Source organism: Hyla sarda, chromosome 1, assembly GCF_029499605.1.
Source record: "Hyla sarda isolate aHylSar1 chromosome 1, aHylSar1.hap1, whole genome shotgun sequence".
Lineage (NCBI taxonomy): Eukaryota > Metazoa > Chordata > Amphibia > Anura > Hylidae > Hyla > Hyla sarda.
In genome coordinates, this window is record NC_079189.1 from 514,720,897 (window position 1) to 514,865,075 (window position 144,179).

Sequence of the window (144,179 nt, forward strand, 5' to 3'; positions counted from 1 at the left end):
GCTGTAGCATCACGGTCAGTTGAGACAGCTGGTGGCCTTGTTGCGCTATCTGTTGCGACTGCTGGGTGACCACCGTGGTGAGGTCAGCGACAACTGGCAGCGGGACCTCAGCGGGATCCATGGCCGGATCTACTGTCACGATTCGGCTGGCTGGAGGTGGATCCTCTGTGCCAGAGAGGGATTGGCGTGGACCGTGTCAGTGGACCGGTTCTAAGTTGCTACTGGTATTCACCAGAGCCCGCCGCAAAGCGGGATGGTCTTGCAGCGGCGGTAGCAACCAGGTCGTATCCACCGGCAACGGCTCAACCTCTCTGACTGCTGAGATAAGCGCGGTACAAGGGAGTAGAGCAAGGTCGGACGTAGCAGAAGGTCAGGGCAGGCAGCAAGGATCATAGTCAGGGGCAACGGCAGGAGGTCTGGAACACAGGCTAGGAACACACAAGGAAACGCTTTCACTGGCACAATGGCAACAAGATCCGGCAAGGGAGTGCAGGGGAAGTGAGGTATAAGTAGGGAAGTGCACAGGTGAAGGTACTGATAAAACCTCATGCGCCAATCAGTGGTGCACCGGCCCTTTAAATCGCAAAGACCCGACGCGCACGCGCCCTAAGGAGCGCCGGGACAGCACAGACGGGGAACGGGTCTGGTAAGCAAGTCGGGATGCGCATCGTGAGCGGGCGCGTCCCGCATCGCGAATCGCATCCCGGCTGGGAACATTATCGCAGCGTACCCGGTCGGCAGGTCTGACCGGGGCGCTGCGAATAGGAGAACGCTGTGAGCGCTCCGGGGAGGAGCGGGGACCCAGAGCGCTCGGCGTAACAATTATTCTATATTAGGTGGTTGCTATATATATATATTCACATTTTCTAAATCTGTCATTAGGGCCCAATGACAGTTTATGATAACATTGACATTGCTCTCATATTTTTAACCATTTAGGTTTTTATTGTTTTAATAAAATCTGCATTTTTTTCAAAACTTTATGTCTCAAATAATTATTCACTGTGTACCCTAGGGTAGTATTCTTGAGGTGTAGTTAATCTTTATTTTAGATTTGTGAATTACTTCTATTTAAAAATCTTAATCCTTCCAGTATTTATCAGCTACTGTGTACTACAGAGGAAGTTGAGTTGTTCTTTTTTGTCTGACCACAGTGCTCTCTGCTGACACATCTGTCCCTGTCAGGAACTGTCAAGAGCAGGGGAGGTTTTGTATGGGGATTTGCTCCTACTCTGGACAGTTCCTAACATGTAAAGTTTCTCCAAAGGGGGAGATTTATCAAAACCTGTCTAGAGGAATCGTTGCTGAGTTGCCAACAGAAACCAATCAGATCGACAACTTTCCCTTTGTATAGGTTTGATACATCTCCCCATTTGTCCACAGCAACCAATCAGAGCTCAGCTTTCTTATCTTAAGCTGTGGTAAAGGGAAAATTAAGCTGTGAATGGTTGCTGTGAGAAATACCCTCCAGTTTTCCCTCACACACAGTTTGATAAGTCTGGGCCAAAAACTCGCTGGTGTTGGTCATAACAACCAATCAGAGCACAGCTTTAATTTTACCAGAGCTCATGAAGATATGAAAGCTGAACTGTGGCTGTTATGGGTAAAACCAGACAGCTTTTTTCTTCACAATTTCAATTTATTTCCCTCACTGGGTCTATCTGTGTCATAAGTGTCATTGAGAAGTCACCTATGTGAAAGATTTTTATAGTCAGGTTCCTGGAAAAAATATTTTATTGATGACTTATGTGCAAGAATGAATACCTATTTTCCCTTCTTAGGTGTGAAAGAGAGCCCCACTGTAGAAAGGTACAAATTGCGAGGCTGATGAAGTGGAAAATGAATGAGGGAATATACCATGGACAGCATATGGCGGATTTAATGCCATCAGAAACACAATGGTCCTCATTTACTAAGGCTTTTCTGAGTAAATTTTATAGGGTGTTTTGTGTCACGTGTGTCATGCGTCAGAATTTCCAACAAAAAATCCAAAAAACCCTACTAACTCCCCTCAGAAAACCCTACTAACTCTACTCAGAAAACCCTATAAAGGGGCTTGCATCAGAGAAAAAGGGCGTGTCTCCAAAAAATCCTACATTTTCAAAAGAAACCAACAAATTTACTAATGTTTCCACATAAAATGTGGTTGATTTGAGCTTTTGAAAACCTGACAGCTCAGAGCAGGTGTAAAAAGAACAAAACGTAGGGAAAAATCTCCAAATACAAGATGCAGTACTAAATATTATGGAAAAATACCTTTTAATAAACATAAACCCGCAAAGAAAACTAAATGTCACTCTTACTAACGTGATCCCAACTCTTTTTTGTCGGGTTTTGTGCCCAAATTGTGTCGCACGTTCCATGCTACACAATTTGCGACCAAAAAACCCAAAACCCTCCATTTTACATGAAATCCCGAAAGGGGGCGTGGCCATGGGATAAAGTTGGTGTGGTCACGACAAAAAGGGTTGTGTCCCCGACAGTTTTGAAAAATTCCAATATATTTACTAAGGTTTCCACAGAAAATGTGGTGGTTTTAAGCTGAGGAAAACTCTACAGATCAGAACAGTTGTAAAAAAAGCAAAACATAGGGAAAAGTGCAAAATATAGGGAAACATTAGTAAATACCTTGGGAAAATACCTGTCGGAAATCAAAACCCACAAAGAAAACTACACTTCATTCTTAGTAAATAAACCCCATGTCTCAGACTTACTATTACAAATGCAGCAGAATTGTGGCGCAAAAATACATCCTACGGGACTTCCGCCATATTTACTATGAACTTTTTTTTCTACCTGGTCCAAAAAAGAGCTGTGGCCTTACCATGGGACTTACCATTGGATGTGCCAAAAAGTGTGCCAAATTATGTTACAAACCCTGACATATGTTTAGGCCAACTATAAGTTGGTCTATATTTCTACTAGACAGCCTTCAGATGTACCAGATTTATCAGTCAGCCTGAAGCACTGTGATCATTTTGGTGCACTTGAAGTCTGTCCATCTAAATTAGACAGTTTTAGTAAATAGAAGCCATTGTCTGAAAGGGTATCTTGTCTTGGAGAAAATCTAAATTATGAGGCAAAGTAGAAAGAAAATAGTAATTAAACAAAATACCCCAAAGAGCAGGGTCAAAGATGAAAAGAGATTTACATAAGACAAATCTGTACTGTTCTGTAGGTGAAGGCTTCATAAATGAGATTCGGGGGTAGTTGGGATGAATAATTTTGGAACAGGTTATTGAATTTGAACAACATTTGATGTGGGAACTGACATGGGGTCAGATTTCAAGGTGAGGTATTTCCTCTAGAGGGATACCTGTAAATTCTCTAGACTGTCGCAACTCCATTGTAACACATAGGTCAAGTGTGCAGCTAAATGGTGGGATTTAAAGTTCAGATCCACTCCACCTTGTTCTTTAGACCTACTTAGAAGGGTGCACTTAGGTCTAGCAGGTTTATTGCTGCAGATATGTTTTAAACAGGTCAGTAATGATGGAGATGACTGGCAATGCGGGGTGGAGGCTCATGACATCGCGGTCATGCCCCGCTCGTGACATCACAGCCACGCCCCCTCAATGCAAGTCTATGGGAGGGGGCGTGACAGACATCATGCCCCCTCCCATAGACTTGCATTGAGGGTGTGTGGCCATGACATCACCAGTGGGGCTGGGCCATGATGTCATGAGCCTCCGGCGCGGCAGCCGACACTCTGAACGAATGCTGGGTGCAGCAGGGAGATCACGGGGGTCTCCAGCGGCAGATCCCTGCAATCAGACATCTTATCTCCTATCCTTTGGATCGGGGATAAGATGTCTAGGGGAGGAGTACCCATTTAAGAACAGCAGTGATTCCTCATGAATCAGTTATGAATGAATGCTCTCAGCTGAACATGGGTGCCAATATATATACGATTTATAGCAAATTTGTATATAATTGTCTAATTCGTAGTGTACAGTACCATTGAGCAGACAATGGCGGTGTTTACTGCCAAGATATTCCGCTCATAATTAAGCAATACATAACTTTGATTCTGTCCTCTGCTGGAGGCTGAATTTTGGCTTCTTTCTTGGCTTCTCGGGGTCACTAGTTTAAGCCCCCACACTGGCTGCACAATGCGGCTTCATTAAAGCTGGGAGATTTCATTACACACGTAGATGTTCTTCGAGCATTTTATAACCATAATCACCATATGACAATTTGTACTATGAAAACCTACATCAGCTGCGGTTTGTAATGAAGTGCTGTTTACATACCAGCATACCCTGACATGGCCTGCTGAGGCTAATATCAGCTATAAGAATACGAATATTCATAAGAAGCCTATTAACCTAAGCATGTAAATTCCAAACTATGTAGAATAAGTGTTCTGCATAGGGAACTGGAGTTTTTGACTTTTAATTTGTACATAAAGGGAATCTAAGTGCTAGCAAGGTTATATAGAACTCCTAACAATTAGAGTGAAGGTTCTAGTAGTTATATCTTGTCCATGGTCTCAATGCCCCCAAAACTGCTTTCATTTTTCTATCTGAAGAGTCAAAGGCGAGTCAGTCTTCACTCCCTTCCACCAGCTTCACCATATCCCCATACATGTGCCATTAGTGCTCTGAGAGCCCAGGCCAGTGTTTTCCAACCAGTGTGTCTCCATCTGTAGCAAAACTACAACTTCCAGCATGCCTGGATGACTTTTATATCTGCTTCTTCCTGGTACATGAGGTTGCACAGATATGTATGAAAAAATAATGTTCTACAATGTTCTATAATATTACAACACTATGCCAAAGACTCAAAAAAGCAAATAAAACATTACCATATTTTCCAAAAGTGATCTAATACACAATTTTAAGTCAAAAGGTCTATATACAGTATGTGCAGAGAAGTTGGCAGATCACGTTAAGTAAATGTAAGTGTATGTACAGTTTTTTTTTTTTACCTGCTCCTGTTGATAGGTGTACTAATTCTTTTGAAAAGTTAAAGGGGTACTCCAGTGAAAAACTATTTTTTTTATATCAACTTTCTCCAAAACATTAAACAGATTTGTAAATGACTATTAAAAAATCTTAACCCTTCCAGTACTTATCAGCTGCTGAAGTTTAGTTGTTCTTTTCTGTCTGACAACGGTGCTCTCTGCTGACACCTCTGTCTGTCTCAGGAACTGTCAAGAGCAGGAGCAAATCCCCATAGCAAACCTCTCCTGCTCTGGACAGTTCCTGATACGGACAGAGGTGTCAGCAGATAGCACTGTGGTCAGACAGAAAAGGACAACTCAACTTCAGCAGCTATTAAGTACTGGAAGGATTAAGATTTTTTTAATGGAAGTCATTTACAAATCTGTTTCACTTTCTGGACCCAGTTGATATGAAAAAAAATGTTTTTTTTTTACTTTAATACCCCTTTTAATGGTCCTACCGATAGATATAAAGGGGCAGATTTATTAAAACCTGTGCAGAGGAGAAGTTGACCAGGAGAAGTTGATCAGCTCGCTTCTTTCATTTTTAGGAAGGCCTGTGAAAAATAAAATAAGCAATCTGATTGGTTACTATGAGCAACTGGTCAACGTTTCCTCTGCCCAGGTTTTGTTAAATCTCCCCCTAAAAGCATACATCCGATGTTTGCTGGCAGTACTTATCAGGTAAAGTCTGGACTCCTGGGAGACTACTGCCCCAGCTGGCGATGTCTCAACCATGCACTTCCCACTGGAGTATTCTGCTTAGTTTCACAACTGTGACATCCCTACAGGTTTGGATGTTGACCAATAGTCCTCTAACATATTTAGTAAAAGTGTTGTTTTCTGTAGTCTGTAGAATGGTTTCCATGGTCTGAAATAGTTACATACTACTCTTATGTAGAGATGAGCAAATTTTTGAAAAATTCGATTTGGCCGATTTAAAAAAAATAAAAAAAAATAAAATCGATTTGATCCGAATAAATTCTCAGCAAATTTTTATTAGTAATGTATTTTAATAATGTATTTAACCCCTTAAGGACTCAGGGTTTTTCCGTTTTTGCACTTTCGTTTTTTCCTCCTTACCTTTTAAAAATCATAACCCTCTCAATTTTCCACCTAAAAATCCATATTATGGCTTATTTTTTTGCTTCACCAATTCTACTTTTCAGTGACATTAGTCATTTTACCCAAAAATTCACGGCGAAACGGAAAAAAAAATCATTGTGCGACAAAATCGAAAAAAAAACGCCATTTTGTAACTTTTGGGGGCTTCCGTTTCTACGCAGTGCATATTTCGGTAAAAATGACACCTTATCATTATTCTGTAGGTCCATACGGTTAAAATGATACCCTACTTATATAGGTTGGATATTGTCGTACTTCTGGAAAAAATCATAACTACATGCAGGAAAATGTATACGTTTAAAAATGTCATCTTCTGACCCCTATAACTTTTTTATTTTTCCACGAACAGGGCGGTATGAGGGCTAATTTTTTGTGCAGTGATCTGAAGTTTTTAACGGTATGATATTTGTTTTGATCGGACTTTTTGATCACTTTTTATTCATTTTTTAATGGTATAAAAAGTGACCAAAATGCGCTTTTTTGGACTTTGGAATTTTTTTGCGCGTACGCCATTGACCGTGCGGTTTAATTAATGATATATTTTTATAGTTCGGACATTTACGCACGCAGCGATACCACATATGTTTATTTTTTATTCTATTTACACTGTTTTATTTTTTTCATGGAAAAAGGGGGGTGATTCAAACTTTTATTAGGGAAGGGGTTAAATGACCTTTATTAACACTTTTTTAAAACTTTTTTTGCACACACTGATCTCCTATGCTGATCACTGGCGTGTATTAACACGCCTGTGATCAGTGTTATCGGCGCTTGACTGCTCCTGCCTGGATCTCAGACACAGAGCAGTCATTCGTCGATCGGACACCGAGGAGGCAGGTAAGGGCCCTCCCGTTGTCCTGTAAGCTGTTTGGGATGCCGCGATTCTGACACCCGATGCGATCGTCCTGTATAATGTATAGATGCGGGCGGCCGGCCGCTCTTATCTGGTCCTACTGTAGTATGAGTATATGCTATATATATATATATATATATATATATATATATATATATTTATACCTATTATTCATATTTCCCGCAGAGAACTGTGATTGGCTGGAACCATCTGGCCAATCACAGCTCTCTGTGGGAAATATGAATAAGTGATGTGAATTCTATTCACATCACTGGCTGGCCGAAGTATAGTGCAGAGATGTGAGCGCAGGAGAAAGTGTCAGGAGTGACACCTGCTGTGATCTGTCTATTAGTACAGGTACTATAGCTCCCATCATGGAACAGTCTGTTCCATGCTGGGAGTAATAGCACTACCTACATTTTTTTAGAAATAGAGATATATTAAAATGGGTACAAGAGGAAAACAAATGTAGATCAGCTCACCGACTCTTCATATGCTACAGGCACCATTAGATGGGATCCGGTAGCACGGATGCAGGGGACCGCTCTCCCCTGGTAAGTACAAAGAAGTGGAAAGAGGAAAGATCCAGCTCCCGGAAAAAGCAATATCCAATAAAACTTAGCGCTTATTTGTGCACATTAAAATGGTATGCCACTAAGGCAGCAAGTGACATGTCACTCATAAAAACAAAGAGTGAAATGCTGACGCATTTTGAGCATAAGCTCTTATTCATGGCACTGACATCATGTCACACGGGGGTTTAAATATACAATGAGCAATGTCAAGCCCACCGTGAAAGCACCTACCCGCCTCCTGGAATAGGAACTGATGTGCTAAGCTTGGAGCTGATCAGGTGAAAGGTAATCAGACTTCTCAAACACTGAGTTAACTAGTTCCCCGCCGGTCATGACACAAAAGGAAAATATAGACTTTTTTTTTTGAGTGGAATATTGATATAACATATTTTTTCTCATAAAGCCGGTGATGTTTCTTATTTTCAAGATATCACAATAAGTCCAGCCTGTGGAAAAATGCACAGAAGGAATTGATTTCCTGGGTTCTACACAAAATCCGTATAAAAACCGCAAGGTGACATGCAGAGAATGCAAACTTCAATATATAGGATGTCCAGGATGCAAATTATGAACATCTCTCCTCCCATACTCGTTTTTCCTCCAGATCTATGTCTGGACTCACCAGACATCTGGTGGGAAAACATGAGGGCAGAAATAACACCATATATATTCAAGGAATTGAAAAAGTCCCTCCTCCAAACGAGAAGGGGACAGGATCCATGCCCTCTTCCCTAGGGAAGCATTTTGGATCCTTAGAATGGAAACCAGAGCCCGCTCATGTCTTAATTTTAGAAATTATCTCAGGTACTTCTATTGAGATTTTTGGAGCAATTTTACCAATTTTTTCTACATTATCAGCACCATACGCTTCCCATATTTATGTGTCTTCATGTGCCACTTATTCCCGTGGGATGTGGTCTGCTCATGTTTTATGCTCTTTGGATTGGTCCGTATTGATGGGTCTGTGTCCACACCATGCGGTTATTTTCGGCATTTATATTTTTGCAAGGTGTGTCATGCAAAATGTTATTTGCAAGGTATTATGCAGTACCATATATGCCGTTCATGTTTACATTCTGGTCTGAACACTGTAACATACATTATATTGTTTTATAGCTGTATTTCTAATGTAAGTATGTTCTTTGGATTGGCCCATATTGGTGGGTCAGTTTTCACATCATGCGGTTATTTTCTTCATTCATAATTCTGTATGGTGTTTTATGTCAAATGCCATTTGTAACACATTATGCAGTACTATATATACAGTTCATACTCACATTTCGGTCTGAACACTGAAACATACACTACACTGTGTAGAGCCCAGGAAATCAATTCCTTCTGTGCATTTTTCCACCGGCTGGACTTATTGTGATATCTTGAAAATAAGAAACATCACCAGCTATATGAGAAAAAATATGTTATATCAATATTCCACACAAACACCAAGTCTATGTTTTCCTTTTGTGTCATGACCGGCTGGGAACTAGTTAACTCAGTGTTTGAGAAGTCTGATTACCTTTCACCTGATCAGCTCCCAGCTTAGTACATCAATTCCTATTCCAGGAGGTGGGGAGGTGCTTCCACGGTGGGCTTGACATTGCTCAGCGTATATTTAAACCCCCGTGTGACATGGTGTCAGTGCCATGACAGTGCTTATGCTCAAAACGCGTTGGCGTTTCACTCTTTGTGACATGTCACTTGCTGCTTTGGTGGCACACCATTTTTAATGTTCACAAATAAACGCTAAGTTTTATTGGATATAGCTTTTTCCGGGAGCTGTATCTTTCCTCTTTCCACTCCTTTGTACAATATTAAAATACATTACTAATAAAAAATAAAAATAAATTAATTGCAAAAAATATATTATTTTTACATTTAAATGGCCTTTATCTACATTTTTATTATTGTCGGCTACATTTTTAGGTCCCTGGCTGCCCACATAAATTGATCCCTGTTTAAAAATTTACATTAATCCCTTAACAACCAAGGACGTATATGTACATCCGTGGCTGGCGCCTGATCTGTGAAGCGCGTTCAGGAGCTGAGCGTGCTTCGTATCTGCGGGGTCCTGGTTCCTATCAGCAACCAGGACCCGCGGCTAATACGGACATCGTTGAACGCGCTGATGTCTGGTATTAACCCTCTAGACATCACGATCAAAGTTGATTGCGGTGTCTAAAACGGGAGAAATCCATAACGGCTAGCTCAGCGACATTATTGTCCCGGCCATCTGCCTCCGCAAATTGCAATTTGAAGAATCTTTGATTTCTGATAGTAGACCTCTGTAAATTTATGGATTTTTGGTAAATTAGGGAAACTCAGCCATTTTTTTTTGCCTACTGTATTATACATATTACTGATGTCCCTTTCCTTGGCTCATCTCTGACCCCCACAATAATTCATGGCAGCAGGTTTAAATGTCTAAAAATTTTTATAAATGGGGCTAAAAAAGTAAAGTGAAAATTAAAAATTATAATTTAGAACAAAAACTAGAAAAAAAATTGCACTTCTTATTAATTTTTAATATTGGGCGCTGAATTTTCTGGTCTCTGCCTGCTATCAAAAATTGAAAGACAAAAAAAAGAAATGTTCATGTACATTTTTATACAGGGATCAATTTATGGGACCTAAAAATTTTGCCAACAATAATAAATATGTAGAAGGGGGCAAATTAAATGTCAAAATAATATATTTTTTTATAATTCATTTTTTTTTATTAGTAATGTATTTTAATATTGTGTTTAATAAATTGTGTGTGTTTCACTTTTTTTCTCTATAAATTATTTTAGGTAGTACTACTACTACTCCCAGTATGGAACAAACTGTTTCATGATGAGAGCTGTAGTTCCTCTACTAATAGACAGATCACCCTGGGTGTCACTCCTGACACCTGATGCGATTGTTCTATCTATTGCCGAGATGGAGCAGCTTTCTCTTGTGCTCACATCACTGCACTATATTCCGGCTGGCCAGTGATGTGAATAGAATTCACATCACTTATTCATATTTCCCACAGAGAGGTGTGATTGGCCAGATGGTTCTAGTCAATCACAGCTCTCTGTAGGAAATATGAATATTAGGTATATATACGGCATATACTCATACTACAGTGGGACCAGAGAACAGTGGCCGGCCGCATCTATACATTATACAGGATGATCGCACCTGGTGTCAGAAGTGACACCCACTGCGATCTTTCTATTAATGCAGGTACTACAGCTCCCAGAATGGAGCAGAGTGTACTCCATGTTGGGAGCAGTAGTACCTGCAGTTAAGGACAGATCACAGCAAGTGTCACCCCTGACACCCGCTGTGATCGTCCTATCTATTGCAGAAATGCGAGCGCAGGAGAAAGCCACTCGCATCTATACATAATACAGGACGATTGCAGGGGTGTCCATAATGAAGAAATTTGTTATTTCGAATCGAGTCAAAGTTCAGATTCGGTCCAAATCGAATTTTTCATGAAATTTGGAATGACTTCGTCCGATTCAATTCGCTCATCTCTATTCTTATGTGTACAGAACGTTAACAGTTAGCATTTACTCTCTAAAAAGATGCACCTCAGTTACATTAGATGTGGTCTATGTCGTGCATTTTTGCCCAGTAGTTTAAATGATCCTTTATTTTTATGGGAAAAAAAATGAAATTGATAAAGGTTGTGGTGGTTTTCAATGAAATTGTACCAATAAAAATGACAGATCACAGAGAAAAAAATTATCCCTCGAATAGCCCCATATCTAGAAAACTAAAATAGTTACAGGGGTCAGAAGAGGACAATTTTAAGCATACTAATTTTAAATGTGCAAAATGAAAAATACCTACGTCCTTAAAGGGAACCTGTCATGATATTTTACCTATCATGAGGAAGAAGACTTTACTGTAAATACCGCGTTGCCATGCGTTATATAACGCGTGGCAACGCATTATTTATGGTACAGTCTTCTTCCTCAGCATCCCCAGGGGTGATTCCTGGTGGGTGGGGGGAGATCTTCTAACTTCATATCCTTACCATTTCTGCGCAAGGAACATCCCCTTGGGATGGTGAGGAAAGACTTTACCATAAATGACGTGTTGCCACGCATTATATATGGTAAAATCTAATGACAGGTTCTCTTTAAGGGGTTTAACCACTTTTTTTTATTTTACAGATATTTGTGATGTGTTTTTCCTATACTTTGCCATATTTTCCATATTTACCCTATGGAAAAAACATTTTAAATAAATATTATACTCAGAGCATGTTGTTTTCAAACTGTAATAGAACGAAAAAACACACAAAAAGACAGGAACAAATGGCTCTATATGCAAAAGCAAGGTTTTTAGTGCATTTCATATTAGCTCCATGACGTATAGCTAACATATGGCTATGGTAAAAAAAATTTAAGCTGGAATAAATGCTCAGGGAGACAGTATAAAATGTTTCATTTTTCTTAAAATGTGTGAAACCATTTGTAGGCAATGTTCTGTACACACAGCAGATTTTGTTGCACAAATTTCAGCAACTGTCACATTTATGTGAGTTGAACTTGAAGAAATCCGTGTTCTTGCCTTGAATTTTCTGTGTCAATATAATATTAAAAGAGCTAAAATTCTGTATGACAATTGCTACGTGCAGATTTACCGTTCTGCGCTCACTCCTAAAGGTTTACTGTGAAACATATGTGGTATGGAATGTGAGATGCAAGGCAGATGGAATTACCCTAGGGGCATATGGCATTAACCCCTTGTATTTGTAATGCCGGGGTGTGGCTTATCCTCAATACCACCCGAAGGTAAACCACTGGATCCTGGGCTAGGCACGGGGAAATAATGACTCCGACACCAAGTTACAAACAATGGTAGCTTTACTGAAGTTAGACAGGTGGAAAAGTCTATACAGTTTAGCCAGGCCCACAGAGGTGACCAGTGACTTCAGAGACCTTAAAGAGGTACTCCGCTGCTTAGACATCTTATCCCCTATCCAAAGGATAAGATACCTGACTGCGGGAGTCCCGCGGCTGGGGATCCCCATGATCTTGCACGTTTGTAATCAGTCCCCGTTTGTAATCAGTCCCCGGAGCGTGTTCGCTCCGGGTCTGATTATGGGCGATCACAGGGCGGGCGGCGTGTGACGTCACGCCTGCGCCCCCATGTGACGTCACGCTCCGCCCCTCAATGTAAGATTATGGGAGGGGGGGTGACAGCTATCACGTCCCCTCCCGTAGGCTTGCATTGAGGGGCGGAGCGTGACGTCACACGAGGGCGCAGGCGTGACGTCACACGCCGCCCTCCCTGTGATCGCCTGTAATCAGAACCGGAGCGAATACGCTCCAGGGACTGATTACAAACGGGGTGCGGCGTGCAAGATCAAGAGGTCCCCAGCGGCGGGACTCCCGTGGTCAGGCATCTTATCCCCTATCCTTTGGATAGGGGATAAGATGTCTAAGCACCGGAGTAGCCCTTTAAAGGGGTACTACCGTGCTGACAACTAATCCCCTATCTAAAGGATAGGGGATAAGTTGCCTGATCGCGCAGGGTCCTGCCGCTGGGGACCCCAGCGATCTCGCACGCAGCACCCCACTCTCATCAGGCCCCGGAGCGAACATCTACTCCGGGTCTGATGACGGGGTCGGTGATCGTCACATCACAGCTCCGCCCCCCGTGTGACGTTGTGCTCCGCCCCCTCAATGCAAGTCTATGGCAGGGGTGAGACAGCTGTCTCGCCCCCTGCCATAGACTTACATTGAGTGGGCGGATCGTGACATCACATGAGGCGGAGCCTTGACATCACGATACTCCGGGCCGTGATCGGCAGTCATCAGACTCAGAGCGATGTTCGCTCCAGGGCCTGATGAGAGTGGGGTGCTGCGTGTGAAATTGCGGGGGTCCCCAGCGGCGGGACCCCGTGCAATCAGGCAACTTATCCCCTATCCTTTAGATAGGGGATGAGTTGTCAGCACGGTAGTACCCCTTTAAGGGCTTGCTGGAACATGTAGTAGATGTGGACAATTTATTGCAGGCCACTTTGACTAGACAGATGACTGTGACTTGACTTGTGACTGACAATACCTTGACTGTGGCTTACTGGCAGATTTGTAGCTTTTGGCTGCAGACTTGACTTGAGGCCTCCTATGACTCTGGACACACACTTAGGCTCGACTTGACTGGACCTCAGAAGAAAGTAAGAAAGCGCGAAGAGACTCCTCCCAGGGCTTATATGGGGGAGACTCTGGTGGGGTCCCATTGGTCACCCTTTACTCATCTGGTCACTGATACCTCCTGGGCAACAATCACATGACAACTCACATGTTAACCAGTCTTAAAGATACAACACTCTTATACATATATAACATAGGGGATAACATATAATTACAGTAAAACAAATGCAGGGGGGGCCCTGGGGACACTGCAGGAGGCTGTCTGACAGGGCAGCAAGTGTACAGCGTAACACCTCCCATACTGAGCCACCACACATATTTTATAACAAGTTTCTTTTGGCAGGTTATAATTTCAATAAACATTTTGTAGGTTTAGAAAGATCCAGACAAGATCAAGTTGTAGAACTACTGTTGAATACTATATTTATTGTGAATGGATTTAATGAGAACACATGAGAATTAACTGTTTATTTCCTTCACGCTCAAGCATATTTATATCCTGAATTTTCATGCAGTGAATATGCATATGTCAGTAAGCAGATAGTGTACACATTAATATTTTATGGTGAATATATAAACTGTACAAGATGTGTTAAGCAGAAGGCAATGACCAAAATGTAACATCAAATTAAGAATTTAAGCCATGAAATGTGATACACTTAAGCCAGGAATGCCTAAAAAGGTGAGTAAAATTATCATTTCACATTCATTCATATCAAAGACTGTATTACTGAGCTGAATAACAGGCATTAAATGACTTGTGAGTGTTTTTCTTTTACTTTACTCCCATATCCATAATAACTTCTACTGTATCCGGTTGCTAGGGTAGGAAAATGAAGATTTAGACTTAAAGGAGTTCTCCGGTGCTTGAACATCTTATCCCCTATCCAAAGGATAGGGGATAAGATGCCTGATCGCGGGAGTCCCGCCGCTGGGGACCCCTCCCGTAGGCTTGCATTGCGGGGCGGAGCGTGACGTCACACGCCGGGGACTGATTACAAACTGGGTGCCGCGTGCATGATCCCGGGGGTACCCAGCGGCGGGACTCCCGCGATCAGGCTTCTTATCCCCTATCCTTTGGATAGGGGATAAGATGTTTAAGCACCGGAGAACCCCTTTAAATATGGCTTTCAGAGGATTTTCTAATTTTGTATAATTAAAGCTTATATATTGAACAGTATATAACAAATAGACGTGAGGGATTTATTTTAAAAAAAGCACTCGTTAGAATTGGTATTTTGTTAAAGGGGTCCTCTGGTGGAAAACAATTTAAATCAACTGGTGCCAGAAAGTTAAACAGATTTGTAAATTACTTCTATTTAAAATTCTTAATCCTTCCAGTACTTATCAGCTTGTGTATACTCCAGAGAAAGTTGTATAGTTCTTTACAGTCTGACCACAGTGCTCTCTGCTGACACCTCTGTCCATGTCAGGAACTGTCTAGAGAAGTAGAGGTTTTCTATGGGGATTTGCTCCTACTCTGGACAGTTCCTAATATGGACAGAGGTGTCAGCAGAGAGCACTGTGGTCAGACAGAGAAGAAATTAAAAAAAAAAAAATAACTCACTGTGGAGCATATACATCTGATAAGTACAGAAAAGTAAAAATTTCTAAATAGAAGTAATTTACAAATCTGTTTACCTTTCTGGCACCAGTTGATTAAACCGTTTTTTTTTCCCACCGGAGTACCTCTTTATAGAACTGGAGTAAAAATGCCAAACACTGAGCCCAAAAATGCCACTGAAGGTAGAAAGAGCACGAAAACCACTGCTATGTGCGTCTGACTTTTCATACTTCCCTATTGACTTCCAGCTTACATCTGGCTGCAGCATTTTGGTCCCTTAAAATTCCATATAGCAAGAGTGGTGCTTTTCGGGAGGATCAGATGACTTCCTATTGTGTATGGTAGCCTTTCAACTTTCCCCCAGCAGATGTTGTTGGGGGAGAGAAGGATCAGCTGTACATGACTTCCGCTGCCTGACTCTTGTGTTTTCCGGGACATAGGGGCTGTTTGGCAGTGGCTGACCTCCCCTCTCCTCATTCACTGAACGTTCATGTGTTTGGGGTGGTTGAAAGAGTTAGCAGTAATGGGAATAAGCGTTCAGCTTACAGCTATGTGGTGGTGGAGATTTAAAAACATATATTTAAGAGAATGGAGTGAATATGCATAAAAAATTGGAGAAACAACATAGAGAAGAGAAATCTGTGCCTTGGAAATAGCTCTAGATTTACCATGCCATAGTGACACCATTCAAATAAATTCAAAAAGAGGCTGAGAAAAAGAAGAGGAGTGAGAGAAAAATTGTATTAAAATATTTACCTATGGAAAGGGGGATTTATTACCTTTTAATGCCCTTTTTTTGCTGTAAAAAACTCACAATTTTTGTGCAATCTGTACTGTCTACACAACTTTGAAACAAATAGGGGGTGCTTAGTGGGAGGGCTTGCCCATATCATGCACACTTATGCACACTATCACTAGTTGTACATCATTTGTTTAATTCCAGCACAAGTGCCTCCATGTGTTTTATTACCCTAACTTTGTAATACGATCACCAATCTGATTCCCAAAAAGATACCATGCTTAATGTTTGCCAGAGAATTTCATTCCTGGGTCAGCTGACTTCCTGTGAACTGCAGGATGACATCATTGCCTACCAGATCCCCTCCTGCTAGCTCCCAGATCCCTCCCCATCCAGATATGTGTGTTGCTGCTATTACGATTAGAGGTCAAATTACTTTCCCGTGATGGCAAAATGTCTCTAAAAATACAATTATAAAATACATAAAAACTGCACAAAATGTGAACTGACCTCCACTCACTTATGAGTCTAATCCATTCACCTAGCTGAACCAGCTGTAAAAAACCGAAGGGTTAATTTTTGTTAGTTCTTGTTGCTTTGGTTACGCCTGTTTTCTGTGATTGGTCAGTTAACCTTGATTGAACACCTGGTCTGGACCTATTTAAGCTGGCAGTCTACTCCCAGTCTTGTGCTTGCTTGCTAAAGTGCTTGCTAAAGAGTTCTGTTTGTCTCCTAGCTAGCTTTATTTTGTATTTGTTATATCTCACATTTTGACCCTTTGGCTCTGCTCTCTAACTCTTCTCTCTGATATTAGCGATTTTGTACTTTGACATCTCCTGGCTTTTGAAGCGGAATGAGGACATTGACTCATTGTGTGAGTGTGTTAGTTTTGTTTTGTTAGTCTATCTGTTTCCTACTGTACATTGACCTGAGTCTGAATTATTGTATTTTATTATTTTGACATTTTATGTTCCTCATTTGTCTAGGAAGGGACTGTCACCGTGGTTACGCACCTGTCGTTTAAGCAGGTAGGTAAGTAGGCAGGGACAGGAGAGTGGGCAAGAATAGCGTGCACTCCTTCCCTGCCCATACATGACATTTTAGCAAGCCCAACTACTGCATCTGTTTAGTTGTTAGTCATGGACCCCTTGACAGCTCTGGTTGGTCAGAGATGCAGAACATTACTCAGTTGGTCCAGGATTTAGCTGAGAAGGTACAGCAGCAAGAGAAATCTCAATCTCAGTCTAGAGTCAACCAGGACTTGATTGACAGGTTGGAACACCAGGAGCAGCTGACTCAACGGTTGCTGGCCAGAATCTTGGAGCTTGAGTCATTATGCACTACTGATCCTACTTCTCTACCTTCAACTCCTTTAGAAACACAAGTTAGTCTCCCGGATCGATTTTCTGGTAACCGGAAAGAATTCAAAACTTTCTGTGAGACCTGCAAATTATACTTTAGGTTAAGATCTTACACGTCTGGTTCTGAGGCCCAAAGAGTAGGTATTGTTATGTCTCTTCTGCAAGAGGGTCCCCAGGAATGGGTATTTTCCCTTGATTCCGATGCTCTGGAGTTGTCCTCAGTGGACGCTTTATTTGCAGGATTGGGTCTCTTGTACGCTGAACCAGACCGTGCTATGTACGCTGAATCTCAGTTGCGTACATTAAAGCAAGGGCGCAGACCTGTTGAGGGATATTGTGCAGATTTCAGAAAGTTGTGCGTGGCTTCCAGATGGAACACCCCAGCTTCAATTTGCCAAATTAGACTGGGGTTATCTGATGTCCTGAAGGATATGTTAGTGACCTACCCCTCTCCTAACACCTTAGATCAAGCTATGACTTTAGCAGTCTGTTTAGATAGATGCTTACGTGAACGCACATAGGAATGTTGTTCTTCCACTGTCTCTCCTTTTTTGCCTGTCTCCTCTTCTTTTCCTAAACATAAGTCGGTGCCTGAAGAGGAACCTATGCAGATAGGGTCCATCCACACTCCAGAAGAGCGCAGAAGATTTTGTCAACTCTACGGCTTGTGTTTCTACTGTGGGGAGGACATACATTTCATCAGGTCCTGTGCCAAGCATCCACGTCCAAGTGGTCATCATGGTGGTCACTTGGGCGCACAGGTATTTTACAGTTCCCAAAAATGTAAACCTGCCAATTTGTCTTTGGGGGGAATTGATATGCCTGTTGTTTCTACCAATGGTTCTTCTGGGGGTATTGAGAAACCAGCTAAATTTGTTCATGTTGAACCTAAGTCTGAAAAGAGCGAAGATGATTGTGAGAACACCAATGAGTGGTGTGATTTGGAGGATGAGGATACAGATGAGGACATTGATGGTCAAGTCAAGACCTTTATACTCTCAGGTGCTTAAGGGTCCAGTGGCCCCTCTTAAAAGGGGGAAGGGGATATTGTAAGGAACCAAAGGGTTAACTTGCACTGAGAGCTTTTGTTTGGTCTTGTTGCTATGGTTATGCCTGTCTGCTGGGACTTGTCAGCTGACCTTGATTGAACACCTGGTCTGGACCTATTTAAGCTGGCAGTCTACTCCCAGTCTTTGCTTGCTAAAGGGTTCTGTTTGTTTCCTAGTTAGCTTTATTCTGTATCTGTGATATCTGGAATTTTAACCCTCTGACTATTTTCACTGATATTAGCGATTTTGTACTTTGACATCGCCTGGCTTTTGATGCGTATTGTGGACATTGGCTCATTGGGTGAGTGTGTTAGTTTTGTTTTGTTAGTTTTTCTGTTCTCTACTGTCCCTTGACCTGAGTCTGGATGATTGTATTTTATTATTTTGACATTTTACGTCCCTCACTTGTCTAGGAAGGGACTGTCACCTTTGTTACGGACCTGCCATTTAGGGGAGGTATATAAGTAGGCAGGGACAGGGTAGTGGGCGAGAAAAGTGTGCACTCCTTCCCTGCCCATACGTGACACCAGCAGCCTAAAGCCATGTTTGCACATCAGGGATTCTGCTTCACTGGGTACAAGTCTGGAATTTCCATGCCATGCCATGTTGCTGGCATGGAAATTCCCTTTTCCATGACCGCAGAAGGGAATGAACATGTTAATTTTTCTGAGGACACCGCACGGAATGCATAGACGACTATGAGACAGTGCATTCCTGTGCAGTCCTAGTGCCCGCACTCTACGGAATTTCCACTTGGAGTGTGGACATTCCGGACATGTGAACATAGCCCAATCAGAGGACCAGGGGCAATGCTAAAACCCCACCACCTCTCTCTGCAAAGCTAGAGAATTCATGAGAAATGTAGGCAGCATTAGGATATCATTTCAGTGTGAAAATAGAAATCAAAATATGTTTGAACACCCATGTCTGTCACATAGCCTAAAATCGGGGAAAAAAAATACTGGAGTGTTTCTTTAAAACAGAGTTTACATAAAATTTTTGACAGATTTTTGTACTTGAAAATGTTACAAAATGTTTTATGTATATGCCCCCCTGTACCGGATATTATATTAATAAGAATAAACTGGAGCAATATTCTTCTTTCCCATACTTTACCATTGCTTTTCTGAGCTTAATAATCATGTTCTACCATTGACAATAATGACCACATCACCTCTCTATTCAGCACATAGAAAAAGCCTAGTATTCTAAGAAAAAAGTGCAATGACAACATTCATAATTTAAGCGGAACTCATGTAGCTTTACTACGCTCATTGCGGCAGCTCTACTGTGTATTAAAAACAATCAAAGGGAAACCGATATGTTGTAACAATTTGTTTATCTTATTTGGGAACATTAGACATTGAACATTTCTATGGATGAAGTGATTATTTTTCAGGAATAATGCAAAGCATTGCAAAGTAGGGAAACGTAAATATATTTTTAAGTGGCTACAAAATAAGCGCATGTGAGCAGGCAAGAAAATTCTGCAGATAAAAAAAAAAAAAGAATAGAAATCTTACATCAGTTGGGAATTTGAGAAGCTGTGAAAAAAAAATACTTTGTATATTGTGGCAGAACCGGCGCTCACAGTTGTCACTTACGAGCAGAAAGTTAAAAGACAAAGCTCTATCTTGCATCCAGTTTAATTTGCTAAGGCACATTCTATCTCCTGCGTTCTCAAAGTGGGAACACGTCTTCTATCACAACCTGCAAACTAGCTCGCTGAAAGATTGACAGCAAGGTGAAGAGAATGCACACCTAACACTTTGTTCAGACAGGCAAAGTTTTAATCACAGCCCTGGTGATGAGAGGGTTGGGAAGGTTCAACTTACACAAACTAACCTAAACAAACAAAACCCGATGCCGTCCCCACAACACTGCCATCCAAATCACTTCCTCCAGCAACAGTTTTTTTCCCCCGTATTCTGCTCACTGCATTATTTAAAAGAACGTAACAAGCATACAAAGCCTTGCATCATTTTACATCACTGAGCCTTTGAAAACAGTCTTTCACAGTTGCTTATCTGGGGTCTGATACAAATAATGGTCCATTAACTCTCCCAGGCTTTTGTGAATTGTGATTTCAGTGTTAGTTTTTCATAACAGCCTAAATAAATCCCTCAAAAATCTCAGTTTCATATGAACTGTATGAAAATTTTAAACTAAAAAAAACAAAAAAACACAATTATATTTTATTGGTCACCTAGCACCCATATGTACTTCAGAACTGTGTCGGAGCTATACGTTCTCATGTATTCTATGGGTCAGTACGATTCCATTGATGCCAAACTTGGATAATTTATGTTTTGTTTTATGGTTAAAAAGAAATAGAAAACTTAATAAACAAACATTCATTGCCATGTCCTAACCCCTGCACCTTTTTTCTTCCCACTTAAGGAGCTGTGTTAGGGTTTAGTTCTGCCCCATGAGCTGTAGTTTTTAATGGTACCACTTTTGTGTAGTTATGGCTTTTTGATTACTTTTTATTATTGTTTTTCTGTGATGTGACCAAAAATCTTTTTTTTTTTTTGGCATTTTGACTGTGGACTGTGCAGGATCAGGTATATAATAATTTAATAGTTTGGACAATATGCATGCAGTGATACTAAATACAGTTATTTAGTTATTTTTTTACAGTGTTTTATTTAGAAATTGGAAAAAGGAGGGGTGACCCGAATTCAGAGCCAGCACCTTACCCCAACCCCATCCTATCACATATATATATATATATATATATATATATATATATATATATATATATATATACCATGATCGGGAGAGGGTTATACCTTTTTTTTTTTATCTGTTATATCAGTTTTCACTACTATGGTGGTTCACCTGCTGGCTGCTGCATGAATGTATTTGTCACGATGCCGGCTGGCAGGAGGTGGATCCTCTGTGCCAGAGAGGGATTGGCGTGGACCGTGCTAGTGGACCGGTTCTAAGTCACTACTGGTTTTCACCAGAGCCCGCCGCAAAGCGGGATGGTCTTGCTGCGGCGGTAGTGACCAGGTCGTATCCACTAGCAACGGCTCAACCTCTCTGACTGCTGAAGGTAGGCGCGGTACAAGGGAGTAGACAGAAGCAAGGTCAGACGTAGCAGAAGGTCGGGGGCAGGCGGCAAGGTTCGTAGTCAGGATGGATAGCAGAAGTTCAGGTACACAGGCTTTGGACACACTAAACGCTTTCACTGGCACAAGGCAACAAGATCCGGCAAGGGAGTGCATGGGAGGAGATCAGATATAGCCAGGGAGCAGGTGGAAGCCAATTAAGCTAATTGGGCCAGGCACCAATCATTGGTGCACTGGCCCTTTAAGTCTCAGAGAGCTGGCGCGCGCGCGCCCTAGAGAGCGGAGCCGCGCGCGCCAGCACATGACAGCAGGGGACCGGGACGGGTAAGTGACCTGGGATGCGATCCGCGAGCGGGCGCGTCCCGCTGTGCGAATCGCATCCCCGACGGCCATGACAGTGCAGCGCTCCCGGTCAGCGGGACTGACCGGGGCACTGCGGGGAGATAGACGCCGTGAGCGCTCCGGGGAGGAGCGGGGACCCGGAGCGCTAGGCGTAACAGTACCCCCCCCTTAGGTCTCCCCTTTTCTTTGACCGGTAACTGCCTCCCCTGGGATGAGGATACCGGGAAAGAATGGAGGGTTTCCTCAACGGAAGGCACTACAGCAGGAGTGGGAATGGGGAGGGAGGGCAGAGGGCGAAGCCTGGCACGGGGCAGTGTGACACCAGGACGGGGACCATAAGGAGGCACCGAGGCTTGCCTGACTGGACTGGGAGGGGGGGAGAGGCACTTCTTATGGCAGGCAGAGTCCATAAAGACTTTAGGGAGACCGGATACAGGGGAACACACAGGGTCACGGCAGGGAGTACTGGGAACCGGTTTAAGGCAGTCCTTGAAACAAGAGGAACCCCAGCTCTTGATCTCCCCTGTGGACCAATCCAGGGTTGGGGAATGGTGTTGAAGCCAGGGTAGTCCAAGGAGAATTTCGGAAGTGCAATTGGAGAGGACCAAAAACTCAATTTTTTCGTGATGAGGTCCGATGCACATTAGGAGGGGCTCCGTGCGGTAACGCACGGTGCAATCCAACCTGGCTCCGTTGACCGCGGAAATGTGGAGTGGCTTGACGAGACGGGTCACCGGGATGCGGAATTTATTCACCAAGGACTCCCGAATAAAATTCCCAGAGGCACCAGAGTCCAGGCAGGCCACGGCTGAGAGGGAAGAGTTGGCTGAAGGAGAAATCCGTACAGGCACCGTGAGACGTGGAGAAGCCGACTTAGCATCAAGAGACGCCACACCCACGAGAGCTGGGTGCGAGCGTGCGTTTCCCAGACGTGGAGGACGGATAGGGCAATCCACCAAAAAATGTTTGGTACTGGCACAGTACAGACAAAGATTCTCTTCCCTACGGCGATTCCTCTCTTCCAGGGTCAGGCGAGACCGATCCACTTGCATGGCCTCCTCGGCGGGAGGCCTAGGCGCAGATTGCAATGGAGACTGTGGGAGAGGTGTCCAGAGATCTAAGTCTTTTTCCTGGCGGAGCTCTTGATGCCTCTCAGAAAAACGCATGTCAATGCGAGTGGCTAGATGAATGAGTTCATGCAGGTTAGCAGGAGTTTCTCGTGCGGCCAGAACATCTTTAATGTTGCTGGATAGGCCTTTTTTAAAGGTCGCGCAGAGGGCCTCATTATTCCAGGATAGTTCAGAAGCAAGAGTACGGAATTGTATGGCGTACTCGCCAACGGAAGAATTACCCTGGACCAGGTTCAGCAGAGCAGTCTCAGCAGAAGAGGCTCGGGCAGGTTCCTCAAAGACACTTCGAATTTCCGAGAAGAAGGAGTGTACAGAGGCAGTGACGGGGTCATTGCGGTCCCAGAGCGGTGTGGCCCATGACAGGGCTTTTCCAGACAGAAGGCTGACTACGAAAGCCACCTTAGACCTTTCAGTAGGAAACTGGTCCGACATCATCTCCAAGTGCAGGGAACATTGCGAAAGAAAGCCACGGCAAAACTTAGAGTCCCCATTAAATTTGTCCGGCAAGGACAAGCGGAGGCTAGGAGTGGCCACTCGCTGCGGAAGGGGTGCAGGAGCTGGCGGAGGAGATGGTTGCTGCTGTAGCAGAGGCAGAAGTTGCGACTGAAGTTGCTGCACAATGGTGGACACTTCCGACAGCTGGTGGGTTAGATGGGCGATCTGTCGGGATTGCTGGGCGACCACCGTGGTGAGATCAGAGATATAAGGCAGGGGAACCTCAGCGGGATCCATGGCCGGATCTACTGTCACGATGCCGGCTGGCAGGAGGTGGATCCTCTGTGCCAGAGAGGGATTGGCATGGACCGTGCTAGTGGACCGGTTCTAAGTCACTACTGGTTTTCACCAGAGCCCGCCGCAAAGCGGGATGGTCTTGCTGCGGCGGTAGTGACCAGGTCGTATCCACTAGCAACGGCTCAACCTCTCTGACTGCTGAAGGTAGGCGCGGTACAAGGGAGTAGACAGAAGCAAGGTCAGACGTAGCAGAAGGTCGGGGGCAGGCGGCAAGGTTCGTAGTCAGGATGGATAGCAGAAGTTCAGGTACACAGGCTTTGGACACACTAAACGCTTTCACTGGCACAAGGCAACAAGATCCGGCAAGGGAGTGCATGGGAGGAGATCAGATATAGCCAGGGAGCAGGTGGAAGCCAATTAAGCTAATTGGGCCAGGCACCAATCATTGGTGCACTGGCCCTTTAAGTCTCAGAGAGCTGGCGCGCGCGCGCCCTAGAGAGCGGAGCCGCGCGCGCCAGCACATGACAGCAGGGGACCGGGACGGGTAAGTGACCTGGGATGCGATCCGCGAGCGGGCGCGTCCCGCTGTGCGAATCGCATCCCCGACGGCCATGACAGTGCAGCGCTCCCGGTCAGCGGGACTGACCGGGACGCTGCGGGGAGATAGACGCCGTGAGCGCTCCGGGGAGGAGCGGGGACCCGGAGCGCTAGGCGTAACAGTATTATGGCTTTTTATAAAATACAGTAGACACACACTGTTGAGACCTGTTATCATCATAAGGATTGTCATCAATGTGGTCTCGTTTAAGTCCTAAACATGTCCAATCTATTCCACTATACATCTTCAGTTTTATAACAGTTCACACAGATCTGGAGATCTTGTAAGGACACTTGTGTGTTGATTATTTCTACGTTGGGGCATGTTGTCTCCAGATATTTATTGTATGGCGGATTTATGCTTTATTGCACTCCTGCATAAATGTGAATAATGAGATTGTTATTGCTGTGCTGTAATACTTGTTTGGTATTTACATGTTACTATCATTTTTATAGTAAATGTATTTGTGTTTCTTATTATATAGTAATTTGTCTTGAACCTACTAGGAGTTTCTATCCTAAGTGAGGATCTAAATGGTGTGAAGCGCCCTCCCTACTTCTGCTTATCAGTGGTCATCATGACACTGGGGGAGGGGTCCCACCCAGGACCTGACCTGACCAATGGGATCTCCTGCTGGGGAGAATTGAAGTGCACTATGCACCCATGGCAGGTGTCCACATGTGGAAAAGGTTGCAGGAACTACAAGACATAGATTTGCTACAGTCTGGCTCATATAAGGTCCATTCCCCACATTTGGTCAAACTTCAATTTTCACCAACACCTGCCCCAGATTGCTGTCACTTCGTAAGGTCAGGAGATTCTGTGTGTTGAGGTATTACCCAACCATATGAGGGTTTCAGGAAGGCTGTGCCCTGGCAGCATGCTGTCATTACAGAATTTGTAAGAACTGTTTTGCTTAGAGCAATGGCCTCGTTCAGAGATTGTTAGTTAGGCTGCATTGGCCCAACCGAGGAGTGACTATATTTAAAGAGACTGAAGACAGCTGCCCTACAAATTGTGCATTTATAACCTGTTAAAAAACAGTTAAGTATTGTGCCTTCATCTGTGCTACATTTTTCATCTGCATGTGCTAGACTGGGTTCACATATGTCCGTCATCAGGCAAAGGTGAACTCAGCCTAGATCTCGACACAACTGATGCCAAAAATGATGACAAGTTGTCATTAGTTGTATGGCATCCGGTGTCCATTGCGTGTCCAACCATCAGGCTTCAAAATTGAGACGCTGGATGATTGTAAACTGTCCCATTCAAATGAACGGGATCAGTTCTAGCATCAGTTTCCCTCCGGTGCACGCCGGAAGGAAACTGTGCCGGACATATGTGAACCCAGCCTAAGCTTCATTCTATGCAACTGGGCCTGAGGCTTTTGATAGGTCTCACCTGTTCTGCACAGTGTTAGCCCACAACATGTCTGTTATAGTTTGGAAACATGAAAATGATTAGGGTTAGCACTTTAACCAAATAAGAGATTCTCTTAAAAAACTTAGTTGTCTGGTTTTTGAATGGGGAATTAAACAAATTGTTTTGGTTAATCTCCCAGTCCTATTTCCAAATATTTAGGTTCCAGTCCAGACAAACAATATAAAGGAAGCAAGGCTTGGCCTTTATATATTTTTATAACTCAGCAAATTTAATATAATGTTATATATTTTGAGAGTCCTACCTTTTTATTTTCGCCTCCCGGACATGTATAGGAAATGTATTTAGTCTGTTTTAGTTAAAGGGGTTCTCCACTGCTTTAACCTTCTTTGGCCAGTTAATTAGTACTGTGGCTATATGTCATTAACGCTTTCTTTCCTGTTGCTAACGCTACTATATGTGTTTTTTGTTTTTTTTACCTTTTTGAACAGACCCGGAAGCTGGTTAATTCCTTAGTTTGCTGGCTTGCCTCGACCACTTTTTTTTTCTCCTGCCGCCATCTTGCCATCAATACATCACCCTGCAGGGTGTTGTGTGGGAGGCCGGCCTGCCCCTCGCTCCGTTCGTGCCCGCCTCCCGCGCTAATGAATATTCTGCTGTCATAAGCGCGCATCTCCTTACTTTCAGCTTCTTCTTAGCTGAATGCTGATTGAGCTGCTTGCAGCGAATCAGCTCTGGTGATTGGCGCATGCGCAGTTCGTCCTCGATCGTGAGGGTCATCTGCGCATGTGCCATTGTGATATCAGCCTCGGGCCTGACGCGCTGGGGCATTGTTAACACTAACCTAGGTCAGTGTTAACAATGCCCCAGCGCGTCAGGCCGGAGGCTGATATCACAATGGCACATGCGCAGATGACCCTCACGATCGAGGACGAACTGCGCATGCGCCAATCACTGGAGCCGATTCACCTTTTTAGGCTGGGTTCACATATGTCCGGCATAGGGGAACTCAGCCTATATCTCTACACAACTGATGCCACAGCTGATGACAAGTTGTCATCAGTTGTATGGCATCTGGTGTCCATTGTTTCTGGACAGCGGACAAGCTGCGCTCCCCTGTCCGGTGCCCTTCGGCATGTCAAACCATCTGGGTCAAAATTGAGATGCTGTATGATTGTGAACTGTCCCATTGAAATGAATGGGATCAGTTCTAGCATTAGTTTCCCTCCGGTACACTTCAGAGGAAAACTATGCCAGACAACTGATATATGTGAACCCAGCCTTACTTGCCTGCTCATTGGCCCTGTTTTTTAGGGGATAATTGAATACAGATATTTTAACGTTGACCGTGCTTGCTTCCCTAACACATATATATAGGTGGGAAAGTTACTCTTCATAGAAAAATATGAACAAATATCATTGTTCTCTGTCGAGCACTACAGCCAATATACACACGATGTAGGCCAACAATATGAAAAACAAATATGTTTCTGTTAAGAGGCTCATTGAGAAGAGATGGGAAACACTTTGTGGAAAACACCCTTGATGGAATTATGCTGACAGCCTCAATGTGAAAAAATAGATGGAATTATGGTCCCTCCAGGAGCATTTTTCAGTTTAACCATGATTATAAGTAAAAGAGGTTTACAATATTACAAACCCAACAAATGCAATTAGAACTCCAGAGAAAGTGTCAAGGCTAACATAAAAAATTATGTCCATGTTCTGAAAACCAAGACGGCATGGAATAAACGCAACAAGATACAAGATCTACTATATCCACTTGCAGTCCTCATGTATTTACATTGAAATAAACGTTTATAGGCTTCTTAGCAAAACCTGTCAATAAAACTATTTTAAAGTAAAAACCTGCTTGGTTTATCCTGCAAATGAAATGCTCTTTTATGCAATCCTCTATTAAACCACTTGCCTATTTTGAACATTGTTGCATAAATTTATAAATTTAGAAAGTCACAGTAAAAATAAATCTTTTTCTCTTTCCATATTTTTTTTTTGCAAGTTCTGTTTCTCCGTTTGCTTCTTTTTCTCTGTTTTTGTTTTATGTGCTTTCCAAAAGGGATAAGAGAAAATAACATTCATTACAGTTCTTAGAGGGAACGGCATCTATTTTCCGTCACTTTAGTAGGATCAGTCAACAATATTAGGGTCTTATTACATGTAATGATTACTGACTGACCAGGCTGATTACTGCCCTGTGTTATGGGGCTAGTGATCAGCTGAGGAAACGCTTGTTCATCTGCTGTTTTGTGGTGTTTTGATAAAAATCCCCATTTGTTGGCTGCCCATTGACCTGTTAAATCCCTTAAAGACACATCCTATTTTAGCCTTGAAGACACAACTAAGTTTCATGTTCGTGTTTATATTTTTTCCCCTTTGTACCATTTTGTTTTGATGAGACTTTTTGATTGCTTTTTATTCCTTTTTGTTTCATCTGTTCTGATAAATGATGTGACCCAAAATGAGCATTTTTGGCATTTGGTATTTCTTTTTTACATTTATGCAGTTTACTGTGCGGGATCATAAAATATTTTTTATAGGTTGGACAATCATGCAAGCAGCAATAACAATACCAAATATGTTTATTATTTTTATGATTTTTTTTGGGGGGGGGGGCGGGGTAATAAAATAGGAAAAGAAGGGTCATTTTATTTTTTATTAGAGGTTGAGTTTTTATATAATTTGAAAAACATTTTTTTTTAATTTTACACTTTTATATGAAATGACTAGATGCTATGCCTATTGCATAACATTATACAATGAGATCGGCAATTCACTGATACACTCTGGCTAATCCAGGTTGCATAAGTGAATCAGCAATCCGATGGCTGGAGGCAGGTAAGGGCACCTCATGCCACCATTTTAGCTCATTGGACCCCCACAGCATGGTCTGATGAGCCCCCTGAGCTAGCTGGCATCTATGATATAGTACTTTAGACACTTTAATCTGCATTGATCACGGCATCTTAAAGTAGTAGTGCAGTGAAAAATAACTTTAGTTATAGATCACGGGGGGTGGTCCGACCGCTGAGACAACCTGCCATCTCCTGAACGGGGCCCCTGCAGTCTGCCAGAAGAGGACGTTCCGACCCCTGCCGGAAGCCGTGGACAACACTTTAGTAAAGTTGCACCACAGTTTTCAAGATGTATTGTTATTTCTGGATAATTATAATCTATAATTATACAACCATTACATGTCCGGAAGCCAGTGCAAGCACCTTGTTAGAGAGACATTTTTACTTTTCCCTCCCAGCTTTATATATTTCTCTCTCTCTCTCTCTCTCTCTCTCTCTCTCTCTCTCTCTCTCTCTCTCTCTCTTTATATATATATATATATATATATATATAAAAAATTTCTACATATATATATATAAAAAATTTCTACATTTTCTTTTATAACTTTTCTTTTTCTTAAAAGATTTCAGATATTTTTTTTTTTTTTACCTGGAAATCCATGTTGGTTTTGCTTGGGTAAGAAAACATGATTAAAAGGATGTGCTCTGTTGTGTAAATTCAAGGCTTAACACAAGCCCTTTCCTCGGCTAAGGCCAAAAGATGAAAACACTGCAAAGAATTCTTTCTGCGATGGTGTGCAATTACCTGTAAGCCTATAATAAAAGCCTGAGCTCCATCTAATTGAGAACACTTGTTGGAGTCAGCAATTAGTAAGGATATCAGCATTTAAGAAACATTTTTATTCTTTACCCAGTAAAAAGAATACGTTTATCTATATTATGCATAGAAAGGATGATAGAAGGCGGACATTATCTCCTTGCTCAAGAGGTATATAGTGTCCTGGGCTACATTATTGTAGAATAATGAGCCACCTGTATCTAAAGTGGAGAAGATGGATGTCAGATGGTTCTTTAGCAAAGTACATGTGATGTGCCGAATATCAAGTGCAGATTAAGTTGCTAATGTATATTAGTATATTCTTAATATTTTATTAATTGAAAAAGACATATTGACTTTAATTAGAGTCATTTCACAGGAACCGTCAATTAGCACTTGTCAAACTTGTTAATGCAAAACAGAATTCTTTTAATTAGGATTTGCTTTATTCTCACTGTTAAGGCCAATGCAAAAGATTCACTTTACTGATCCCTAGGAAGATGCAAGATGTTTTAAATTATATTGTCTACCTATCTTTATAGATGTCACTGAGTGCCTATCTAAATGGAATACCAAATTCTATGCTTTAGATGGCCAGGGGACTTAGACACAGGGCTAGGTCAGTGACCAGGCCATTTTTAAATGCCCAGTTACAGCATTAAGAAGCGTTACATGATACATTATTGTGAGGTGAAGATGCCTTAAGGTGGTGTTCACACAATTGAATACAAAGCTATGAATGGATCAGAAAAGATGTGGTATCACAGTATTTCCTTTATTAGGATAATCTACTTATGATCTGTTCCTGGCTTTACATTCAGTAATTGTAATTATGAACCTGAATGTGTGATCACACCTTAAAGTATACCCGTCATATCCCAGACAAAATTATCTTTTTATATGCCACTCACTTGGTCATGCAGATTCTTTACATGTCTTTTTTAAATGTGTCTAGCCTCTGTATTTGGCTCACAAATCTCTCTGTTCTGCTGCTTACTCATTCTGACATCCACTGCTTAGGAAGTGGCATGTCCGAAGCAAGCACTGAACCCGCCCTTATTAGAAAGGTTCATGTTTTGCCAAGATTTGCTACATGTAAAAAGGTTTTGATTATGAGAGTGCCCATTTAAAAAGCTGGGCAATAACAATTCTATATTACCATATAGTAGTATATATTCAAAGCAAAGAATGTAATTTCTATTTATTGAGGCAACTATTGTAGTTATTACTCGAAATACTATAACCAGCAAATGTGTATGTGTATATATATATATATATATGTATAAGATTTATAAGGTAAAAATATTTTCTAAGTCTCTTAATAAAGCCATTGTATGGAGGCTATATGATATATCTTATTATTATTTTTAACCTTTTAAGGACTTAGGGCGTACAGGTATACCCACTGGCCTTAAGTCCAGGTGCTTAAAGGGGTACTCCGCCCCTAGACAGCTTATCCCCTATCCAAACGATAGGGGATAAGATGTCAGATCGCCGTGGTGCCGCTGTTGGGGAGCCCCGGGATCCCCGCTGCGGCACCCCGCTATCATTACAACACAGAGCGAGTTTGCTCTGTGTGTAATGATGGGCAATACAGGGGACCGAGCCGCGTGACGTCATGGCTCCGCCCCTCGTGACATCATGGCCCGTCCCCTTAATGCAAGTCTATGGCAGAGGGCGTGACGACCGCCGCGCCCCCTCCCATACACTTATATCGAAAGGGGTAGGCCGTGACGTCATGAGGGGCGGAGCCGTGACATAACGATGCTCTGGCCCCTCTATTGCGCATCATTACGTGCAGAGCGAACTCGCTCTGTGCTGTAATGATAGCGCAGTGCCGCAGCGGGGATCCCGGGGATCCCCAGCAGTGGCACCGCGGCAATCTGACATCTTTTCCCCTATCCTTTGGATAGGGGATAAGATGTCTAGGGGCGGAGTACCCCTTTAAGGACCAAGGGCGTGCCTGTACACCCTGGCCCCCTTACCGGTGTTTGAAGCGTGCTCACAAGTGAAAGGCAGAAGGGCCCTTACCTGCCTCCTTGCCTTCCAATTGGTGCTCTGAAATTCTGACCTGGCTCTGCAGGCTAGAGCAGCAGAGCACCGATAACACTGATCAAAGCTGAGCCAAAGCATTGGACAGTGTATGCAATCGCAAGATTGCCTTTTATAGCCCCCTATGGGGACAAAAAAAAGTAGAGTGTTAAAAAGAAGAGTTAATAAAAGTGTATTAACCCCTTCCCTAATAAAAGTTTGAATCACCCCCTTTTCCCATTTCTTTAATAAATTTATGCAATCAAAAATAAACATAATCATGTTTACACGTACATGGAAAAAATACGAAAATACAAAATTGCGCATTTTTGGTCACTTCATATACCATAAAAAAATGAATAAAAAGCGATCAAAAAGTCCCATCAAAATAAAAATGGTACCAATAAAAACTACAGATCACAGCGCAAAAAATTAGCCCAATTTAAAGCATATGAATTTTGGTACATGCAGTTATAATTTTTTTGAAGTAGTAAAATAAAATAAAATCTACATAGATTGGGTATCCCTGTAAACATATGGACCTATAGAATGAAGATAAGTTGTAATTTTTATGGAAAGTACACTGCGTAAAAAAAGGAAGCCCTCAAAAGTTACAAAATGGTGTTTTTCAGTTTCACCCCACAAATATTTTTATTTTGGTTTTGCCGTAGATTTTGCTTTGAAATGATTGAAATCATTAAAAATTACAATTGATCACGCAAAAACAAGCCCTTATATGGGTCTGTAGGTGCAAAATTGAAAGTATTATGATTTTTAGAAGGAGGGAAATACAAAAGTACAAAGATTGGTCTGGTCCTTAAAGGGGTACTCCGGCGCTCAGACATCTTATCCCCTATCCAAAGGATATATGCGCTTAGAATGCTAGTATGCTTACAAATGAAATGTATATTTTGACACATTTAAAGGGGTTCTCCACTGTCCTGCCTTCCGGAGCAGTGAGGAAGAGCCGAGTGTCAGTGCAGTATTGTGAAAAGCAGGTACTGACAAGTAAGTGGCCAGGGGAACGCATTTGGTGCTGGTTAATGTAACACCAGAGGGGATAAGAGGCAAGGAGGCTGTTTGTTGGCTTTTAGTGTGGTCTTAAGTGTAGGAGTCTATATGTCTGCACAGACCAGTTTGGTGGCCATAAAGTTTCACTCTAGTGGACCTGAAGTCTGAAAAGTGAATCTGTCCAAAAGACTGATATATAAGTTACAATGGACCTAGTATTTGATGTTCCACCTCTCCTCCTATTCTGTGTATTACTTAAAAGTTATTAAAGGGTAAAGGGCACCTTCCAGAAAACTAACCGACCAGTGGATAATGCATATGTGTCCTGAAAACTGCTACAAGACCTATACTCTAGACCCCCTGAGTAGACTAGTGAGGCCAAGAAACAATCCTGTGAGGCCAAGAAACAATTCTGTGTTGGGTGTGGGACACGTTAACATTGTATTCTGCAAGTATTCCCCCATTTATGAGTAATGTTTTTGGTATATTGCAAGAGCCTAGCTATCCTTTTAGTAGGAATTGGGCTAGAATTATATTAAGACATTTTTGACCTGGTACCAGTCTTTTGTTGCCGTAAAATAAAATGTGCATGGCTGTGCCACTTATTAATAAAAAAATACATTTTTAGCTGCAACATCTGTGAAGTATTGGAGAACCTTTCCTAACACCTATAGTTACTAGTCACTTCTAGAGTTAAAGACATAAAAATTTTATCTGTTACTATAAATATCTTATACTTCCCAACTGAATGCCATTAGCAGTTCTTCTGAACATTATATTCATGGAAGTCTAAGTAAGTTTGCGGATATTTTCTAAGAAGCTATTTTGCAATGGCAGAAAATACCTGCTCAGCCAATTGGGGCCTCAGCGGTGACCTGCGTTAGCCAGTGGGTATTTTCAGCCATTTTCTGTTGAGACTTTAGATAAGAGTAGAAAGTGGAGATCTTTGTTTTTCAAGTCCTGAAAAAAACACCAGAAAAAAAAAATGCTATACCTAGAGCGTGCTGCATTTTGAAAAAAAAAAATAAAAATGGACCCCCCATGTCAAAACACCACCAACAAGTGTATTTTAATTTTTAATTTTTTTTTCACTATAGACTTTAATAAAACATCTCTCTGCACAAAACAAAGTACCAAATAAATGCAGAAATACTTCAGTTTTCCATAAAATGCTGTAGGTGAAACAACCCTAAAGAAAATAAAACTTAGCTTAATACTTTTATCAAAAAATTCTTGGTTCCCCGGAACTATTTTAGGTATTTCTGCAAACCATATTCTTTGAAAATTCTTGCTGTGCTCTTTATTGTTACATCAGCTCTACGGCAAGTACTTAAAACTGATTTTGACTGCAGTGTAGAGTTTGATAGGTATATATTCCTGCAACTTAATAAACTTGACATAAGCTGATGCGTAGGCCAAGGGTATGAATGTTCCTGAAATATTCTCATTGTGACTGTCACTTCTGTATTTCTGTGTCATTTTGCAGTGGCATCAGAAATGTCATATTGAGCTTGTAGTACGAAAGGCAATATAAAAGTTAGTAATATCGGCATAAAGCAAGGTTGGGTTTTCGTTAGATTGTTGGACACCTAAATATTGACAGTAATTTACTTCTTGGATATCTGTTATAGGTAACCCGTGTGTAAGTATAAACTCTACCAATACTATATAATACTATATATTTATGTAAGATTTATGTGACAACATTTTAGTTTTCAATCTTTTTTTAAAACTAACAACAGGAAAAAAAATTTAAAACAGCAGTTCATTTTTTGACTGATCCATTGCATCAGTTTGTTTCAAAACTGGTCTGTTTTCTTTTTTTTTTTTTTTACTTCTGTTTTACAAAAATAATCTGTCATGATCCTGTTCAATCTCTTAAAGGAAATGTGGCATCAGAAAATGAACTTTTGTTTAGATCAGGTTTTTATGATAAACATACATTTTAAAGAATTTTTAGGGACGTTTTTATTTATTTATTTTTTTACAATTGGCCATTTTTTTATCTGTATTTTATAATAATCCAGAAATATTGCAATTTCCCATCTGGCCACTAGGTCTAAAACTAAGATGTGAATTCTGGTTCTGTCAGATAATTTCCTAGAAATTCCAGTCTTCACAAGAGCAAAGTAAAAGGTGACACCGATAACTGAAAAATAACACTGGATCCACCACCAATCACAGCAGAGATCAGCATCTCCCTCCCTATAGAATGACCTCTGTAAAGGTCTCCAAATCATCTGAATGGGACAGGTCCTGTCTATTGCTGTCCATGGTCCATGGGTCCTGCTGTAAAGCATTGCACTAAATGCTGTTATTAAAAGCTCAGGCAAGATGGCGGCCCCCATAAAATGTACTAAATATAAACAAAAAAATAGAAACAGATAAGAACAAAATAACAGGTTACAGTATCTGGTGCAAATGAAAAAAAATGAAATCTAGATAACACATTCCCTTTAAGGCCTTCTTAAAGACTCCATATAGAGCAAAACATTTAGATAACACAGCTAAGGAAAGAAGGCAGGAGCCAGCGCTATGAGCATTCATATTTATTTGAGGTAAAAACAAGGAACAGGATAGTTACACATACCGGCACACAGGGAAAATAGTAACGCGTTTCAGGTTACGTGACCCTTCGTCAGACTGATACAAGGTGAGAAGGACACACCTATTTGTATGGGGATTCACAGGTGCAGCTTGAGTGTCAGCTGAGAAAACTCCCATTAACCCTCAATAGACTGAACATTGTGAATTACACCTAACACAGCTAAGGCTACCAGGGGTGCCAAGTTTTGAGAAGTTTCCAAAAAGTTGAGTACAGATATTCAAACTTTAGAGAACTGTATAACAAATAAATAAACATAAAAAGCGGTGTCTACTCACTGTCAAAAATTACAGATTTGGTTATTGTGTTAGTCAATTGAACATGTGTATCCAAATAACTAGTAATGCTGGTCTTAAAAATTGGCAACCTAAGACCTTCAGGGGTCTGTTGTCAGGTGTATGTTTTCTAACAGGCTTTCTGAATTTCCATAAAGCAGATCAATGGTTCCGAAGTGGAAAGATAGTATTTGCGGAAACCTGCTTCCCAGCTTGTCAGTTCTTTAAGTCTCGCTAGTTCCTGAACTTTAGCTATTCACTCCGAAACATTTTGAGAGGTCATGTCCCGCAAATTTATCTTAACCAGGAGTATGGCTGCGGTGATGAGAGTGGGGGCTATGTCTCACCTAGCTGCTTTGAATCCCATTAACAAATTTAATTGACATGGTTTTTCACTTGTGTCCAAAAGGACATTCTTCCCAAATCTGTGAGAGGGTTCCAACTTATAAATCACACCTTCAGCAAACATCACTTTCTGACACTCCCTTACCTTTCAGTGAATGAGGTGTTTTATATAATCTTGTTACTATTTTAATAAAAGATTTCATGAACCAGAACACAATGGGAGAACCCATGAGAGGAGGCAAGGATATTTTTCACTACTGAAGGTAGGAATTCTCGCCCAAGCTCTCTTTCCCTAGAATTTGCTAGAATATAGTAAGGTATAATGGGGCTTTAGAAGCTTAAAGGTTGTTGTAAAAGTGCTCTAGGCAACTTTGAGAACAGGAGGTAGTTTTTCAGCCAATTAGCCAAATGTTCACACGACGAAATGTACGCATCGAAAATCTCCGCGTGGACATTCCGCAAACTGCACAGGACTGCACAGGAATGCGCCATCTCATAGACGGCTATGCATTCCTTGCGGACTCCGCACAAAGAATGAATGTGTTCATTCATTGTGCGGACACGGAAAAATAAATTTCCAATCCCAAAACATCTGGCATGGAAATTCCGCAGCATTCAATGCAGCAGAATCCCGGTAACCTCTGCTGCAGCGGAATTTCTGTGCCGGATTCAAATTTGGTATCCGGCACGGAAGCTCTGACTTGAACATGGCCTTAGTCTCTCTAAAGGATGAATGTTTAGCTCTAAAGGCAACACAACATGCAGAAAAGGACCTATCATGTAGAAAAGAGATTTTGTCATAACCAATATAGGAATCTTCTAGTAGGTCTCTTATGCGCAGTATAGGTTTGGTAGGATTCAAGTGGGCATGCCTTTAGGCCTTTTACATAGCATTTGAGATGCTTACACATGATAAGATGCAGTTTCCATTGTTCTTCTCTGTTATTTGTCAGGGCCTGTGATGTGAACAGAGCTAGGTTCTCATCTGCATTGGAAGCTCAGTTGGGAGCCTATTTAATAGATTTTGTCAAAAACCTTGGACAAAATAGCGCATTATGCAGGATACAGAGCTATTTTATCTGGTAAAATGCCAGACATCATGATGGAGACCCAACAGACCCTAAGTCAGTGGGTCCTGTAAGTTGTGTCTGATATTCATGCTGGTGAAAGGAGGAAAACATGATGGAAAACATAAAGGTGGTGTGAACTCCCACTTAGAAAAGAAGAACATTATGAAAACTTGCCAGACAGAGACAAATGGACTCTTTCAACCTATGGATCTGTTCACAGTAAACAAAATAAAAAAAATATTTCAATGGATGCTTTAAAAGGAATGTGATGTGATGCGTGCTAGAGGCTTCATTGTATCAGGATTTGGAGTAATAATATCAATATCAAAAGGCATTTGGATTATTCATGAATGAGATTTTCTTACAGATTGGAACATCACCAGTGGAAAAAAAAAAATGACTAATGTGTCTTATGATGGTAAAGCCCCTGATGTAGTATGCAGTGTGAATTATTGATACTGGAATCTTGTGACTTCATAGCCAACATGTTTAAAACTGACAAACTTATGCACATATATCTATATTATAGATGTAAAGACAAAGCATGCTTGTGTGTCTTATTATTAGTCTCAGTACATTTCAAACCAAAGTCATTTATTGTACTTGTAATGCTAGTGACTCAGTTATGTGTATACATAGCCATCATCTCTCAGAATCATAAGATACCGTATTTAAGTTTTTAACCCAAATATCCATGGTAAAATGAGGGTGGGCGTGTGCGCGTGTATACCCCGATACACCCCCAGGAAAGGCAGGGGGAGAGAAGCCGGCAGCGATGGCCTCTCTCCCCCTGCCTTACCTGGGGGTGTATCGGCGTATAACACGCACATAGACTTTAGGCTAAAAATTTTAGCCTAAAAAGTGCGTGTTATACGCCGATAAATACGGTATTTGTCCAAATGAAAAAACATGCCAGAATAGAAACACAGAAGACTGATGGCAAAAAAAGACAATGTGGTTCATCTTTTCATGGTTTCCTTAAGGTAGATATTTGCTTACCAAAGACAAGCTCGTTTCAAAAACTTCCTCCATTTGAAAGCCTTTGTGATTCCTAATATTTGTATAAATCCCTTAATTTACCAAAAATGTATTCTTACTACAGAAAAGCAGTTCTAAAGTATTGGTGTTTCCCTTCGCTGAAATCTCCTGCCCACTGCCCTTTCTTAGGTTCAAATAAGGGAGAAAGTAACTGTGTGTGTACTGCTGGTTATAAACCCAGCTCTGTTCTTGCCCCCCTAAAATAGAGAGAAAGATGAATAGTTGTGCACCATGGAGAGGATTTTTATTGTCAATAACAGCAGTGAGAGACCTTAAATCATCTTCTCAACACTCTGAGGGGTTAATCAAACCAAACCATGCAGATTTTTTAAATATTTTGAAATGATGGGTATACTTTAATTTTACACTTTCAGTAAAATATTATTATTATTATTTTTTTTATTTACTTCTTATCTTCCTTCCAACTAAACTAAGATTGTGCACCCCCTTGTACTTGTTCTTAGTTTCTTATTAAAACGGGTCACTATAAAGATATATTATTATACTGATCAACGCATAATATTGGACCTATTTAGAATAGAAAAGAAAAAAGATGAAAGGCACACTTTTTTTTAATCTGTCAGTCAAATAGAGATTCGCCTCTCTATGACAGCTTGGCTTGTATTGATAACATGCATCAGATCTTCACTTTTAATTATCAGGTTAGAGGTGAGAACATCTCGGCCACGGAGGGCTTGAGGATTTTTCTAGATTTTCTTTGTCCTTCACTTAACAGCTGAAGTTCAAAAGCCATATATAAGTTATTTTCTAAGGCTGAAAAAAAGTATTTTGACCTATATCAGATAAAGGATTACAGAGATTAGCAAAATGGATACTTAATAGCTGACCTCTTGCTTTTAAAGAGGATTGTAAAGAGGATTATTCGATAAAAATATTTTATTCTGTGTATGCTCATCAGGCTTTGCTTATCATATCATGAGCCTGATTAACTGAACAATAACGTCCCTTTCAGAATCATGTACAATTTCCTCACTTTAGTTACTTTCTAATCAATTGTTATTTTTTTTATATTATTGTTTTATGACAAATTAAAAAGGGAATAACAATGCTAAATATATATACAGAATTTGAATATATGGGTCTATATCTGGGTTTTAGCCATGTCGGCATTTTATACTTTTATATTCTTTAAATACCACTTTTTTTTTTTGATCATGTGGCTATTATGTCAAGGCCTGGACAGGGTATTTTGGTGCCCGGTTGACAAATTTCACCCCCTCCCCTCAATCAATTCAAAAGTGGTCAGGGAGTCGTATAAGCTACCACTATAGAAGCATTAATATAACCAATAATACCGCCATCCAGTGATTGTATATTGGACGGTTAGATATCAAATGTACATAAGCACGTTGCTGGCTGTATAATCACACTATACAGGAGTATACAGCACTGATCAGGTGCTGTGACATCACTGATGACTCAAAGGTGATATCTTCCCATATTGTAGAAATTTTTTTTCCGTAGTCATCTAGCTCAGGTTGATATGACAGCTTCTCCTGACCAGACTACAAAATATAACCAGACCCCACACCAGGCCCACAAATGTACCCGATTACAGGCCAGACCCCTAAAAACATCACATTCTGATGCATGTTTCACCTTTACCCCCACTAATAATCATGCTAGTCCAGGAAATCCTTTAAGATCCTGGGCCTCTGTGCAAAATTTGTATAAAGGCCTCCCAACTACCATATCTCATTTGTAGTATTTCTTTCATTAGGACTAAAGATTGGAAATTTTTTTGCCCACTTAAACTTAAGGGCCTTAAGGAGACAGTGTGGATAAAATAGACTGCTAACAGATATGACCTAGGGCTAAATAAAGAGTGGAGTCTAAAAATGTATGGGGCACCATACAATGGGTGTCAGTTAAATGACAGCATGTAGTGCACCATGTTGGCTTAGAACCTTTTAGTGACGCCATATTATTTGATCAGGTGGGCTGCCCATTTACCACATACACCAAGCTATTCCCTTAAAAACAAAGGGGGGATTTATCAAAATTGAGCTGATTGGTTGCTATGGGCAACTCAGCAACTATTCCTCTGAACAAGTTTTGATAAATCTCTCCCCCCCCATACAGTAGGGCAAAAAAGTATTTAGTCAGCCACCAATTGTTCTCCCACTTAAAAACATGAGAGAGGCCTGTAATTTTCATCATAGGTATACCTCAATTATGAGAGACATAATGAGAAAAAAAGCAATAAAATCACATTGTCTGATTTTTAAAGAATTTATTTGCAAATTATGGTAAATAATAAGAATTTCGTCAATAACAAAAGTTCATCTCAGTCCTTTGTTGGCAATGACAGAGGTGAAATGTTTTCTGTAAGTCTTCACAAGGTTTTCACACACTGTTGCTGGAATTTTGGCCCATTCCTCCATGCAGATCTCCTCTAGAGCAGTGATGTTTTGGGGCTGTTGTTGCTGGGCAACACTGACTTTCAACTCCCTCCAAAGGTTTTCTATGGGGTTGAGAACTGGAGACTGGCTAGGTCACTCCAGGACCTTGAAATGCTTCTTACGAAGCCATTCCTTCATTGCCCAGGCAGTGTGTTTGGGATCATTGTCATGCTGAAAGACCCAGTTACGTTTCATCTTCAATGCCCTTCCTGATGGAAGGAGGTTTTTACTCAAAATCTCACAATACATGGCCCCATTCATTATTTCCTTTACAAGGATCAGTCGTCCCGGTCCCTTAGCAGATAAACAGCCCCAAAGCATGATGTTCCCACCCCCATGCTTCACAGTAGGTATGGTGTTCTTTGAATGCAACTCAGCATTCTTACTCCTCCAAACACGACAAGTTGAGTTTTTACCAAAAAGTTCTACTTTGGTTTCATCTGACCATATGACATTCTTCCAATACTCTTTTGGATCATCCAAATGCTCTCTAGCAAACTTCAGACGGGCCCGTATATGTACTGGCTTAAAGAGTACCTATCACCATCTAAACTTTCCCTAATCCCCCCTCCCCATCTGTCCCTGACCCGGGCTAACTCTATCCCTGCATTTATTTTGCTTTAAAACCCCCTAAAAATACCTCTTTTCTATGCTCTCCAGTATCTCAATTCAATGCACAATGCACATGAGGTTGTCATAGCAATGGCAAGTCCATGGAGAGAGCAGATAAGCAGTGCATATTTAATTAGCCATGTGGAAAGTGGATAGAGGGGAGAGGAACTGAGAAAAATAGAAGAGGGAATGTATCCTCTCTGTTTGCTCCCTGCTTGTGTATGAGTGCTCCCCCTCCCTCCCTCCGGCCTGTCTGACTGACAGGCTGGGAGCTGCACAGAGCAGATTTCAGACTCACTCACTGAGTCCAAAATGCTTGCTGACAGGATTGCTAGGGAGACCCCTAGTGGAGAAGTTTTTAAAGTTAAAAAAAACATGAAAGGAGGAAATCTTTTTTAAATAAAAGCAGTTAAAAAGTTATTCTTTAATATATAAAAAGTTTGTTACATGAGAGGTACACTTTAAGCAGGGGGACACGTCTGGCACTGCATGATTTGAGTCCCTGGCGGCGTAGTGTGTTACTGATGGCAGCCTTTGTTACTTTGGTCCCAGCTATCTGCAGGTCATTCACTTGGTCCCCCCATGTGGTTCTGGGATTTTTGCTCACCGTTCTTTTTGACACCACGGGGTGAGATCTGGTGAGGATCCCCGATCTAGGGAGATTTTCACTGGTCTTGTATGTCTTCCATTTTCTAATAATTGCTCTCACAGTTGATTTCCTAACACCAAGCTGCTTGCATATTGCAGATTCAGTCTTCCCAGCCTCGTGCAGTTCTACAATTTTGTTTCTGGTGTCTTTCAATAGCTCTTTGGTCTTGGTCATAGTGGAGTTTGGAGTGTGACTGTTTGAGGTTGTAGACAGACGTCTTTTATCCTGTTCAAACAGGTGCCATTAATGCAGGTAACTAGTGGAGGACAGAGGAGACTCTTAAAGAAGAAGTTACAGGTCTGTGAGAGCCAGAAATCTTGCTTGTTTGTAGGTGACCAAATACTTATTTTCCACCATAATTTGCAAATAAATTCTTTGAAAATCAGACAATGTGATTTTATAGATTTTTTTTTTCTCATTATGTCTCTCATAGTTGAGGTATACCTATGATGGAAATGACAGGCCTCTCATGTTTTTAAGTGTGAGCACAATTGGTGGCTGACTAAATACTTTTTTGCCCCACTTTATAATCTTTTCTAAATAGCTTCTTTGTTTGTTTTTGACTATATTACATTGTACATAAAAACTCCTAGGAACTCTTTCTAATTAACAAAGTTACTAATTCAGTTTGTGAATAGCATGGAAACACTTTAATGGAATTCATTGATTTTGGTTTCTGTTTAATTCACACCAAATAATTACCTAGAATCTGCAGAAGACCATGTTTTGTCTAGGCTGTGATAAAATGCCGAATTTGATTTAAGAAAGGGGGCCATGGGTAAACTTATAAAATAAATCACATCATCGTGATAAAAGTGCCTGTGGGATGCCACAGAAATGTTGATAAAGTGCTTGTCATTGTGTATAATAATATTCCTAGTCCTTTTGATGGAAAATATAGATTTTATTAAAGACAGGAGATGAGCATTTATGCAAACTCTTCTTTACTACTGGTCAACAGCAGCAAGTACAGGTATTAAGAGAAAAACAGGTAATATGCAAATTAGGCATACAAACAGCAGCCAATCAGTGAACTGCCTAGTTGATATAAGGAGCATGCACTCAACAAACTTCCTCTTCTTTGTTGTGAGGAATATAAAATAAATAAAAGTCTGAATAAAACAGAATTAATATAATAACATCTTGAAGAATAACATAGAGGAAGTGTCTTCATCTAGGATGGAGTATTCCAGAATAACATCCAAGGAGTTTTGTAAGTTGATCAACGAAGAACATCATAAACTGTGATCATAATTCTCAGTGACACTGAAAGAAATAAACAGAGAAAAAAAATTAAAGGAAATCTGTCATCAGAATCACCCGCACTAAACCTGTTACACAGGCTTGTAGTGCAGGTGATCCTGATTAGAACGCTTCTTACCTCATTAAAAACTGTTCAGCGGTTCGCCAGATATCTTAATTTTTAGTTATATGGTATTCCCAGGTTTGGGGCTCAGTGGGAGGTCCGCAGCATCAGCGTGGACTCGCTTACGTCACTTTAGCGCCGCGCACTCGCCGCGTGCTGTACACCCGGAAATGGCATTCTCCTGCATATCTATGCAGGGGAATGCCGCTTCCGGGTGTACGGCGTGTGGCAGCCGCTCCGCCCGGCTAAAATAACGTAAGCGAGTCCGCGCTGATGCTGCGGACCTCCCACTGAGCCCCAAGCCTGGGAATACCATATAACTGAAAATGAAGATATCTGGCGAACCGCTGCACAGTTTTTAATGAGGTAAGAAGCGTTTTAATCAGGATCACTCGCACTACAAGCCTGTGTAACAGGTTTAGTGCGGGTGATTCTGATGACAGATTTCCTTTAACAGATAGGATAGGGATAATAGAGAGGGATGAATGCTTGTCTCCAGTCTTTAAAGGGGTTATCCAGGAAAAAACTTTTTTTTATATATATCAACTGTCTCCAGAAAGTTAAACAGATTTGCATGCAAAAGAATAAGTTGGCCAGCACTCAGTTTGGAATCAATAGTGCCGGACAACTTATTCTTTGGTTGTATTACACATACGGGGGAGTGGCTACCTCCATGTTGGCTCTTGCACCCCACCCACCTCTATTAGGTGTATATAAGGTGCCTTGGATGTTTCAGATCTTGCAATGCCTGCTGAGCTGTTCACACAGAGGCATATTCATAGTGTAGGGTCCGTCCCAGAATGAGGTCAACTTACTGTGGTGGGACGGTCCAAGCTATTTGGCCGCCAAATTTGCAAGCTAAGTACTTCATAATTTCATATTTTCATTTATTGCATTACAGCTGTATAGCTTTTCATGTTCTATCTATATACTCATGTTTTATCTCTATCTTTGTGCTAGCAGTGTGCTGCTGTATTTTCCTCTTACTGTATATTTAGCCCTGCAGCCTGCACCTATAAGCAAGGTCTATATTATAGTTTGGAATCAATAGTGCTGGCCAACTTATTCTTTGGTTGTATTACACATACGGGGGAGTGGCTACCTCCATGTTGGCTTTTGCACCCCACCCACCTCTTTTAGGTGTATATAAGGTGCCTTGGATGTTTCAGATCTTGCAATGCCTGCTGAGCTGTTCACACAGAGGCATATTCATAGTGTAGGGTCCGTCCCAGAATGAGGTCACCTTACCGTGGTGGGACGGTCCAAGCTATTTGGCCGCCAAATTTGCAAGCTAAGTACCTCATAATTTCATAATTTCATATTTTCATTTATTGCATTACAGCTGTATAGCTTTTCATGTTCTATCTATATACTCATGTTTTATCTATATATTTGTGCTAGCAGTGTGCTGCTGTATTTTACTGTTACTGTATATTTAGCCCAGCAGCCTTCACCTGTAAGCCAGGTCTATATTATAGTTTGGAATCAATAGTGCTGGCCAACTTATTCTTTGGTTGTATTATACATATGGGGGAGTGGCTACCTCCATGTTGGCTCTTGCACCCCACCCACCTCTATTAGGTGTATACAAGGTGCATTGGATGTTTCAGATCTTGCAACGCCTGCTGAGCTGTTCACACAGAGGCATATTCATAGCGTAGGGTCTGTCCCGGAATGAGGTCACCTTACCGTGGTGGGACGGTCCAAGCTATTTGGCCGCCAAATTTGCAAGCTAAGTACCTCATAACTTCATATTTTCATTTATTGCATTACAGCTGTATAGCTTTTCATGTTCTATCTATATACTCATGTTTTATCTATATCTTTGTGCTAGCAGTGTGCTGCTGTATTTTCCTGTTGCTGTATATATATATATATATATATATATATATATATATACATACATACATACACATATAAACTGTTAAATAACAGAAATAAATGAAAGCAATACCATGGAAACATGAGGTTCTGGTCTAAAATAAGAGGTTGTAAAAGTGGATTCTGAGGACCAGTCAGCCGCTTTCATACCATCAGACAAAGGTCCACCTGCTTGACTTAGTTTAGTGGACATGGCTCCTCTAGTGGAGTGAGCACCAAATACAGAAATATCAATACCAGCTAAAGACATGGTTTGGTTTGTTTAACCCATCTAGCCAGTGATAGCCTCCTCAGAAAGATCTAGGATCCTAGTTAAAGGTCCGAGGAGGTCTAGAAATCTATCCTGGATGGTCCTAAAGGTCCTATTAACACCTTTCTTAGGTTTTTTCCATATTTGTTGAGGTATTTGACCGATATAAGGTCTATGTCAGGGGTATTAGTACGTTTATGAGGCAAAGTGGGTCTGGGGCATCAGCCCTCAGTTTGCTCCTGGTGGGTCTATCCAAAGGCTTTCTAAACCAAAGGCTCAAATATTTTGTCACCTGACCTGAGATGCTTAAAGGGGTACTCCGGTGCTAAGACATCTTATCCCCTATCCAAAGGATAGGGGATAAGATGCCTGATCGTGGGGGTCCTGCCACTGGGGACCCCCGTGATCTTGCACGCAGCACCTCGTTAGAATCAATCCCCGGAGCGTGTTCGCTCTGGGTCTGATTACTGTCAATCACTGAGATGTAGCTCCGCCCCCTCAATGTAAGCCTATGGGAGGGGGCGTGACAGCTGCGGGGACTGATTCTAATGGGGTGCTGCGTGCAAGATCACGGGGGTCCCCAACGGCAGGACCCCCATGATCAGGCATCTTATCCCCCATCCTTTGTATAGGGGATAAGATGTCTTAGCGCCAGAGTACCGGCGTACCTTCAATAATGACGTGATCATCAGAGATGACTTTAAAATCAGAGCTGTTCCCATGGTCAGAATATGCAATATCCTCAGAAGAGGAATGCGTAGTTAACTAAACATATGAGTCTGGTTTAACCCTGTGGGAGACTCTATCAGCCTGTTTGATATTGCTCTCCTCACGGGTGGAGGGTAAAGTATGCTCAGAAGCAATAACTTTGGATTCACTCTTGGAAAGAGATTTTAAACCAACCTGGTCCTTCTTGGGTTTCTTTTGAGATTTCACAGGAGGCTTTCCCTGGTCTTTGCCATCCCTCAGCCAATCTGGATGTGGAATCTTCATCAGACCAGAACTGGTCTGTGGGGGTAGATGGGGACGGTTTAGGGCACGTGATATTACTGCCCGACATGGCAAGAGCCACCGACTTAGCAATGAAATCTGGGATGCCAGACATAGCATTACATACTGCAGTATGTACAGATTTTGAGACCAATTGGTCAACCATATTTAGAATTTTCATCAACCAACTCAAATTGTTGAGATTCAATATTCTTAGATGTATCCTCATTAGCCATATATATGGAAATATATATTTAATATTATAATATATATCATAATGTAGATGTTGTAAATATATTAGAGAGGGGAGGGGGGGAAGGCTGTGGGAATAAATAGAAAAAAATCTTAGGTATATTTTTATTAACATATGACACCCAATTGAAAGAATAGGAGAGAGAGCAGTGAGATCAGAATATCATCTGCTGGAGTCAAGCTGACAGGATACACTGGAAACCGCATCTGACAGGACTGAGGTGTCTGACAGGAGAGCCAGCGCCGATGTGAGGAGAAACAGAAGAGCGCGAACACAGGACCCACTGTGTGTGTACTCTAGAAAGACTTTTGAATTTGTCGTGTCTCATCAGAGGAGAGGGCGCTTGATCCCTGTAACTGCAAAGTCCCGGTATGCGTGGGAAAGTCGCAAGACACGGCAACTGAAAAAGGTACACAATACTTTGACGCAGTAGAAATAATATTACAATTAAAATTGGGGAAATATATGTATATATAGAGTCATGGTTGTAAATGTTGGCACCACTGAAATTTTTCAAGAAAATTAAGTATTTCTCATAGAAAAGGATTGCAGTTACATTTTTTGCTATACACATGTTTATTGCATTTGTGTGTATTGGAACTAAACCAAAAAAGGGAGGAAAAAAGCAATTTGGACATAATGTCACATACAACTCCAAAAATGGGCTGGACAAAATGATTGGCACCCTTTCAAAATTGTGGAAAAATAGGATTGCTCCTTTAAACTCATCTGGGGCAAGTAACAGGTGTGGGCAATATAAAAATCACATCTGAAAGCTGATAGAACGGAGAAAAGTTCACTTCGTCTTTGCATTGTGTGTCTGTGTGTGCCACACTAAGCATGGACAACAGAAAGAGAAGAGGACTGTCTGAGGATTTAAGAACCAAAATTGTGGAAAAATATCAACAATCTCAAGGTTACAAGTCCATCTCCAGAGATCTAGATCTGCCTTTGTTCACAGTGCGCAACATTATCAAGAAGTTTGCAACCCATGGCACTGTAGCTAATCTCCCTGGGCGTGGACGGAAGAGAAAAATTGATGAAAAGTGTTAACGCAGGATAGTCCAGATGGTGGATAAGCAGCCCCAAACAAGTTCCAAAGATATTCAAGCTGTCCTGCATCAGTGTCAGCACGAACTCTCCATCGACATTTAAATTAAATGAAATGCTATGGCAGGAGACTCAGGAGGACCCCACTGCTGACACAGAGACATAAAAAAGCATTTTGCCAAAATGAACTTGAGTAAGTCAAAATCCTTCTGGGAAAACATTTTGTGGACAGATGAGACAAAGATAGAGCTTTTTGGTAAAGAACATCATTCTACTGTTTACCGAAAACGGAATGAGGCCTACAAAGAAAAGAACACAGTACCTACAGTGAAATATGGTGGAGGTTCAATGATGTTTTGGGGTTGTTTTGCTGCCTCTGGCACTGGGTGCCTTGAATGTGTGCAAGGCATCATGAAATCTGAGGATTACCAATGGATTTTGGGTCGCACTGTACAGCCCAGTATTATAAAGCTGGGTTTGCGTCTGAGATCTTGGGTCTTCCAGCAGGACAATGACCCCAAACATACGTGAAAAAGCACCCAGAAATGGATGGCAACAAAGCGCTGGAGAGTTCTGAAGTGGCCAGCAAGGAGTCCAGATCTAAATCCCATTTAATACCTGTGGAGAGATCTTAAAATTGCTGTTGGGAAAAGGCGCCCTTCCAATAAGACAGACCTGGAGCAATTTTCAAAGGAAGAGTGGTCCAACATTCTGGCTGAGAGGTGTAAGAAGCTTATTGATGGTTATAGGAAGCGACTGATTTCAGTTATTTTTTCCAAAGGGTGTGCAACCAAATATTAAGTTATGGGTGCCAATAATTTTGTCCAGCCCATTTTTGGAGTTTGGTGTGACATTATGTCCAATTAGCTTTTTTTCCTCCGTTTTTTGATTTAGTTTTTTTGGTTTAGTTCCGATACACACAAAGGGAATAAACATGAGTATAGCAAAACATGTTACTGCAATCCTTTTCTGTGAGAAATACTTCATTTTCTTGAAATATTTCAGGGGTGCCAACAATTACGGCCATGACTGTATAGCTATCTATCTATATGTTTGAATGTAAGGGAAAAAAAGTGTAGACTAAAGAAAGATATTATATATATATATATATATATATATATATATATCTATATCTATATATATCTATAGGGAGTAGAACAGCACACCAAACGAAATTCTGATAATAATTTGGTGCTCGCAGCTTCAGGGGCTGTGGTCAGGACCCCACCATTTGCATACAAAATAGGAATCTCACTGATGGAAGCACACAGATGAAGTGAAAAAATCAAAAGTGGTTTATTCCATAAAAAAGTGTTTTCACAGCAAGCAATGTTTTTAATATACATATATATATATATATATATATATATATATACCGTATATATATATATATATATATATATATATATATATATATATATATATATAGGTCCTTCTCAAAAAATTAGCATATTGTGATAAAGTTCATTATTTTCCATAATGTAATGATAAAAATTAAACTTTCATATATTTTAGATTCATTGCACACCAACTGAAATATTTCAGGTCTTTTATTGTTTTAATACTGATGATTTTGGCATACAGCTCATGAACACCCAAAATGCCTATCTCAAAAAATTTGCATATTTCATCCGACCAATAAAAGAAAAGTATTTTAATACAAAAAAAGTCAACCTTCAAATAATTATGTTCAGTTATGCACGCAATACTTGGTCGGGAATCCTTTTGCAGAAATGACAGCTTCAATGCGGCGTGGCATGAAGGCAATCAGCCTGTGGCACTGCTGAGGTGTGGAGGCCCAGGATGCTTCGATAGCGGCTTTAAGCTCATCCAGAGTGTTGGTTCTTGCGTCTCTCAACGTTCTCTTAACAATATCCCATAGATTCTCTATGGGGTTCAGGTCAGGAGAGTTGGCAGGCCAATTGAGCACAGTAATACCATGGTCAGTAAACCATTTATCAGTGGTTTTGGCACTGTGAGCAGGTGCCAGGTCGTGCTGAACAATGAAATCTTCATCTCCATAAAGCTTTTCAGCAGATGGAAGCATGAAGTGCTCCAAAATCTCCTGATAGCTAGCTGCATTGACCCTGCCCTTGATAAAACACAGTGGACCAACACCAGCAGCTGACATGCACTGGACTGTTGCTCAGTGGTCCAAAGTACTTTTTTTGGATGAAAGCTAATTTGGCATGTCATTCGGAAATCAAGGTGCCAGAGTCTGGAGAAAGACTGGGGAGAAGGAAATGCCAAAATGCCTGAAGTCCATTGTCAAGTACCCACAGTCAGTGATGGTCTGGGGTGCCATGTCAGCTGCTGGTGTTGGTCCACTGTGTTTTATCAAGGGCAGGGTCAATACAGCTAGCTATCAGGAGATTTTGGAGCACTTTATGCTTCCATCTGCTGAAAAGCTTTATTGAGATGAAGATTTCATTTTTCAGCACGACCTGGCACCAAAACCACTGGTAAGTGGTTTACTGACCATGGTATTACTGTGCTCAATTGGCCTGCCAACTCCCCTGACCTGAACCCCATAGAGAATCTGTGGGATATTGTGAAGAGAAAGTTGAGAGACGCAAGACCCAACACTCTGGATGAGCTTAAGGCCGCTATCGAAGCATCCTGGGCCTCCACACCTCAGCAGTGCCACAGGCTGATTGCCTTCATGCCACGCCGCATTGAAGCAGTCATTTCTGCAAAAGGATTCGACCAAGTATTGAGTGCATAACTGAACATAATTATTTGAAGGTTGACTTTTTTTTGTATTAAAAACACTTTTCTTCTATTGGTTGGATGAAATATGCTAATTTTTAGAGATAGGAATTTTGGGTTTTCATGAGCTGTATGCCAAAATCATCAGTATTAAAACAATAAAAGACCTGAAATATTTCAGTTGGTGTGCAATGAATCTAAAATATATGAAAGTTTAATTTTTATCATTACATTATGGAAAATAATAAACTTTATCACAATATGCTAATTTTTTGAGAAGGACCTGTATATATATATATATATATATATATATCTCCAAATGGCGGAGGACAGCACAACCACTAAAGATCTTGAAGCGGTAATCCGGGTGCAATAGGCAAAAAACGTGGTCCCAGTCGCAGACCACATCCATAGATACCAGCAATAAGTCCAGCAGCACTCACGGGATCAAGTAGAAACACAGCAGTGTTTATTAAACCATGTATAATGCAACGTTTCAGTGATATCCACCACCTTTTTCAAGCATGGTATACAAATGTGCAAAACAGACCTTTATATGGTGTCATATTAAGTTAATTACAAAACTCCAATCAATATAATCAAATAAATTTCACACAGTAAAAAAGACATAAACAATACAAAATTCATAATATAGAAAGTGCAGGTAATGACAGTGTGTTAAGAAACAACAATGGTCACCGTATATACAGTAGATCATCGTTGTTATTAAAAATACAAAGTGTAGTTAATAAAGACGCAGCTGAAGCTACGTCTTGCAGTGATTAAAAACAACAACATTGTCATGGGGACAGACCACTCACCTCCTGTATATGGGTGCCATATGACCACATGTGAGACGCCGTAATGGCGGCACCCATATACAGGAGGTGAGTGGTCTGTCCCCATGACAATGTTGTTGTTTTTAATCACTGCAAGACGTAGCTTCAGCTGCGTCTTTATTAACTACACTTTGTATTTTTAATAACAACGATGATCTACTGTATATACGGTGACCATTGTTGTTTCTTAACACACTGTCATTACCTGCACTTTCTATATTATGAATTTTGTATTGTTTATGTCTTTTTTACTGTGTGAAATTTATTTGATTATATTGATTGGAGTTTTGTAATTAACTTAATATGACACCATATAAAGGTCTGTTTTGCACATTTGTATACCATGCTTGAAAAAGGTGGTGGATATCACTGAAACGTTGCATTATACATGGTTTAATAAACACTGCTGTGTTTCTACTTGATCCCGTGAGTGCTGCTGGACTTATTGCTGGTATATATATATATATATATATAGTAAATTTGGGTAGCCGTATTAGTCCAGTGATGCAAATCAAAAAAAACTTGCAGTATCTTGTAATACCTTTTTTACTGGACTAACAGAATTTTGACAATAGATATGGAGAATTCACACTAAGATGGGCCACAAATTGTCCTGCTATAGGAATATAGACTAAATAGATAAGGATGAGAAAAAGGGGGAGGGAGGGGGGAGCAGGTGAGAGACTGATAATTAAGCAGAACAAAGTGAGATGCAAAAGAGAGTCCAGTACAGGATATAAGAAATTTTGATAATGAGATAAGAAGCTCAAATCCACATTGAGTCCCCTGTTTTTCGAGTCAAAAAACAGATTTATTTTGGCTTCAAATGTCTTTCTCTCTGGTGTGTTTTTAAAATTCTCTCTCAGTATCCTGATTGTAAGGTCATGTATGGAGTGGCCTGTTTGGGTAAAATGATATCCAACTGGGGTGCAGTAGTCCTTTTCTTTATGGTGGTTGATGGAATGTCTGTGTAGATTCATCCTTTTGATTATCAGTTTCTTTGTATTCATATATGCATTTCACTCACAGTGATGTAACTGATTTGTTCGTATGCTTATTCTTCTGAAAATGTTATATAAAAACGTATTGAAAAGAGTTTCCGGCTGGTTTCACCAATGTAGCATCCCATTTCACACTTGGTGCATTGTATCATGTAGACCACATTTGGGGATGTGCAGGAGTATAGTCCCCTAATGTTATACGTCTTGTTATTGTGAGAGGCTTCCATCTTGGTGCAGATATGTTGGCAGAGTTTACAGCGAGGTTTGGTGCAGGGTTTGGTCCCATTGTCTGTGTCTGTTCTTTCTGTAGGTAATTTCCGGCTGTCCAGCTTTTGTTTTAAATTGTGTGGTTGTCTGAAGGCCAAGATGGGAGGTTCAGGGAAGATTTCTTTTAGCATCTCATCTTCCGCCAATATCAGCTGCAGGTCTTTGATAATCTTGCGTATTTCTTCAAGGGCCGGATTGTATGTGGCTACCAGTGGTACGCGTGGTGATGGTTGCATCTCTTTGTATTGTAGCAGGTGTTCCTGTGGTGTTTGAAGAGCGAAGTGTATTTTCCTATTGATTGTCCTTGGTTTGTATCCTTTTTGTTTGAATTTCTCAGACAGTGTTTGTAGATGCATGTCTCTGTCATCAGGGTTGGAGCAGATGCGATGTTACCTGGTATCTTGGCTGTATATGTTGCCTTTCTTTGTGTGTGAAGGATGGAAACTGGATTTATATAGATAGCTGGATCGGTCAGATGTTTGTAGTGTGTTCCTGTTTATTGTGACAGTAGTGTCCAGGAAGTTCACACTTTCTGTAGAGAAGTCCATTTTGAGTTTGATAGATGGATTAAATGTGTTAAAGGCATTTACAAGTTTTTCTTTTCCTTCTGTCCAAATGATGAAAATATCATCAATGTAACGGTAGTATCATATATGGTGTAGGGTTCGTGAAGTGTGTCTAGAGATCGTTGTTCAAGGTCAGCCATGAATAGGTTGGCATATTGTGGTGCCATCCTGGTCCCCATTGCAGTTCCCATCATTTGTAGATATATGTCACTGTTGAAACTAAAGTAGTTGTGTGTTAGGATGAATTCTATTAGTTTAGTGATGACTCCAGGGCTGTATTTCCGGTTGTGGGTTTGGGATGAGAGGAACAGGAAGCAGGCATCAATTCTATCTCTGTGTGGGATGTTGCTGTACACAGATTCTACATCCATTGTTACTAATATGGAGTTGGCAGGCAAGTTTGTAATCTGATTGAGTTTGTTAAGAAAGTCAGTGGTGTCCTGTATGAAGCTGCTGGTGTTTTTTTTCAAAGGGCTTTGATAGGTTTTCTACTAAGCCAGAGATTTGTTCTGTTAATGTGTCCATACCTGTTATTATTGGCCTGCCTGGGTTCCCAGTTTTGTGGATTTTTGGAAGCATGTAAAATGTCCCTGTTATGGGATTTGTGTATGTAGTGTCTGACAATTGTCTGTTTCCCTCTTTGATATAATCCTCAGTGTTCATTATCACCACTGCTCCTCCCTTGTCTGCTGGTTTGATTGTTATGGTTTTATTATTCCTTAAGTTTTTGATGGCGTCTGTTTCTAGTTTTGAGAGATTGTAGTTAGTTTTATAATGGTGTTTTTTTAACCAAGGATGCTGTTGTTAATCTGAAACATGCAATGTAGCTGTCCAGTTTGCTATTGCGTCCTGGTGATGGAGTAAAATTGGAATTATTTTTCTTGATATTGTAATCCAGGGAAAATGTATGGCCCATCTTAGTGTGAATTCTCCACATCTATTGTCTTAACCCCTGCATATTTATGAGATGTAACCTGTGTCTTCTGCTTGTGAGCTTAGATTTGCTTTGGACTTGATAAAGGGAGGATACCTGAAAGCTTGTCTCTACAAAATTCTGTTAGTCCAATAAAAAAGGTATTATAAGATACAGCAAAATGTATATATATAATAGCTGAGTACCCAGCGTTGCCCGTTTTTTCCTTCCTAATCCTTGTTGGGGAGGAAAATAAACAAAGGAGGAAGCTTTTGACTTCATATCCCGTCCTCCTATCCCGTCCTCCTATCAAGTCCTCCTATCCCGTCCTCCTATCCCGTCCTTATATCTCGACCTCCTTTCCCCGACCTCCTATCTCGACCTCCTTTCCCGTCCTCCTTTCCCGTCCTCCTTTCCCATCCTCATATCACAACCTCCTATCACGACCTCCTATCCTGTCCTCCTATCTCGACCTCCTATCCTGTCCTCCTATCTCGACCTCCTATCCCGTCCTCCTATCTCGACCTCCTATCTCGACCGCCTATCCCGTCCTCCTATCTCGACCTCCTATCCCGTCCTCCTATCCCATCCTCCTATCCCGTCCTCCTATTGCGTCCTCCTATCGCGTCCTCCTATCGCATCCTCCTATCTCGACATCCTATCTCGTCCTCCTATCTCGTCCTCCTATCCCATCCTCCTATCGCGTCCTCCTATCGCGTCCTCCTATCGCGTCCTCCTATCCCAGTCCTCCTATCCCGGTCCTCCTATCCCGTCCTCCTATCCCGTCCTCCTATCCCGACCTCCTATCCCGTCCTCATATCCCGACCTCCTAACTTGACCTCCTATCCCAACCATCCCGTCCTCCTATCTTGACCTCCTATCTTGACCTCTCATCCCGTCCTCATATTCCGACCTGTAATATGTGACCAGGTATTGAAATATCTCCAACCGTACAGAAGTTATGTGGGAACATACATTTCCCATTGATTTGCATGGGACTTTAAACAAAACCCCCAACCCTAACAAATGGGGGTAGTTAAGGGTTAAATTAACTATCCTATATTTTAAGTGGACATATCAGTAACATGAGACCAAGTATTATCGAAATATCTCCAGCCGTTTGGAAGTTATGCAGTAATGTATATTTCCCATTGACTTGTATAGGACTTTAAACATAAACCCCGCCCCTGGCAAATGGGGGTGAGTAAGGGTTAAATCACCTATCCTATTTTTGTTGTTGACATATAAGTAACATGTGTGCCAAGTTTCATGTTAATATCTTTAGTCGTTTGGACGTGATGCTGGAACATACACACATACATACATACATACATACACACGTTGAGTTTTATATATATATATATTTATAAGGAAAAAGGGATAACATCTATATATGTATAGAAAATGGAACACATAAATATAGGTACATAATGTTGAGAGACAAAATGAATAACATATGGAATTAATAAAATTGTAATATTTAATACAATATCAGAGAAAAAACTAACTAAATGGGAGAATAAAAACAGTATACTTAACTTGAATGCAGAGCAGCAAAGAAGAGTAAGTTTGTTGAGTGCATGCTCCTTATATCAACTAGGCAGTTCACTGATTGGCTGCTGTTTGTATGCCTAATTTGCATATTATCTGTTTTTTTTCCTTAATACCTGTTGTTAAACTTGCTGCTATTGACCAGTAGTAAAGAAGAGTTCGCATAAATTGAATAAGTTGAATGCAGTGGAATTTCATCTACATGATTAACATGTTGTTCATGAATTCGAGTAGAATACAGACATAGCGCACATCTACAATCTTGTATAATGATGAAGGTGAACAAGGTGTAATGGCTCACTTACCTCGCTCTCCCAGTCAGACTGGGAGGCAGCTAGGAGTGAAATGGCCCTAGTGTGGCTAATTACCACCTATATAGGTTTGGGCTGAGGGGGTGGGGAAGAGTGCAGCACATGTTCAAAAAAAAAAAAAAGGGGGAAGATAGAAATCTCAATATGAATTCGAGTAGAATACAGACATAGCGCACATCTACAATCTTGTATAATGATCTGGTTGCTTTTCAGCACAATATCAAAAACTAACAGGTTGTTAGTATACATTTTTGATCAAAAAGTACAAGCCCACTCGCCACGTCAAGGCCACCTATTCACAGTGGGTTCCTAACGTCCCTAGCATAAAATGGCGTAGCGGCGACCACCACCGCCGCGACACAGATGCCCACAAGGGGGGGGGGAGCGACCCACTGGCAGAGCGGCCCCAATGCTTCTCAAACCAGTCTATAGGCCGCACCCGCCTGCAGACACAGCGCCACGGCAGCAACAGACGCCGCCCCGCACCACACCAGTGTGAACAAGGTGTAATGGCTCACTTACCTCGCTCTCCCAGTCAGACTGGGAGGCAGCTAGGAGTGAAATGGCCCTAGTGTGGCTATATAGGTTTGGGCTGAGGGGGTGGGGAAGAGTGCAGCACATGTTCAAAAAAAAAAAAAGGGGGAAGATAGAAATCTCAATATGAATTCGAGTAGAATACAGACATAGCGCACATCTACAATCTTGTATAATGATCTGGTTGCTTCTCAGCACAATATCAAAAACTAACAGGTTGTTAGTATACATATTTGTTCAAAAAGTACAAGCCCACTCGCCACGTCAAGGCCACCTATTCAGAGTGGGTCCCTAACGTCCCTAGCATAAAATGGCGTAGCACCGGGCGGCGACCACCACTGCCGCGACACAGGTGCCCACGGGGGGGGGGGGGGGGGGGAGCGACCCACTGGCAGAGCGGCCCCAATGCCTCTCAAACCAGTCTATAGGCCGCACTCGCCCGCAGACACAGCGCCACGGCAGCAATAGACGCCACCCCGCACCACACCAGTGTGAACAAGGTGTAATGGCTCACTTACCTCGCTCTCCCAGTCAGACTGGGAGGCAGCTAGGAGTGAAATGGCCCTAGTGTGGCTAATTACCACCTATATAGGTTTGGGCTGAGGGGGTGGGGAAGAGTGCAGCACATGTTAAAAAAAAAAAAAAAAGGGGGAAGATAGAAATCTCAATATGAATTCGAGTAGAATACAGACATAGCGCACATCTACAATCTTGTATAATGATCTGGTTGCTTCTCAGCACAATATCAAAAACTAACAGGTTGTTAGTATACATATTTGTTCAAAAAGTACAAGCCCACTCGCCACGTCAAGGCCACCTATTCAGAGTGGGTCCCTAACGTCCCTAGCATAAAATGGCGTAGCACCGGGCGGCGACCACCACTGCCGCGACACAGGTGCCCACGGGGGGGGAGCGACCCACTGGCAGAGCGGCCCCAATGCCTCTCAAACCAGTCTATAGGCCGCACCCGCCCGCAGACACAGTGCCACGGCAGCAATAGACGCCGCCCCGCACCACACCAGTGTGAACAAGGTGTAATGGCTCACTTACCTCGCTCTCCCAGTCAGACTGGGAGGCAGCTAGGAGTGAAATGGCCCTAGTGTGGCTAATTACCACCTATATAGGTTTGGGCTGAGGGGGTGGGGAAGAGTGCAGCACATGTTAAAAAAAAAAAAAAAGGGGGAAGATAGAAATCACAATATGAATTCGAGTAGAATACAGACATAGCGCACATCTACAATCTTGTATAATGATCTGATTGCTTCTCAGCACAATATCAAAAACTAACAGGTTGTTAGTATACATTTTTGATCAAAAAGTACAAGCCCACTCGCCACGTCAAGGCCACCTATTCAGAGTGGGTCCCTAACGTCCCTAGCATAAAATGGCGTAGCACCGGGCGGCGACCACCACCGCCGCGACACAGGTGCCCACGGGGGGGGGGGGGGGGGGAATTAACATGATTAACATGTTGTTCATACATTAATTTACCCTTACATTTTAATTCATGCTTTATGCTCAGGTCAATGTAACATTTCACAGAATAATTTTGAATGTTAATGGGTTATTTAGAAATTTTTACATATAAAAGAGGTGATGTGAGAAACAGTACTTCAAATTATTCCATAGAAACATTAGAATAATTCTTCATTTTACTACAAATAAATGAATCACTTAAATAATGCAGAAAAAACACAGTAAAGTGGTCTCTCAAGTTACAATATTACAAAGTGTACCTGTCATCAGCAAAAACGTTTTATATGATGTAGAAAATAACGATAATAACAATACATTGGCTAAAAAAAAAATGAAAATTATTTTGTCCCTGCAGCTATTGCCTGTGTATTTCTGTGCAGAGACAAATACAGGAAGTGGACAAGCAGGGCTCTGTACACTGAGGACAAGCAGTGCCCTGTACACTGAGGACGAGCAGAGCTCTGTACATTGAGGACAAGCGGGGCTCTGTACACTAAGGACAAGCAGGGCCCTGTACACTGAGGACAAGCAGGGCTCTGTACACTGAGGACAAGCAGGGCTCTGTGCACTGAAGAAAAGCAGGGCTCTGTACACTGAGGACAAGCAGGGCTCTGTGCACTGAGGACAAGCAGGACTCTGTACACTGAGGACAAGGAGGGCTCTGTACACTGAGGACAAGCAGGGCTCTGTACACTGAGGACAAGCAGGGCTGTGTGCACTTAGAACAAGCAGGGTTCTGTGCACTGAAGACAAGCAGGACTCTGTGCACTGAGGACAAGCAGGGCTCTGTGTACTGAGGACAAACAGGGCTCTGTGCAGTGAGGACAAGCAGGGCTCTGTACGCTGAGGACAAGCAGGGCTCTGTGCACTGAGGACAAGCAGGGCTCTGTATGCTGAGGACAAGCAGGGCACTGTGCACTGAGGACAAGCAGGACTCTGTGCACTAAGGGCAAGCAGGACTCTATGCACTGAGGACAAGCAGGGCTTCTGTGCACTGAGGACAAGCAGGACTCTGTACACTGAGGACAAGGAGGGCTCTGTACACTGAGGACAAGCAGGGCTCTGTACACTGAGGACAAGCAGGGCTGTGTGCACTTAGAACAAGCAGGGCTCTGTGCACTGAAGACAAGCAGGACTCTGCACTGAGGACAAGCAGGGCTCTGTGTACTGAGGACAAACAGGGCTCTGTGCACTGAGGACAAGCAGGACTCTGTGCACTGAGGACAAGCAGGACTCTGTGCACTGAGGACAAGCAGGGCTTCTGTGCACTGAGGACAAGCAGGGCTTCTGTGCACTGAGGACAAGCAGGACTCTGTACACTGAGGACAAGGAGGGCTCTGTACACTGAGGACAAGCAGGGCTCTGTACACTGAGGACAAGCAGGGCTTCTGTGCACTGAGGACAAGCAGGGCTTCTGTGCACTGAGGACAAGCAGGACTCTGTACATTGAGGACAAGGAGGGCTCTGTACACTGAGGACAAGCAGGGCTCTGTGCACTGAGGACAAGCAGGATTCTGTGCACTAAGGGCAAGCAGGACTCTATGCACTGAGGACAAGCAGGGCTCTGTGCACTGAGGACAAGCAGGGCTCTGTGCACTGAGGACAAGCAGGGCTTCTGTGCACTAAGGACAAGCAGGGCTCTGTAAACTGAGGACAAGCATGGCTCTATGCACTGAGGACAAGCAGGGCTCTGTGCGCTGAGGCAAGCAAGGCTCTGTGCACTGAGGATGAGCAGGGCTTCTGTACACTGAGGACAAACATGGCTCTGTGCACATAGAACAAGCAGGACTCTGTGCACTGAGGACAAGGAGGGCTCTGTACACTGAGGACAAACATGGCTCTGTGCACTGAGGACAAGCAGGACTCTGTGCACTGAGGACAAGCAGGACTCTGTGCACTGAGGACAAGGAGGGCTCTGTACACTGAGGACAAACATGGCTCTGTGCACATAGGACAAGCAGGGCTCTGTACACCGAGGACAAGCAGGGCTCTGTGCACAGAAGACAAGGAGGGCTTCTGTGCAACAAGGACAAGCAGGGCTCTGTGTACTGAAAACAAACAGGGCTCTGTGCAGTGAGGACAAGCAGAGCTCTGTACACAGAGGACAAGCAGGGCTCTGTGCACTGAGGACAAGCAGGACTCTATGCACTTAGAGCAAGCAGGGCCCTGTGCAGTGAGGACAAGCAGGACTCTGTGCACTGAGGACAAGCAGGGCTCTGTGTACTGAGAACAAACAGGGCTCTGTGCAGTGAGGACAAGCAGGGCTCTGTGCACATAGGACAAACAGGGCTCTGTGCACTGAGGACAAGCAGGGCTCTGTACACTAAGGACAAGCAGGGCTCTGTGCACTGAGGACAAGGAGAGCTTCTGTGCAACAAGGACAAGCAAGGCTCTGTGTACTGAAAACAAACAGGGCTCTGTGCAGTGAGGACAAGCAGGGCTCTGTACACAGAGCACAAGCAGTGCTCTGTGCACTGAGGACAAGCAGGACTCTGCACTTAGAAAAAGCATGGCTCTGTGCAGTGAGGACAAGCAGGACTCTGTGCACTGAGGACAAGCAGGGCTCTGTACACTGAGGACAAGCATGGCTCTGTGCACTGAGGACAAGCATGGCTCTGTGCACTGGGGACAATCAGGGCTCCGTGCACTTAGGACAAGCAGGGCTCCGTGCACTGAGGATAAGCAGGGCTCTGTTCACTGAGGACAAGCAGGGCTCTGTGCACTGAGGACAAGCAGGGCTCTGTGCACTTAGGCAAGCAGGGCTCTGTGCACTGAGGACAAGCAGGGCTCTGTGCACTGAGAACAAGAAGGGCTCTGTGCACTGAGGGAAAGCAGGGCTTCTGTGCACTTAAGGCAAGCAAGGCTCTGTGCACTGAGGACAAGCAGGGCTCTGTGTACTGAGGACAAACAGGGCTCTGTGCAGTGAGGACAAGCAGGGCTCTGTACGCTGAGGACAAGCAGGGCTCTGTGCACTGAGGACAAGCAGGGCTCTGTATGCTGAGGACAAGCAGGGCACTGTGCACTGAGGACAAGCAGGACTCTGTGCACTAAGGGCAAGCAGGACTCTATGCACTGAGGACAAGCAGGGCTTCTGTGCACTGAGGACAAGCAGGGCTTCTGTGCACTGAGGACAAGCAGGACTCTGTACACTGAGGACAAGGAGGGCTCTGTACACTGAGGACAAGCAGGGCTCTGTACACTGAGGACAAGCAGGGCTGTGTGCACTTAGAACAAGCAGGGCTCTGTGCACTGAAGACAAGCAGGACTCTGCACTGAGGACAAGCAGGGCTCTGTGTACTGAGGACAAACAGGGCTCTGTGCAGTGAGGACAAGCAGGGCTCTGTACGCTGAGGACAAGCAGGGCTCTGTGCGCTGAGGACAAGCAGGGCTCTGTGCACTGAGGACAAGCAGGGCTCTGTGCACTGAGGACAAGCAGGATTCTGTGCACTAAGGGCAAGCAGGACTCTATGCACTGAGGACAAGCAGGGCTCTGTGCACTGAGGACAAGCAGGGCTCTGTGCACTGAGGACAAGCAGGGCTTCTGTGCACTAAGGACAAGCAGGGCTCTGTACACTGAGGACAAGCATGGCTCTATGCACTGAGGACAAGCAGGGCTCTGTGCGCTGAGGCAAGCAAGGCTCTATGCACTGAGGATGAGCAGGGCTTCTGTACACTGAGGACAAACATGGCTCTGTGCACATAGAACAAGCAGGACTCTGTGCACTGAGGACAAGGGGGGCTCTGTACACTGAGGACAAACATGGCTCTGTGCACTGAGGACAAGCAGGACTCTGTGCACTGAGGACAAGCAGGACTCTGTGCACTGAGGACAAGGAGGGCTCTGTACACTGAGGACAAACATGGCTCTGTGCACATAGGACAAGCAGGGCTCTGTACACCGAGGACAAGCAGGGCTCTGTGCACAGAGGACAAGGAGGGCTTCTGTGCAACAAGGACAAGCAGGGCTCTGTGTACTGAAAACAAACAGGGCTCTGTGCAGTGAGGACAAGCAGAGTTCTGTACACAGAGGACAAGCAGGGCTCTGTGCACTGAGGACAAGCAGGACTCTATGCACTTAGAGCAAGCAGGGCCCTGTGCAGTGAGGACAAGCAGGACTCTGTGCACTGAGGACAAGCAGGGCTCTGTGTACTGAGAACAAACAGGGCTCTGTGCAGTGAGGACAAGCAGGGCTCTGTGCACATAGGACAAACAGGGCTCTGTGCACTGAGGACAAGCAGGGCTCTGTACACTAAGGACAAGCAGGGCTCTGTGCACTGAGGACAAGGAGAGCTTCTGTGCAACAAGGACAAGCAAGGCTCTGTGTACTGAAAACAAACAGGGCTCTGTGCAGTGAGGACAAGCAGGGCTCTGTACACAGAGCACAAGCAGGGCTCTGTGCACTGAGGACAAGCAGGACTCTGTGCACTGAGGACAAGCAGGACTCTGCACTTAGAAAAAGCATGGCTCTGTGCAGTGAGGACAAGCAGGACTCTGTGCACTGAGGACAAGCAGGGCTCTGTACACTGAGGACAAGCATGGCTCTGTGCACTGAGGACAAGCATGGCTCTGTGCACTGGGGACAATCAGGGCTCCGTGCACTTAGGACAAGCAGGGCTCTGTGCACTGAGGATAAGCAGGGCTCTGTTCACTGAGGACAAGCAGGGCTCTGTGCACTGAGGACAAGCAGGGCTCTGTGCACTTAGGCAAGCACTGCTCTGTGCACTGAGGACAAGCAGGGCTCTGTGCACTGAGAACAAGAAGGGCTCTGTGCACTGAGGGAAAGCAGGGCTTCTGTGCACTTAAGGCAAGCAAGGCTCTGTGCACTGAGGACAAGCAGGGCTCTGTGCACTGAGGACAAGCAGGCCTCTGTGTACTGAGAACAAACAGGACTCTGTGCAGTGAGGACAAGCAGGGCTCTGTACACTGAGGACAAGCAGGACTCTGTGCACGGAGGACAAGCAGGACTCTATGCACTTAGAAGAAGCAGGGCTCTGTGCACTGAGGACAAACAGGACTCTGTGTACTGAGGACAAGCAGGACTCTATGCACTTAGAACAAGCAGGGCTCTGTGCACTTAGAACAAGCAGGGCTCTGTACACTTAGGACAAGCATGGCTCTGTGCACTGAGGACAAGGAGGGCTCTGTGCACTGGGGACAATCAGGGCTCCGTACACTGAGGAAAAGCATGGCTCTGTGCACTGAGGACAAGCAGGGCTCTGTGCACTGGGGACAATCAGGGCTCTGTGCACTTAAGGCAAGCAAGGCTCTGTGCACTGATTACAAGCAGGGCTCTGTGCACTGAGGCTCTATAGCATGCTTTTGGCTCACAAAGCAGGATAATTGACAAGCCAGGAGCCTACAGAGAGCCTTGCTTGCCCTTAGTGCACAGAGCCCTGCTTGCCCTTAGTGGACAGAGCCCTGCTTGTCTTCAGTGCAAAGAGCCCTGCTTGTCCTGCCCTCACTTTCTGTATTTGGTCTCCACATCAAGTCACACAGGAAATAGCTACAGGAACAGCTTTTTTTCACCCAAAAATATACAAATTTTTTAACCAATCTCTATCACAAATATACATATAATGGTATTATCTTCATTACATAATTTTTATTTTTTGCTAATGACAGGTACACTTTAATTGGCTCTTGGAGGACCGTTGTAAGTTGAAACCATTGTGTATTGGGATCATAACTGTGTACAACTGGTAATTGGTTGTGAAGCCCCAAAATGTCATCTAAAAATAGTAAAAAACTGAGGTATAAAGGAAAATGAGCAGATGACCAATAAAGATAATCCCAGCCCTCACATATAAAATCAGAGATAGTTGCTGGAAGCTGTAAATTACTTTTTACGTAGAGGACAGGAACTTCTTCTGTGTCCTGTACATTACACACAAAAGGGGAGATTCATCAAAATTTCAGAGGAAAAGTCAACCAGTTGCCCATAGCAACCAATCAGATCGCTTCTTTCAATTTTGAAAAGGCCTCTGAAAAATAAAATAAGTGATCTGATTGGTTGCAATGGGCAACTGGTAAACTTTTCCTCAGCACAGGGCATAGTACCGCACTGTACTGTTGAGAGAGACAACTAGACTGCCGATCAGTGCAAGCACTTCAGTAATACAGGCCGTTTACCTGTAAAATGCCCATTCTGATTGGTTAGATCTTCCAGCCATTAGCACGCTTGGCAGATCTGGACTGGCCGTAGAATTGTATGTTTAGTATGATTGCAAGTTACAATGGCCCGGAAAAGACCACTGTATATTGAGAATATTGTTACCTGGGGCCATTGTAAGTTGAGGGACCACTTTAATAATAGATTTATACAACATGAAAAACAAGAACTTTGTGCCATGATGGAATAAAAGCCAGTGAGCTGATGAGTCTGTATAGATTAGAATTCAGGATTCATTGCTGTTATAGTCTGAGCTGAAGAGGTGCCAACCCAAGAGGGCAGCGAATAGTAAAAGACTGGCTGCTTTGGAACTAGTGGATGGTGAGATACTGGCTGCACGGAGGCCTAGGAAAAGCTTTTATTATCAAATCCAGAAGAGCAATTAGAATGTTAAAAGAATAACCATATTAATAATTTTCTCCCGCGTACAGTGAAGGATTGAATATTGCATGCTATATTGGATAATAAAGTTCATCAAGCATTCCTTATAAAGAAAGTACCCCTTTCAAGGACCTGAACAGAATGCATCACCTTGACTTTTTTTTTTTTTTTTTTTAAAGATACTGGAACCAATCTGTTTCTATTCTGTATTTTTTTTTTCAAATAATTTCTTAATGTTTTTTGAATATTATTGTGGGGGCTGCCATCTTGCCTCAGCCGTTTTTTAACATAATTTAAATATGTACTTTACAGCAAGCCCAATGGACATTGACAAAATGGACTGGAGCAGACCCTGGTCACTAAAGGTAGGGGATGCTGAGCTCTCAATATCAGCCTGTTTAATTTATCTACTGGTTTCACCTTTTACTGTGATGCTGTCTGTAATGATAAGGAAGAGACTGCCAGAATGAGATCAGTATGGAACAAGAAGGTTTTATTATTATTGGGCCTAGCGTCCACACTGAAAACTGCAAATTTACAGGATTTTTTTTATAATTAAGATAGATGGTAAAATGGAAAAAAAACAATAAAAGATCAACAAAAATTCTTAAAAAACATGTTTAACATAAAAACTTGACTTAAAACAAAAGGTCATTTTCTGATGGCACATTTACATTAACCTTGAACTATGTTTACTGCTCTGTTGCCTGGAACAGTACTTCTGGTGCAGTGGCCAGGAAGACGTACATGGACACAATAGAAGGTGACTGGTGAAGCCTCGAGTAAAACAAGCTAGGCAAAATCGGATAAAGACTCACCTACCAGAGACCCCCCAGTTGCACTATAGGATAGGCAAAAGCTGAATTTTCCTTTGGGCTTATCTTAACTCTAGTAGGCCTGTTGGAGCATCTCATGTTCCCCAGACAGGAATAAAGTCTACTCATCCGAACCATCAAGCATTTTCTGCAAATAATAAGTTTATAGAGCCACTGTTCTGTAAAAGAAATTAAAATTAATTGTTTAACCTGCAAAGTTCTGAAATATTCCATTAGGGGAACACACAAACATCTCTGTTTCTTAGCAGGATGGGATTGCATTACTGCCACCAGAGAATCCCTTTTTTTAACCTGTTGGGGACGGAGGGCATACCTGTACGCCTTTAGCCCACTCCCTTTGTATAATGCGGGGCCACGCCATGGTCCCGAGTCATAGCAGGTCGGACCTGGCCGGGACCCATGGCTTATAGGGGGCGGCACTGAACGCCGCGTCTAAAGTGAAAGTAAACGTATGCCGGTTAGCTCAGGGGGCTGTTCGGGATCCAGAACAGCTGTAGGACAGCAGGAGGGGCCCTTATCTGCCTCCTGGTGTCCGATCGCTGAATGACTGCTTAGTGCCTGAGATCCAGGCATGAGCAGTCAAGCGGAAGAATCATTGATCAATGGTTTCCTTTGAGAAACCATTGATCAATGTAAAAGATCAGTGTGTGCAGTGTTATAGCCCCCTATGGGAGCTATAACATTGCAAAAAAAAAGTGAAAAAAAAAAAGTTAAGAAAGATCATTTAACCCCTTCCCTAATAAAAGTTTGAATCACCCCCCTTTTCCCATAAAAAAACTGTGTACATAAAAATAAACATATGTGATGCGCGTGCGGAAATGTCGGAATTATAAAAATATATAATTAATTAAATCGTATGGTCAATGGTACGCGCACAAAAATTCCAAAATGGCGTATTTTTGGTCCCTATCATGAAAAAATTAATAAAAAGTGATCAAAAAGTCTGATCAATACAAAAATGGTACCAATAAAATCTTCAGATCACGGCGCAAAAAAATTAGCCCTCACACCACCCCAAACGCGGAAAAATAAAAAAGGTATAGAGGTTAGTTGACAATTTTAAACGTATACATTTTCCTGCATGTAGTACGACAAAATCAAACCTATATAAATAGGGTATCATTTTAATCGTATGGATAAAGCAAAGGTGTAATTTTTACCGAAAAATGTACTGCGTAGAAACGGAAGCCCCCAAAAGTTACAAAATGGCGTTTTTTCTTCACTTTTGTCGTACAATGATTTTTTTTCAATTTGGCTGTAGATTTTTGGGTAAAATTACCGATTAAAGGACAAGGTTTTATAGATTTATAGATAGGTAGAGGCCTGGAACAGGTGTCAATTGTACTCCCTCTATAATTCAGGCCTGTATACATATCAATAAAACCTTTACATAAATCAGTGTTACACATACTTGAGGTAGTAAGCTCTTCCTCCTTCTTCAGTTGAATTATACAAGCAAATATAGTAGTTTTATTGTACAACCTGAGATATATACCGTTTAACAATTTTTCTTGTACTCCCCCTATAATCCAGGCCTGCATAGATATCATTAAACATTTACATAAATCAGTGTTCCACATACTTAAAAAGAAGAAGGAAGTAGTTAGCTTCTCCTTCTTCTTCAGCTTCCTTATAGATGTAAGCCTGGGACATGGGCTATTACATGCAAATGTAGCCGTTTTAGTGTACAACCTGAGACATATACCCTTGAACAGTTTTTCTTGTACCCCCCCCCCCATAATCCAGGCCTGCATACATATCATTAAACATTTGGATAAATCAGTGTTGCACATACTTGAAAAGTAGTAGGAAGTAGTTAGCTTCTCTTTCTTCTTCAGCTTCCTTATAGATGTCAGCCTGGGACATGGGCTATTACATGCAAATGTAGCCGTTTTATTGTACAACCTGAGACATATACCCTTGAACAGTTTTTGTTGAAGCCTCTGGAAATCCTTTTTTTTTTTTTTAATGTTTAACTGTTGTATTTTTAAAGAGATCACGCAAATTGCTCATTCTGTGAACAAAGAGCCTCTTTTTCGAGAGCTGTCAACTTGCTGACAGATTTGATGAACATTTACTTCTCCTTGTAAAACACATTAATCAAACCTGTTCAAAAACCTGCGGTCCAAGGAGGTTTATTTTGCCTTTTCCTTTTTTGTTATTGCTAAAAGACATAAGTTACACCAGTGAGTGGATGTAACCACATGAAAGCTGTTTCTGCACTGTGCTAAATACTAATCATTTACTGAAATGAACAGTCGAATGCTTAACATGCTGAAGAAAGGTCGCCATCAACTTCTCAAAAGTCTTTATTCCAAGTAGCTTTCCCGGAACCTAAAAGGAAGCATTTGAGAGAAAAAAAAAATATATATATATATTTATATATAGGATGCAATTGTGAGCTGCAATAAATGACATGCAGGGCTGGCAGGCTGCCTAGTTTATTCTTAAAAGAATGTCATTCTGGGGGAAATAAATTTCTCTAACTAGACAAAAGTCAATGTTTTCATGTTTTACTATAATGAAACTGATATGGTTGACAATTTAATGCCTGAACACATAAAATATCTGTGGATAATCAAAATTACCTCAATCAATCATAAGCAGGGCTGTTTTTTTGTCTTTTTTATTTAACACCCATGCAGATTAGCCTAAGATTTTTAATAGTTTTGTTTAAAAAAATTCATGAGTTCAGGCGTATTTTATCTTTGTGTGCATTTGGAGCTAGTTAAAAACCATATGCCGTCACATTTAAACCTTTGTTTTAATGTTGTGTTTTATTTAATTTTATGTATATTTTATAGCCTGCTTGCCTGTCAAGGAGACGTGGAAATATGCTGGCATCCCAGCTGAAGACATCATTATGAAAAAATGCTCAAGGCTTTTTCAAAGTGGGTGCTGAAAAAGACATTTTCATTTTTTTTTTTTTACTCCAGGGGTTGCTAATAGGAGCCCTGGTAGAAGGGTAGAGTCGGGTCAATTGGTCGCTAGGCGGGGGTACCCTGAGGATTTCTTTAGAAAGTCCGTTTCAGCAGAAGCTTCTTATTGGTAAGAAAGCGAAAATGATATTAGTCACATAAAAAGGAACGTGCGGAACACTTGACAGGGCTCATTTTAATATGTGACAGGTTAAGTTCAGTGAGATTTGCCATTGATACTGCTAGAAAACTTCATATGGCTGCACAGTTGTATCTATTAAGGGGAGCTGTGGCGTTCCTACAACCTGAGAACAAGTTCACTAGGGCATGTTATTCTTCTCCCTCAATAATAAAAATTGATATAAACTCTTTCAAATGACTTACATATAATTACCCAGAAGACTTGGTAAGGAAAGACTATATCTTTGGAGAATTCCTTTATCTTCTATTTTTTTCCGCCTCCCCCCTCTTTTGTTTCTTTGATTACTTCAGGCCTTGTAATCAAACTAAGCTTAGTTTCAGGGCCCTTGGGGCAGCATCTCTCAGCTCCCTGTCAAGCTACGTTGCGAAACAATCAATCATGTTCTCGCACTAACTTGGTGGAAGTGCCACGACAAGAAGAGTGCAATCCTTTGCTCTTGCCATGAAGTCTCGGTGACAAAAGTTTTTTTTTTCTCCTCCATACAAGAAGCTGACTGCATTTGGGGTTATGAATATGCAATGACTCTCATTAGTATTGAAACGCAGGAGCAAGAACTGACATCCCCCGCCACTTTTGCTGCTGCAGAATCGTCTAATGAATTGTCTCACTCTTTCACAAGCACATTTTTTTTTCCTGTTGTGGCTCCCAGTTCCAAGGGGAGTCGCCCGGTTGGAGAATACCATTGACTGCAGAAATTAATTGCCAGGGACCTCTCTTGATTCAGTTAAACATTGTTGAGACGGTGTTTAAATTGTCAAAACAGAAAAGCGTTAAACTCTGCATGAGACACAATCTTCATAAAGCAGAAAACCTGAAATAGATATATAGCACACGATAAGCAATACAAAATCTGACATCCTACTGGTTTGTTTATCAGCTAGTTAAAGGGGGGGGATAACAGGGCTGAGAGCAACTTTCTTCAAATGAATGGGCCGCTAACACACTGCTTTTCTAGGAGCCTTTTACCATTTTAATTCCTTTTTGTGTCCCTGGTCCTCTGCCAAATATTTTAATGCAAAGACAAGCAATCTTTCCCGAATACGTTACAGATAAGGGAGGGCTTTTCTATCACTGATTAAGATATTCAGACAAAGTGATGTGTATTGCATGAGCAGATACAGAATACACCGCATACTTTGTTTTGCACTGGGAAACGTTATATAGCTACTGTCACTAGGAAATATAGAAGCATTTTTTTTGTAGTGCAGTGACTGAAAAAAAAAACCAACTGTACCCAATTGTCTGACACAAAAGTCTACCATGTTGGAAAATGAAATTCTGGAATAAAGATGTTGTAAGTATATATGTATGAAAAGATGTAAAAAAAATAGCTAGAGCATTCTGAAGGCTATTTTCACACACTGTAAAATGAAAACAAAATTACTCCAGTAAAATAGCTGTAAAGAGAGGGAGTTTTTAGAAAAAATCTAATAATGTTTTCCATTGCAGCTGCCATTAGTGTGCACGTTGTATAAAAAAACTGCAGTAATTCCAGCGTAATTTTTTTTTTCGTTTGCACTGTTATGCCACTTTATATGTATTTTATTGCAGTATTTTGGCTTTGATTTTACACAGTGTGGATCTAGCCTTACAGGCATTTTTCCAACATTTAGCCATTTTTTGTTGCCTAAAAAAACACAGTTGCTGGTAACTGAGCTCAGTACATATGCCATTTACAGTGTCATGTTGTACAGGTACATCATGGTGTGCTGAGGGGTTCAAATTATCTGTGTGAAGTTGGCAACCTATGTTGTTTAAATCGATAAAAATTTATTATAATAAAAACCAGCCCAAAAAAAGCTGTTTTATTTTTGAGTTTTATTGACTTCAACAGTATACATATTTGTACATATTTGGGGCACAGTATAAAAATTTTATATAAGAGCACAGCATATTATTTCATATATGGGGCATAGAATATTATTTTCTATATGGGGCACAGTGTATTAATTCCTATATTTAGGCACATTGTATAATTATTGTCACAGTGAGTGCTCCAGTCCGTCGCTTTGACAGTGACCACTCTCCTGCCCGGGCTACGATTCGCATTGCGAGATCTGCCCGCATGCAAATCGTGACCCGTCCCTTACCTGCTCCTGCTCCGGTTCCTGTCGTGGGCACCCCAGCCTCCTAGGGCGCGCACGCTGGCTGCCTGAAATTTAAACAGCCAGTGCTCCACTGATTGGTGCCAGGTCCTTCTGCTAGTTTATTTAAGGCAGCTCCACCCCCTCTTCCCTGCCAGATCTTCAGTGCTCCATAGCCTGATATTAAGCGTTCTCTTTGTCTGTTGTTTGCCCGTGTATTGACCCTTCCACTACATTATCTGACTATGCCACCTTGCTGCCTGCCTTGACCTTCTGCTAAGTCCGACTACGCCTCTGCCTCATCCTTCTGTACCTTGCCTCGCCCAGCTACCTGTGTGGTTGAGTCATATCGGGGGTAGCGACCTGGGTGCCGCCTGCCGTAGCAAACCCATCCTGCCTTGCGGCGGGCTCTGGTGAAGACCAGCGGCACCTTAGACTCCGCTCCCCGATACAGCCCAAGTTATCTGAATCCACATTCAGCATCTTTACAGAAATTTCCGGCCATGGATCCCGCTGGGGTGCCTCTGCCCGGGAATCTGAATCTCGCTTCTATCGTGGCTCTCCAGTTGCAGCAGTTGGTGCAGCAGGAGCAACAGTTAAACCAATTGTCCGCCATGATGCAGCAGTTGCTTTCTGTCCAGCAGCAACCGCAGCAACCACAGCCTTCTTCTTCTCCGGTGATGCCTCCCGCAGTCGCCACAGGATCCAATCTCCATCTGTCCCTAACTGAGAAGTATGAGGGGATCCCAAGTCTTTATGTGGTTTTGTGACACAGTGCTCCATTCACATTGAGTTAATGGCGGAACAGTTCCCTACGGAAGGAGCAAAGGTGGCCTTTGTCATCAGTCTGTTAACTGGAAGGGCTCTGGCCTGGGCAACCCCATTATGGGATCGCAGTGATCCACTCAAGCTAGTCTCCAGGCATTCTTGACAGAATTCTGAGGTGTCTTTGAAGAACCTGCACGAGCTTCTTCCACTGAGACGGCCTTGCTGAGTCATTCTCACGGCAACTACTCTGTGGGCGAGTATGCCATCCATTTTCGTACCCTGGCATCAGAACTATCTTGGAATAATGAAGCTCTTTGCATCACTTTCAAAAGAGAAATTTCTAGCCATATTAAGGATGTCCTTGCTGCCCTGGAATTGCTGTCCACTCTGAGTGATCTCATACAGCTGGGCTCTCAGATTGATATTCTTTTCTCTCAACATTGTGAGGAACAGCATCAGGAAAGTCTGCAAGACCTCGGTGCTTTCCTCGTCTGGCACCAGTCTTCCAGCAACCACCGCAACCTTCTACGTTACCTCCCTCAGTGGAGGCTATGCAGGTGGATCGGTCTCGCCTGACTCTGCAGGAAAGAACTCACTGACAAGCTGAGAATCTTTGCCTCTACTGCGCCAGTGCAGATCATTTACACAGAGACTGTCCTGTGCATCCTCGGTCACAGGGAAATGCTCGCACCTAGGCTTTGTGGGGGAGGCATCTTTAGGTGTGAATACCTCCTCTCCATGCTTGAATTTGATGATTCAGCTTTCTCTACCCTCCAAAAAGAGTATTTCCATTCTTGCCTTTCAGGACTCAGGTTTTTATTAATGCTTCCTTGGTACAAAGGTATCGTCTGCCGGTGTCTCTCCTCCTGAAGCCTTTGTACATCTCTACGGTCAACAGAGAAAATCTGGACTGTACTGTGTAATTTCGCACTGAACCGTTGTCTATGCAGGTGGGAGTTTTGCATAAGGTAAATTTATCCTTCTATGTACTTCATTGTACCTCCGCTCTTTTGCTTAACCTTCCTTGGCTGCAATTCCATGCCCCGCAGCTAGATTGGAAAACTGGAGAAATACTCTGTTGGGGACCTTACTGCAATAACAACTGTATTCAAACACTTCCATCAAAATTGGTGCCTCCTTCTACTCCTCTGCCCGGTTTGTCATTGTTTCTTTTGGACTTTGCGGACATCTTCTGCAAAAAATAATCTGAAGTTTTTCCCCCTCATCATCACTATGATTACACTATAGACTTGTTGCCTGGGACCACACCTCCTCGGGGAAGAATTTACCCTTTGTCTATTCCTGAAACTCAGGCCATGTCAGAATACATTCAAGAAAATCTACAGAAAGGCTTTGTCAGGAATTCTCCCTCCCCTGCCAGAGTTGGATTTTTCTTTGTGCAGAAAAAATATGGTTCTCTGCGACCCTGCATTGACTATCGCGGCTTGAATAAAATTACAGTCAAGAACCGCTACCCTCTCCCGTTAATCTCGGAATTATTTGATCATCTACTCTTCGTGGGGCGAGGATTTTCTCCAAACTTGACGTTTGTGAAGCCTATAACTTGATTTGCATACGGGAGGGTGAAGAATAGAAGACTGGGTTTAACACTCATGATGGACATTTTGAGTATCTTGTGATGCAGTTTGGACTCTGAAATGCTCCAGCAGTCTTCTAGGAGTTTGTTAATGATATCTTTCGTGACCTCTTATACTTATGTGTCGTGGTCTATTTGGATTATATTCTCATCTACTCGCCCAATATTCAGACTCATCATTCACACATCCGCGAGGTCTTACAACGCTTCTGTAACAACCATCTCTATGCCAAACTTGAGAAGTGTATTTTCGAAAAAAACAGTCTTCCATTTCTGGGAAATGTCATTACCAGTCAAGTACTTCAAATGGACCCTAACAAGTTGTCCGCTGTATTGGACTGGCCTCGACCTTCCGGCTTAAGAGCAATTCAGTGCTTCCTTGGTTTTGCCAACTACTATCGGCAATTTATTTCTCATTACACCACCTTGGTAGCGCCCATTGTTTCTCTTACAAAGAAGACCTCTAATCCCAAGGTCTGGACTCCAGAGGCTGAAGAGGCCTTCAAACAGTTAACGTCCGCCTTCGCTACAGCTCCGGTTCTGTCTAGACCCGACCCAGGCAAACCATGTCTTTTGGAGGTGGATGCTTCTTCAGTCGGTGCTGGTGCTGTGTTAACGCAAAAGTCTTCTAAGGGAAAAATTGTAACCTGCGTTTTTTTCTCTAAAACCTTCTCTCCTGTGGAGAAAAACTATACTATTGGAGATTGTGAACTCTTGGCAATAAAGCTAGCTCTGGAAAAATGGCGTCATCTCTTGGAGGGTTCTGTACATCCGATCACTATATATTCTGATCATAAGAATCTGCTCTATCTTCAGACAGCTCATCGACTCAACCCACGGGAGGCCTGATGGTCTCTGTTCTTCTCCAGATTTGACTTCTACATTCACTTCCGCCAAGCAGCAAAGAATCTACGAGCAGACACTCTCTCCAGGTCTTCTGACGTTCATGACTGGGAATCTCTTCCTCAGCATATTATTCCTCTTGAGCGTCTCATCTCTGTAGCGCTAGCAAGACTCCAGCACCTGCCTCCTGCAAAGACTTATGTATCTCCCCGTTCAAGACTCCAAGTATTGAAGTGGGCTCATTCCTCTCTCCTAATTCGTAAGTCCTTGCAGCTCATCTCCAGACAGTGTTTGGGGCCTAGTTTAAAACAGGATGTCGTTGACTTTGTCTGTTCCTGTTCGGTTTGTGCCCGGAACAAGATCCCTCATTCTAAACCTGCAGGTCTTCTACAGCCTTTACCAGTCCCAAAGCTTCCCTGGACCGATATTGCTATGGACTTCATTACTGACCTTCCATCTTCCTGTGGCAATACGGTAGATGGAACCGATTTTCTAAAATGGCTCATTTTATGCCACTGCCTGGACTTCCATCTGCTCAACAGCTTGCTAACCTTTTCCTTTGCCACATCTGCCGCTTATATGGACTGCCTTTCATATTGTGTCTGACTGTGGGGTCCATTTCGTCTCTAAGTTCTGGCCGGCCCTCTGTTCACGTCTCCAAGTTAAGCTGGATTTTTCCTCTGCCTATCACCCTCAATCCAATGGACAGGTCGAGAGTGAAACAGGTCTTAGGAGACTATCTTCATCATTTCGTCTTTGCTCATCAGAACGACTGAGTCGAGTTACTTCCTTGGGCGGAGTTCTCATACAATCATAGGGATTCTGAATCCACTGGGACTTCGGCTTTCTTTGTGGTTTATGGACTTCATCCTCGTCCTCCTCTTCCCTTGTCTTCTTCCTCTGGAGTGCCTGAATTTCGACTCATTGCCAGGCTTAAATGAGTCGAAATTCAGTGGTGACGTCACTGCCGAATGCATTTGGCCACTAGGAGGGCGACCTCTAGTGGCTGAATTTAAAAGTGATTTTAAACTTGTTTAAAATCACTTTTTTTAATTAAAGTATATTAGAGATATGTTGTAGTATTTAAGTACTACAACATATCAATTTTTTTAACTTCGTGACAGTGCCCATTTAAAGAGATTTTAGACTCCAAGTTCATCAGAGGAAAAGTTTTTTCCTTGTGGATTGGGAAGGATTCGGGCTGGAGGAGAGGTATTGGGAGCCGCAGGACAACGTGTTGGACCGTGACCTTATCCAGAAATTCTTGTCCTCCAAAAAGAGGGGAGATCTAAGGGGGGGGGGCACTGTCGCGGTGAGTGTTCCGGTCTGGCACTCCGACTGTGAGCGTTCACCGCCCCACTCTTCTGCCCGGGCTGCGATTTGCATTGCAGGACACGCCCGCATGCGAATTGTGACCCGTCCCTTATCTGCTCCGTTCTCTGCTTCCCGACACACGCCCCAGCCTCCTATAGTGCACGTGCTGGCTGCCTGAGATTTGATTGGTGCCTGGTCCTTCTGTTTATTTAAGGCAGCTCTGCCCCCTCTTCCTTGCCGGATCTTCAGTGCCCCATAGCCTGAGATTAAGCATTCCCTTTGTCTGTTATTTGCCTGTGTATTGACCCTTCCGCTACGTTATCTGACTATGCCACCTTGCCTCCTGCCTTGACCTTCTGCTAAGTCCGACTATGCCTCTGCCTAAACCTTCTGTACCTCGCCTTCCCAGCTACCTGTGTGGTTGAGTCATATCAGGGGTAGCGACCTGGGTGCCGCCTGCTGCAGCAAACCCATCCTGCCTTGCGGCAGGCTCTGGTGAAGACCAGCGACACCTTAGACTCAGCTCCCCGATACGGCCCAAGTCATCTGCCACACAGGTCAGTGGATCCACATCCAGCATCTTTAAAATGATTTATGAGGCACAGAATATAATACATTTGTTTATTGTGGCACAGTATATAATAAACTGATTTATAAGGGAATAGTGTCTAATTTATTTGTAGGGCACAATGTACTATAATAGATTTGGAGGGCACAATGTCTTTTGAAGGGGTATGGTTTCAGGGGCTACAGTATGTGGCAGTATTGTAATCAAAATCCATGGCAAAACTCTCATGGAAAATGACATAGTTGACGCACAGTCTGGTTTTAATCCATAAAGGGCATAAATCACGTAACATTCCTAAATTATTTGGAATAACGTGCTTTAAAACATCAGGTATGATGTTGTATTGATCAGGTAGTGTAAGGGTTACACCCGCTTCGCAGTGACAGACCAAACTCCCCGTTTGACGCACCGCAAACAACCGCGAACAGTCCATTTGCACAACTGCAAATGCCCCATTTGCACAAGGTTGGTGTCAGGATCCGGACTGGTATGCCGTGAGGACACTGGAGGTGGATCCTCTGTGTCAGTGGGGTGATGACGTGGGCCGTACCAGGAGAACGGAGTCTAAGGGGTTACTGGATTTCACCAGAGCCCGCCGCAAAGCGGGATGGACTTCCAGCGGCAGGTAACCCCCAGGTCGTTCCACCCGATAGCGACTCAACCCCAACTGACAGCTGAGACAGGCACGGTACACAGGTACAAGGCAAGAGCAAGGTCGGATGTAGCAGAAGGTCTGGGCAGGCAGCAAGAGTCGTAGTCAGGGGCAACAGCAGAAGGTCTGGGTACACAGGCTTGGGAACACACTAAACGCTTTCACAGGGCACAAAGGCAACAAGATCCGGCGAGGACAGGAAGGGGAAGTGGGTTTAAGTAATGCTTGGGTGTAAAACACTGATTGGGCCGGGCACCAATTAATGGTGCACTGGCCCTTTAAATTTCAGAGAGCCGGCGTGCGCGCCCTAGAGAGCGGGGCCGCGTGCTCCGGGACAGAATAGCAGGAGGACGGGGCAGGTGAGGAGATTGGGATGCGACCCGCGGGCGGGCGCGTCCCGCTACGCGGATCGCATCCCCGCCGGTGATAACAGTGCAGCGCTCCCGGTCAGCGGGTCTGACCGGGGCGCAGGACATAGAAGAACGCCGCGAGTGCTCCGGGAAGCGCTCGGCGTAACAGTTGGATACCAAACTAGCCATGTCCCGTTCCTTTTCCTCACTGATGTCATTGAAGTTCTCTTCCTCCACCCAGCCAGGTACAACACCAAGGGTCCCCGAAAGGTGACAACAAGCCCCCTGGGATGCCTGCTGTGTTTGGTCTTCCACCTCCTCAAAGCCACCTTCCTCCTCTGACTCCTCTTCTTCAGACTCCTCTCTCTGCTTTATTATAAGGTGTGTTAAGTAGTACTATTCCTATCAGTTTAATACCTGGTACGTCCCCTATCAGGGGACGTGTATATGGCGTCAATTTTAGAAACTGGGAGATGGAAAAAGATGCTTTTTTGGCCCTCCTACTTCAAATTTGGGGCACTGCTCGTGCAATCTAATGTGCCACTAGATAGGAGTGATGTGTTAAGTAGTTCTATTCTTATCAGTTTAATCCCTGTTAATTCCCCTATCAGGGGACGTGTATATGGCATTGATTTTAGGAACTGGGAGATGGAAAAAGATGCTTGGTGGGACCTCCTACTACCTCCTACTTCACTTGAGCCTGACACACGCTGCCAGGGAGTCAAATGCAATTAGATTACACAGGGGGAAAAAATGCAGACATGTTCTAGCCCGAAAAAGGGCTTTTTTGGGGGCTGTCCTTACAGCAGAGATCAGATGAGTCCTTCAGGACTTTAGTGGACACTGAATACTGTAGTTGATTGACAGAAAAAAAGTTTTCCACCGGAGAGCCCCTTTTAACCAGTGGTTCATAACCAGGGTGCCTCCAGCTGTTGCAAAACACACGTTTGAAGGAAAGTGACTGCTATTATATTACAGTCAAAAAAGTTTAGTTTTTTTTAAATGCAAGCTATTGTGACTGATGTTCTAGACTGATGTTCTAGCCCTGATTGGTTGCTATAGGCAACTGCTTCACATTTCATCTGCACAGGTTTGGATAAATCTCCCCATTGCAAAGAATGCAGCTATGAATGCCGTATCTGTCTGAAATGATAATTTCAGATAATCTGACACAGAATATTTAATGATTTAGAATAACGAATAAGGTCAAAAAGCGAAAATGATGAAACAAAAGTGCGCTTAATGAAAAAAAACTAAACTTATCAAAATTGTTCCATAGTGTGAGTAAAAAAAAGTTCAGAATAGTGAATAAGGTTGAAAAACTCAAACAACAGAATGAAAAAATGCGCTTAACAAAACTTTGCTAAACCAACAGATCCATATTTTTCCATTGGGCACATGTCTACTATTTACTACTTCTTTAATATGTTCTGCTCCCAAATTCACTATGGCATTTTGACAACAAACCTACACCAAAATTCACTTGGTTTGGTGCAGGTTTGTCTCTTTGGAGATACCTGCGGCTATGCTGCTGACCTGTCCTTAACCTTTCAATTGGTTTTTACCGCACCCAGCATTAACTCCTGTCAGTATTTGACAGCTCCCAATTGAATGTCAGATTAGATGCAGTTGCTGATGTAAAATATAAATAGTTAAAATGTTAAAAGACTTACCTTAATCTACAGTTACGTGTTAAAATAATCCTTTGCTGAATATGATGGCGTTCTTCTCTGACCTACGTGAACACTGTAATCCTTTTCCTCCCGTTAATGGAAGGTTTGTTGGCAGTTCTTGAAAGACCTGTAATTTTAAAAAGATCAAGTTAAATTACTCAGAGGAGTAAAAGAAGTAAAATAGGGAGTTCAGCTTTTATTGGACCAACAATACTATGTAGTTGAGAGATTTTCTTCTGATCACAAAAAAGTGTATGCAACATACAATTACCGATTAACCAGAGGACGGTCTTGCTGTCTGAATATTCCCTTCCTTTTTATTCCCCTAGGAAGGTGGCTTATAAAGCTGAGAAGTTTACATGTCTAATGGGCTGACTGTATTCAAGAAAAGATTCTCCAGGTGTCTGACAATGTGGCCGAAACCTGAAAACAAAAGATGCAAAATATTTGGGCGGTCATGGATGAGGAACCTATCATAGCATTAAATAATATAAATGATAGACTGGCCTTCAAAAAAAACACCCTCTCTAGTCTTTAGAGCTTTTTATTTTTATTTTTATTTTTTTATAAGAACAAGACAAAACAGAAGCAACAAAGAATGAAGGTTTCCTAATATTACATTTTTATATATTTCATTTTCAGTGACATTAGCTTCTATATATGTTTTGTCCTGTTGCAGACCTTTTTGTAACTTTCTAATTTATCTGAATGGAATGTGTAAAACTCATTTGGGGAGAGTTATCACAATTTGTGCACAGGACAACAGGAACAGTTGCCAATAGCAACCAATTAGATAGCTTTTTTCAAAAAAATTGTAAAGAGGCCTCTGGAAAAAAAAAAGAAACCGTCTGATTGGTTAACTGCACCACTTTTCCTCTGAAACAACCCCATTGAGATAAATGGAAACTATCTTATGTAACAAAGATTTCTGCAACACCCCCCATCTTTTCATCATGTGTTTTTATTTTTGCCCAAATAGAGTGTTTAACTCCTTAAGGATGCAGGGCGTACGGGTATGCCCCTGTTCCTGAGTCCTTAAGGACTCAGGGCATATCTGTACGTCCAGTGTCCCGCTAACAGGGTCTAAACCTTTCTCACAAGTGGAGAACAGGTTAAACCCTGTGGGTCCCAGTTGCTACGGGCAGCCAGGACCCACGGCTAATGTCAGGCACCACCTGGTCCTCACCTGCAACCTTGTCGTCCGATCGGCGATCTGCTCCTTGCCTGCGCCGGTAACACTGATCAATGCTGTGCAATGGCATAGCATTGAACAGTGTATGCAATCAGAAAATTACATACTATAGCCCCCACAGGGGGCTAAAAAAAAAAGAGTAAAATGTGGTATAAAAAATAAATAAGAGAATACATGTGAATAAGCCCCCCTAATAAAAGTTTAAATCACCCCGTTTCCTATTTTTTTAATTAAAATAATGTAATAATAAAAAAAATCATATGTGGTACCGCCGCGTGCATAGATGTCCGAACTATTAAAATATAAGTTTAGCTAAACTGCACGGTCAATGGCATACATGTAAAAAAAAATGTGGTCACTTTATATTCCATAAAAATATTAATAAAAAGCGATCAAAAAGTCCATTCAAAATAAAAATGGTACCGATAAAAACTACAAACCACTGCGCAAAAAAGTAAGCCCCCATACAGCCCCATACGTGCAAAAATAAAAAAACATATAGGGGTCAGAAGATAAAATTTTTAAACATTCTAATTTTGGTGCATGTAGTTATAATAAAATAAAAAAAGTAAAATAAATAAAACCTACACAAATTGGGTATCCCTGTAACTGTATGGACCTACAGAATAAAGATAATATGTCATTTTTACCGAAAAGTGCACCGTGTAGAACCGGAAGCCCTAAAAAAGTAGCAAAATTGCGTTTTTTTCTTCATTTCACCCCACAAATAATTTTTTTTGTTTCACCGCAGATTATGTTTATAATATAAGTAATGTCATTACAAAGTACAATTGGTGACGCAAAAAGCAAGCCCTTTTATGGGTCTGTAGGTGCAAAATTGAACAAAAACGAAAATGCAAAAATGAAGATTGTTTTAAGTCCTTAAGCTGAAAATGAGTCCTTAAGGGGTTAAGTACATTTTTTTTTTTTTTTTGTGTGCAGCATTTTTCCTATTACAAGTCATGTGAGTCAAGTAGAGGTCTGTTGGAGAGAAAGTACACAAACTGGGTAAAAACAATAAAATGCTGTGTTTTTTTTTTTTTTTTTACTACCATTGACCTAAAAATCACACCCAAGGTGAAGGAAAGTACCAGAAAACAATTGTATCTATAGTGTTTCATATTTCCTCATTGAATTTCAGCTAATATCTGGTCACAATGGGAGTGATTTATCAAAACCCGTGTAAAGGAAAAACGGTGCAGTTGCCTATAGTAACCAATCAGATTGTTTCTTTCAGTTTTAGAAAAGACCTCTGAAAAATAAAAGTGATCTGAATAGTTGCTATGGCAACTGGTAAACTTTAACTCTGCACAGTTTTTGATAAATCTCCCAAGTATCTTTCTGTAATAATTGTAGGTGAAACAGCTGTGAAATTTCTGCAAAAACCAGCAATTTTTTTTTTTTATGCTGACACATATGGTGATTTATTTAAAGGATTACTAAACCTGTGAAGGATGGCTGTTCTGGGACATGTGCAGATTTTATTTTATATACTACTCACCGTTTTGATTGCAATATATTCTTTTCTTCAGTTAAAGTTTACATTTGCTGCTCTTTCTTAATATCTAGTTGTCTTAAAGCATTATGCTGCACTACATACTGTACGGACACAACAATATGACACATTAATACTGCACTAGGGTATATAAGCACTACATTCTCATTGTTACAGTTGTAAGGTAGTGACTTCCCCTTTATAATGAGTGATTTGATATAAAGGAGGTGTTTGTGAAGTTTTTTTTTTACATAGGCCCTTTATACGAGTTATAATATATTTAATTTCTGTTTTAGACCACATGTACTGCTATGTTATTCCTACATATGTGATTTGTACCTCTGTATATGTACAATGCACTCGGAAATACTTTAGACCTTTAAATTTTTTGTCATGTTGCCAAAATAAAAATAAAAAAACAAAACAAAAACAAATAGTTTCCATCAATCTGCACTTAATACACCATAATTTTTTTTTGCAAATGTATTGAAAAGGAAAAATGAAATGTTTTTTATGACAAAAGAATCCACACCCTTTGCTGAAACGTAGCTCTTGGGACTCCCTTGATCATCTCTGAGATGTTTCTACACCTTGATTGGAGTCACCTGTGGTAAATTCAAATGATTGGAGAGGATTTGTAAAGACACAGCCCTGTCTATATAAGGTCTCACAGCTGCATATTGGAGCAAATACCAAGTCATGAGGTAGAAAGAACTGCCTGTAGAGCTAAGAGACAGAATTGTGTTAAGGTACAGATGTAAAGAAGAGTACAACATTTTTTTTCTGCTGCACTAAAAGTTTCTGGGAGCACAATGGCCTCCATAATTAGTAGTTTTCAACTTCTTAGTTTTGAACAATTTAGAACTCTTCCTAGAGCTGGCTGTCCACCTTGGTAAGAGCGACCTTGATAAGAGAGGCAAGTACCTAATGGTCACTGTAGCTTGTGTCAGGATCCGGACTGGTATGCAGAGAGGACACTGAAGGTGGATCCTCTGTGTCAGTGAGGTGATGGCGTGGGCCGTACCCGGGGACCGGAATCTAAGGGGTTACTGGTTTTCACCAGAGCCCGCCGCAAAGCGGGATGGACTTGCAGCGGCAGGTAACCCCCAGGTCGTTCCACCCGATAGCGACTCAACCCCACTGACAGCTGAGACAGGCACGGTACACAGGGACAAGGCAAGAGCAAGGTCGGACGTAGCAGAAGGTCTGGGCAGGCAGCAATGGTTCGTAGTCAGGGGCAACGGCAAGGGTCTGGATACACAGGCTTGGGATACACAAAACGCTTTCTCAGGGCACTAGGGCAACAAGATCCGGCAAGGACAGGAAGGGGAAGTGGGTTTTTATATGTTTTGCAGGTGTAGGTACTGATTGGGCCAGGCACCAATTAACTTCAGAGAGCCGGCGCGCGCGCGCCCTAGAGAGCAGGGCTGCGCGTGCCGGGACAGAACAGCAGGAGGACGGGGCAGGTGAGGTGATTGGGATGCGAACCGCGGACGGGCGCGTCCCACTACACGGATCGCATCCCCGCCGGTGATGACAGTGCAGCGCTCCCGGTCAGCGGGTATGACCGGGCCGCTGCACACAGAAGAACGCTGCGAGCGCTTCGGGGAGGAGCAGGGACCCGGAGCGCTCGGCGTAACAGCTTGGAAGATCCTGAGTGCGGGGGGGAGGAGAAACTTCAAGAAGGTCAACCCTCATTGCATCACTTTACCAATCTGGACTTAAATGGTAATTAAAACTAATTTTTGCTATTGCACTCCTTATGGAAAATAAAAAATATTTCTAATATACCTTGTTTAAAAAATGAAGTTTTCTGTGTTCTTTTTGTGCTTAAAAAAGCTCAAAAGCACATTTCCCCCCATCTCATACACAGACTTTGGACCAAAGCCCGAACACAGGAAGTGCAGCCTGGATTGCTTAGGGGGGTGTGTCCATCCAACAGCATATGGCAGTTAAGTGTGAAGAGCTATGATTGGATGAGGCAGGATACACCCCCCTCAGCACTCCAGGCTGCACTTTCTGTGTTTGGGCTTCGGTCCAAAGTCTGTGTATGAGATGGGGGAAAATGTGCTCTAGAGCTTTTTTAAGCACAAATAAAACATAGAAAACGTCATTTTTTTTAACCCCTTAAGGACTCAGCCCATTTGGGCCTTAAAGACTCAGACAATTTTATTTTTACGTTTTTGTTTTTTCCTCCTCGCCTTAAAAAAATCATAACTCTTTTATATTTTCATCCACAGACTAGTATGAGGGCTTGTTTTTTTGTGCAACCAGTTGTCTGTTGTAATGCCATCCCTCACTTTACCATAAATTGTATGGCGCAACCCAAAAAAATACTATTTGTGAGGGGAAATTAAAAAGAAAACTGAAATTTAGCAAATTTTTGAAGGTTTCGTTTTCACGCCGAACAATTTACGGTAAAAATGACATGTGTTCTTTATTCATTGGGTCAATACAATTAAAATGATACCCATGATAATATACTTTTCTATTACTGTTGCGCTTAAAAAAATCGCAAACTGTTTAACCAAATTAGTATGTTTAAAATCCCCCTATTTTGAAGACCTATAACTTTTTCATTTATCCGTATAAGCAGCAGTATGAGGGCCCTTTTTTGCGTCGTGATCTGTACTTTTTATTGATACCATATTTGCTTATATAAAACTTTTAATACTTTTTTAATTAATTTTTTGGGAATAAAATGTCATAAAAAAACAGCAATTGTGGACTTTTTTTTGTTTTATGTTCACGCTATTCACCGGACGGTATCATTAACATTTTATTTTCATAGTTGGGATATTTACGCACGCGGCAATACCAAATATTTTTTTTACACTTTTTGGGGGTGAAATAGGAAAAATGGGACAATTTACGTTTTTATTGGGGGAGGGGGTTCTTCAAAATGTTTTTACTTTTAGCTTTTACTTTTTTTACTTTTATTTTTACACTTTAATAGTCCCCATAGGGGACTATTTATAGCAATCATTCGATTGCTAATACTGTTCAGTGCTATGCATAGGACATAGCACTGATCTGTATGATTGGTCATCTTCTGCTCTGGTCTGCTCAATCGCAGACCAGAGCAGAAGACCCGTGGAAGGCAGCGGAGGCAGGTGATGGGACCTCCGGCTGCCATCCTGGATGATCGGATCGCCGCGGCAGCGCTGCGGACGATCCTATCATCCATTCAAAGTACTGCGATGCTGCAGATGCCGTGATCTGTATTGATCACGGCATCTGAGGGGTTAATAGCAGACATCTGCACGATCGTGGATGTCCGCCATTGCGGGCGGGTCCCTGGCTGCTATTAGCAGCCGGGACCTGCCGCGCATGACGCGAGCATCGCTTCGATGCTCACGGTTATGCATAGGACGTAAATGTATGTCTTGGTGCGTTAAGTACCAGCTCACCAGGATGTACATTTATGTCCTGCGTCGTTAAGGGGTTAAACAAAGTATATTAGAAATATTTATTTACCATGAGGAGTGCAATAGCAAAAATTTTTTTAATGAGAGTGACCATTTAACCCCTTAAGGACCGAGCCCTTTTTCACCTCAAGGACCGGAGCGTTTTTTGCAATTCTGACCACTGTCACTTTAAACATTAATAACTCTGGAATGCTTTTAATTATCATTCTGATTCCGAGATTGTTTTTTCGTGACATATTCTACTTTAACTTAGTGGTAAAATTTTATGGTAACTTGCATCCTTTCTTGGTGAAAAATCCCCAAATTTGATGAAAAATATGAAAATTTTGCATTTTTCTAACTTTGAAGCTCTCTGCTTGTAAGGAAAATGGATATTCAAAATATTTTTTTTTTGGGTTCACATATACAATATGTCTACTTTATGTTTGCATCATAAAATTTATGAGTTTTTACTTTTGGAAGACACCAGAGGGCTTCAAAGTTCAGCAGCAATTTTGAAATTTTTCACAAAATTTTCAAACTCGCTATTTTTCATGGACCAGTTCAGGTTTGAAGTGGATTTGAAGGGTCTTCATATTAGAAATACCCCATAAAAGACCCCATTATAAAAACTACACCCCCCAAAGTATTCAAAATGACATTCAGTAAGTGTATTAACCCTTTAGGTGTTTCACAGGAATAGCAGCAAAGTGAAGGAGAAAATTCTAAATCTTCATTTTTTACACTCGCATGTTCTTGTAGACCCAATTTTTGAATTTTTACAAGGGGTAAAAAGGAGAAAATTTTTACTTGTATTTGAAACCCAATTTCTCTCGAGTAAGCACATACCTCATATGTCTATGTTAATTGTTCGGCGGGCGCAGTAGAGGGCTCAGAAGGGAAGGAGCGACAAATGGTTTTTGGGGGGCATGTCATCTTTAGGAAGCCCCTATGGTGCCAGGACAGCAAAAAAACACACATGGCATACCATTTTGGAAACTAGACCCCTCAGGGAACGTAACAAGGGGTAAAATGAACCTTAATACCCCACAGGTGTTTCACGACTTTTGCATATGTAAAAAAAATATTTTTTTTTACCTAAAATGCTTGATTTCCCAAAAATTTTACATTTTTAAAAAGTGTAATAGCAGAAAATACCCCCCAAAATTTGAAGCCCAATTTCTCTCGATTCAGAAAACACCCCATATGGGGGTGAAAAGTGCTCTGCTGGCGCACTACAGGTCTCAGAAGAGAAGGAGTCACATTTGGCTTTTTGAAAGCAAATTTTGCTCTGGGGGCATGCCGCATTTAGGAAGCCCCTATGGTGCCAGGACAGCAAAAAAACACACATGGCATACCATTTTGGAAACTAGACCCCTCAGGGAACGTAACAAGGGGTAAATTGAACCTTAATACCCCACAGGTGTTTCACGACTTTTGCATATGTAAAAAAAATATTTTTTTTTACCTAAAATGCTTGATTTCCCAAAAATTTTACATTTTTAAAAAGTGTAATAGCAGAAAATACCCCCCAAAATTTGAAGCCCAATTTCTCTCGATTCAGAAAACACCCCATATGGGGGTGAAAAGTGCTCTGCTGGCGCACTACAGGTCTCAGAAGAGAAGGAGTCACATTTGGCTTTTTGAAAGCAAATTTTGCTCTGGGGGCATGCCGCATTTAGGAAGCCCCTATGGTGCCAGGACAGCAAAAAAACACACATGGCATACCATTTTGGAAACTAGACCCCTCAGGGAACGTAACAAGGGGTAAATTGAACCTTAATACCCCACAGGTGTTTCACGACTTTTGCATATGTAAAAAAAATATTTTTTTTTTACCTAAAATGCTTGATTTCCCAAAAATTTTAAATTTTTAAAAAGTGTAATAGCAGAAAATACCCCCCAAAATTTGAAGCCCAATTTCTCTCGATTCAGAAAACACCCCATATGGGGGTGAAAAGTGCTCTGCTGGCGCACTACAGGTCTCAGAAGAGAAGGAGTCACATTTGGCTTTTTGAAAGCAAATTTTGCTCTGGGGGCATGCCGCATTTAGGAAGCCCCTATGGTGCCAGGACAGCAAAAAAAAAAAAAACACATGGCATACCATTTTGGAAACTAGACCCCTCAGGGAACGTAACAAGGGGTTAAGTGAACCTTTATACCCCACAGGTGTTTCATGACTTTTGTATATGTAAAAAAAAATTTTTTTTTTTACCTAAAATGCTTGTTTTCCCAAAAATTTTACATTTTTAAAAAGGGTAATAGCAGAAAATACCCCCCAAAATTTGAAGCCCAATTTCTCCCGAGTATGGCGATACCCCATATGTGTCCCTAAACTGTTGCCTTGAAATACGACAGGGCTCCAAAGTGAGAGCGCCATGCGCATTTGAGGCCTAAATTAGGGATTGCATAGGGGTGGACATAGGGGAATTCTACGCCAGTGATTCCCAAACAGGGTGCCTTCAGCTGTTGTAAAACTCCCAGCATGCCTGGACAGTCAGTGGCTATCTGGCAATACTGGGAGTAGTTGTTTTGCAACAGCTGGAGGCTCCGTTCTGGAAACAGTGGCGTACCAAACGTTTTTCATATTTATTGGGGAGGGGAGGGGGGCTGTGTAGGGGTATGTGTATATGTAGTGTTTTTTACTTTTTATTTTATTTTGTGTTAGTGTAGTGTAGTGTTTTTAGGGTACAGTCGCACGGGCGGTTCACAGTAGTTTCTCGCTGGCAGTTTGAGCAGCGGCAGAAAATTTGCCGCAGCTCAAACTTGCAGCCGGATACTTACTGTAATCCTCCGCCCATGTGAGTGTACCCTGTACGTTCACATTGGGGGGGGGGGAAACATCCAGCTGTTGCAAAACTACAACTCCCAGCATGTACGGTCTATCAGTGCATGCTGGGAGTTGTCGTTTTGCAACAGCTGGAGACACACAGGTTGTGAAACACCGAGTTTGGTAATAAACTCAGTGTTTTGCAACCAGTGTGCCTTCAGCTGTTGCAAAAGCTACAACCCCCAGCATGTATGAACAGCGGAAGGGCATGCTGGGTCTTGTAGTTATGCAACAGCCGGAGGCATACTACATTGGCTGGGGATGCTGGGGATTGTAGTTATGCAACAGCTGGAGACACACTAGATGTCCACGGTGAGTGCCGCTTATTTTCCATGCTATCTCACATGTTTGATTCATGACTATGTCCCGGCCGAGCACCCCACAAGCAGCGACATACATACACACCTGTTCCACTAAGAGCGAACATCAGGCTGCACGGTTGGCTGTGCCGAACGCTGTTTCTCACTGCAAACACAGATTTGTAAATTACTTTTATTAAAAAATCTTAATCCTTCCAGTACTTATTAGCTGCTGAATACTACAGAGGAAAGTCTTTTCTTTTAGGAACACAGTGCTCTCTGCTGACATCACGAGCACAGTGCTCTCTGCTGACATCTCTGTCCATTTAAGGAACTGTCCAGAGCAGCATATGTTTGCTAAGGGGAGTTTCTCCTACTCTGGACAGTTCTTAAAATGGACAGAGGTGTCAGCAGAGAGCTCTGTGTTCCACAAAGAAAATAATTTCCTCTATAGTATTCAGCAACTAATAAGTACTGGAAGGATTAAGATTTTTTAATAGAAGTAATTTACAAATCTGTTTAACTTTCTTTCACCAGTTGATTTAAAAAAAAAAAATAGCTTTCCTCCAGAGTACCCCTTTAATAAAACTTGTTTTCTTAGTAATGTGCTTTAAAAGGAAATACCAAAATATAAGTCACTTTCTGAGTGACATTGTGGTCTCCAACCATATTATAGGTATATATATATATATATATATATATATATATATATATATGTAACTCATTAACGTGCCTATAGATTGTCACAAAATGCTGATAGTGTTATAGTCCACCAAGGACAACATCTGCAAAGAGTTTGTATGTTCTCTTTGTGTTTGGGTGGGTTTCCTCTAGATACTCAGATTTCCTCTTACACATACATACTGATGGGTTTAGATTGTGAACCCCCTATGGGGACAGGGATTAATTTGAGTGTACAAAACTGCAGAATCTGTGGGCACTATATAAAAAAAAAATTATTATTATGGTTCAAGACGCCACTTGTGGAGACATTTACAATGGTAAAAAGTGCACACACTGCGCTATCCTTGGGGGTAGATTAGCTAACCCTTTCTATCTCTACAGTTCCCAAGGTAATCCCGTTTGATCTGTCTGTTGGTTCCAGTTCAGCTGAATCGGGGGGTGGGGTTTTTCTGGCGGAATGTCAGTCTGATTCCTCCTCAGACTCAGATAGCTTAGATAGGAGCTTCCCAGGGAATTACTATCTGCTAGATAAGGATAATGGCCTATCCCTCATCAAGGAGGTCAAGAAGACAGTGGAAGGCAAACCTAGAAACTCTAATCTTCCTATCTGTGGAGCTTTGTTATATTTCCCCAAGGGTGCACATCATCCCCTCAACTCCCCCTGAAGCTCTTTATATAGGCTGAGTGGTCCAAGCCTGACAAGAAACCTGATGCAGGGTTAAGGTTTAAATCAGTTTATAGGCTGGACCCTGGTAGCTTTTGCTCTTTGAAAACCCAACCGAAAGTTGATCTAGTGGTCACTAAACTCTCCCATCGGTCCAAATCTGGTGATGGACCTGCCTCCAACCTGCTTATAGATCAGATGGCTAGGAGAGCAGAGGGCTCTCTTAAGAGAGTTTACCCAGAGGATGCGTTAACTTTCGGTGGGGTTATCTCCAAGAGGGGATATCCAGGGGTATCCATCCCAATGATGAACACAGCATCTGATTTTTAGTGTTGAGCGGCATAGGCCATATTTGAATTCGCGATATTTCGCAAATATATATGGACGAATATTCATCATATATTCGTTAAATTTGCATATTCGCAATATTTGCGTTCAATTTTCGCATATGCAAAAATTTGCATATGCAAAAATTAGTATAAATGAAAATTTGCATGTATGAAAATTAGCATATGAGAAAATTCGTCTGCCAGTCTCACACAGTAGTATTAGAGCCTTCTTTACACCACACAAGCTGGAAGCAGAGAGGGATGATAACTGTGATGTGTACTGTGAAAAAAAAAAAAAATAAAACAAAACGAATATTCGTAATTACGAATATATAGTGCTATATTTGCGAATATTCGCAATGCTAATTTTATTCGCGAATATCGCATATTCGCGAATAAAATTCGCATTGCGAATCTTCGCGAGCAACACTACTGATTTTGTAGCTGATTTTTATAGATGTTCTGATGCTTTATTCTAAAATCTTGGTCTCATCCACTGTTGCTAGAAGGGCACTATGGCTAAAGGAGTGGTCTGGTTACAAATGTAAAAAAAAATCATTTTTGCATCTTGCCATTTCAAGCAGGCAGCCTGTTTGGACCAATAAAACAAAATTGTAGTCTGCTCACCCCTCCATGCATAAGATGCCACAATCCAGAGAAAGACCCGGCAAACAAGATGTATGTGGAAGCAAAGAGTTGCTCACCACAGAGCCAGGATTCCTCAGCACTCCGGAGTCATATGTTTAAAACAAAAAGGGGGAGATTTATCAGGCTGTGTGAGAGAAAAAATTGAGTGATTTTCCCCCAGCAACCAATCACAGCTCAGCTAACTGGCTGTGGTAAAATGAAAGCTGAGCTGTGATTCGTTGTTGTGGGAAAATCACTAAATTTTTTTCTCTCACATAGTTTGATAAATCTGGGCCAAAGATATTCTTATCTTCATTAGGTACAAACATTTGTAAAAACAGACCCACGCATTTTGGAGTGTGCTTGTATCACGGTCTAATTCAAAAATGTGATACTACTGAATATAAAATTCCTAAAGCCCCCCCTCATGCATCTCACTTACTGAAAAATCCTTAGCCCTTGCTATGCTACCACTCTATCCTATGTTACCTTTCCAAGGACAGATAAACCCTACAGCAATTGTTACATAATAAAATAAATCATCGTACAACAAAAAGAAAATTGAATATAACTATATGGAACATATACACCTGAAAACCAAAAAACTGGTATGTTCATTCAATAAAGAAGCATAATATCCGATCTCAGGTTCATACCCTCAGGTGAACGTGCTGCCATTTTGTTTGGACCACAGTTCAACCAGATTCTTGAAGGCTGAAATGGGCACTGTCAGATACAAAAAACTTTTGATATGTTGTAAAGCATGCCAAACCAATAGGTTTTGCAATTGCTTTCATTAGAAAATTTTCAGTTTTTCATACTGAAAAAGCCAGTCAAACAACTGCCCCCCTGCCTGCTTGGACACATACTAGTCCTGCTGTGTCCATGCGTCATCACCTATGTCATGGACACACTTCCTTGATTGACAGCTGTGAGTGCAGGGCTCACAGCTAGAGGAAAAATCCTCCCACTGTCAGCTTGTGTCCGGCTACTGTCAGTGAGGACAAGCTGGGAGTTGTAGTTTTGCTAATGCTAGGGGAGATGTGAGCAGACAGCATACTGAGGGAGAGGGCGGAGACATGCACAGTGAGGCCACGCCCCCTCCCTTTGAGAGGAATTCAGAGTAGTGAGCTAAAGTGTAATAAAAAATAAATAATGTTTGTTGTATCTGAAGTGTAAGAAAAAAAGTTTTTTTGTTTCCTTAGGCTAAGCGGAAGCTCCGTTTTTGCCCTGAGCATTAACAAAACAGGAGGTTTCCAATACATAGAAGATCCTTTCCACAAAGAAGCAGACAGCAGAGACAGAGGGATCAGGTGAATGCAGCTTTCACCTTCAAGAAGAAGTCTCCAAGTCATGGGGGCAAGAATCAGGGGTTATGACACCACCAGTCAAGTTCCAATGGTAGAAGCCAGACTCACATACTCGGACTTCTGGGTACACTCCATCATTACCAGGGGCTACTCTTTGGAACTGGCATAGCTACCCCTGCATGTATTCTTCCTCAACGCAGGTAGGCCCCTCGTAAATGAGTTAATAGAAAAGAAACCTGAAGCCTGTCCTGTATCAGCTTAGAGGCTGCAGAGTTTACATCCGGCCTCCTAACAGTACCAAAGTGTGGTGACCACGGGGTGTTGCAATGGATGTCGCAGGGTCTGGTGGTATTAAGCCCGGGAGCAAGATGTTGTTAACCCCTTAGTGTTCGTGGTTGTTTTGACATAGGGACCACCGACAAGCAGCCCAGAAACGGCATGCAATGAATGAATGTCCACAGCAAGGGATTGAAGTAACTGCAACTTTTACTTGTAATGTGCAGGAAACAGTCTTTACAGTTATGCAGTTTCCACAGAGGTGACCGGGACACAGGGAACCTCGCAGGCTTGCTTGGACTTGTAGTTATTGTATTAATTAATGCGGCCACTGTACTACTGATATAATTGAGCTTGACAGTAGGTACTTGATTTGTAGAAGTAGCTTTGACTTACAGTTTAGAAGTGGCTGCTGGTCTTTAGGCTTTGGCTTAGATGAGATGGATTTGGATAGTACAGGACTTTGTGCTTTCTTCAATACCGGGAAAAAAGAAGGGGAGATGATTAGTGTCCACACGGTTATGCGGCTCCCAAAAATCTAATAATGAATAGGAAGGGGGGAGTGTATTAAAATTTAACTTTTAATAAATCTATGGTTAAGACACATAGATATAGTGTAATGTAATTATATATAAGGCGTGGGTTACTGATACTGACCCCACCGTCATACACACAGGATAGACTACCAGTTAAGAAAATTACTCAACTGTCTATATGACACCTAGTAATGATGACCCCAATTCGAATTGCAGCAACACACTGCAGGTCAAATAGGTGTGAATAGTGTACTGAGCCCTTGTCCAACGCGTTTCGGTCAACTAAATTGTAGTGATAGTCAACTTTTTGCTTTACTGTGTTACCCATACTATGTTCCAGACCTCCTGCTATTCCATCTTTGACTACGAACCTTGCCGCCTGTCCCGACCTTCTGCTACGTCTGACCTTGCTCTTGTCTACTCCCTTGTACCGCGCTTATCTCAGCAGTCAGAGAGGTTGAGCCGTTGCCAGTGGATACGACCTGGTTGCTACCGCCGCTGCAAGACCATCCCGCTTTGCGGCGGGCTCTGGTGAATACCAGTAGCAACTTAGAACCGGTCCACTGACACGGTCCACGCCAATCCCTCTCTGGCACAGAGGATCCACCTCCAGCCTGCCGAATCGTGACAGTAGATCCGGCCATGGATCCCGCTGAGGTTCCCCTGCCAGTTGTCTCTGACCTCACCACGGTGGTAGCCCAGCAATCCCGACAGATCGCCCATCTAAGTCACCAGCTGTCGGAAGTGTCCACCATGGTACAGCAACTTCAGTCGCAGCTACAGCATCTGCAACAGCAGCTACCATCTCCTCCACCAGCTCCTGCACCTCCTCCGCAGCGAGTGGTCGCTCTTAACCTCAGCTTGTCCCTGACGGACAAATTTGATGGGGACTCTAGACTCTGCCGTGGTTTTCTGTCACAATGTTCCCTACATTTGGAGATGTTGTAGGATCAATTTCCTACAGAACGATCGAAGGTGGCTTTCGTGGTCAGTCTCCTGTCTGGGAAGGCTTTGTCTTGGGCCACACCGCTCTGGGACTGCGATGACCCTGTCACCGCCTCTGTGCACTCCTTCTTCTCTGAGGTTCGCACTGTCTTCGAGGAACCTGCCCGAGCTTCTTCTGCCGAGACTGCCCTGCTGAACCTGGTCCAGGGTAATTCTTCAGTAGGCGAGTACGCCATCCGATTTCGTACTCTCGCTTCCGAATTATCTTGGAACAACGAGGCTCTCTGCGCGACCTTTAAAAAAGGCCTATCCAGTAACATCAAAGATGTGCTGGCCGCACGAGAGATTCCTGCCAACCTGCATGAACTTATCTATTTGGCCACCCGCATTGACATGCGTTTTTCGGAAAGATACCAGGAACTCCGCCAGGAAAAAGACCTTAATCCCTGAGCACCTCTCTCACGGTATCCCTTGCAATCTACCCCTGTGCCTCCCGCCGAGGAGCCTATGCAAGTAGATCGGTCTCGCCTGACTATTGAAGAGAAGTCTCGCCGTAGGAATAAAAATCTATGTCTGTACTGCGCTAGTACCGAACATTTCTTGGTGGATTGCCCTATTCGCCCTCCACGTCTGGAAAATGCACGCACGCAACCTGCTCATGTGGGTCTGGCGTCTCTGGGTACGGAGTCTGCTTCTCCATCTCTCTCTGTGCCTGTACGGATTTCTCCTTCTGCCAACTCCTCCTTCTCTGCTGTGGTCGTCTTGGACTCTGGTTCTTCTGGAAATTTTATTCTGGCCTCTTTGCTTGATACGTACTGCATCCCGGTGACCCGTCTCATCAAGCCGCTCTATATTTCTTCGGTCGCGAATCGCATCCCAGGTCACTTACCTGTCCCGGTCCCCGGCTGTCATGCTCTGGCGCACGCGGCTCCGCTCTCTAGGGCGCGCGCGCGCCAGCGCTCTGAGATTTAAAGGGCCAATGCACCAATGATGGTGCCTGGTCCAATCACCCTGATTAGCTTGCACCTGTTCCTTGCCCTACTTATACCTCACTTCCCCTGCACTCCATTGCCGGATCTTGTTGCCTTGTGCCTTGAGAAAGCTTTACTGTGTTACCCATACTGTGTTCCAGACCTCCTGCAATTCCACCTTTGACTACGAACCTTGCCGCCTGTCCCGACCTTCTGCTACGTCTGACCTTGCTCTTGTCTACTCCCTTGTACCGCGCTTATCTTAGCAGTCAGAGAGGTTGAGCCGTTGCCAGTGGATACGACCTGGTTGCTACCGCCGCTGCAAGACCATCCCGCTTTGCGGCGGGCTCTGGTGAATACCAGTAGCAACTTAGAACCGGTCCACTGACACGGTCCACGCCAATCCCTCTCTGGCACAGAGGATCCACCTCCAGCCTGCCGAATCGTGACAGTAACATTACTTTATATTTTACAACAATATCTTTCTTTTCTTTCTTTATAGGTATTCATAAATATTATGCACCTCTAAGGACTATGCATATATTAGACTATATTAGACCATACATACTATATAGCTGTAATTGACTAGTACATTTTGTTATGACTATAGCACACTTTATGAGTATTATTACATTTGACTATGACTGACATTTGACTGATTATCATACTTTTAATGACATTTGAAATATTAAATGGTTATTGGTTATTGGACTGGGTTGCCTGAGGCTTTCTGCCCAATGCCTTGGCTGCTAGGGTCTATCGGTACTACACACTTACCCCTAGAACACTTTATTCTAGAAAACATTTGACATACTGTTACCTTACTTCTCAACGTGCGTTTAGATAGCTACAGGAATACCTTCTGGCCACAAAAGTACCCTGGGCACGCAAAGACAGGAAGAAATAGCATTAGTTACATGACATTTAGTGCATAACAGTGGTGTGGACTGGCACAGAAAGGTTACAGTGCCTGAAGTACATTTAACTGTAGGTTAGTGTTTTATGTACATGAATTTGTGATCTATGTGTACTGGACTTATGGATGTACACTTATAAAGTTTTATGTGTACTGAATTTATATGTACACTAATGGAGTCAGTCTTGTTAGGCGTTAGTGAAAAGGTGGGGCTCTTGTTTCACCCAGTGGAGCTGGGACAGCACCTAAGTAAAATCACTACAACACCTCTAAACAACTTAGTACTTGTGTACAGTAAACCATTTACACTTTATTACATTTTTTGTAAACATAACTTTTATTGCTTGGAGACGCAAGGGTTAAGCACCAGCGGAAAAATAGCTGAGAAGGTCAGGTTAGGTTCACCTGATATTCGCGAGTGCAGAATAGTGCACAAGATATATATTACTTTTATCACATATACAATAAAGTTCATGTAAGGCTCAGTAGTCCCACTACATTATGGAGTCTTTGGTTAGAATCACAGCCGTGGCTGGGTACAAGACTTAATAGAATCTCCTAAGGCAAGGAGCCTCTCGGCCGAAGCCGGGCGCAAACTTACAGAATTGTTTACTTTATAAACAGTGGAACTTCTTGACAAAGTCTTGTCAGGCACTTGACTTGAACAGTTGCTGATGACAATAACCTGAAACAATAAAGAAGGTACTTGTGTACCACACAGTTATTAGCTTACAAAATTTCAGATGTTTGCTCTTCTTGTTTCCCAACCTCGCCTGTTGGTGTGCTTCCTGCTTTGAGACATATATCTGGGAGCACGAGGTTGGGTTTCCCTCATTAGCAGGGCCGGACTGGGACCAAAAATAGGCCCGGGCATTTTAGATCAGGCAGCCCATTTTGGTAATGGGTGTGGCTATGTGAAGGCGGAGCCACAATGGGGAGGTGCCAAATGTCAATTATAGTTGGGTATAATAGGATACATAATGGGGAAAAAATATTACATACTGTGTATATATATATATATATATATATATATATACATATATGTATATATACACATTAACATAGAAGCAAAAAATGCCAGCAGCACACCCGTCAATAAAGTGCAAAAAGTGGGATTTTATTGACCCATATCAAGTGCGACGTTTTGACGGCATCCCACCATCTTTTTCAAGCAAGCTTGAAAAAGATGGCGGGATGCCGTCGAAACGTCGCACTTGATATGGGTCAATAAAATCCCACTTTTTGCACTTTATTGACGGGTGTGCTGCTGGCATTTTTTGCTTCTGGATTATCTACACAGTCTGCGATTGGGACTGTGGTTTTCAGCTTGCACCCCAGGACTTATTGCTACAGTGGAAGTGCTGCCTACCTTTGGATTGATATACATTAACATAGCTAAGACAATTTCTTGTGATAAACACATGTACCTCTAAATAAATTATTTAGTTACCGAATAAAACCGGTACCATACATATTACCATCATACTGTTATTGACCAAATCCTGTATACAACCAGTATTGCCAATAATATCAGTATATAAGGAGGAATATTATCACCATACTTATTACCATCATCACTATTACTGACCAAATCCTGTATACTGAGACCAATATTACCAATAATACCAGTATACAAGGGGTAATATTATCACCATACATATTACCAACATACTGTTACTGACCAAATCCTGTATACTGAGACCAATATTACCAATAATACCAATACACAAGGGGGAATTGTACTGTTAGTGACCAAATTCAGAGTACTAGGATAAATATTACCAATAATACCATATAGTGGTAGACAGTAGCTCTACACAGGCTTTGCAGTGATTACATATAGTTACATCAGGTGACGTCTTCTCTAATTGAAGTCGTTCACTCTTCTTTTTCTTCTCCATCCAGTTCAGACTGCCATGATGATTTCTTCCAGCCACAAACCGTCTCCATTGAACCTGCCAGACAAACATTTTAGGCTATGCCCTTTTCCAGCACCTAAAGTGCCCCAAAGAGTAATAATAACCCCCTTGGTGTCTCACACAGTAGATTGGGTAGATAAGTGGGTTGGGGAAGAGTAGGTATGTCTCCCACCATCAAGTAGACAGGTCCCTTTACCTAGTTCTCCCGATTACACAGGTGCCCTGAATAGATAGGTGCCACCTGTAGGTAGTACAGGTGGCACCTATCTATTCAGGGCACCTGTGTAATGTAGCCGCTGCCCCCTGTAGTTACTCACTGTAGGTGTAGCCCTTTGTATATAGTTGCAGCCCACCCGTATATAGCAGTCATCCTTTAGATATTGGTAACATTTCCCTTTCTGTAGTTGTAGTGGCAGCCCCCTTTAGCTAGTTATAGTGCTGCTGCACTGTCGGGCAGGGCCTGGGTGCCCGACATGTCAATCTGTCCCTGGATATAAGAGAAATAGATATGAGATACATAGATAGATATGAGTTAGATAGATATGAGAAAGATAGATAGATAGATATGATATATAGATAGATAGATAGATAGATAAATAGATAGATATGAGGTAGATAGATAGATATGAGATAGATATGATATAGATATAAGATAGATAGATATGACAGAGATAGATAGATATGATATAGGTAGATAGATATGAGATAGATAGAAAGATATGACATAGATAGATATAAGATAGATATGAGATAGATAGATAGATATGAGATAGATAGATCGATAGATATGAGATAGATAGATATGAGATAGATAGATAGATATGAGATAGATAGATATGAGATAGATGATAGATAGATATGAGATAGATTGATATGAGATAGATTGATATGAGATACATAGATATGACATAGATAGATAGATATGAGATACATATATATGAGATAGATATTAGATAGATAGATATGACATAGATAGATATGAGATAGATATGAGATAGATAGTCATATTAGTGTTTCCCTGCCAGGATGACTCCAGCTGTTGCAAAACTACAACTCCCAGCCAAAGGCATGCTGGGAGTTGTAATTTTGCAACAGCAGAAGGGTAAAAAAAATGCAGCCACATCTCAAAGCGGCCCCAGGGCCGGTGGCCCATCGGCAATTTTCCCGGTAGGCCAGTCCAGCCCTGCTCATTAGGTTGACATACGTGTCCCAGGCTACATTGGCCAGCCGGGACTGTGCTATGGTCGGATTAACATTGACCACCACACTTACTTCAGCAGCTGATGCCACTGATACAACTGTAGGTGCCGGTTGGTTCGGCCACACCTCTTTAGGTGGAGTAGGCTGCGGCACATCGGTCGGTGCCTGCTGATTAGGCCACACCTCCGGGTGGGGAGTAGGCCTAGGCACATTGGTTAGTGCCCAGTGAATAGGCCTCACCTCCTCAGGGAAAGTAGGCCTGGGCATTTTCTGTGAGAGAAGATGCTGAGCTGGACCTCTTCAGGAATTTAGGAGCCATGATGGGCGCCTCGGACAAATAGATGTCTTTTTGGGATGATATCAGGAAGCCTCTTCGACCTAATTCCATGGGGATCTGCGTCCCAGTCGTCCGATGGGAAATACGTAAAAAGGCAGTTGAGTAGGGTTCTTGGGCCTGGTAAAAGCTGCTGCCCATTCTCCACGCAGACTCCTCATCGGGGTATATTCCACTATCTCCCCTTTTTCTAAGGAGTGGAGTACTGGAGGCAGGTAGTCCCACTGAACGGCTCTCCTGTTTACAAGTATGGTACCTCCATGCCGGCAGTCTTGGAGGGTGCAAAAGCCCCGTACTCTATCAAGCTTCATAACGGTGGCGCGTCGGAGCTCCAAGGGTGGCTCACCCTCTCGTCGATAGTCCAGATTATGTATACAGAGAGCCTCCAGCCTTTTTGTATCCTGCTGTTGCTTCAGCTGTACTTCATAGGGCAACTGCTTAGGCCCGTACCTTTCTCTGTGTTGGGCTTTCAACTTTTCTATGATGCCGGATATTTCGGCCTCTCTGCGGGCTCTCTCAGCCTGTGCTGTTGGGACTGGTGGATGGGACTTCCCTGGCAAGGGAAGGACATGATCCCACATATATTGAATAAGCACTGGCTCGTCGCCAAACACCCATTGAGGAAGAGGGGTTGACTGCGGGCATGCGCTAACTGGAACAGACTTCGGCACTGGGGGCTCCCTATCTGGGATGGAGGAATGAGAAGGCGTAGAAAATGCGGCCTCGTCTGGCGTACTTACATCCGACACCTCGGTTGCAATCTCTGCCCAGGATCCCCAGATCTGTGGTGAGGGGACAAACTCACTGGCAATGCTGCTGCTGAAGACTGTGGTTATTCCCCTTTCGGGGTAGCTGGCCATTCATCGTCCTATGGAAGCGGGGGCAGGTTGGAGGCCTCCTCGGCCCCGAGGGACAGGCGCTGCAAACGGTCAGCTAAATCATGGAACAGCTGCGCTGCGGCCACGGCAACTTTCCGCTGCTCCGGCGCCATCTTGCTGCTCTCTTCACGTGCTCCGGTGGGCTCTGCCATGTCTGCACACCTCTCTGCCATTTCCGGACTGAAGAGGGCTGGCCGCGTGGTCTCTATTATCAGAGGCTTCGACAAAATGGCGGCTGGTCGGAAGGACGTCATCGGTGCAGCGCTGAATTCCTGTCCCCCCGGCAAACACAAGCAGATAACAACAGTTCCACTTTGGCATCGAGATGGCTACATGATGTCCCCGCCCAAGGGCGGGACGCAGACCAGCGCGGGACATTTTGGCACGCTTCTCGAGTTCTTCAGTTATTTTCTGTAATGAAGCACATAACATGGCTTCGCCCCGAATTTTACACATTGCCACAATACAGTATTTTTCACCTCCCCCTTACTTTTTCTAGTGCCCTGGCAAAGCACAATTTCACTGACAATGTCCTGTCCCCTTTTGGGCACAATTTCGGTCGCGGCTTGCGACAATCCTGGACAGTTCTCTATACACAATCCTGCAAAGGGGGAGGACTAGTGGCACTTGCAATAACGGTATACACTCGTTTTTTCATTGCGGGTGGCTTGGTGGTTGAATTATTAAAGGCACACACCTGTATCCTGTTCGTGGGATGCCAAAAGAGATGTGGTGACCACAGGTGTTGCAATGGATGTCGCAGGGTCGGGTGGAATTAACCCCGGGGGAAAGATGTTGTTAACCCCTTAGTGTTCGTGATGCCAGGAAGTGGTTGTTTTGGTATAGGGACCGCCGACAACCAGCCCAGAAACGGCATTCAATGAATGAATGTCCACAGCAAGGGTTTGAAGTAACTGGAACTTTTACTTGTAATATGCAGGAAACAGTCTTTACAGTTATGCAGTTTCCACAGAGGTGACCGGGACACAGGGAACCTTGCAGGCTTGCTTGGACTTGTAGTTATTGTATTAATTAAGCAGGCCACTGTACTACTGATTTAGTAGTTTAGAAGTGGCTGCTGATCTTTAGGTTTGGCCTAGATGAGATGAATTTGGATAGTACAGGACTTTGTGCTTTCTTCAATACCAGGAAGAGGTAAGAGAGTGCAGGAACAAGAGAGTGAATTAAGAGACTACAGCCCTAATATACTAGGGGGCTGGACTAAAGCCCATTGGTTGCTGGTTGCCTGCGGTACCGGTGCCCTTGGAACTCTGGTTATGTCATGTGACTGCAGGTCACATGACCAACACTCTACACACTTTGTACAACTTTATTCAAATGAACAATCACATTAAAAGAACATAATAAATACACATGGCATTTATACAATACACGTAATATAATATAACCTGGGGGAAGCCGTGCAGGAGAGCCCTGTGGAACTAAAGGACTCTTCCTGAGGGTACTTAAGGATGGTACAGAACTAGGTTTGGTACCGGGACACCACAAAAGAAAGAAGTTCAAAATGGAATCCATCCATTCAGTCCTAGCGGTGCTAGAAGAAGGGGATTACATGGCGACCTAAAGGAAACCTACCTTCATGTGCCAATTCTCCCAGGCCTCTGGAGATTTCTAAGCGTGGTGATCCTGAAGGAAGGTAGAATTAAGTGTTACCAATTTACCCCTTTTCTGTTCTTCCTGTTGTCTGCCCCTCGAGTATTCATAAAGGTAGTGGTAATCCTCTCAGCACACCTCAGACTCAAGGGGTCTGCATGATTCCTTACGTGAATGACTGGCTCATCAAGGCTCCATCAGAAGACCAGTTATCTCTGGACCCTCAGTTGCCATTACAAGTCCTAACAGACCCTGGATTTATCTCTAATTTATGGAAGTCACATCTAGCACAATAGAATGTGTGCCACTTCTTCTGGGTTAAATAGATTCGTCATCCATGAGACTATATCTGTCAGAAGATCGTGTAGCCAAGATCACGTCAAAGGAGGAGAACACCCAGGCATATGTGGTTATATCAGTGCAATTAGCCATGAGCATCCTATGGCTTGGGTGAAAATTTCGCTGGAGACCCTTGCAGGTAAAGATCTTTCTTTCGTTTGCCACGAGGAGAGAACTGTCCTGGTGTTTACGGCAGACAATGTCTTTGTAGGTAGGTCCCTGTTCAGTTCTCCTAAACTGATTCTCCCCACTGATGCTTTGGTAACAGGTTGGGGGGGGGGGGGTCTAATCTTGGCAACAGATGGGTCCAAGAGAGACATCAAGTTCAGAGCCTTCCATTTCCTCCAATCTCAGAAAGCTTTGAGTTATTTATCTGGCACTTATATGGTTCCTGACGCACACCCAAGCCAAGGAGGTCTTAGGCTAATCAGACAACTTACCAGTGGTGTTCTAAGTGAACAAGCAGGGCAATACATGGTAACCTCTGCTTATGGCAGAATGCCACCTGTTCATAATTTGTGAAGAACATCACCTTCTAGACATCCAGGCAGTTCACATATGGGGCTCACTGAATAACAGGAAAGGAGAGAAAGTTTAACCTGTTGGGGACCATGGGTGTATGGGTACGCCCTTGCGCCCTGGTACTTAAGAGCCAAGGGCGTACCTGTACGCCCGTGGGAATTTCGATCCTCGCCGCTAGCCAGACAGGGATCGGAACGGGAAGCTTGTGGAAATCATTCAGCAGGCATCCCGTGCAAATGCCTGGGGAGATCCTGAGATTTATGATGACCCGATAGCCTGGAAAATAGGAAGGATAGGAGCGAAGTGGCAGGGTGCCACCTCCTCCTATCCCCTGCGATTGGCCGATCAGGACTGACCGGCAAATTGCAGGGCAGGGCGGGGGGTGAAAGTAAATTTCCCCCGCTCTGCCAACCCCTTGATGTCGGGTCAGAGCGGGGGAAGATGGCGGCGATGTGCGGGGGGCCATGAATGCAGCAGGGACCGTCAGTGGCCATTACCTTATTTCACCAGGGACAGGTGGCTGACAGGAGGCGGCAGGCAAGTGGAGGCAGCGGCGGTGGTGTCTCAGATGCAGCAGTGAAGATTGCCATAAAGTGATCTTCAATGCTGCTTCTAGGAGTTTCAAAACTACAACTCCCAGCATGCCCAGACAGCCTTTGGCTGTCTGTTCACGCTGGGAGTTGTAGTTTTGCAACATCGGGAGGGCCACAGTTTGGAGACCACCGTCCTTCCAGATGTTGCAAAACTACAACTCTCAGCATGCCCAGACAGTCCAGGCATGCTGGGAGTTGTAGTTTTGCAACATCTGGAAGGGCACTGTTTGAAGACCACTATACAGTGGTGTCCAAACTGTAGTGCTCCAAATGTCAATTCTAAGCACGCCGAGACTGTCCAGGCATGCTGGCCCTTCAGATGTCGCTGAACTACAACTCCCAGCATGCCTGGGCAGTCTGGGCATGCTTGGAATTTAAGTTTTACAACAACATGGGGGCTACAGTTTGGAGACCACTACACAGTGGTCTCCAAACTGTTCTTCTCCAGATGTTGCATAACTACAACTCCCAACAAGCCCTTTGGCTGTCTGGGCATGCTGGGAGTTGTAGTGTTGCAACAACTGGAGGCACACTGGTTTGGGAAACATTGTCTATTTCCTAACTCAGTTTTTCCCAACCCGTGTGCCTCCTGCTGTTGCAAACTATAACTCCCAGCATGCACTGACAGACCATGCATGCTGAGAGTTGTAGTTTTGCAACAGCTGGAGGCACAGGGGTTGGGAAAAACTGAGTTAGGAAACAGACAGTGGTGTGGAAACACTGCGGTAGTCTGTTACCTAACTCAGTGTTTCCCAATCCCAACCAGCGTGCCTCTAGCTGTTGCATACCTGCAACTCCCAGCATGCACAGTCTGTCAGTGCATGCTGGGAGTTGTAGTTTTGCCCCCCTCATGTGAATGTACAGGGTACATTCACATGGACGGGGGTTTACAGCAAGTTTTCCACTTCAAATTTGAGATGCAGCACATTTTCCGCTGCAGCGGGAAACTCACTGTAAACCCCCGCCCGTGTGAATGTACCCTAAAAACACTTCACTACACTAACCCAAAATAAAGAGTAAAACACTACATATACACTACACCCTTACACTGTTGCCGCCCCCCCCCCCCCCAATAAAAATTTTAAATGTCCTGTATGTCAGTTTTTCCTCCACCTGTTGCAAAATAACAACCCCCAGTATTGCAGGACAGCCATTGACTGTCCAGGCATGTTGTGAGTTTTGCAACAGCTGGAGGCACCCTGTTTGGGGAAAACTGATGTACAGTATTTTTGGTGGCGTAGGCAAGTGTAACGCTTGCATCCGGGTACACCCCTATGAAAATCACTAATATAGGCCTCAAATGCACATTGTGCTCTCTCACTTCAGAGCCCTGTTGTATTTTTAAGGCAACAGTTTAGGGCCACACATGGGATATCTCCGTACTCAGGAGAAATTGTGCTACAAATTTGGGGAGCCTTTTTCTCCTTTTACCCCTTATGAAAAGGTAAAGTTGGGGTCTAGACCAGCATGTTAGTGTAAAAAAACTAAAAGATTTTACACTAACATGCTGGTGTTGCTCCATACTTTTCATTTTCATAAGAGGTAAAAGGAAATAAAGACCCCAAAATTTGTAACACAATTTCTCCCAAGTAGAGAAATACCCCATATGTGGACGTAAAATGCTTTGGGCGGCGCACAACATGGCTCAGGAGTGAGAGCGCACTATGTACATTTGAGGCCTAAACTGGTGATTTGCACAGGGGTGACGGCTGGTTACAGCGGTTCTGACATAAAGCAAAAAAATTAATACCCACATGTGACACCATTTTGGAAACTACACCCCTCACGGAACGTAACAAGAGATATAGTGAGCCTTAACACCCCACAGGTGACTGACAGATTTTTGGAACAGTGGTCCGTGAAAATGAAATATGTAATTTTTTATTTGCACAGCTCACTGTTACAAAGATCTGTCAAACGCCAGTGGGGTGTAAATGCTCACTGCACCCCTTGTTACATTCCTTGAGGGGTATAGATTCCCAAATAATGTTTTTTTTTCTTTTTTTGCTGTTCTGGCACCATGTGGGCTTCCTAAATGAGACATGCCCCCCAAGAACCATTTCAGCAAAATTCGCTTTCCAAAAGCCCAATGTCGCTCCTTCCCTTCTTAGCCCTCTAGTGCACCCGCAGATCACTTTACATCCACATATGAGATATTTCCTTACTCGAGAGAAATGGGGTTTCAGATTTTGGGGGACATTTTCACCTATTACCCCTTGTGAAAATGAAAAATGTGGGGTAACATCAGCATTTTAGTAAAAAAAAATGTATTTTTCATTTTCATGTCCAACTTTATAGAAAATTTGTCAAACACCTGTGGGGTGTTAAGGCTCACTGTACCACTTGTTATGTTCCTCCAGGGGTGTAGTTTACCAAATAGTATACCATGTGGGGTGTTTTTCGCTGTTCTGGCACCATAGAGGCTTCCTAAATGCGACATGCCCCCCAAAAACCATTTCAGCAAAACTCGCTCTCCAAAATCCCATTGTCGCTTCTTCTCTTCTGAGCCCTCTAGTGCACCCACAAAGTACTTTACATCCCACATATGGGGTATTTCCTTACTCGAGAGAAATTGGGTTACATATTTTGGGGGTCTTTTTCTCCTTTCCCCCCTTGTAAAAATAAAAAATATGGGTCTACAAGAACATGTTAGTGTAAAAAATGAAGATTTAGAATTTTCGCCTCCACTTTGCTGCTATTCCTGTGAAACACCTAAAGGGTTAACACATTTTCTGAATGTCATTTTTAATACGATGAGGGTGCAGTTTTCATAATAAGGTCCATTATGGGGTATTTCTAACATAAAGACCCTCAAATTCACTTCAAAACGGAACTGGTCCCTGAAAAATTCAGATTTTGAAATGTACTTGCAAAATTAGAAAATTGTTGCTGAACTTTGAAGCCCTCTGATGTCTTCAAAAAGTAAAAACATGCCAACTTTATGATGCAGACATAAAGTAGACATATTGTGCATATGAATCAATATATAATTTATTTGGTATGTCTATTTTCCTTACAAGCAGAGAGCTTCAAAGTAATAAAAATGCTACATTTAAAAATTTTTCATGAAATTTTAGAATTTTTCACCAAGAAATTATGCAAGTATCTTCAAAAATTTACCACTATCATGAAGTTGAATATGTCACGAAAAAACGATCCCAGAGTTATTAATGCTTAGTGATTAAGTGACAGTGGTCAGAATTGCAAAAAATGCTCCTTAGGCTAGGTTCACACTGCGGGATCTCTGGGCAGAATTTCTGCCGGAGATCGAGCCGGCGGCACTAGGATCGCGCGGACTGCATTGCCGTCCCCATAGACGGCAATGTATTTCTGGGTGTATCTTTTGGGAGATCTGCTCAGAAATGCATTGACATCTGTGGGGACAGCAATGCAGTCCGAATGGTCCTAGTGCCACCGGATTGATCTCTGGCAGAAATTCAGCCCAGAGATTCCGCAGTGTGAACCCAGCCTTAATGTCAAAATGGGCTCGGTCCCCAAAGGGTTAAATTTACTTACCTAAATTTCTTCTTTCCATGGGTCCCGAAGGCAGCACAAGAAACCCTCCCTAATAAATTGCATTGCTAAGAACTTCATGTGTTCTTCTGTGACTGTGGGGTTTCTATAGAGATGGCTATCTTGCCAATTATATAGTTGATAAATCTCATGATTGGCTAATTGTTCTTCTGCCCGTTCAGTAGGAAAAGAGTATGCTTAACCATTTGCATGCTGCCTTTGGGACTCACAAAAAGAAGAAATTTCGACAAATAAATTTTAACTTTTTCCCCTATTCAAGGTCAATTGAATTTTGTAGGAAAATGCATCCAATCATTGCCACAAAGTTTAATTTTATATCTCTAATTGTATTTCAGCACATCATTTTTTTTTATGTTTCTTTTACAAAGAGATAATTTTTTGGGGGTAGCTTTTGTTATTAAAACTTTTCATCCCACTAATAGACATATATTGCAATAGTAATATGCTACTCTACTGGAAGCCTGGTAATCTATCAGGATCCACACACAAAAAAACTATAAATTGTATCCAGTCACTGGGAAGAGGCAAGGCAGCTTCCAGTCATACTTGCCACTTTAATCTTTGGGGATCTCATAGAGCTGAGAACAGTGTCAAAATGCTATTCTCCTCACCTATGAGGTCCGGGGGCTGGTATGTAAGACCCTGGAGACCTGACAGGTTCTCTTTAACAGTATTTGATAATAATAAGTCAGACACTATGCAAGTCCACATCTATTCTTTGAAAATAGATTTTAATTGATTGAGTATGTAGCAGTTAACCACACTTAACCTGAAGCGTTACATACAAAATAGAGTTAAATTATTAATGTTACAATTGATGGTAAAGTGAATGACAGTATGCTAAAATATTTTACTTTTTTACTAGACATAAATAATCAGTTGGAGAGAAGATAAAACATAAATCTAATTAGAATTTAAAAGGCATTTTCTGAGGCTAAAACCAGCATTTTCTGATAAGTTGTATTTTTCTCCAAGTACATGCACACAATTATATTATCTATTTAAAAGTCAGCGAGCACAAGCCCATTTCATGTACACATGAGCACACCTCTTCTTGTAAGACATATTGCTAATAGTCATGCAACAGTGTTGTGACCTTTTGAATGGTTGTTCCACATAAGACAGCTCTTACTGCCTCATTAAAAATAATGGAGGCACACTAAAAAAGGCTGCCTTGGGCATGCCACTAGAAAGGTACACAAGGGTTAACCTAGTTTTATAAATTATATTCAAATTTCATCAGATAACTTTCATGCTGCGGGAAAATAGCAGCATGGAAAAGTTTACATGCCTCTCTGCAGCAGTAAATGGTTTGCTTCCTTTTAGCCAACATAAAATAAAGAGGAATCAATGTATTTACTTGACTGAAGAGATGAATAGTAATATAAATGGATTAGGCATAACTTAAAGGTGCCTAATATTGTGCGAGTCCCCCTTTTTCTGCCAAAACAACTTTGACCCATCAAGACAGGGGACTGCATTTGACCTCTGAAGGTGCCATGTGGTTTCTGGTATTGAAATGTTACTGTCATTAAAAAGCAAAAAACCTAAAACAAAACAATAAAAAACAAACAAAGTATTGAGTATTGATCAGACAATCAATATTGCTAGATATAATCAGGTGAAGCGCACAGCAGTGTGCTTTACTCCCTGGTTTGGTATTCAATTCCTCACTTTGCAGATGACAGGTTCCATAGACTATAGTGGAGCGTGTCTCCTGAGTGTTGAGCCGAAAGTGCAGCGCAGTGCCACTTATCCAGCAATATTTACTGATTTTATCATAGTACTATTTTGACTAGGGAAGAGATGGCACCAGGATTCACAATGGGAAGAGGGCAGTAAGATCCTCTGAGCAATGTTCTGCTTAGAAAACCTTTGGTCCAGTCATTCATGTGGATGTTAGACACATTCATGTGGTCCTAAGCACATACTAAATACCTTTACATTGTTGCTCTCCAAGTACACCCTTTCATGGCAATATTATTTTCTAATGGCCACTTTTAGCAAGATAATATGCTGTTCCAAAATGTAGGAATGGATTGCGGAACATGACAAAGAGTTCAAGGTGTTGACTTGGCCTCCAAATTTATCAAACCTTATTCCAACTTTGGGCCATACTGTAAAAACAAGTCTGATTCCCTTCACAAATTTAGAGGACTTAGAGGATCTGTGGAAGTTGTTTTCAAGTGTCATTGTTAGAGATGGGCGAATTTTAGAAAAATGCAATTCAGCCAATTTGCCAAAATTTCCCCCAAAATTAGTTTAGTTCCGAATTTATTTGCGGCGAATCGCTATTAAAAACGGCTATTTCTGGCCTACAGAGAGCCTCAATAGGGGTGTAGAACACTTTGCCTTGTCCTAACACGCATAGAGAGTTGGCTGTGTTAGTGAAATAATACTGTTATTCAGTATGACATGCATATTACAGGCATTGCTATTAGAATCACTGCTGCAGAGTGTCTGGATGTGGCAGCAGGGAGACCATATGGCGTCAAAATTGAAGAGAATAATTTTTGAGTACCCATTCTGGTGAGCATCAAGCTGGTGGTGCCTCTGTTCCAGCCTGTGCCTCTCGGCGCCCCCCCCAACACAACGTCTTACTCTTTGTGGAGCTGCAAATTAATTTAATCAGGTATGGTTCATTGTTATCGATCCAACCTGTTTCATTGAATTCTTGTGGTAATTCCACAGCTAATATATGATGTCGATGACCATAGGGCCTCAGTCTTGAAAAGATTACATCGATTTTTTTAAATTTAACTTTAACATTTTGAAATTGATATTTCATATTACACTCCCAAGTTTAACCCATTAAGGACCGAAGGTTTTTCCGTTTTTGCATTTTCGCTTTTTCCTCCTTGCCTTTAAAAAAATCATAACTCTTTCAATTTTGCACCTAAAAATCCATATGATGGCTTGTTTTTTGCACCACCAATTCTACTTTGTAATGACGTCAGTCATTTTGCCCAACAATCTACAGCGAAACGGCAAAAAAAATCATTGTGAGACAAAATTGAAAAAAAAAAAAAAAACGCTGTTTTGTAAATTTTGGGGGCTTCCGTTTCTACGTAGTAAATTTTTCGGCAAAAATTATACCTTATCTTTATTCTGTAGGTCCATACGATTAAAATGATACCCTACTTATATAGATTTCATTTTGTCGTACTTCTGGAAAAAATCATAACTACATGCAGGAAAATTAATAAGTTTAAAATTGTCATCTTCTTACCCCTGTAACTTTTTATTTTTGAGCATATGGGGCGGTATGAGGGATAATTTTTTGTGCAGTGATCTGAAGTTTTTAGCGGTACCATTTTTACATTGATAGGACTTATTAATCGCTTTTTATTCATTTTTTCATGATATAAAAAGTGACCAAAAATGCACTATTTTGGACTTTGGAATTTTTTTGCGCGTGACCGTGCAGTTTAATTAACAATATATTTTTATAATTCGCACGCGGCGATACCATATATGTTTATTTTTAGTTACACTGTGTTTTTTTTTTATGGGAAAAGGGGGGTGATTCAAACTTTTCATAGGGAAGGGGTTAAATGATTTTTATTCACTTTTTTTTTTCACTTTCTTTTTGCAGTGTTAAAGCTCCCATAGGCACCTATAACACTGCACACACTGATCTATTACATTGATCACTGGTTTCTCAAAGGAAACCAGTGATCAATGATTCTGTCGCTTGACTGCTCATGCCTGGATCTCAGGCACTGAGCAGTCATTCGGCGATCGGACAGCGAGGAGGCAGGTAGGGACCCTCCTGCTGCCCTGTAAGCTATTCAGGATGCCGCGATTTCTCCGCGGCTATCCCGACCAGCCCACTGAGCTAACCGGCATACTTTCACTTTCACTTTAGAAAGGGGTAATAGCTAAAGGGTTAACAGCGCGCGGCACCGCGATCAATGCTGCGCGCTGTTAGCCGTTGTTAGAGGCCGGGCCCGACCCGCTATGATGTGGGGCCACGCCGTGGCCCCGCGTTATAGATCAAGAGCGGACATATGACGTTCCAGTACGTCATGTGTCCTTAAGGAGTTAATGTCCCGGAACCCGGCATTTACTTTGAATAAATAGTATGGTTACAAAAGACCAAATCTAACAAGGAGTCACATGTTACCTGACGGCACAATGACAGAGCCTGGAGGCGGCATCAGTATGAGGAGACCATATAGTGGCTGAATAACACAGCCCGGAGTTGGCAGCTGCATGAGGAGAACATGTAGTGGCTGAATGACACAGCGTGTAGGTGGTGGCAGCATGAGGGGAACATATACATGTAGTTGCTGAATGACACAGCCTGGAGTTGGCGGCAGCATGAAGAGACCATATAGTGGCTGAATGACACAGCCTTGAGTTGGCGGCAGCCTGAGGAAAAGATATAGTGGCTGAATGACACAGATTGGAGTTGGCGGCAGCATGAGGAGAACATGTAGTGGCTGAATGACACAGTGTGGAGGTGGGGGCAGCATGAGGAGACCACATAGTGGCTGAATGACACAGCCTGGAGTTTGCGGCAGCATGAGGTTCAAATAATTTTTTATTTAATTTTTCAAGAATTTTTTTTCACAAAACAGAATTGGCCAATAGATAACAAACACGGCCAAAAGAACAATACATAAATAAATAGAGCAGAATCATACAAATTCTTTAGAAATGATCACTCAGTTTAGATACACTTCTTTAAAAAAAAAAAAAAAAAAAGAGGAATGAATCAGATCCATCGGATATTGTATAAGCATATCCGGAATGTGTTGGAAAAATCTATAAGATTTACCATAAATTAAATGAACAGATAACTAATAACTTTACTATACCTGAAGTAGTCCATCTGCAAGTAAATTTATGCAGGATCCCGCATTCCTCTTCTCTCTCGCCACAGGCAGCCATATAAAGTATGTGGAGAATATACCATACATCATGTAATGACCTATGTACATGTGTACGTAGCCCTTGGTATAGTCTACACACCAAAACGGTACTATGAACACTGGAACACAAGTAACGCCATTTAAGTGTGAAACGTGCAATAGTTAGGACTGTGGATAATGTTTCGTCCAGCTGCACCATCTAGACTTGCAGTCAGCTCTGGTATTCAACTTCCATGCGTACGTTGTTTCGTAGAAACAGTTGGTCTTGACAGCGTCAATAATGTAAGCAGTAGCCGGTACAGATGGAGTTTTTCACCTGGCTGTAATGTGTGTCCTGTAAGCTATTAAAATGTGGCAGATAGGTGTCCTAAATCTAACATCTACAGCATGCAGGCCTATATTTAAAAGTGCTAGTTTGCTAGACAAAGAAACTGATTTACTTGATATTAGTTTTATTAACTCACCAATGCCCTTTTTCAAGTTATGTAGCGTAGGACATGTCCAAAAGACATGGCTAATAGTGCCCACCTGCCCACATCCTCGCCAGCATAACTGGGAGCAAGTGGGTATCATAGAATGAAGCTTAGCAGGGGTGTGATACCATTTGGATGTAATTTTGAAAAATTGCTCCTTATGTCCAATACAAGATGTAGCCTTCTTTAATGTCAGATAAGCTTGAGCCCATTCGTAATTAGAAATAATAATGTTTAATTATTTTTCTCACTTGGAGTGTTGTGGACTATTATTTATGTATATATCATTATTGCAAAACTGGTAAATTGGTCTAGTTGTTAATTTGGAAATGGAGTCGGAGGATAGGCCCATCAAGTTGGTCAGATTTTGAGGTATTAGCACATTTCTTAAGGTGCTTAACAATAATGTCATATGTTTTCCTCTCAGAAAATTAGCATATGCGAAAATTCGCACGCCAGTCTCACACAGTAGTATTAGAGCCTTCTTTACACCACACAAGCTGGAAGCAGAGAGGGGTGATCACTGTGATGTGCACTGTGAAAAAAAAACCAAATATTCATAATTACGAATATATAGTGCTATATTCGCGAATAAAATTCGCATTGCGAATATTCACGAGCAACACTATTAATTAAACCACCGCACAAAAAAGAGAGAGTAACTAAATGCCGCTTGATTAAATATAATATCTTTATTGAAACAATATAATATAAAAACATGAGACCAAAATGAAGCTGGAATGAATAAGGACATCAAGAGCATAGGCCGAGCAACAGTACAGAGACACGGACAATAATATAATAATCTGGGAACAACTCTGTAGGAGTTGTATGCAATGCACCTGCACAATAAAAGAATTTGTCCTGTTTAAACACTGGGGACCCCGGCAGGGTAAATAATCCCTCCGGAAAAGAGACTACCAGTGTGTTACTAACAACTGGATCAAAGTGTATTGGCTATTTACAATGAAAGAATGTTAGTGCATAAGGTGCTAATTAGGGCTTACCCATTCTAAAGTGCCATGCTCCGCTCCCCAACGCCGTTTCCTTTCCTTTTTCAAGGGGCCGCTACTAACTGATGTCTCCCCACTAGTTGTTTATATATTGAAGGACCCGGAAGCTGTCTGATCAGGGCAGGGGGTCATTTCCTGGTGCCGTCGTAGCGTCCGGGCCCGCGATCTCCTGCCCCATTTCCAGCATCTTCGCCCGAGTGCGCAGGACCGGCAATAGTATTTGCCCGGCATGTGCATCTGGGTTCCGAGCCGGGCGGGACAGGGTAGCTAGGCAACGGACGCCACGCCGGTGCACCCGAACCCCCGACCTGCTATGACAGCATGAATAAAGTTGATTAGCTACAAATGAACCACAGTGTTGTTCCCAGGGTATCTCAAAGGTTAATACAGTAGTAATTCCATGTTGTTGTAATCTATAAAAATAATACTAGATATGTATGGTATATCTAAAACCATCTCCCATGGATGAAGCACAATTACTTTGTTGCATACAATGGAACACTTATACATGATATTAGCAATATATCAAATCAATATTAATTACATAAACTCTGCTAACACATAACTATACAATACATGATAAATATATCTGAAACGGTGCAAACATAATTGTGGTTATCAAAATACATGATACTATCGTTTATGACAAAAACAGTATAAAGTGATGCCCAAAGTGTAGTGCTGAAAAATATTAAAAACCTGATAAATAAATATGAAAATGTGCAGACATGATTATGATACTAAATTTTATGTCTTGACAACAATCAAAATACATGATGCTATAAAAAACGATATCAAGTGATACCCAAAGTGTAAGAAAAAAAAAAAATTATTTTCTCTTTTTTTTTCTTCTTTTTTTTCCCCTTTCCCTTTTTATTATCTAAAGTGTGTATGATGAAAAAACATGAGATAATGTGACACATCATAGAAAACAAAAAATGTTATTAGTGCAGTATATCACGGAACACTCGAGTGCCCAAAAAAATTTCAATAATCAAAAATATATGAAAAAAACTTTCTAGTGTTATTAAACTCTGCACTGCTCATGTTGCACAAAAGAGTAGACCATGATAGTGCGTGTAAAAATGTACAATTGCCAATAGTTATGATGTTGAAAATGGGGGGAAAACTTCAGGAAACACTTGTCAACCAGATTGAACACGTGTGCTATGCAGGGCGCATGTCTCAGGCTTCCTTGACGAAGCACAGACAAGATGTTTTTCCCATTGTCGGTCACCATGGTTCCCATTTCCAGTTTTCATGGAGTAAGCCACGATTTCTTGATGAATGACTTTTAGCAGTTCCTCCCCTGTTTTACTCCATTTGCCAAGGCATACCATGTGAAGAACAGAGTGACACCACTGTGCCCTGCACACAGGGTATGCTGGAGGGGCACTGAGACTTGTCCATGCAGTGGAGGCTGAGGACACGGTGGAGGATGAGGAGGTGGAGTCGCACACTGTCACAGGAACAATGGCCTGAGAGCATGGAGGCAGAAGCGGCGTGACCTGTCCAAGTTGCTGTTGTTGTGGCTGTGCAGGAACCACATTCACCCCGTGGGCTGTAACATGTATTGTCCCTGACCGTAGTTACAGCTCCACACGTTGGCACCGACAGGCTCAAGGACTGGCCCACCTTCGGTTCCACAAATTTGTGCAGGGCTGGTACTGCTTTCCTTGCAAAGAAATGACGGCTTGGTACTCTCCATCTCGGCTCGGCACAAGCCATCAGTTCTCTGAAAGGTGCAGAGTCCACCACTTGAAAAGGGAGGGACTGCAGCACCAGCAACTTGGACAGGAGCACATTCAGCTTCTGCACTGTTGGATGAGTGGACGCATACTGTTGCCCCTTGGACATGATTCGCCGATGGATTGCTGGCGGACTGACTGACTCAAAGTAGGGGGAGCAGGAGCATCTGGAGCAACAGAAGATGGGTATGACACTGACACACAGCTCCCTTTGGCTGAGTGGGTGGTGCCTTGGCTGGCTGAAATAGGGAGCGCATTCCACTAGGTGATGAAGCAGGCTGGACCACCACATCAGAGCCACGTTTCTCCCTGGCCGCTTTATGGTGACACTGAATATGTTGACACAGGGCCGTGGTGCCAACATTGGCTCCCTGGCCACGCTTCACCTTCTGCCGACACATATTGCATGTGGCCATCCTTTGGATGCTTGATGAAAAACTGCCACACTGCCGAGTAGCTGATTTTCCCACCAATAGTCCACACTGATTGACTGTTACTTCCACCAACTCTAGGAACCCCTGTTTCACTACCTCCCGTGAAGGTTGGCTGCCATGAATCAGGTGGTCTACCCCGGGCACATTTTGCTCCAGGCTTTCCACTTCTGCCCCATGCTGACTGCCAACCATGCTACCACCTTGCTCATTCAGCTGCTGCCTCACGGGCAACCTTCAACCCTCTTCTCCTGATGAAGCTGAAGCTCTTTCTGCACCCGGCTTCCAAGTGCGATCGGCTTCATCATCATCATCATCGAGTTGTGTCTGCACATCACTGATGTCCTCCTCAGGCTCCACAACAGTGTCTGCTTCAGGAGCCTGAATGCTCGCAACACCACCTCCCATGCCACTCTTTTCATCACTACTTGCCCGCCTAGCATAGGAAGCTGTGGATGTCTCCTCCAATTCTTGGATGGGCAGTAGCTGCTGACTGTCCTTTAGATCATCCTCAATAAATAGTGGATATGAACCCACAGCATAAGATACTTCTGTGGGGGAGGGAACAACATAGGACAGATGCAATGGGAGGACAGGGACTGCTCGTAGGCCATGCCACCTGAGGGCTGTGTCTGAGGAACCCACTGACTGTTCACTGGGGTTGTCAGATGTCACTTGTGAGGAAGTGGATGACCGTGTTAACCAATCGATGACGGCAGATGGGTTGCTGGTCGAGACATGACCACTAGCTGATACCGGGAGCTCAGGCATCTCACTGCGACTCCTGCTGCCACTCGCCCCTAGTCTGCTATGACCTCTGCCTGATGGACTTAGGCCCCTGCCACTCCTCTGTGCACGTCCTGGTACTACTCTGCCCGGCATTTTTAGTGTGTATATGAGGGAAGTACAATACGCTCCACTATGCTTAAAAAAGTATTTGTGTACAACACAAGCCATTGAGTACTTTTGCCTGGCCTTTCACAGTATCTAGGCCCTTGAGACTTTAACAGGAACAAAATATTATACTTCTTAGATGTACGTATGTGGTATGCACTTATGAGGGGAGGACAATGCGCTACAGTACGCTTAAAAAAGTATTTGTGTACAACACCTGCTGGTTATTACTTTTGCATGGCCTTTCACAATATCTAGGACCTTGAGACTTTAACAGGAACAAAATAGTACACCACTTAGATGTACGTATGTTGTATGCACTTATGAGGGGTGAACAATGCACTAAAGTATGCTTAAAAAAGTATTTGTGCACAACACCAGAAGTACACACCAGTGCTGCAGCACACAGTTGCTGTGTACTACAGTCAAAATTGCACTTTTTCTCTCAGTCTCACTCCCTTCCTTATCAGTGCTTCCAGGCAGGATTTGTGCCTGAGCTGCATCGCTGCTGTTCTGTGCAACACACTGCTCTCTGTCTCTCTCTGTAATAGAACGCTGTGGACAGTGACTGGGAGGTGAATCTCTGGAGTAAAAATGCTTTTCTGTGCAACACACACTGCTCTCTGTCCCTATCTATCTCTCTGCAGTGAAAGGGTGAAGTGACTGGCCGCAATATGGCTGCTGATTATATAGGGCTGTGACATCACAGGGGTGACTGGCGGCTCATAGGCTGCATGTGATTCAGGGTCATCCAGCCCACCCTTATTCCTACTTTCCCAGGATTCCTTGCCCCATGTCCTCACATGTCGATCCGTCATTTTAGATGCCCTGGAGTCTGGACCGCACTAAATGGAGTTTAATGAAGCGATTTGCGCGATCAAATCATGGCGATATTCGCATTTGTTGCGAATTGAATTTTCCCTGAAATTCGGAACAAATTAGGATTTGTCAGATTCGATTCGCTCATCTCTAGTTACTGTCATAAAAAAAAACGTATGTGCCACATCCACATGTGATGCAGACATAATTAAAGTTTTGATCGGTAAGGGTCTCAGTGCTGAGACCCCTACAACTCTTTAGATTGAGCAGGAGGAATCGTTTGGTAGCACACTTCACTCCATGGTCCAATGACCATTGTAGGAGATGCGGTTTTGAAAGTAAAAAAAATTTCCAGACTGGCGCTTCTCCCAATAAAATGGTGTTCTTAATTATTCCATCCTTCAATCATACAGTGGTAACAACACTCAAAGCGTTTCTAGTTTGTACCAAGCTCTTTATCAAGATGTGCAAAGTTAAGAACATAAAATAACATATTTTATGTACTTCACTATGCACATCTTGATAAAGAGCTCTGTCCGAGCTAGAAACGCCTTGAGTGTTGCTAAAACTGTATGATTGAAGGATGGAATAATAAAGAACACCATTTTATTCTGAGGAATGCCAGTCTGGAGAATTTTTCTACTTTAAAACTGTTGCGATTTGCCGATATCCTGTGAGGATCGGGTACTCCAGGGCTGCTGACCCGCTCATATGCCATGCTATTATAGACATTATGCTCTCAGCATAACCAATTTCATTGAGCACAACTGATCTTCACCTGTTTTATAACAATTGTCTACTTGGAAAACAAAAGACCAGCTCACCACGCCCTGGACAGATGGAGCATGGATCTAGGTACTGGACAACACCGGCAAACAAATAGAATAAAGGATGATGGAATCCAGCTCTTGTGCAAATAAAATCGAAAATTTATTCCAATACGACAACACAGGAACACAGGAGATTACGCGTTTCAAGCGCGTGACTAAGAGCGCTTTTTGAGATTTAAACGCATAATCTCCTGTGTTCTTGTGTTGTCGTATTGGAATAAATTTTGGATTTTATTTGCACAAGAGCTAGATTCCATTATCCTTTGTTCTAATTGTCTACTTGGGTAATACACTAGGATCACGTTCCTGTACATTTTTTGTCTTCTCAGTTACATTGTAGAAGATGGGTTCTTTTACAGATTATGAAGCCCATCATCTACAAAGTGAAGAATTCAGTGTTGATCCAGGGTTTGAAGTGTGCTGCTGCATGCTTCACCCAATTATATCTAGCAATTAGTGGGAGTCTCAGCTCTGAGACCCCGATTGATGAAAACTTTTGACGTGTGCATGACAGTAGTGTATTAAGGCTAGTCTTCAGCTAAGGCTTCTTTCACACTGCCGTTGTAGCATGGCAGTCTGACATCTGTCGGGGAACCCAGGGGGAAAAGCGGGAGGAAAAATACATCGTGCAAAGTGTTTTCCTCCCGCTACTTCTGTCACAAAACAATGGCACCCGACGGACCTCATAATAGTAAAAGGGATCTGTCGGGACCCATTGTTTCCTGTTGCGCCCCTTCAGAAATAATGTCCGTTAAGGCACAAAAAAAGTGCCTGACGGACATTTGCTGATGGGGCACAACAGCAGCGTGAAAGGGGCCAAAGTATTTGAACGACTTCTAAGTGTTAGCATATTTTCTTTAGCTTTAAGCTTATTTCATTTCTGGTCCCTCATTTTAAACTCACAGCTCTACATGTCTTCGTAGATTTTGCAAAGGGAAACTACTCTGCCAGACTTATCTTGTAGATTTATTTAGGCAACTGTACAAATATAAAATGTACTCTAAAAAATGTCACCCCTTAAACCTTATCCATACCATTACATTGCCTAGAGACCCACCCCTTCTATTAAGTTGAGTCCATACATATTGGCTTTAGTGTGTTTTTGTGGTGATTCTTGTAAAAAAAAAAATTTTTACAAAAACTTGTGGCAAAATGGTGCAACAGAACTCTGACTTATGGACTCACTAATAAAGTGAAAATTTTGTCCATCATGTGAAATAACTCTCCTTCACATTTAATATTAGAAATAATAGTAATAACTATTTCTTAAAGTTTCTTATCTATCTATTTATAAGTACATGAGTGACAGTGTTTATTCTTTTTTACTATGTGTCACTGTGTATTTATATACTGTTTATATACATATAACATGTTTGGAAATGCAGAACTTTGTATGACTTACTTGGTGGACTTAGCAACACTGTTTAACAAACCAAAGCATTGGCCTATTTCTAAGCGGCGGTGGAATGTCACTTTAGAACACATTTCATACACACACACACACACACACACACACACACACACAGATGTGTCCCCATAATAGCCTGTGAGAATATGCATGTGGTAGGCAGTGGGGGCTGGGAGAGGCTAACAGTGAGCTGTAGGGACTTAGCCTCCCTGACCACATTTAATCAGACCTTCTGTAAACAATTCAACTATTTCATTGTTCTCTAAAAAACTAATAAAGAGAAACAAGCACTTTTCATTCATCTTGAAGTAATTTTCTGTCAAGGTTGAGCCCCTTGTGGCCTGTAGCGTATGCATAGCTTTCTGCATGATACTGCGGCAGCAGAATTATTTCACAGAGTCTGCCCGTTCACATGACAATGAGTATTTACCATGTCTGCCTCGAAGATTGTACAGTCAACGAGTTGTACAGCATTTCTATCAAGAGAAACTGCTTAACATAACTAACTCTCAAGGAGTTATTATACCTCTAAAAATCCATTTTAAGTAGCATTATTTAAATAAAGCAGAAAAACGGTTCACTGGCTTTTAAAGGGACTACAAAAAGTCCATCAGATGCAGTGCAGTAATCCTCAGCTTAAAGCACGCCGGAGAGCACTCCAAGGTATTATCTCTATAATGGAATGTTTTGTAAAATGTCCAGATAGATTCAACATTATGGCAGGTCTGTGGCTCTATACTGATTTTGTTACCTCTATATGTTAAAGATTATATTACAGTCTGCTTGGAGGCTGGAAAATGAAATCATAAGGTTTGTGTTATCAAAAAGATAATTACGTATTTCAGTATCGAGAAAAATAAATTAGTTTAGTAAAAAATATAAAACAAAGTTCAGTACTGGCATATACTGTTATATACCCTTCAAGAATTTACATCTCTCAGCACTCCCTGCTGGCGCAATGTCTGCACAGAAAGGACTCAGATTTACTAATATGATCAGATAGACAGTGCAAACCTAGACTAGACAGTCTAAAAATGTGTGAGGAAATTTGCTATAGCCAGCGCCAACATAATTGGATGTAATGTCCTTAAAAATAAGTTATGCCATGATTAAAGGGGATAAGAATGTCTGATCGCGGGGGTCCCGCTGCTGGGGACCCTCACGATCTCAGCTGTGGCACCCCAGACATCTGATGCTGGATGACTGGTGATGCGGGGCGGAGGCTCGTGATGTTATGGTCACGCCTCGCTCGTGACATCACAGCCATGCCCCCTCAATGCAACTCTATGGGAGGGGGCCATGACATCACGAATAGGGCATGACCGTGACATCACGAGCCTCTGGTGCTGCACCCAACACTCCAACTGAACGCCGGTGCAGCACGGAGATTGTGGGGGTCCCCAGCCACAGGACCCCCACGATCAGACATCTTATCCCCTATCCCCTTGTTAGTGCTCACATGTTGCATTGCCCATATAAAGAAATCTATTATCTTTGTGACACTGTTTTTTTGGGCATTTAATATTGATGACCTATGGACAGAAATAGGCACCCTCTTCGATTAGTTGTTAGGAAGAGGCATGGCTCCAGCACATACACAATGAACATCTGGAAGCACATAAAATAGCTTTGTTCATTGTGTAGTGTTGGCACTGGGTCACTGTAGGTCAACTTCCATTGAAGTAAATGAGAACTGTGCTGCAGTAACCTGGCGCCACCACTACCCAATGAATGGAAACCAACTGCTTGTGTCCATTTATTATGTATCTGCTGGAGCCATGGTCCTGATTGACAGGAGTGCTGTATGTTGGACATTGAAGGCCTATGCTTTAAATAGGCCATCAATATTAAATGCCTGAAATATAATTTTAAATAATATCACTTTACATGGTTTTACTATCACTGAACACCTTAAACCAGAGTGCAGACCAAAAATTATTCTAATGATATGCCTTCCTGGTTGTATATCATGTGGAGGCCTTACTCTATGGCTATATTCACACAGTGTTTTTCAGGCGTATTTCTTTTGTAAATATGCATCCGCAACTTTTTACATTAGTGTGTTCTATGTAAGCATGAAAAGTGGTTGTCTGTGCACACAATATATACAAAATACGGCAGCAATGACATTTCACTTAAAAACCCAGCTGTAAAAATGTGTCCCTAATTTGTACATATTGGCAGAGATTTATCAAAACCTGTCCAGAGGAAAAGTTGCTGAGTTGCCCATAGCAACCAATCTCATTGTTTCTTTCATTTTTGAGAGTCCTTTTCAAAGAAACAATCTGATTGGTTGCCATTGGCAACTTATTAACTTTTCCTCTGGACAGGTTTTGATTGTGTGCACAGACAACCACTTTCCCAAAGACTTATATAGAGAACCTAAAAGTACAAATTTATGGATGCAATTTTGCGGAGGCATTTTTACAAATGACACAGTCTTTTAAGGAAGGGGTCTGACGAAGCGCGTGACCATGTGTGAAGTAACTGCTGCTATCCCATGCTGCACCTATGTCCTTTCGTCCACTGATGATGATCATTAGAAATGAGCAAAGTTACAGCAATTCGATTTGTCACAAACTTCTCTGCTCGGCAGTTGCTGACTTTAACCTGCATAAATGTGTTTAGCTTTCAGGTGCTCCGGTGGGCTGGAAAAGGTGGATACAGTCCAAGGAGACAACTGCCGAGCCGAGAAGTTCGTGAGTAATCGAATTACTGTAACTTCGCTTATCTCTAATGATCATCATCATGTTTTAAGGATTCCTCAATAAAGCATTAAAGATTTTATCTCATATGTTTTGGTGAGTGCCGCTTTTTACATTTTATCTCCATTTTTTTTTTAAACTGTAAATTTTTATTAAAGTTTTACAGAAATAAGGGAAAACAAAATCCAACAGCTGACAAGGGAGAAGGGATCCCCCCTGCCAGTGAATAACAAATGATCATCCAAAAGCAAAAACAAGCATAGTCTTAAAGGGGTAGTCCAGTGGTGAAAAACTTATCCCCTATCCTAAGGATAGGGGATAAGTTTGAGATCGCGGGGGGTCCGACCGCTGGGGCCCCCTGCGATCTCTCTGTACGGGGCCCCGGCTCTCCGCCGAGATAGCGGGTGTCGACCCCCGCACGAGGCGGCGGCCGACACGCCCCCTCAATACATCTCTATGGCAGAGCCGGAGATTGCCGAAGGCAGCGCTTCGGCTCTGCCATAGAGTTGTATTGAGGGGGCGTGTCGGCCGCCGCCTCGTGCGGAGGTCGACACGCCCCCTTCCAGCGGGCTGTCGGGGCTCCGTACAGGAGATCGCGGGGGGCCCCAGGGGTCGGACCCCCCGCGATCTGCAACTTATCCCCTATCCTTAGGATAGGGGATAAGTTGCTCACCACTGAATCACCACTGGACTACTCCTTTAAGACAAAACATATCAATAGAACAAGTCTGAATCGCTTAGGTAAAACAAAAAATCAGCAGCAAGAGCAATTCCAAATTGGGTACATATAGTGAGAGGACCACAAAGGGAGGGGAAAGAAGAGGGGCAGGGGGGTTAGACAGATAAACCAAAAGACAACATAGACAGAAGGGGAAGGGTGGGGGCCAACAGAAAGACAACACAGAAGAGAGAGAGAAGGTAGGAAAAAAGGAAGATAGAGAGGAAGGTCCAGATGGGAGGAAAGAAGGGGGGGGGGACCCTACTCCACATTATGGAGGCTGTCTATCTGTAAATCTATCCCACGGGTCCCCCATGGACAGAAACATGGGGATGGTGTTATTCAAGGAGGCAGTAAGGGACTCAAGAGAACGGATCTCCCGTATCCTAGCTAGGAGCTTAGTTTCTGTCAGGGGTAGAGTCCAGTTCCAATGTTTGGCAATAATGGTCTTTGCTGCAAGGACAACGTGAGAAAAGAGCTTATACAGTGTTTTGGTCAAACCCTGTGAAGAGAGGTGCAGCATGAAGACTAGAGGGTCAAGAGGAACAACGGTTTCCAGAACTGTAGAGATACATTTTTGCACCTGAACCCAAAAGGGGACTATCAGGGGCAAGCCCAAAATATATAGAAAACAGTACCCAAACACACTCCACAACGCCAGCATTGGGGGGGGGATAGCGGGGTTCAGTCTATTGAGAAGGGCCGGGGTATCATACCAACCCATGAGCATCTTGAATTGCGTTTCCTTGTAGGTCGTACAGATAGAAGCTTTAGAAGCCCCTTCCTAAATCAGCTGCCATTGAGGAAGGGTAATGGTAGTGCCAAGGGCCTCCTCCCAGCGGGTCATATAGCGATGAGAGGGAGGGGAACTGTCCGGGGGGGGGGGGAATAGCAGGAAGGAGTATATGCTAGAGAGCAACCTCCTTGTCTGAGGACCACCTCTACACAGCCACTCAAAGCCAGTGGGGAGGGAGACAGCCAACGAGCTCTGTGCAGAGGAAAAGCAGTGTCGTAGTTGCCTATAGTGGTGGTCCTCAGAGGCAGAGAGGTTCCAGCAAACAGCTAGTTGGGCAAAGGATAAAAGTGAGCAGGTACAGGGATCAACCACATCAGCCCAACAGAAGAGACCTCGGGAGCCTTATTCCCTAACCATATAGGAAGTTAAGCTGGGGGGAAAGCAGGGTGGTAAAGAAAGGACTGTAGGGGGAAAAAGGAAGAAAGAAGACTAAATCGGCGAAAGCAGTAGACCCAGACATAACGGGTAAATGACATCGGTCCATAGAATGGGAGATCAGAGGAGGGGAGCGGGAGCGTTCATAGGAGAGAGTTAGGATGGACAGGTGCAAGCCATAGTTTCTCCAATTCCATCCACTTACTGTAAGCATGATAAGAAGACCAAGCCGCTAGTCGGCGGATGTGAGCCGCCCAGTAGTATTCAGTCACGTCCGGGACCCCCAGACTCCCACGGGGCCGACTAGCCAACATTACAGACATTGGGAGGTGGTGTCGCTTGGCATCCTAAATGAACTGAAACATTGCAGACTGAAAAGAATGCAGCACAGCCAGGGGGACCCGCAACGGTAGCGTTTAGAAAAACTAGAGCAGTTTAGGGAGCATAGTAATTTTGACTGCCGCAATGCGCCCAAAGAAAGATATATATTGCGATCTCCACTTTCCATCAAAACCCGCAGCTCGCAGAAAAGCCAATGGTAGTTAGCAGACAACAGGGAGGAGTAACGAGGGGAGAGTGACACACCCAAGTAAGTGATAGCAGAGGGAGACTAACGAAGGGAGTAATTACCTTTCAAGAGGGAAGCCAAGGGGGGGGGGGGGGGGGGAAGAGTAAGAGGCATAGCTTCAGACTTAGAAAGATTGACCTTATAGCCAGAAACAAGACCATAGGTATGTAGGAGTTTATACAGTGAGGGCAGGGACAGAAGAGGGTTAGTGAGAGTAAGGAGACCTCATCTGCAAAAAGACAGATCTTAAAATCTCTGCCATGGAGCGAGACACCAGAGATGTCCGGATCCCCCCCAATCAGGGCAGGAAGAGGTTCTATGCATAAGGCAAAGATCAGGGGGGATAGCGGACATCCTTGCCTAGACCCATTATGCAAAGTAAAAGACAGAGAGAATGCATGAGGGAGTTTGATAGAGGCAGTAGGGGAGGAGTATAAGCCCCGCAGTGCAGTAAGGAAGTTGCCAGAGATTCCGAATTTTTGGAGGGTAGCAAACAGAAATGGCCAACCCAGCTTATCAAAGGCCTTTTCAGCGTCAAGGCTCAGGATCAAAGCCTTCCCCGACCTCCGATTGACGATATCAAAAAGGTCCACGACCCTTCTCGTGTAATCGCCTCCTTGCCGACAGGGAATAAAGCCGACCTGATCCTTATGTATAAGAGGAGGCAGGAAGGAGCAGAGGCGGTTCGCTAAGTTTTTTGAGAACAATTTCAAATCAAAATTGAGAAGGGCAATGGGTTGGTAGCTGGAGCAATCATGCAAGGCAAATGGAAAAGACCATCTGTAGGGCACCTGGGCCGAGCGTAGGGTAGACAGGAGAGGCTGCAGCATCCACCGCTTGCGCAGGGTGATTCAAGAGAGGTCCTGGAAGAGATGGATAGGTGCCCCCTCGAAGTTCCGCAAGGAACGCAATTTGGCCATGATTCGTTCTTTAAGTTGAAAGTCAGCCCCACAGCAGATAACCTCTCGGGGAGGACCGTTAGAGGGGCGATGGCACAGAGCTCAGTGAGCGCGGTCAAGCTTGATCTTGTGAGACTGAGGTTCGCCCAAAATCATGTTGAAAACAGCTTCCAGAGTAACATGTAAGTCCTCCACCTGATTTTCCTCAGGAAGTCCACGGATTCTAATCTTGTTATGCCTGCCCCTGTTGTCCAGATCTTGAGAGTGCAGGTCACAAAGAAAGTCGGACTGGGCCGCAACCGTAGCCTGCAGCTGAGCAAAGTAGGATCTTGTGGAGTCATGGGCCCCCTCCAGGTCCTCAACTCTGTTGGAGACATAGTTACACAGTTACATAGTTAGTACGGTTGAAAAAAGACATACGTCCATCAAGTTCAACCAGGGAATTGAAGGGTAGGGGTGTGGCGCGATATTGGGGAAGGGATGGGATTTTATATTTCTTCATAAGTATTAATGTTATTTTGTTCCAGGAATGTATCTAACCCTGTTTTAAAGCTGTTAATTTTTCCTGCTGTGGCCAGTTCCTGAGGTAGACTGTTTCATAAGTTCACAGTTCTTATGGTAAAGAAGGCGTGTCACCCCATGAGACTAAACCTTTTCTTCTCCAGACGGAGGGAGTGCCCCCTCGTCCTTTGGGGGGGTTTGACCTGGAACAGTTTTTTTTCCATATTTTTTGTATGGGCCATTAATATACTTATATACATTTATCATATCCCCCCCCTTAAACGTCTCTTCTCAAGACTAAACAATTGTAACTCCTTTAATCGCTCCTCATAGCTAAGATGTTCCATGCCCCATATTAGTTTAGTCGCGCGTCTCTGCTCCCTTTCCAGCTCACAGTGTCCCTTTTATGGACTGGTGCCCAAAACTGAACAGCATATTCGAGGTGAGGCCGTACCAATGCTTTATAAAGAGGGAGTATTATGTCCCTGTCCCTCGAGTCCATGCCTCTTTTTATACATGACAATATCCTGCCGGCCTTGGAAGCAGCAGCCTGACATTGCATGCTATTCTGAAGTCTGTGCTTTACAAGTACATCCAGATCCTTCTCTACCAGTGACTCTGCCAGTTTAATCCCCCCTAAGACATACGATGCATGCATGTTATTAGTACCCAGATGCATAACTTTACATTTATTCACATTGAACCTCATTTGCCAAGTGGATTCCCAGACACTTAGTCTATCCCCTACAGAGTGGTACCGGAGGACACGTGCTGAGCCTGGGGATTCAGGTGGGGAGCCCGGAACCGAGGAGAAGGCCGGATAAAGGTACCAGGTAATGGGAGAAGACCAGAGCTGGGGGTCCAGGCAGGTTGGGGGGTTCCTCCAACGTCGGTGGGTTCCCCGACAGCAGGAGGCTAATGCAGCGTATGCAAGGCGACAGGGGGCAGGAGCTCACAATTCAGGCGGCCATCTCCAGCAGTGGCAAGCGACGCCCCCTTATCTTCATATTTTCATAAATGAAATATACCTGAAATAACATCGTGTGAACATTGCCTGTGTCTATTTTTTTGTATTTTACTACTATATGTGCGTCTTTCTTGTATTGAATTTTTTTATTTTTATAAAAATTAAGAAAAAGATCTACAATCTTAAAATTGCTGTTTACATTTTCTTGCTTTTTCACTTATTTTTTGACTTGTTTCCATAGACTCGGCAGAAAAAAATCTATTACCTAGACTCCCCAAAGACCATCAACAAGCAGCCCTAAATTGCCATTGACAGATCTTGTTTTGTTCTGTGTGAATTCCTCAGTAGATTTGGCTCATTAACACGTGAAGACCTAATAACATATAAATATACTAAAAATACGATATTGCTGCGTGTGGATAAAACCTTATCAACACTGTGGTAATGGCTGCGCAGTCTAAGGAATTAAAGGGGAATTCCGGCTTTATACATCTTATCCCCTATCCAAAGGATCTTAGTGCAGCCCGGTGCATTCTGGGTCGGGCGCTGCCTCCGAGACGGGGATGTGAAGTCACGGTCACACCCCCTCCCATAGACATGAATGGAGGTCCGTGGTGTGACGTCACTAGGGGGCTGGCCGTGACATCACGTCCCCGTCTGGGAGGCAGCGCCTGGCACAGGATGCAGGACCCTTGGGTTCAAACATCTTATACCCTATACTTTGGATAGGGGATAAGATGTATAAAGCCGGAATTCCCCTTTAACTTGTTACACCTTGGCTTATGGCTTATATGACTGGAGTTATTGTTACATTTTCTACCTCAAGGTAGGAGGTATATTGTGGAATAAATTCATCATCCGCTGATACATAATATGGTAACTCTAAGGCTGCGTTTACCTGGCAAAGAGGTACGTGCAAAAATGGAAAAACCCCGGGTCATGAAAGGGTTAATCTGCACATTAACAGCAGTGTCAGTAGGAAGCCTTGAGAAATAAACCTTAACCAGTTGGTACATCCAAATGCTGACCACTCTGTCTGCTCGCGTAATTTAGAAAACAGGGTAAATACCAGTATATAGAGGGTAGGCAATCAACAATATACTATAAGGTCACCTAGGTGACCCAAAAATACCCAATTTTTCACATAAACCAAATTAAATTGTGCTTAATTCTTTAGTAATATACATGAGTTTAAGCTTGTGTAATGTAACTCTGAAGTGGAAAGCTAATTTTACAGTCTAAACATAATGGGGACATATTCAAAACTTTCAAAAAAGTTTTACATGAGAATGACCCGAGGTTTACACTATGCGTGTCAGTCTTTCCAAAGTGGGCGTGGGACATTTCATGTTTTACATGACATTTTAATGGATGAGAGTCCATTTTGCATAAAAAATTTCACAAAATCACAAAACTGTTTTTATTTTTTTTTTATTTTTTATAAAGTGTTATTTACTTAGTTATTGAAATATAAGTATTATTTTTCGACAAATTATAAGAATTAAAAAAAATGTTAAGGTCTGACTTAGACTATGTTTTTCTATGTAGAGTTGCAGCAACACATCCATGTGTCATCATGGTTGTTTCGATTAACATACCTACCTGACCACACAGTTACTGCAATTGCACTCACATTTAACCCCTAGAAGACATGCAGCATACATGTAAGTCACTATGCCCTGGTAATTAGCGCAGAGGGACGTACATGTAAATTGTGGCAGGTTTATAGTTCACGGAGTGAGCAGTAACTTTTGCTAAAGTAGCGAAAGTGCCTCTGTTAATCCATACACTATGGCCCTTATTTATCAATGTACTTAAAATGGTGTCTTACTTGTTGTGTGACAAATTTTTAACCATTTCTGCCAACACTAGAATTTGGAGACATTTGTAGAGGCTTTGGAGGATAATATTCAGCATTCCCCTTTTCCAGTTTTAGCAATATACTGTATTAGAAAGGATTTTCTAGAATGGAATATTTCTTATATTAAACTTGAGAAGTGATGCTGATCCTCATCACAAAACTTGTTTGACTTTAAGTGTCATAAAACTCCTATGGGCAAGGTATTTTTCTACTTTCTTGTTCATTATCAGAATGCTATGGAGGACAAACATCTTTGCAGGCATGGATTTGGACAAGACCCCATGAACCAAGTCTCAGGGCAAGATAAGGTATTTCTATTAGTAATAAAGTACTTGGTTTGGTCTATTTAATAGACTGCACGGCAGTGTGACAGTGCTGACACATGCATTTCTTTATCTCTCTAAGAATTTTCATTTTTCCCAATATCAAGAATAAAGAATTCACTTTTCCCAATTTCAAGAATATAATCATTTAAATCAATTTGAAATGGCACCTGTAAGATTTTATTTAAAGCCTTCACTATAGTTGAGAAATGCTGTTACAGTAAGAAATACTTGTGTTCGTTTATATTAGTGATGTGGTATTTTAGCTTTATTGTTTGGTATGTGGCATAATCTACAGGGAGAAATACAAGAGTTCATATTGTACTTGGCTATAATATGGTAGTTTTGGAGCTAAAAATTGGATTGGAGCTCATCATGTGTGATAGTACTGACTGAATTCCCTTAATCTTCTCTTTTAATGAGCACGGTCATTTGCTTTTATAATTTTTTATTTAATAAAGATAACAGACATTGGTTAAAAAATGTGTATATTTTGGGGTGAAAAAAATGCTCCATACTTCTTACCACTAGGGGTCCCTCCACTGTCCAGAACACTGTCTTGTCCCTGCAACTATGGCCTGTGGGTCTCAGCAGGAAGCTGTGCCTAGACACAGGAATGGAATTACTGATAGTAAGGTGTCACACGTATTGTAGAGATGCATGAAAGCTTATCCATTGAGTCCTATGTTGCAATGGAGCCAAGGATTCTCTTTGTGTCATTTTATGGTAATTTTATATGGGATTGAATCACAGAGATATTTCTTAGTAGGGGGGGGGGGGGGGATAAATTAGTAGCATCCATTAGAGCAGAGGTAAACTTATCATATGAACAGTCTGCATAGGTGCCTGAGGACAAAGAAGTTCACATCACATTCTAAAGGAAATAACCAGGCTTCTACAGTCTACTCAATAGCGAGTAAGAATAATGTCTATGGCTGGTTCTTGCATTATTCCATGTGCAGCCGACAATTCCACGTGCAGCCCACAGCTATCAGTGGATAGCAAGGGAAGTGGCCATAATAAGTGCTTGTGACTCACCAATAATCATGGACTGACAATGCTTAAATTTCAGTCCTCGCCTGCAATTATCATTAACACGATCGCTAGCTGTAGTCCTTAGTATGGTGTGTAAGAGCATCCTTAAAGGGGTACCATGCCCCTGGACATCTTATCTCCTATCTAAAGACAAGAAAAGATATCTGATTGCTAGGATCTGGCTGCTGGGACCCCTGCGATCTTCGGGTGGCACCCCACCATGCCCCCTCTGTTTATGTCTATGGGAGGGGGTGTGATGGCTGTGGTCTCTCATAACACCCCTTCCATTAGACATAAATGGACGGGGCCTAGTGTGATGTCACGAACAACGCCATCTGAACCCAGTGTTCTGAACAAAAATGTTCAGAACGCTGGGGTGCCGCCTGGAGATCGCAGGGGGTCCCAGCGGCTGGACCCCACATGATCAGACATCTTATCCCCTATCCTTTGGCAGGTGAATTACTAATAACTGTATACTAAAAACCAGAGTGCCTCCAGCTGTTGTGAAACTACAACTCCCAGCATGCCCGGACCGGCAAAGGCTGTCCGGGCATGCTGGTAGTTGTAGTTTCACAACAGCTGGAGGCACCCTGGTTTTTAGTATACATGAATTAGTTTTTACCTGCTTTGGCCGGCCCCCGCCTGCAGCCGCACACAGGAGCCGGCCTGGGCAGATAATCATAGGTTTTCCTATGCCGGACATCCCTGTGTCCCGAAAAATCTTTTCGGGACATAAGGATGTCCGCGGGTCACTAACCATTCCCCAGCCGATGCGTGTCCTCCTCCGGTCCTCCTGCGGTCTTCCTGTGATCCTCCGCCTCTCTATGTTTGTACGCACGGGACGTCAGTGATGTCCCGTGCGTACAACCATAGAGGCGCAGGAGGACCGGAGGAAGACGCGCGTCGGCCGGGGCCTGGTGAGTGACCGGTGGCACGTAATCTTCAGTGTTCCGGTCACCACTCCTCCGGTCCCGGCACCTACTGCTATGGTCCATAGGCCATAGCAGTAGATTGTGACACCGGGCCAGAGGAGCGGTGACCGGAACACTGTGGGGGCAGCACACAGACATACAGCCTCCAGCCGTACACTGTATATGGCTGGAAGCTGTATATCTGTGGGGGGAGCTGCCTACCATTGTGGGGGAACTATACTGCCAACTATTGTGGGGGGAGCTGCCTACCATTGTGGGGGAACTATACTGCCAACTATTGTGGGGGGGAGCTGCCTATCAATGTGGGGGGGGGAGCTGCCTACCATTGTGGGGGAACTATACTGCCAACTATTGTGGGGGGGAGCTGCCTACCATTGTGGGGGAACTATACTGCCAACCATTGTGGGGGGGGGGGGGAGCTGCCTACCATTGTGGGGGAACTATACTGCCAACCATTGTGGGGGAACTATACTGCCAACCATTGTGGGGGAGGGGGGGGGCTACCTACCATTGTGGGGGAACAATATTGCCAACTATTGTGGGGGAACTATACTGCCAACTGTTGTGGGGGAACTATACTGCCAACTATTGTGGGGGAACTATACTGATATAAAATATTTTACTACAGTATTTGGTTCAGAATCTTTTTTTCTCTCTAGATTTTCCACCTTTAAAATTGGGTGCATCTTATATGCCGGAGCATCTTATATGGCGAAAAATACGGTACTTGTTACAAATCATAGGGCCCACATACAGAGGCCCTATACTATGGAAGTCTGCAGTGAAACATGCCATGAGTTTGGTGATACAGAATGCCATGTACACTTTTATGAGTGTCACATAACAGCTCCATATTTCCCAAAGCTTATACTAAGCCATGATAGAGTCACTCAATGGGATATAACATGTTTACCACTTGTGTTGAGGTAACGTTACATAAATTACAAAGTAAGTTGGGATGCACAAAAAAAGAACAAGATGGCTAGATGTAGTTATAGAAAGAGTGTAGAATGCAGAACACTTTCATTTGATGCACATGAGTTCAAAATGTATTTACAAATACCCATATCCAAGATGGGAAATGCACTTTCTCTTGTAAGGATACAAAATAAAAAGTGACAAACTTTTTGTTGTTTTGGCCTTCCCAGGCTCGGATTATGGTCACATGACCTGAGATAAGTAGGAAGAAGGTGTCTGTATCTGTATAGTGCTGGGGTGCGATGTGTGCACATAACCATAATACCTATAATACATATTTCCCTGATGTTTAATATAGCTTTAGTTACCACTGCGGTTTTCTTCTAATTTGGTGTAAAGTATATTTCGGGAACATGCAGGAATTAGGAAATAAAAGCTTTTAAATACATATCTTGGCTATATTCATCCAATATCAGGAAGTGATGAAGTGAGACAAAACAGCTTTCGTTCCCCGTAGCTTAAACCCTCTATTTTCAGGTATAAGTGTTTAAGGAAGAGCTGGATTCTACGCTAGAATAGATACTTAGGGTCTGTATAATGAAGAAATAAGAAAAGACTGTTTCCACTGATGTAATATTAAAAGCCATGAAATGAGCTACAATAATGTACTTTTCCGTGGAGCATCTATTGCAGAAGAATTTGCATTCGGTATAATTAGCGATAGGCAATGTTAGCCACCTCCAGAAGGAATCTCCAGACAACGGCTATGCTGACTACTAGTGCTTCATTTCACAAAGTCAAAGCCCCCACGTCTTAATTTCTAGAGAATAAGCTCATCTGAACTCACTCCCCGGTTATGCAAAACGGAGAAAATACAGTTCAGATAAAATAGAGTGGACACCAATGTAATGAATGTGGTTATTAAATTGTTTCAATTGAAAGAACCCTATTCTTACACCACTATAATGGGAACAATTTATCCCCACTGATCAGCCTGTCTGGTTCTTCTCTGAGCTCCCTTTGATCTTGAAGCATATTGCAGCACTGTGTCCTATTCAATAGTAAAACTGGGGCAATTTTAATGCTTTTGTGCCTTACCACTGCTCCATTTTTTTGCTGTTTAAAAATAGCTGTTAATTATAAGTGCAGTTTAAATGCCTCAAGTGACCCAGAAATGCAGGTTGAGATTGCCGAGGGAGGTGGATTGTGGCTTTCACATAACACACATGTACTTTAATAGTGCTTTCTCAATCCAGCCTCCAGTACCATCTATTTGTCACATTATGTTGCTTTATCCATTTATACCATTTTTGAAAAACATTTACCACAGTGACATTTTCTTTCTATAGTGAAAAGCATCTTTGACGACCTTTCAACAATAGCGAAAATTCATATTCCCTTCCACAATGGAGGTTAAAATAGGCACCTGTATTAATGTTACCTCTATCATGGTCAATACAGCCCCATAATAGGAATGTGCCCATTGACAAGACATTTAAAAGGTTTTTATTTTCGCAAGAAATTTTTATAATGCTGCATTATGAAATGGTCAAATATTTAATATCTTCTATTTTGTTCATCTAGGCATATTGAGGACCAATAAGTCATACTGAAGTTTTAGATTTCAGCTCTCACACCCCCATGGCCAGGTTTTACTTGGTTTGATCCTCGACAAGTTAGGACTCTATTAAACAGGCAGATGCACGCTCTAAATGAGCATCAATCTCATAGATCAAGCCTATTACGAGGCTCGACTATGGAGTCAGGAGGGCGCAAGTATGATCCCTAGTTCATTTGTGCAGCCCTTTGCTTCTCATCTGCTATTGCGAGGAGATGTGCCCATGGCAAGCAATGATTGCCCCTTAGATCATAGAGATAGCTATACATATGCCCTCTACATACATAGTAACATAGTTTGTAGGATTTAAAAAAAGACAAGTGTCCATTGAGTCCTACCTAAAACCATACTGTAAGAAACAGTAAAGATGGTCGGCACTGCTAACTTCTGTTCTATGACAGTCTCACTGCTCTTACAGTAAAGAATCTCTGTGGTGATGGTAAAACCTTCTTTCCTCTGGACGTAGAGGATGCCCCCTTGTCATGGTTACCGGCCTAGGGGTAAAAAGATCAAGATCTCTGTACTGTCCATTCATATATTTCTATATTGTGATCAATTCCCCCCTAAGACGTTTTTTCTCCAAACCAAATAACCCCAAGCTTGATAAGGCTGGGTTCACACTACGGTTTGTAATTATGGTTCCCGTATACGGCTGGGAGGAGGGGTGGGCGGGGCTTATTCGCGGCGCCCGCACTCAGCCGTATTCGGGAACCGTAGTTAATGTATGTCTATGAGCCGACCGGAGTGAACCGCAGCCTCCGGTCGGCTGCTTTTTCGGCCGTATGCAGTTTCCCGACCGCAGGCAAAAACATGGTTGACCATCACAGACAGGATTACAGTGAAAAGTGACCCCAGTAGATGGATAAGGCTGCGTTCACACGGCCGTCTTGACACGTCCCATTCGTCTCCCGTCAAAAATAAAAACGGACTTTAAAAAAAGCGGACAATAACGGATGCAAACTGATGTAATCCATTTGTATCCAATATTGTTCAGTTTATTAAACCCCCCCCCCCAATTTTTTTTTTTATTCTGAGCATGCTCAGGTGATTACCCCCTTAAGGACTAAGACCATTTGTCCTCCTCGCCTTCAAAAAATCAAAACTCTTTTATATTTTCATCCACAGACTAGTATGAGGGCTTGTTTTTTGCACGACCAGTTGTCCGTTGTAATGCCATCACTCATTTTACCATAAAATGTATGGCACAACCAAAAAAATACTATTTGTGCGGGGAAATTAAAGAGAAAACAGCAATTTTGCAAATTTTGGAAGGTTTCGTTTTCACGCCGTACAATTTACAGTAAAAATGACATGTGTTCTTTATTATTTGGGTCAATAGGATTAAAACGATATCCATGATAACATACTTTTCTATAAATGTTGTGCTTAAAATAAAATCGCAAACTGTTCAACCAAATTAGTACGTTTAAAATTGCCCTATTTTGAAGACCTATAACTTTTTAATTTTTCCGTATAAACGGCGGTATGAGGGCTCATTTTTTGTGCCATGATCTTTACTTTTTATTGATACCATATTTGCTTATATAAAACTTTTAATACTTTTTTAATTAATTTTTTGGGGACTTTTTTTTAAAATATTTACGCCGTTCACCGTACAGTATCATTAACATTTTATTTTAAAAGTTACGATATTTACGCATGCGGCAATACCAAATATGTATATAAAATATTTATTTTACACTTTTTGGGGGTGAAATAGGGAAAATGGGACAATTTACGCTTTTATTGGGGGGAGGGGGTTTTTCAAATTTTTTGTAACTTTTTTTTAAACTTTTGTTACTTTTATTTTTACACTTTAATAGTCCTCATAGAAGACTATTTATAGCAATCATTTGATTGCTAACACTGTTCAGTGCTATGCATAGGACATTGCACTGATCAGTATTATCGGTCATCTTCTGCTCTGGACTGCTCGATCAAAGACCAGAGCAGAACACCCGTGGAAGGCAGCGGAGGCACGTGAAGGGACCACCAGCTGCCATGCTGGATGATCGGATCGCCGCAGCCTCGCTGCGGGCGATCCGTTCATCCATTTTAGTGCCGTAATGCTGCAGATGCCGTGATCTGTATTGATCATGGCATCTGAGGGGTTAATGGCGGACATCCGCGCGATGGCGGATTACGGGTTGGTCCCTGGCTGCTATCAGCACCCGGGACCTGCCGCGTATGACGCGAGTATCGCTCCGATGCTCACGGTTATGCATAGGACGTAAAGGTACGTCCTGGTGCGTTAAGTACCAGCTCACCAGGACGTACATTTACGTCCTGCGTCGTTAAGGGGTTACACCATATGTGGCCTGAATAAAGATTTTATCTAGACATATACTCATTAGTCTTGGGAGTTCTGTCTTTATGTATGGCCCAGATGTCATGGCTTTGACTCCCTTTAATCCAGCATTTTAAATTAATAATGCAGTAGCTAAATTTTGAAGTGTTATAGATGTCTCGTACATTTTGAAGTTAGTATGTTGTATGAATATCTCAATCCCACCTTAGCTATAAGAAAATGCAATAACATCTTGTCATCTCTCAGTTATTCCTATGGCCTTTGGTTTTAGGGCTAAGGCCACACAACATGAAAGGCATACTGTAATATATTGATGTCTAGCAATCTGGTACTACATAATATAGGGTGACATAGTAACTTATGTATTGTACATTATCAAGTTTTTTGTTCAAGTTCAATCAAGTTTTTTGTAAAACATATTTTTTAAGACATTTGAGTGATGTTTATTCTTATTTTCCATTTCAGCATCTGGTGTATATTTTAAATAATCTGCAAATCTTGCCGTTTTCACCTTAAAACTGAGCTGAGACTAACTCTTCTGAACATATCACTTTTCAGCAGTGTCCTCCTTATCATTACAGACAGGATTACAGTGAAAAGTGACCCCAGTAGATGGATAAGGCTGCGTTCACACGGCTGTCTAGACATGTCCCATTCTTCTCCCGTCAAAAATAAAAACCCACTTTAAAAAAAGCGGACAATAACAGATGCAAATCAAAGTAATCCATTTGTATCCATTTGGATCCGATATTGTTCAGTTAATAAACCAAAAAAAAAAAAAAATAAAGTTTTGTTCTGAGCATGCTCAGAAGTACAAACGGATCAAAAAACAGATTGAAAAAACGGATGCAAACAGATGACATTAAAGGCTCATCCGTTTTCCATAGACTTCAATGTTAAATTTACTCTCTCCAAAAAAATACTGTTAAAAAAAACTAAAGAAATGCCACCCCACATCATTACTGACCCACCGCCAAACCGGTCATGCTGGAGGATGTTGCAGGCAGCAGACCGTTCTCCACAGCGTCTCCAGACTCTGTGCTCAGTGTGAACCTGCTTTCATCTGTGAAGAGTACAGGGTGCAAATGCCAAACGTCCTGCACGGTGTTGAACCCCCACCTGTGGACGTCGGGCTCTTATACCACTCTCATGGAATCTGTTTCTGACAGTTTGAGTGGACACATGCACATTTGTGGCCTGCTGGAGGTCCTTTTGCAGGGCTCTGGCAGTGCTCCTCCTTGCACAAAGGCAAAGGTAGCGGTCCTGCTGCTTGGTAGTTGCCCTCCTACGGCCTCCTCCACATCTCTTGATGTACTGGCCTGTCTCCTAGTAGCACCTCCATGGTCTTGCCACTACGCTGACAGATACAGCAAACCTTCTTGCCACAGCTCGCATTGATGTGCCATCCTGGATGAGCTGCACTACCTGAGCCACTTGTGTGGGTTGTAGACTCCGTCTCATGCTACCACTAGAGTGAAAGCACTGCCAGCATTCAAAAGTGACCAAAACATCAGCCAGGGAGCATAGGAACTGAGAAGTGGTATGTGGTCACCACCTGCAGAACCACTACTTTATTGGGGTGTCTTGCTAATTGCCAATAATTTCCACCTGTTGTCTGTTCCATTTGCACAACAGCATGTGAAATTGATTGTCAATCAGTATTGCTTCCTGAGTGGACAGTGTGATTTCCCAGAAGTGTGATTGACTTGGAGTTACATTGTGTTGTTTAAGTGTTCCCTTTATTTTTTTGATCAGTGTATTTCAGGATCTGCTCGGTGAAAAATGGTGGCCTAAAACCTGAGGTAGTGACAAGGTTGCTTTCTGACATAGCTAGGTTTTCAAAATAACCAACAATCGTCCACATGTAATTTCATATTTTGCCTTATTTCTGCCTGAGATTTCCAAGAGTTTGTATGTTCTCTCCATGTTTGTGTGGGTTTCCTCTGGGTACATTGGTTTCCTCCCACACTTTCAAACATATTGATAGGTTTAGTATGTGAGCCCCAATGGGGACAGGGACCAATTTGACTGTACAACACTGCGGAATCTGTGTGCGCTGTAGAAAGAAAGAATTCTTATTATATTTCCTCAACTCAAAGCATACTTAAATGCTAACTGGTTTCCTTTACAATTGCCCTGACATCTGGTGTTTCAATATGAGCTATCGTAACTAGTAGGCAGCACTCACTCTTCTATAGTGTAGAACTAACCATTCCAATAGACAGCTGAAAACTGTCAAGTTAAAACAGCTGCTTACTGGTATAGGCAAAAGCGTCAAATAAATAAAGGGATTTGTCATTTATACTTTTTGCCTTTCACTTACGACATACAATTATAGCCTTTCATGCTGTTGTTATGGCACCTTTCACAAATGTGCAGAGATGCAAGAATGGAATTCCCTTCACACCTTCCTACTTCTTCACAAATCTTTGCCCTGCTTTAAACATTCTGTCAGTTCTACAACACTTTATCGTAAACAGCAGTAATCCTCTCCCAGAACATTACTATCCTAACACCACCTAATGTTCCTCTAAAAAAATTTTTTACCAACATCCTTCCTTATCACTGCTGATAAATTAGACATCCCAAGATAGAAGTTATAAAAACATGGCACTCACCACAATGTTGTGTTGTGGTGAGTGCCATGTTCTATATACTTGTATGTTTATTGTAGCATCACAAACGAATGAATGGCACAATGAAAACCCACCGATCAAGACGACATTGTGGTGAGTGCCATGTTCTTCATACTTTCTATCTTAAAGAAAAGAAGAGGGACACAAAGCACTCCTATGTGCAGGACCAGTTAATATGCAAAATGGGTACTGTTGGTGCTCATATACGCTGACCTTCTCAGGTTGTGCAAAGTAAGGCACAACACTCGTAAGCGCAGATCACAGATGATATTCAAGGCTGAAGCAGACTTCCCTTGACTTAGCGTGCAAACAGGTACATATAATTCACACCAAAGATCTTGGAATTTTGGCGTCCGCGCTGCCAGTCGATGGATTTGTTTTTGTATTTTTCTGTTTATTCACACACTAGTTTGTTCAGAGCAGTTTGCTGTTCTACTTTGGATAGGGAATAGTTAATTCTCTGAAAGAATGAAAACTCGGGTATGCTTATTTAACCCCTTATCGACGAACGACGTATATTTACGTCCTCCGCTGGCTTCCGCGATATGCCGCGGGGTAACGCAGTGAACCTGCGTCATATCGGGTCGGTCCCGGCGGCCATCAATGGCCGGGACCCGCAGCTAATACAGGACATCACCGATCGCGGTGATGCCCTGTATTAACCATTCAGACGCGGCGATCAAAGCTGACCGCCGCCTCTGAAGCGAAAGTGAAAGTATCCCGGCTGCTCAGTCGGGCTGTTCGGGATAGCCGCCGCGTCCCGAACAGCTTACAGGACACCGGGAGGGCCCTCACCTGCCTCCTCAGTGTCCGATTGGCGAATGACTGCTCTGTGCCTGAGATCCAGGCAGGAGCAGTCAAGTGCTGATAACACTGATCACATGCGTGTTAATACACGCCAGTGGTCTGTGTAAAAGATCAGTTTGTGCAGTGTTAAAGGTCCCTATCGGAGCTATAGAATTGCAAAAAAAAAGTAAAAAAAAGTGTTAATAAAGATCATTTAACCCCTTCCCTAATAAAAGTTTGAATCACCCCCCCTTTTCCCATGAAAAAATAAAACAGTGTAAATAAAAATAAACATATGTGGTATTGCCAAGGGCGTAAATGTCCGAACTGTAAAAATATATCATTAATTAAACCACACGATCATTGGCGTACACATAAAAAATTCAAGTCCAAAAAAGCATATTTTTGGTCACTTTTTATACCATTAAAAAATGAATAAAAAGTGATCAAAAAGTCCTATCAAAACAAACGTGGTACCGATAAAAACAATGATTTTTTTTTCTGTTTCGCCGTGGATTTTTGGGTAAAATGACTAATGTCACTGCAAAGTAGAATTGGTGACGCAAAAAAGAAGCCATAATATGGATTTTTAGGTGGAAAATTGAAAGCGTTATGATTTTTAAAAGGTAAGGAGGAAAAAACGAAAATGCAAAAACTACAAAACCCTGCATACTTAAGGGATTAACCAGAGTTCTCCTGCTTTCTGGTGCTGGTTATTGAGTACAAATCTACTATGTCTGTTTGTTCTATATTCTGCTCTGGTTGTGAGTTTATATTCTGCCCTGTTAGTATTTGTATTCTGTCTGGTATATCTGGTTGTCTAGTAGTTTTCTGTTTCTGTTCTGGTCTGTGACTGACTATGTATATTATGTGTTTTTACACCACTGCACTTTAGCGCAGAAAGGGACAGGCGCCCAGTTGTCGATCCGTCGTCTAGGGTGGATGGGCAAGTAGGCATGGTGAGCGGTTTTAGGGTTAGTTTAGGGCTCAATCTCCCTGTCCCCCCCAGCCGGTCCTGACAGAGCAACCAGCCAAACCACTTGCTCTGTTGCCACTTTCTGAATCCGTTTTCAAGTGGACCAGATGCAAGGACCTCTTCGGCCTGTCTGTTGCAGTATGGCGTTCCTCCGTTCCTGTGCCAAGCATCTGCGTCCAGGTGGCAATCGTGGAGCCACCTGGGCGCCCAGGTATTTTTTGTAAAAAAAATTCAGGTATGTTTTTCTGCTTGTTTTGTGTCTTTTAGAGGGTCCAGTGGCCCTCTGTAAAGGGGGGGGGGGGGGATACTGTAATGTCCGTTTATTTGTTTTTGTATTTTTCTGTTTAGGTGTGTATTCACACACTAGTTTGAATGAATGAAAACTCGGGTGTGGTTATTTAACAAGAGTTCTCCTGCATTCTGGTGCTGGTTATTGAGTGCAATTCTACTATGTCTGTTTGTGCTATATTCTGCTATGTTTGTGAGTTTATATCCTGCCCTGTTAGTATTTGTATTCTGCACGCCTGATGAAAGGGCCGGCTTGGCCCAGAAACGTGTTGTGTGTTAATAAACATATTTCTTCTTACCCTCCTGGTCAAGCCTGACATCATCCATTGACTGGCAGCGCAGACGCCAAATTTCCAAGATCTCCGGTGTGAATTATATGTACATATTTTCTATCTTGGGATGTTTGACTTATGAAGTATCTGCTACTGACATTAAAGGGGTACTCCGGTGGAAAACATTATTTTTTAAATCAACTGGTGCCAGAAAGTTACACAGATTTGTAAATTACTTCTATTTAAAAATCTTAATCCTTCAGGAACTGTCCAGAGCAGGAAAAAATCTGTATAGCAAACCTATGCTGCTCTGGACAGTTCCTGACATGGACAGAGGTGTCAGCAGAGAGCACTGTGGTCAGGCAGAAAAGAAATTGAAAAAGAAAAGAACTCCCTGCGGAGCATAAAGCAGCTGATGAGTACTGGAAGGACTAAGATTTTTAAATAGAAGTAATTTACAAATCTGTGTAACTTTCTGGCACCAGTTGATTTAAAAAATAATGTTTCCCACCAGAGTACCCCTTTAAGCACCCCCGAGATTGACTGGTTGTATATCCGTATAGTGGCTTTACGTGATCATCAAGCTTAGTTAACACTTGCAGTGCCTAGTCCTACCATTATTTGCTGCTGCTGCTAAATCAGACGACTGGCACTCTGCTTCCTGCCCACTGATGGCTAAAGTCATGCATTAGTGTGTAGACATCATAATATGTGGGGCATATGTGTCATGCTTTATATCTGTATACTCTGGTGACTTTTTGTACACTGTTCAGTAGTTCAGTAATGATGTCTTATGGGCATTGACTTGAGATCGATTTTACAGGTTTAATTGTTTCACTCATTAGAGGTGATTGCGATGATGAGAAGAGTTACTGCTAATCATGGACCATGTCAAATCAATTGAAATGTGCGTGTTACACTGAATGTTGTTTAGATGTCATCTGTCGTACGGTTTATATACCTTCATTGTAGCTATTTATTTTCCCCACTGTTTTGAACAATTCATGTCCTGGTCCCACGTTGGCAGCCATATGCTTATCAATATAGAAGAAGAACAAGTGGCACTGCTAGTAACCACAGGGTCTAAAAACAAAGGATACACTTTGGAGGTATACAACAGATAGGTACTTGCACATGGGGTCCCATCGGCGGTGCTAGGTGAAACAGAACGATATCAATAAAAGAGCAAACATAGAAAAAAACCACACCTGCACTCACCGCAAAGGTACCGCAATTCCGGCCTCACTCAAACGGTGCCTACAATCCACGATCGGGCATATCAGAAGTGGAGCGCTCAGAGAAGGCGACTGCCGGCGGTTTCACGCAATCACTATGCGCTTCATCCATTCTTCCATATAGTCAATTCCTGAGGCTTAGAAGAAACAATAGTGACCTTCAGGACTTTGAAAAACAAGCAAGTGAATTAGCCTCGAGGTTGTCAAGGAGGGGTTACCCTGATAAGGTGATCCGAAAAGGGTATGAGAGAGCTTACCCCCTGGATAGGAGGAAACTATTATATAGGAACAGACAGCAGAAGGATGCTCCTCAGAAGGAGAATAAACGTTATGTGTTTTCCTTCAAAAATGGCCCTATGAATGAAATAATAAGATCTACATTATATAAGAACTGGTATCTCCTGGCCTCGGACCCTGATATTACAGAATTTTCAGAAAATAAACCTATAGTGACCTTTAAAAAGAATCGGACTATCCATGATTTAATCAAGAAAAGGAAAAATGAATATAGTATGCAAGAGAAAAAACAGGAAAATTGGCTTACAAAATTTTTTCCATATGGTAATAAGAAATGTGGCTCATGTACCTTCTGCAAGTATAATGCTAATTCTACTGGAGGTACATTAGGAGGTACAAATTTCTTTGTAAAAGAATGAATTACCTGTCGCAGCTCCTTTGTTGTGTACTTCATGATATGTGAATGTAGAATGTTTTACATTGGTAAGACGGAACGCCAATTGAGAGTGCGGTTCCGCGAACATCTTTATTCGGTGAGGAAAGGAGGAGGATCCCCTCGTTTTGTTAAACACATGCAAGAAGTACACAAAGGAGACTGTGAAAATCTGAAGTTTGGTGGCCTGATGCGCATCAATAGTAGGCAGGGCAATGTAGATAGGAGACGGGCTTTACTGCGAGCTGAGGCTCATTGGATTCTTACTTTGGATGCACAGGGCCCAATGGGGCTGAATGATAGACTTGATCTATCTCCATTTTTATAATTTTAAGGTAGTTCATTAAAAGTAGTGTTCTAATAGTATACATGGTAATAGGATTAGGTTAGTTTTTTCATTATTTCCTTACCTGTTGGTTTGTGGCATACGTCATCTTGATCACATGATCCCAGCAGGTGCACTATTTTAGGTTGCACAGCGCGATGACGTGAATGAGGCCGGATGAAGCGCATAGTGATTGCGTTAAACCGCCGGCAGTCGCCTTCTCTGAGCGCTCCACTTCTGATATGCCCGATCGTGGATTGTAGGCACCGTTTGAGTGAAGCCGGAATTGCGGTACCCTTGCGGTGAGTGCAGGTGTGGTTTTTTTCTATGTTAGCCATATGCTTATTACTACAGATGAGCAAATTTTAAAAAACATTTGATTCGTCCAATTCGACACATTTTCTGAAAGAATTTGGTTTGGTCCGAATTTATTCGCGGCAAATTGCTATTAAAAATTTCTGGCCTACAGATAGCCTCAATAGGGGTGTAAAACGTTTTGCCTTGCTGTAACATGCATAGGGTGTGTGCCTGGTTAGTGAAATAATACTGTTATTCAGTAAGACATGCAAATCAGAGTCATTGCTATTAGAATCACTGTCACAGAGCGGTACAAAGACAGAGCCTAGTGGCTGAATGACACAGCGTGGAGGTGGCGGTAGCATGAGGAGAACATAAAGTGGATGAATGACACAGCGTGGAGTTGGCGGCAGCATAAGGAGACAACTTAGTGGCTGAATGACACAGTCTGGAGTTGGCGGCAGCATATAGTGGCTGAATGACACAGCCTGGCGTTTGTGACAGCATGAGGAGAACATATAGTGGCTGAATGACACAGCGTGGAGGTGGTGGCAGCATGAGGAGAACATATAGTGGCTAAATAACACAGCGTGGAGGTGGTGGCAACATGAGGAGAACATATAGTAGCTGAATGTCACAGTGTGGAGGTGGCGGCAGCATGACGAGACCATATAGTGGTTGAATGACACAGCGTGGAGGTGGCGGCAGCATGAGGAGACCACATAGTGGCTGAATGACCCAGCCTGGAGTTGGCGGCAGCATGAGGATAACATATAGTGGCTGAATGACACAGCGTGGAGGTAGCAGCAGCATGAGGAGAACAGATAGTGGCTTAATGACACAGCGTGGAGGTGGCTGCAGCATTGGGAGAACATATAGTGGTTTAACCTCCCTGGCGGTATGATTCTGTCTGGAAATGTGTACCAAAAGCGGTACAATTTTTTTTAACTGAATCTCACATCTCCCTCCGCCCATTTCACATCTCCCCCGTCACATTCCCCTCTGCCTTGTCACATCCCCCGTCACATTCTCCCCCCTCCTTGTCACATTCTCCCCCCTCCTTGTCACATTCTCCCCCCTCCTTGTCACATTCTTCCCCCCCTTGTCACATTCCCCCCCTTGTCACATTCTCCCCCTTCATGTTACATTCCCCTCCCCCTGTCACATCCCCCCTTCATGTCACATTCCCCTCCCCCCCTGTCAAATCCCCCCTTCATGTCACATTCCCCTACCCCCCCTGTCACATCCCCCCCTGTCACATTCCCCCCCCAGTCACATTCCCCCCCTTGTCACATTCCCCCCTTGTCACATTCCCCCCTTGTCACATTCCCCCCTTGTCACATTCCCCCCCCCCCTGTCACATTCCCCCCCCTGTCACATCCCCCCCCCGTCACATTCCCCCCCTTGTCACATTCTTCCCTCCCCCCCCTTGTCACCTTGTTCTGCAGCAAATACACTAGGTTTGCCGGCAGATTTCAAACCTAGTGTATTTGCTGCAAAACAAGCCCTTTCCCCTTCAGCCAATCACAGGCTTTACACCACTGCGGCCTGTGATTGGCTGAAAAGTGAAAGGTCCTAGAAGATGAATAGTGAAGAGAGGACACCCCGGACCGCACGGAGGGGAACGGCATCTGCAGGGATCGGGACTAGGTGAACAAAAGGTTTTTTTATTTTACTACTTCTTCCTTTTACACTTAGCTCAGTGTTTTTCTACCAGGGGGCCTCCAGCTGTTGTGAAACTACTACTCCCAGCATGCCCGGACAGCCTTTGGCTGTCAGGGCATGCTGAGAGTTGTAGTTTTGCAACAGCTGGAGGCCCCCTGGTAGGGAAACACTGACTTTTAGTATTTTTCTTTACCTGCTCTGGCCGGCCCCCGCAACGGGAGCCGACCAGAGCAGATAATCGCATGTTTTCCCGGGGGGCCGCATCGCTATATCGCATTGCTTTTGCGATATATCGTGCAGCCCGGACGGGAACTCTGCAATTCTACCCCGAGCGTGACTCGGGGTTACCGATCCTGGCAGGGAAAATTAACCCCGTGTCACTCTCGGGATTACCGCTCAGGAGGTTAATGACTCAGCGTGGAGGTGGAGGCATCATGATGAGAACATATAGTGGCTGAATGACAGCATGGAGGTGGCATCAGCATGAGGCGAACTTATGGTGGCAGAATGAGACAGCCTGGAGGTGGCAGCAGCATCAGGAGTCCTGAAAGTGACCCGGTGACAGAGTGGTGCTGTGGGTGGCAATACCAGTAGCCGGCGACGAAGGTGGGTGAAAAAAGGAGAACTTAGCATCAGATGTGTGGCATCAGGCAGGTGGCAGGATCAGAATAGTAGCTAAGGCAGGTAAGCAGAAGAAAACGGTCTCTTTTTTAAAAGTGTTACTGTGCACAAGTAAGTATTGAGGATGTGCATTACGTAAAACTTAACTTTTAATAATATGCTTAGGATAAAATATATGGACCCCAATTTTTTTTTTTTTAAATCAATCAAAAGGAAAGGTGTGCAAAAAACACCATGTGCCTCCTACACCACCAAGTATTGATGTGATGCAAAGACCTCTAAAACTTGGAAGGGAACAACGTATGGTCCATTGTAACCGGATGGGGTAAAAACTTCCCCTGTAAGGTCCTACTCTCGCCCTATTTAGTC